At 41.1% G+C, this 144,179-nt stretch overlaps 1 protein-coding gene across 1 annotated transcript; it reads right to left on the reverse strand.

Moving 5' to 3' along the window:
- Positions 1-11,616: 11,616 nt before the first annotated feature.
- LOC124854717 (neuroligin-1-like) lies at positions 11,617-104,745 on the reverse strand. The gene is made up of 4 exons (XM_047343004.1): positions 103,696-104,745; positions 19,183-19,242; positions 11,756-11,908; positions 11,617-11,660 (listed from the first exon to the last, which is right to left on the reverse strand). The coding sequence occupies exons 1-4, from the start codon at positions 104,231-104,233 to the stop codon at positions 11,617-11,619; spliced, it is 795 nt and encodes a 264-aa protein (XP_047198960.1). The 5' UTR covers positions 104,234-104,745.
- Positions 104,746-144,179: the final 39,434 nt, after the last annotated feature.

The following is a 144,179-nucleotide window of genomic DNA, read 5'->3' on the forward strand; positions in this document are numbered from 1 at the left end:
CAGTTGACTGCCAACCATTTAAACTGATCTCCTATGGTATACCTATGGTTTAGGTCAGAGAACTAATGGGGCTTTAGTTAATTAAAAGTCAAATACCTACAATGGGTCTATGATAACACATGAACACAAGTCACCTTCATGAAAATGAGATATACTATAGAGCACATCCACCACCACAACCTCTGCACCCTGACCCTCTAGCTCACGATATAAGAGCATGCCATTGCCTGCACTGACAATGAAAGCCGGCAATAGACGCAAATCAAGAGCTGCCAAATTTAAGTTAATAAAATACTGAAGTCAAATTGATAATTTTTGTTCAGTTTTATATATTTTTTTTTTATTCACACATTCAAATTCAGATTTATTGCAAGGTCTGTTTAGAATGAAGGGTCCTTCATTTCAGTCTCAGAAGATATGACTAGCCGATATCTCATATTTAATATTGGCCTAGCCCTAAAATGAACACACACCATTTATCTCTCATATGCCCCCCTCCTTGGGTTCCTGGTGTCTGAGCACGACACTCCTATCTGACCTCTAAAAATATGGCGACGGCAGATTTGTGACCAGTGCTGATAACCAATCAGACGGCTCGTGTCGTGCAGGGCAGAAGACCCCCATCGAGTCTTAAATCACATTCTCCCTCAGTCTCACAGTCTCCTTTATTGCTTGTTGGCAATGGTTTGATTTGGTGTCGGCAGATAGTATGGCGAGTTCCTCAATGGGCTGTAGAGAGGCTGACAGCCTGGGAATCTGAAATTATCAAAACCTGGTTTACCTGGAACTATGTCAGAGCAGTGAATAGAACGGAATGAGCTGTGAAACATGAAATAGAGGCTTTAAGAACATCACACAGATACAGTTGTTCAGACTCAGGACTGGTCCACTCCCCAGCATATGTACATTGCAGTGATCAGAGCTGTTATACACCACAGTCTTTGATCCTGCTACTGCACATGTCCATCTGCCACACTAGCCCCATGACACACTCACACACACACACTCACACACAGGCACAGGCATGCATTCACACATTAGCAGAGGGCAAAGCTTTGATCAATAAATAACAGTGTCACAGGGGCTCTGATATTTACACATGCACTTTGCAGTGAGGTGCCTCGTAATAGCTCAGTGTGGAGGGATGTAATCCCAGTTTGTTTCTCAACCCACCTCTCCATCTGCCCCCTGTTCCCCTGCACAGCCAGTCAGCTTCTGTCCAACCTCCTATCCAACAAACCTGCTGGACTCTTTGACCCCTGTCAGGCCAACAGCCGCATGGACACAACAGACTAATTGAGTCTAATTGAGATACAACCACAAATCTGAGGTGAGGTGAATGGACTGTGATGTTTATTTTATATCAGGTAGTGAAATGGTGTCATTTTGTCCATAGCTTTTGTACATCATAACAATGGCCAGGTTAATATATGTAATTTACAATGTAGGAGAATTTGAAGGTGGAGATAGGACTAACAACCTCTCAAGGGTGTGCTCTGCATTTTGCCAAGTGCATGCTGGAATAGTCCATGAAGAACAGCTGGATGGATGTTTCCAACAGTCTTTTTCAATAGACCAGAACATTTTAATACCAAAAATACCAAGACTCATACCATAGATGGGCTTGAGATTTATTCATTTAATTTAACTTGATTCATTGGACAATGTTTGCAAAAAAAATGTGTATTGTTGGCTCGACAAGGCAGAAGACAGATTTCAAACAAAGGAAATGTAGGTGTCAAAAAATGCAAATACATAGAAGAAAGACACAAGCGAAAAGAGGTAAAAGACAAAAAAAAAATAGAACTGGCTTTGTCTGAAAGCTCATCCTGACTCTAACTTGTCATGAAATGTGGTAATTACAGTGTCTGTTACTTTTTTGAAAACACAATGTGATTCTGAGTTGATAGCTACTTAAAAGGAGACGATGAGTTTTCAGACATTACACAGCCAAGTAGCTTATGGCGGTTAGAAGGAAAACAAAGCTCACAGAATACTTGATTCAGTTTTCAAAGACATAAAAGGTTATATATACGATTTTAAACACGCGTCCAGAGCAAAGAATTAATACACACTCCCTCTGTGTGTTGTAATACAAGATTATCGGTGGTTTGTTGCGATAGCTGGTCCAGGTACGTTATGTTGTGCAAGTTAGTGCATGCAAGTCCCTGTGAACCCACTGGCCCTCCCATGAGTGGACATGCCAATTTCTGCCGCTTTGACATATTTTAGAAACACAGATATTATAATCACACCTATGCTATGCTAATTATGCTAGCTAGCTGCCAGCTGCCATGCAGGCCCACTAAGTGTGTGCTGTGTGCAGCCCTGAAATATGTTTTAAATATGTTTACAGACCAAAGTATCCCACATGCAGGCTGAGACACGGCTCCATATCCCCAGTCTGCCTGGCAGCTAGCTGAATATTTGTTTGGGTTTCTTGTTTACGCTCGTGTACAAAGGGTAACTTTACTCAGTTGTGAGTCTGGTTGTGTGTTTAGTGGCAACTTCCACTGGGCTTTGCAGCACTCACAGACTGTATTGGCATCACCTTACAGAGAACACAAAGGGAGGTGGGGCGGTGGGGTCAGCAAAGGACTTGTTTTGGACCAAGATGCTGGTGGTGGTGTGACACCTAGTGGCGATGATTATCGTATATATAAACTTTAAGCACATCCTGAAGTTTAGTTAGTACATTTCATGTTAGTAGAATTAGTAATTGTTAGTGCAAAATATTTGTTCAGTTAGTATATTAGGTGTTAGTATTTAGTTAGTAAAGAAGAAAATAAGTGTTATTCAAATAAAAGAAGGCAGGATAGAAGTAAGTTAAAACATTCATTTAGAGTCAAGGACAGAGAGCATGCACATGCAATTATACTGGGGCCACTGGTTTCATTCAACCACTCACAGTATCACAGTCTTTTGTGTCTTGCAGAATAACTTCATCCCTTTTTCCCTGTTTTGGTTTGTACAGTAATGCAGGACACAAGTCACCAGCAATGATGAGATGTCAGACTGACAATCATCTTTCAATGAACCTTTAACAAGGGGCTGTACTTGGGCATAAATACATATTAAAGTCACTATGTATTACATTTAAAATGTTTGGCCTTAGGTGTCACTGAGTGGTGCTCAGTAATTTATGTTGTTTCTTATCACAGATTAGTACAGTATTTAACATTGGAGTTTATCTTTGACCTTTGTAAATAGCAGCTTGACTAAATCCCAAGTGTTCTCAAATGACTAATTACAAATTGTTAGGTACATGGGTAGGCTCTACAGGTTCCCGCTTTAAAGCACTGAACATTTTCTTTTTAATTCCAGTTATTGCAGTGCCATTGTCTGAATGAAACCAGCAGAAATTAGCTACAAGTATTATCCATGCATCGACTGGATTTTTGGAATCATCTTTTGAAAGATTGTATATTGTGACCAGACGGTGGCTGCATTTGTGTATAACACACAATAAATCCCACATGCATATCATTGTCTGCCTAATGTTGGGTTGGTGGCAAGTGCTGAAAGTTGTGGCTACAGACGCCTGGCACAATTGAGCATGCCCAGATGGCCTTCTGTTGTCCTGGCCTTGGCCAGAATAATCCAATTTCTGACGCATCCACAGAGCTGCTGTAAACCTTGCAACGTCAACCTCGGCGTTGCCAGATCACCATAAGCATAGTGTTGCTTAGCTTTACAGCCCATTCGCTCTATAAATCATTATGAGCCAAATGAGCTGGACAAGAACAAACTTCGCAACTGCAGACTAATACACCCCGATTTGAAGACAGTGCCAAGAGAAAGCAAAGTGGTGGACACATTCCTGGTGGTTTAATCACAAGATAACAATGCTGAGTGTCTATCACACTGCTATTCATAGTTTAGCCAGATTCTAGCAGCCATTAGTCATGTTTAAATGATATTACACGCCCAGAACATTGCAAGTTATCAAAGACTCAAATTGTAGGAACCAAGGCAGCATGATAGGGGAGAATTTACACTGAAAAATTGTCTGATGATAACATACGGTGTGTTGGAATTCAATAAAAGCTCTCATTCCATCCATTCAGTTTCGAAAAATACATCTGTAATCAAATCATCATCTCAAATATGAACCATTCTGACTGGAGCAGACCTCATTCTAATCAAAAGGCAAATTTGGGCCAATTTCACACTAAATCTGACGGAAAGTTATGGTCTCTGATCTGTTATCTTTTTCTGTTTAGTCTGAAATTTGATTACACTGCAGCCTCTTGCAATATAACAGCTCATATGTGGTTACTGGTAAAAAGACACTGGAATGTCTTTGAACTTGTAGGACATTATCTTGTAATTTATCTTTCTTTCTCACTGACTGCCTACATACCTAGAGGCAATATACTGTAAAAGATACTTGGTGCGAATCTCAAACATCTTGAACTGTTTCTCCTCAGCAGTCATGGGATTTTGGCACGTGGCGGGAGGGAAGAGTAAGAAATATTGCAGCAAATATTACAACATATCTCGATGCAGCCTATCCACTGATCAAAGCTCCGTCTGCCCTAAAATAGCTGAGGATATGTTTGAGCCTCGCTTGGGTAGTTTACAAGGGAGAACATCTGAGCAGCATGGCAAAGGTCTGCTGATGAAACATTTAAACAAACACACACACACACACACACACACACACACACACACACACTGTCAACACTTGCTGTCTTGGATACAAAAACAGACATACAACAGAGCAATGCCTCGACACTAAAATCATTTTGGTACACAGCTACATAGCTGTAGCCTAATTAATTTTAACAATTATACATATATATATATGTCAATTTAATATAAATACTTTTAATATTATTGAAATGACATTGATAGAGATAAATTAGTAACCTCAACCGTGCACCAGTGCTATTGGTGAAGTTAAGATCACATCTTCCAATATCTTTCCTGAAGTGAATAAAAGAGTCAGAAGTGAATTTCACTCTATCCTGTGGCTAACAGAGGCTGTTTGTTGTCTTAGTAAAATGTAGCATTTCTTTGTGGTACCTACATGGGCAAAGACAGCTGTATCCATGTACAGTGTGCATATGGTTGCAACATTTGTACTAGGAGAAACAAAGTGCAAATACAAATCCCCATGTTTTCGCAGTGGGATAAATCATTAGCCACTAATTAAGACTCAAGTGAAGCACTTTGTTTAAGGGTCAGGCACTTCCCACAACTTTGTGAACGAGCTGTGTCCAGGCTATGAAGCAAGGGAGGATGTAGAGGGGAAGGGGACTGGGGAGGAAAGATGGCACAGAGGCACAGAAAGAGTAATGAACCCAAATCATTGGGGTATTTGTTTCAGGGAGCAAGAAATTAATAAGCATGAAAATAATAGTCCTCAACACTTAGCCAGCAGGAAATAAACTAACAGGAAAGAGAAGGAGCAATTACTGTGGAAGGAGAGAGGGAATGAAGATATATCTGGGAGGGTGGAGGGTTGGGACAATTGCTGGTAATATTTGGGAAGGATAAACATTAGGGATAATGCCTGTATTAGACGAAATGCTCCTAAAGCAAATGCACACAGGCCTAATTTGGATACAATTAAAACCATGCTAGCTCTATCTGATGGACTGAGTGTGTGTCTGTGTGATTATGTGCTGCATGCTGAACACCGACATGCAGGGAGTTATCACAGCACACTTTGCCCAAAGTGAGACTTGAGAGAGTTTTTATTCAAAGATGAAGACAAGACAATGAGATGACACCAACCTCATTAAAGACTATCTGTGATTACACCAACATGCCAAAGGACTAATGAAAAGAAGTCTTCGTAACGTTTAACAAGTAGAAAACGTGAATCCCAACATTCTTTATGACAGAAACTATGTTTATTTAATGTTTGAATGGCAGCACTGCACGTTTCTCTTCCTGCACACTTGAATCATCTTTCCGATGAGTTTCTGTACAACAGCAGGGAGATATGTACACTGCCAACAATCCCAGTCTGCCCCTAGCTATGCACTTCAATGCCATGGCTGTAGGAGGTAACATACAGTAAAGGGAAAATAACATGACGGCAACAAAACTGGTTGACATTTGGACCCACTTTATAAATAATGCCACAGAGAGGAAGAGTGAGTGTGCACTGTTGTTGGGAGCGAAGCCCTGCAGCTACAAGATCACCTGGGAAGTAAAGCACAAACCTGAAAAGACACCTGAAGGCACCACACAAACACTGAGGCAACACAACATAAAGCCAACTCATATCTATAAGCCTCTCACAACACAGGACATGAATTGCTAGAAGGTGACTCACTGGAAATCGGTAGCACACACGGTCTCTCACATTGGCCAAACTTTTGCTTTAGTTTATTTTGGTATATTAAACATACTCTCTACGTTAAAGCACATACAACTTCATTGCATTTTACATTTGAGGTGTATTATAACAGGTTTGTGATAGGTAAGTGTAGTAGGCCTATATCTGCCTCATCTGCTGGTAATAAATTGCACGGGATAGGAAAGGAGAATGTTTTAGACTTACATAAAATCTCAGATGCCTTTATGTGCAAAGACGTTTCAAATATTTTATCCACAAATGTGATTTAATTATGGTATAAAACCTATTATAGACATAGTTTAGTACAAATAGTATAAATTAGTATAAAATAGTAATTAATCACTGACATACTATAATATTAATCGTTTTTTATCAGCTCAATCAGTTTTTTTTTTTCTTTTTCAGAGAAATAGATCCATCTGGTACACTTCCTCTGCCAGATTTCAGGTCTTTTCTCTGCACGGTCTTTTCTCGAGCAAGGGCGTTTTAGATGCGACCGTGGTGCTGAACACGGGGCAGAGTTAGAGAAGCAGTGTCGTGCAGAGAAATGGATATTTTACTGGCCAGGTATATCTTAAAACAATCAGAGGCTTGATGAATTGGCTGAATGGCTGATGTATGGGTGGAATGGAAGGGTTATTTGGAGAAGGTTTGAGTCAGGGAAATGCACCTCATCAATCAGCATGATTAAAGGTTTTGGCTGGGCCGAAACAAACTCAACACTGTGAGGGCCTGGCCTTAAAGGCACAGTCCACTGTTTGGAAGGACAACAAACATGCCCTGGAGAGGTTTTGCATGCATGCATTGGCAGTTTCATTCAATGTTTGTGTCCTTGTTCTTGTAAGAACGCAACTATGTGGCTTTTCAGAGCAATAAATCTATCCACATCCTCCACAACTGTCACTATTAATCACTATTATGTTGTATTCACTGAGGACAAAGTTGAGGATAGAAAAGGGCTTCGGGCAAAACTTTTCCATGAGAATATACTGATACTGAGATTCTCCTCAAACCGCTTCATGTAGCACTTGTCTGGAGATCTGATTTCTGCATCTGGGCGATGGAGTGCTTAGTTTCATACATAGTTTAAACGATAAGTAAAACAAAACCAACCCTGCAGCAGATTGTACCATTATGATCCAAGGAGCAGTGAGATGACAAAGACAATAAATACTTGCTACCCTTAATAATGACATTTTGACAGCATTATACCATGTGTTCCATTAACACCCCAGCTGCACACTGGGGGAGGACTCTTTACCCATTAAACACACACACACACACACATTCAAACACACCCATAGACAGACACTGACAGTAGCATACTATATACGTGCCCCATGGCCAAATCCATTGTAGCCAAGGCCCTTAAACGATAAATACAGCTTCGCGTCAGCAACTCTGCATATTTAAAGCCACTAATGGCTTCCTGCAAAGCACTCGCTCTTACACACACACACTAAGCCAAGGAGAAAAATGTCTGGCAGCGGAGTGGGGAGTTCCGTCAGCAGTGCAGCATCTCCGAGCGAACAGGTGCTGCAATGGCTGGCTGGGTAAGGTCAACCACACACTTTAACCAGTGGAGGCTAACCAGCTGGCCGGAGAACATAATTATGAGCCTGGGAGACAGTAGGAAGTTATTAATGAGGAAAGATGTTCATAGACTCCACACTGCTCTCTGGTCTCTGATCTTAAATCTTTTGGTTCCTTGTGAACAGGACTCACTTAAACACATTCATTTATTCTGTAAATGTATGTGCATGGTCTTAAAGTCTCCCTCTGGTGAAAATCTACTATTTGAACATGTTAAAATGTCCCACTTGTGCCTTTTCTATAATAAGATATATGTTGTGTGAAATAAGCATTCAGCTCCATGATGGAGCATTTCCACCTTAACTCTGCAGCGAACAAATGCCAGTCTGAAAAAAAGATAGAAAAAAAAACAAACAGAATCAAACAGTCTCGGTTTGTGATGTCACAAATTTATGAAACCAATCCTGTAAAGTTGTGGGTGGGGCTCAGGAGCTGTATGACGCTTACAGATAAGCTTTCAGGGAGGGGAGATGGGGAGAAGGGGTGGGGTCATATTAGCATATTCATAGATCCCAGTCACAAAATGAGGAAGGAAGGTGTGGAGTTAAGCCACTTTAAGGCCATGAGGGGAACTCATGACAAACCTTCTGCTGGGGGAGTAATAAGCTACTGGAGTGGGACTTTAAATATACCATAAATCTAAAGGGGGTTTTCTCATGTGGGCCAATCAGACAGGGTCCAGCGAGCTACTTTAAAGTCGACTAGAAAAGGTTGTATGTGGTCAGCTTCGAGTGATTCCCTATGACACCCACTTCGAATTCACAGCACGCACAGAGACCACTCCACTCAACCTTTCTCTAGTCAAAGCCTACATTTTTAAGAAGCTAAACTGAGTACATGGACCTTGAGGAAAGGGGCTGCTGGGTTTTGAAATGCCACATTTCCAAGCATGACTAATTTAATGTTTGAAACAACACTAAAATGGGTAGAGTATTGGTACCATCCTTTTTTGTTTCTAGAACTTCCACGCTCAGCAAGGTGAAAAGGGTGATCGTTAATAATATGTGTTGCACAATATTTTCCTTAGTACAGAAATAAGTAGCTTAATCCAGATTTGGATGTACTTTGAGTCAATGGGCAAGATCTCAAAATAAGTACTGAGACTATGATAACAATAAAATTAAACTTATTTTGACTTTACTCAACACTAGATTTATTGGATTAGATTAGAGCTACTAACTGAACTCCTTTATAATGTGACTAAAACCTGGATAACTGACTGGAAAGCCCAGCGGTTATGGGTCCTGAACCTACCGTTGCTAAGCATATGCTCCTTTGCTGTCACTCACACACACACACACACACACACACACACACACACACACACACACACACACACACACACACACACACACACACACACACACACACACACACACACACACACACAATCTCATGTTTAGTGAGGTAAAGCTGTATGCATTTGTCCATTGCCGAGGGGGTAAACAAACACATAGAGTCTAATCTGAGAGCAAACAGCGGCGCCTCATGTTAACCAGCAGGGATACAGTTTCCCTCAACACTATGAGGCCTGCAGCCGTTAAGAACTCGTACATCAGAGAGAGAGAGAGTGTGTGTGAAAGAGAGAGAAAGAGATAGAGAGAGAACTTAAGATGTTGTCATGTTTGAAATAACAGGTATAAGATGTGGTTGTTATATTGCTTTGTTTGGTTTATCTTTTACTGGCCCTGTCTTTTTTGGCATTCTGTGGTGTGGTGTATTATACAGGATGGAAAGATAACCTTCAAACATTATTCCTGAATTATTCAAAAGCTCAAAAGTCTTGGTGTTGCAACAGCATTTCATCCTGCTTTCAACTCTGCATTACTTTGGCCTGGTTATAGGATGTATTTTCATTATTTATCAGTCATGAAAAAATAGTCACAAAATAGGAACTGACACCAGCTGACAGAAGCAAATGTTTTGGTTGATTTGTGACAAAGTGATTCATTTCCAAATCGTAATTGATTCGTTTTATGTCAATTATCAAACCCTCCTGTCCGTGACACTTTGTACAGCTTCTAACTTCATCGTGGGAATCTCTGCAATGAGCATGTGCACATTTGGAACTGTGGACTTGATCAAATGCCTGTAAGTGTGAATGTATGTGTATCTATCAGTGCTTTTTGTCCTGGGATATCCTCCAGCCCTGTCATGACCCTGAAAGGAAATAAGTGGGTATTGAAAAGGAATGAGTGATTAGTAAATACAGATGATGGAGTACTTTCTTTAATATCCACTTTTGTGGTTTTGGCAGGGCTCGAAGGTTGCTGAGGAGGGGCGGAGGTGTGTGTGTGTGTGTGGGGGGTCATCCAGTCACTGACATTTATATTTCCAAGAGACGTGATCGATCGCTCAGTATGCTTCCACAGCTGGGCAGCTTCTGCCACGTTTAGGTTTCACGTCTGAGTCTTTCATCAGATCATATTCAAATAAAACCGATCCGTACAGTATCAGTATTTACAATGCAAACACCGTCAGGCCTTGATCTCCATTCCGCATATGCACAGACAAATATATACACACACACACACAAACATGCCCCCAGACAAATGGTATTTTAGTTGAGTGAAAGGCGGATATTGGCCTATATCTTTATTCTGGTATAGTTTAATAAGAAGGGGAGGAAAAACCCACAGCAACCAAAGCAACACGCTTACGAAATCGGTTCCTTTCATTCAAATCAAATGACAGCATAATCTCATTTAGGAATGAAGCAGCGAACCTTTGTTTCCATCATGTGTCACAATATATATATATATATATACCTGCCCTCTGGGTAAGGCAGTGACATTCATAGACAGGAGAAACAGAATTAGGAATTAGACCAATAAGAAGACATAAGATAGAGGAAGAAGACAACAGATTGGAATGAAAATAAAAAGGGGTGGGGGGAGATCAGAGATGAAATTGCCATGATGGATTAAAGGCTGCTAAATATAATAAAGCAGACAGGAAGATGCATAAAATAACAGTAACTCGGCCTCAACATAGGCCCAGCAAATATTGAGATTTAAGTCCGTCTCAACAAAGTTCTGTGTTTCTGCAAAATAAAAGCTCCCAAAACCTTAATAAAAAAAAATATATATATATATATATATATATATATATATATATATATATATATATTTATTACCACAAGCTTTAAACAGCATCTGCTTAAATCATCATCAACAGCGTTATATCATAATCATCCCAGCAGGCGATGAAAGTTATAAGAAAAGATGACACAATTAAGATTCAGAGTCTGTTTAAGCTTCCTAATATTACTCCAACAAAATGGAAGGGAAAAAATCACAACCCAAAAAACCCCACAGAGATTCAAATCAGCATTCGCGTACAAATGATTGAGCTGTGATCAGAAAGCAGTGAGAGCAGATTCCCGCTGCAGATTCCAGTTGAAACCAGTTATTAACAAGAGCAAAGAGCAGACAAGCCCAGTGAGCAGCTCAGACTCCAATTTAACAACCAGCTGATTGGTTTCCAACAGTGTGGACCAGTGGTTCAAACTGGAGGAGAAACAATCAGTCCTTAGAAAGATACATTTTAGGCATAAATGCTGAACTTAGCTCCCGAGAACATCACTGCGCTTTTCATACATGGAATCACCATAATGGACAGAAGGGATGAAGGGAGGCAGAAAAAAAGAAAGAGAAACACAAACACGAAAGAGCAGTAGAGGAAGAGTTAGCACTCAGGCAAAGCTTAACTCAACCAACAGCGACACCAAAAGAGGTCGATACAAAGATGGCAGCTAATGGAATCACCCAGAAAGGAAGGAGTAGAGATAGAAGAAGTAATAAGAGGACAACAATGGTTGTGCGTCACACTTCACAGCATGATCCTTACCTAGGACGCCCAGCCGGTAGTTTACAGTTATGACGATCACGTTGCCATAGCTGGCCAGGATGCTGCCGTCAAACATATTTCCAGTGCCTTCCATGTAGGAGCCCCCGTGGATGAAAACCATCACCGGCTTAGGGCTTCCACTCTCCCTAATGTCTGAAGAAGGGGAAGAGGAAGAGGAGGAAGAGGAGGAGGTGGAGAAGGCAAAGGGACTGATTAGGTGGCAGATTGAAGGGGACAGCAAGAAATGCAATTTCAATACTTTAGGGGGCTTTGGCCACCTCTTTATATATATATATATATATATTTATATATATATTATTTTTTTCTGAGTAATCTTGGCAAACTGGCTTTTTAATGTAGCGGTCTTGTTAGTTTGAGGCGTCAAACCATTCGTTCTTCAACATGAAGGCCGTGACATGTTCAGAAAATGTTTTCTTTATTTATTAACCCATCTTAAATTCAATATAGGTTTTAATGGAACAGGATATTTAACGTGGCGAGTTTTAATTTCCCTCCGTGCGATGGACTGTCAACATGCAAGAGTGGCAATCTAAACTGTCAATGCCATGTTCAGGTAAAACTTGTGCAATTAATCTGGAAGAAAATCTAATTTCAATATAAATATTCCATATTAACTTTGACAATTTTATTAAAAAAGCAGCGTGTTATTCAAAATATAATTTGAATTCAGGTCATGGTTGTTTTGCTGTAGATAATTATATGTCTAGATTTTGTGAATAAAACCAATTTTGGCACCAGGTGAACCTAACTGAAAACTGAAATGGACACTTGTCTTGATAAAGAATTTAAAGAGATTTGATAATGTGAAGGAATCCAGCTGTAAAATTACACTTCCGTCAATCCCACAACTGCGCAATAATTACAGACACAAACTATATAAAATATGGTAGATGAGTTGCCATACTGACATTGTATATTTCTACTAACGAAGGGGATGTGCTTTTTTCCAATGTGTAGCTGCATTTTAGGGTCAGCTGAATGTTTAACTTGCTTTTAGCACCAGAATCATCCGTATTAAACTGTGTCACATCTGGCTGATTAGAGCCGAAGAAAGACGAGCCATATTGTAAACCAATGGCCCTTGACGTAGCTCTAATATGGGTTGGGTTGTGAGCTAAAAGGATGAGAAGACTTGGGGAGATCTAACAACATGCTGCAACCCGCGTTCAAAACAAGGTTTCACTTTCATCTTCTGTATCCCAGAGATGGAGCGTTTCATCTTGCTTCCTAACTATCTCCATCAGTACGTGCTGCGGCACACATCATTTATCCCACTGATGTTTTGCCACTCAGGGACTCGGGTCCAGAGAGACCTCACTGACTCAATGGGGAATTAAATATTTACCATATACGAAAGTAGAAACGTGTTACCTCCGAGACGTGAGGATACATATTAAAAAGAAAATAAATAAATGGTGACAAGAGGAAGAGAGGCAGAAAAAGAGTAAAAGTTTCCCGACACTGTATTTTTGTAGTTGTCCAAATCAGACTAATCAGGAGTGGACACAATGATACAAACAGCTCAGAAATAAAACTGAAGTGAAGGTGGCTAGTTTTGCAATTGTGTAGATGTCCCTCCCTGATGTGCATCGATGTGATTTCAAAGATGATATAAATAATTACTAATGCAGTACTTTCATTTAGTTATTATATTATGTATACTGTATATAAAACAGACATCTAACCTCCCTTTGTGTATGATATCAGAAGAAAGATAAGACATCTCTGAGAAAACAGGACATTGTGCACTGAATATGACAAGTGTGTGTTGGACAAGCGTAGGAATTGTTTTCTTCTCAAGTGTAAAATAGACAAAGCCTGAGAAAAAACTCAATTAATAAAAGGAAGTGAGGTAAAAAAAAGAAAACCAAATTAAAAGAAAATTAAAATGCGGCACATCCAGGTGATGTGTGTTATCCTTGTGTGTGTGTGTGCGTTTGTGTGGATGCTATGTGAGCGTCCTTTGCTCCGTTTCTCTCTCATGACATCACTTGTATCACTCTCTGTAGTGTTCTCACAGTTGCTGTGCTCCCTGTGTTGCAGCAGCAGCCACAGTGTAGCAGCACATCGTAAGTCACCTCTGGAAGGCTTCCAGAGACTCCTGACAAAAAAGGTCATGGGACTATGGCAAGTGAGGAAGGACACAAGGAGCAAGTGATTTCAAAGAACAATAAGGGTGATGGTGATGATCATTTTATTTGTGATGATGTGATGATGATAATATTGGTTTGACAGTGGTGATGGGATCCATGACAGTGGTAGCTGTGATGATGAAGATGAAGATAAAGATGATGATGATGATGATGATGATGATAAAGATGATGATGATGATGATGATGATGACATCCATGTTAATGATGGCAACAAACACCTTTTTGATGTCAATGACATGACAAATGTGACAGCCATGATAATTATGATAATGAAGTTGATATCGGTGAAAACATTGTCCATGAAGATCCTTTTGATTTCAACTATGATGTCAGCCATGACAATGTGATGACGGTGGTGATGATTATGCCACTGGCAAACATGATGGTCTTGTTGATGTAGGTATTGTCAGGAATAGTATGTTGGTCAGGATGGTGATAAAAACGATGACGACAGTGACTATGGTGATAATGATGGTGGAACAAGTGACGAAGACGTTGGTAGCTACCGTGATGATGACAACTATGACATTAATAACAGTGTTAATGCTGCAGATGATGTTTCCCAAGGTGCCATGGTGGTGAAGATAATCTTGATAATGGCTATAACCAAAATGAGAATATGACGGTGCCTCCATGATGATGATGACGATGATAACATATGGCACTGGGGATAATGTTGATGACAATGTTCACGATGTGCTCATGAAGATGATGTTGATATTTGCAACAGTCATGACAGGGATCAAGATAATGATGATGCTGATAAGAACTTATAGTTTGCTAATGATGTAGATAATGTGCACGATCATGCTCATGGCAGCCACAATGGTAATGATCACGTCAGCCATCAAAGCCATAAACAACCATCAAACTGCGGATGCTGATGACCAAGGCATTGAGGACCAATGCTGGTTGTGAAGTGGATGCTAATGAGGATGAGTGCCAGACAAGTAAAGATGATTTTGTTGATCATGAAGAGATCAAGTGAGTTGAATACAATTTAAAAAAGAACCGTGGTAATGATGATGAAGATAAATCATGGGGATGATGAGGTTGGGGAGGAGGAGGGATTGTACGATTGAGAATAAGGTTTACTGATTATAAAATCGCTCCTGGGATCTAATCAAGACTTCATATAGAGATAGTGAACTTTCCTTAAAAGCAAACACAATATGGGTGATTTTTCATCCAGGTCGTGTGTGAAATTGCACCGATCCTGTACTTGTCTTTGTGATCTAAGGTATCACATGAATATATGTGATGCATTTGTTGCCCAGCTGCTCATTTGCCTTATTGTTCAGGGCTAGAGGTCAGTGATAATGAGGTGAGGTTACGATAAAAATTGTTTTGGCGATGTTTGAGCACTTGATGGGATTACCTGAATGCACCTTGATTTACTGCCTGAAACTAGCCGTCGGTGTATACACGGAACACACTGTACCTTGAGGTTTTTAAGTTTCTGCAATCCAAGTCTTGCTCTCTCGGTGCGGTTTCCTGGCATCCTTCGCTGGCTGCCACTGCAAGACTCGGAGCCAGAAAAATCCTCTAAAGCCCAGTCCCTGCCTCCATTCCTCTAACTTATCAATTAATCCTCATTCAGCTGATTGCAGACTTCATCTCCTCCCATCACACTCCCATGTGCAGTGCAGTGAGGTAATGGTGTATTTGAGGTGATTTCAGGAACATTGAGCATTTACCTGATTATTTGTAATGCCAATATGCCCTTTGGTTCCTCTGTTTAAAGTGATTACAGTTTTCAGCAAAGGTGTTTGGAAACAGTTTTTGTTTCATCGTAAGCAGCGATGAAAGCTTGATGAAAGCTTGCTTTGAGCATTGCTAAAATGAGATGCAATCTCGTAGTGATTCGACCATTCAATCCTCCTGGGGATAAGTGTGGATGAGAGGATAGGTGCCGTGCCAGCCTGGAGTAGATCGCTGCTTCCTCCAGGATGAGGTTGTGATCAAAGAAATTCAGGTGCTTTAGATTTCTCTGAGCAAACCCTGAGAGAGGCCCCCGGGCTGTTGCAACAAATTTGGTATCCTCTCCCTCTGCCGGTGTCGAGGACTTATCAAAACCTGCAGTAGACACAAGGAGCAGAGGTGTGTGTGTGTGCGTTTTTCTTTTTTACTAAATCCTGGCTTCAGCCTTTTGCTGAAGGGAGCACACAACGGGTAGAATCTGTCCAACTGTACAGATGTAAGTCTCTGCACATATCCGATGGGATGTGTACAATGGTACGAACACAGAGTTTTGGTGTTGGTGCATTTTTATTGTTCAAATGTTGTGAATGTTTCCCTGACAATTGATTTCTTGCTACTCTCCCACATTTCCAATCCATTTCATCTATGGCACAAGATGCAAAACTCATTATTGTGAGATTGCAAAATGCCTCAGGTTTTGAAGGTCAGTATAGAAGGTTGAGTCTACAGAGAGTTGGAGTTTAACATATGAGATCAGGCCATCTGAAGCATTAGGCCACTCTCTTATTACAAAATAATGTTGAAGTTATAACTTTCTTCAATCAAGTATGAATTGCTGTCATTTCATCTATTAAATGTTTTAACTTCCCCTGTATGCGATAGTTGATCACAGAAATATCAAAGTTGAAGTTGCAGCTAAAATGTCATCAGCAGGAGCCTCTGGGAGAGCCTGATGGAACGAGGTAAAACCTTCCCCAGTTGATCGTTTACAAGCCTTTCCTCAGCTCCAGGATTGTCCTCACACTGTCAGCAAAACCTCTGTCCTTGTGCCTTCAAAGTAATATACATAGCGTATAGGAAGATTAATATCTCACAGGTATTGCTGTATAATACTTTATACAGGGTACCAGGGGCCCCACGAGAGCCTTGTAGATACCACAATTCACGACATCGTCACTTCTGTATACACACACTTAACCACTCCAGCGATATTTGTTGTAAAAAAAAAATTGAAAATCGAGTAAATCCCCAGCTCTCGGGGACTTTCCTGTTTACATCTCTATTCCCAGTCGAAACGGATTACAAACACCAGCTTTACTGAGTATAAAGAGATTGTAAAATCCAAGGTTTGCTGGGCAGCAGTCGTGAGGAGGTTAGGGGACGTCCTTGTGTCTACAAGGCGATACGAGGTCGAGGGGTACGAGCGTCAAGAACCGTTAGGAGGGTGAGGGGGGGGGGACCTGAGTTGATCAGAGACAGCCCAGATAGTGTGACTGAGTCCAGAGCCCATTTTCCTCTATATTAAACTGGATTAGTCGTCTGCCCTGCATCCTTTATCGAGATAATACTCAAAGCTTTGTGGGATTTCATTGAATAGATCTGTGTGAGTGTGAACTGTGCGATTCTCTCTAATCTTATTGGTGTCTGTGTGTGTGTGTGTGTGTGTGTGTGTGTGTGTGTGTGAACGCTCCCAGAAAAACAGCATGACGGCGCACATCAAAGGGATCTGGATGGTTGTGAGTCTTATTTGGATGTAATTGCTGTTTATTTTGTCACATTATGCAGTAGAGGTGCCTTATTAAGACTTCCTGCCTGTCATTAAAGTTGCACTGTTGCAGCCTTAAGGGAATGCGGCTCTATCTCAGGGCTTCATCAACGACAATATGTATTTTTTTCAAATATGAGTTTTCAAAGAGCCGCTTGTTTATGGCAACTAAGGAAAGGTCCGTCCTTTTCTATTATTGAGATTAATGGATTTCTGGCACGCTGTCGTCGCTTTCAAACAGCACCTCATTTAAATATCAAGAGAAGCTTTTGCGGCGCTTCAGTCCTTTAGTGTTTGTCTGTTGTCACTGGATCCCTTTAGTATTAATTTTTGACATTATGTATCCAATACTCATCAAGGATTAAATACCTTAAATGCAAAAAGAGTATGTGAGGATTGTTTATGTAGTTTAATTGCACTTGACCTCAGTTTCTAGTATTAAAATCCATGTGTGCAGGAGCGATGACGCAATGTTTCCATATGTTTCATTGCAAACATTTAGTCTGACTGAATCAGGGCATGGGTATATGATGCAACTATCATGTCTTGCATACGGTATGTGCTTTACTGTATATTTGTGCTGCACTGTACCAATACTCTGAGGCAGTTTAGGCATCTGTACTATAGGGTGCAGTCAATTTCTTATGTCTGTCCCATGTCTGCTTTAAAATGTCTTTCTTGCTGCCCGTTACCAGCATGATCAGATGTGATAAAATCAGCTTTGTCCTCGATTACCTCTCGACTCCAGTCTGTTACTCACATAAACCGCGGTTCCCTGGAGATACAGCTCAACTACTGAGATGATTTCTGCCTCTGGGGAGCTCTGGTGCTCAGAGATGCTAGTGAAAATTAAATTGCAATCTGCTGTGTATGCAGTCCTTAAATTTGTTTAAATCATGGCATTGAGGATCATCGCAATTACCATATAATAGAAAATGCATTAAAAGCATAAAAATGGAGAGTCCAGATGATCACTTGGAGCCATAATGGCAGTGATGTCACTTGAATTAAGCTCAATCAAAATGTTGACTAAGTTATTTTTGCCAAATCTGTGCAATTTACTAGCCAGTCCGCATTTGATGTAGCTATGAAACAACGACTTTGGCAGTTTGAGACTTCAGTTGAGAGTCCAACAGTCACTGACCAGAAAGTTAGCTTCACATTTTGTTGAGTGGTAATTTTTTCTGTGCCAGGAGAGTTAACAACCCACATGTCTCTGTAGTAACCATGGTTGCCACAGATGCTTACTCGCAGGTTGTCCAGCATTTTGTTCATGTTGTTTTAGGCTGAGATCGTTTGGTTTGACGCCCCAAACATGAACAGGCCTAAGTGTTAGTCGGTGCAAGCCAGTTAGCCAGTGGTTTTTCATTTGTACATGATCTGATTTTATAAACGAGACGGATTGAAAGAAAAACATGCAAAAAATGTGTTCAGAGCTGGCTGAGGGGTTAATAGTTACTTGATCTGCTGGTGGGATGCAACATAGAAAAGGAAAGAAAAGGTAAAAGGAAACAGCAAATCCAAGCAGAGAGTCTACAGTATATTACGGTATTAATATCAAAGAATGTGGGAGACATGTAAACTTTAGACATCAAGCTGAAAAGGACAAAACACATCCAGCCAAAAAAGAGACTTTTACGAGTAAAGAGCAAAAAGAAAATGCCCATCACTTTCAAAAAAGGACAAGAAATGTAAGAAAATCAAAGAAGATAAAAAAATTGGAGGAGAAAGGGTAAGTTTGGTTTCCCTTGTCATGCAAATCAGTTTGGCATCAGGGGAAAAAATACCTTCGTCGTCCGTGCGGTCACTATCACCTAAATCATCAGTGTGTTTCTTTGTAAGGGGACCTATGGGACCAAGAAGGAGAAGATTGAGGAAAACATGGTGATCAAGAACACACACAGCCTTCAAAAGATGCTCTCAAAAGATAAGAAAGTATGTCAATAATCAATGTCTCTATTGCCCCTTTTTTCTCTTTGGAAAAATGTTCAAACTGACAAGAAGACTGGGCAAACATTACCACAACGTCCATATGTTTACAGTAGGAATTTACTGTATATGAGATCAGTTAAGCAGCAAGAAAAGACAAAAAATGATGAAAAAAATGTTAGTGCTCTGTTAAAAATGAAGACTTAACTGAGGATAAACCTCTTAGGATCAAAACACATAAACCTCTTTGAAATATTGCACAGTAGCATCAATTACACATATCAGAGACATTATGTCAACAGCTGTAAATGATCATTGAGGCAGAGGAAAAGGAGGACGCTCTTAAAGAAGCAGGAGTTTTAAGAGCAGACCACTCGACAGAAGCATGTGACAATTTCCCCCTGTTGTACTGTCAGTGTGTGTTGGCTGTATGTGAGAGCCTCGACACACACACACACATGCATGCACGTACACACGCACACAAACACGCACATCCAGTGTCATGCATTGATTTGATTGCCGGGGCACTGCTGGGAAGGAAAGCCTACATCATTTTAATCAAAGCAGGTACTGAAATATGGACACATTTATTTGTATCATTGTTGTGCTTTCATTGTACTTTTTACTTTCACTCTTCCTATGCCAACATGAACAAAGACAGAATGACATACAGCTACAGTCTTGTCCACATGGATTCATGTACAGTATTTATGAAATATTTAGATTTAATCATACTTTAATATTGAAATATAAAAACGTTATACAAACCCAAACTATGCATTTCCAGTCTTAATCTAAACTGAGCTAAATTGACCTAACCGCACATGTCTGTGCAATATTTGCGTTGATTTTCATTTCTTCAAGCGCTGTGGTTTTCTTGCTGTGGCTGCAAAAATAATTGAACCTAAGACGGCTTTAATAGCATTTAAGTAGCTGGTGGATAAGTTTGACAGGGGAAGTGGTCAGCTGCTTCTTTATTAAACCTAACCTACGGATTTCAATGCAAGTCTTGCTGTAGCCAACATTGAAAGACAGAAAAATATAGCGTTTTACAAAAGAACAACACACATACACGCATAGATGCACAGGCATGCTACATTAGAGATCTGAAAACATGCAGTCTTGGAGAAAACAGTGTGCATGATAGCAGGGGGGGATGACAGAGGAGGAACAAATTGCATACTGACATTGTGCATAAGCCTACACACACACACACACACACACACACACACACACACACACACATGTCTCCATAACTTCTGAGGACATCAATTATTTTCTCGAGAAATTATCTAACCTCACCTGCCCTAACCTAAACCTTAGCCTAGCCTAAAAACAGGTCTTTACCAATACAGTCTAAAGTCTAAAGACATAAATGATTTACAACATGGGGACGGAAGACAAGTCTCCATGATATAACTGTAAGCAGATTCAGGTCCCCACATAAACACATTCACACATACACAGCAATGACATCCACACGTGAGCTGTCATGGGGCTTTAAATAGGCATCTGCTGATGAGGAAATGATGCCTCCAGTCCTTTCCACCCTTCACTAGTGCCACCATGCCAAATAGCCAGAAGTTTAACGCAAACAATTCCATTCGACTTTACATAACTCATACAGCAGTAAGCTCCAACATGACAAAAGCCAAACGGCTCTTCCTGTGAGTGAGGTTGATGTTGAGAAATGGCTCCGTCTAAAAGGAAGAAAAGACAAATTCCAGCAATTGTGTTGGTTTGAACATATGCGTTCGTGGAATACACAGCGAGGGATGAATCACTCCAAATGTTCAAAATACTTCTCGCCAGTAGCTCATGATGATGACTCATAATTCCTCCATCATTCAAAAATCCTGGTGGTTTATTTTAAGGCCAACCATCTCTCCCCGGCGACTCTAAAGAAGAAGCCGGCGCGCCGCGTATCAGTCTGTCCTACAGCGGTCTCCCAGCTCTCTTTTGTGAATTTGACAAGTAATTTGATAAGCGAGAGCTGAATCGCGCTTTCTATGTGCTGAATAAGCAACAGGGCACGAGAATCGCTGCTTTCAAAATGTGAGACGTCAAAGAAACACGGCGCGTCTGCTGTCTAGGGATGTGTTACCTGTTTATGGAGTACAATGCGTAGAGAGATCACTGTCAAAGCAACACATAGCAGTCAAGGGGGAATCATGTTAGCCTGTTAGCATTCACTGAGCCGAAATACAGACGGCTGTCTGTTAATACTGCAACAAACAGCACACGATAAGGAATGACCCTTTTTATCTGTTCATCATTAAGGTCGTCTACCATGTTCAGCACAATTTGAATTTCTTGATATAATGTATCTTGGTAGTGAGTAACATGGAAAGGAACATAATGCGCCATAGTAAGATGATGGTCAACCACGTCAGAAACTTTTCGCCTTTGGAAGTAAAATTATACTCTTTAATACTCTCTATACACTGGATAACTTTGGTGGATTTTGACCTCGTGGTCAAGGTCAAACAACAGCCCATCCACTTTTTTCCAAAGGTTCTAAAACTACAAAGAACTATAAGCGTTTAAGCAAACACAATAAAACGACTTTGATCAACAAACTAGTCTGTATTTTTTAACACTGCTAAGCCCTCGTCGAACGAAAGGCCTACAAAGAGACATAAAAGCAAAAGGAACATAAAAACGAAAAAATGAAAAAGTGAGCTTGAGCAACCTGACAACCTGTGAGAATAAAGGAATCAAAGAGAATGTGATTGATGTGGCTGCTCTCTGGACTGCACATGTGCTGCTATTACAGTGGCATGTTGTTTGACCGAGGGTTAGTGGAGATCAGAACAGACAAGACAGCTGCATGACAGCTCCCATCTCACACACACACACAAGCATGCACACACACCCAATTATGAAAACACACACATACAGAGAGAGAGACATCATTCAGAAATCAGGTGTCAATTCCAAACCACCCAGTGACAAGCAGGCCTCGACAATGACCTGAAGTCCTCTACCTGTCACTGTGACAACATGTGTGTGCAGCGCGGGCCCCCCACGCTGGGGAGGTCTCAGCTGGTGCCGGCTCTGATCAGTACTTACTTTCTTCTTATCTGAATCTCTATCTCTCATCACTGTATCTTTACATTTCATCTTTTCTGCCTGGCATTCTAATAATCTAATAATCTGCTCTGTCTCTCTTGCTCTGTTTTTTTTGGCTGGACTGTGGCAGCAGGGGTCACTAAGTCACATCTCAGTCACGAAGTCATTGTTGTTCCGTCGTCCGACAACAGAGACATAACTGGAACGGCACATAGGAGAGCGCATACTTCGGCAAAAGGCCAAACTGACTTGATTCGATTATTATTTGGATCTGCACCAAACTGCATACACTCACAGATATCTGTTCCCTAAACATGAATTTTTATTATTGTCTGAGAAATGAAGGAAAATGTTGAAAAACTTAATGTTAAACAATTAAAAAAAACAGAAAAATATATCCTGGATCCACCCCCGATCCAGATCTGAACCCAAAATAAATAGTGTCTTCCCTGACTTATACCGCATCCTTCCACAAATGTTAGTGGTAATCTGTAGTAGTCATTTTTGCGGAGGTAAAAACGTGAACGTGAGAACAACTTGAGAATTCCGCTCTGTTAAAATACCTCAGTATTTATGTGAGCACAGTGAGCAGGAGAAAGGCTGAAACTCAAATATGATCCACTGTTATAAGATCTTAACACTGGGTCCACTTTACAAGTTTCAGATGTTCATTCAAGGAAAAGGAAACAGCTAATAAGTGGATCTTACGTTAAGATCATTTATAATTGCGTTTCTTTTGTCATTTCAAGTTTTAAAAATTACAAATTGTCTAATTTGGAGGGAAATCTGCTCAGGCGAATTTTGGTGTCAAATATGAAGCTATAACCTGAACAGTTTCCAATATCTGCAGATTGAAGAAGGAGGACATTCAATTAATAAATCTAATCTTCCATTTTCAGGCAGAGGGGAGGGAACAGGAGTTGGCATCATTTGGCAACACGTGAAATGTGGTCTCAGCTGGCGTGTTACAGGCTACCAGCTGTTACTGATCTGTCAGTTCATTGCAGATAAGGCAGCAAAGTATCAAAATTAATGTCACATTTTATTAGATCCACCTGTACAATGTATTGCCATACAATACAGCAGAGTATAAGAAACTGTCATTTTAATGTAGTCCAGTACAATAACACCATTAACTATGACCTCAGTGATAAACCTTACTGTATAATTTCATTAACACATCATGCAGAGTGAATCTCAACTGAGCGTTACAGGCATTATTAAAGAATGGCTGTATCAGAATCTATTAGACTTTAGCCGTGTACCTAATAAAGTGGACAGAAAGACGATATTGAAAGGAACGTTTTTTAGATTTGACCAACATTGTACACACCACATGGGATTTCTGAGATCAGCAAATTAAGCAACACTGCTACAACAAAGTTAGATGTCAGGTTATAAATGAGCAGTTTAGCCGGATTCTCTAAACTACCAATTCTATTTATATGTATTATAATATAATAAAATTTCATATAAGAACGACTCTGTGCCCACAGCCATGGTAAGTACTGTACATTGGTTCATATTAGAATGTCATGATGATTACCAGCGGACTTTGTGTTCTCATCCAAAGACGGTTGGCTATGTTGGATTTAGAACCTGCCAGACGGTCTTTCTTGTGGCATCAAATTTCATTTTAATGAAGCAGCCGTGTTCCCAGATCTCTGCAATTAACTTGTGAGTATGTTATTAACAAGAGTAATGATAGCCACAACGATATCCAAGTTGTATGACACTGAATTTCCCTTTCATGTCTAAAAGAACCATAAATGCACATGGAAAAACGCTGCCCTCTCTCAAAAATAGCACTTTTTTTGATTTTTCATTGTCTTTCTTATTTTTGTGCAGCTGCTCTAAAGCTGCATCCATTTCCATACCTCCCTCTCTTCACCATCAGCATTGACTGGAGACTGATGAAGAGGAGTTTCACTCGTTCAGACACACTGCATCAATCCAATGATTCAAAACACCAGCGGGGGAAGCAAGGATAATACACACACACACACAGCCCTCTGGCTTCTCCCCCCTCTTCTGGATGAGGTAATTATTGCAATGAGGGTCCATGCATCGATCGCACATTCAGCACAAGAGCTATCCATACATACGTATTGCTCTCTTTATGCATCAGTAATGCCCGCACCAGCATAGAAACACAGCAGTTTAATCAATCACCAATGGACATTAAAATAGGGGATCTAACAGAGCGCACGGCTCAATGAGCCAAATAGGTAATCTACTACTGACCTTGGATAAAATCCCTACAGGCTGTAAACTATAAATACAGAATCCAATCCCCAAGGTAAAACTGGGAGTCTAATGCACTTCAGCAAACGCTCCGATGAGAGAAATCAACAGAGACTTTGAGTAGAGTCCTGCGAGAACTGGAACTGTGCTTTACAGAAAGTGATTGTGTGTGATGTTAAAAAAAACTCTCAAACTACAGGATATGAGTGAGATATTGACACATGAGTTCAGATTATGCCACTGTTGGTGTATCTGTGGATTTAAAGCTAGCAGAAAAAGATGCACCATGTACTCTTTGTCCTCAGTCACTCTTCTGTCCAAGGAGCATTGATTTAGGGGAAACACTGGGTCGGAGGTTTGAATTAAGGAGGCCCCAGACCTTCATAAGTGAGAAGAAGAATAACTCTATTCTACTGAATAAATATACTGTAGTTACTGTCGATGAATGTCCTGGGAGACACTGTGCTGTAGTCCCACTCTATTACAGTCCCACGTTCCATCCAAAATGTCAAGGAAACAGCCTGGTAATTTAATGGTTTTGTGAAGCAGTCCGACTTTACTGTCACTGAGAAATGACACCAGAGGTTTTGTGTTTAATTAAAATGACACGGGCTACAGTACGTCCGCTATTTACTGCAAGAAACTTTCCAGTTTTTGCTCATGACTCATCTCTCAGTAGCAAAGGCAGAAGTAGTGAAGTAGTGGAGGAGATGTTGAGTGAGTAAGTGTTGTAACGTCTCAAGGCCAGAGAGCAGGCTCATGGGAAGTGGAGCCTGGACACCCATCGGGGCGAACGCATCTCTTGAAAGCATGAATTGCATTGTCGCCATTCGTAAGCAGGAACAGTGGCAGGAGTCATTTTGTAAAGAATGACAAGAGGGACGGAGAGCAACGTTCAAGATCCCACTGATCTCTGTGTAAAGTGCTTGCTCGATTAACTGTTTACACGATACAATGCAGGCCAGGAAATGTGTGGGGGAGGAAGGTTGCAGATGCTGTTCAAGTGCCTAGCGAGCATAGCACAACCATTGGTTCTTTTAAACCAGGGCCAGAATCTTCCCCTAACCGAACCAAGTGGCAACTTAAATCATCACATCATCCTGATTTGATGTTCCAAATCGTCAGGCTGCTTGTAAGAATGAATTTGTGAATTAGGGTTTAAAATTAGTATCTGGTTTCCTATCCATAATAGATTTTTTTAACATTTATGTAGGTGTGAAGATGACTTATCTCCCTGGCACCCACAGAACTTAAAGATAATTTGGTGTCTGGGCCACGCATGCTTGTATGAATGGCGCTGGATGGCTGCGCCTCGGTTCTGCTCGGTGTGGCGGTTGGCTGTTGTTCACACAGGCAAGATGCGTGTCTAAAGCGGAGCTGCAATGTGAGGTTTCTGGTGTAATTGCTGTATTCCATCAAATAAAACACGTTCCACAGCGCACGCCGCTTATGCAGCTAGTGTGCTCCAGGTGTTACCTGATGTCGGAATATTTCCCTCTGGTATGAAGAAGAGCCAATCTAGTTCATAAAACTCTGCACAGTATCAAATGTATCTGGAATTACTGGCATCGCTTTAATATCTCAAATCAGTTTGCTTCAGGTGAGACTTGCTATAAGAAATGAAGGATGTTCAGGATGATGTTATGATTTAAGCTACCACTTGGTTAGGTTAGGGGAAGATTCTGGCCCTGGTTTAAAAGAACCAATGGTTTACTTACTATCCACCCACCCCCCCCGAGGCAGTGCTATGCTCGCTAGGCTGACTTAGTTAAGTTAGTTAGTTAGTTGGAAAAACTGAATTTTATGAGACCTACAAGGCCCCGATTTTACTACCTCATCAACCTTATTGTTAATAAAATCTGAATGGTTTTCAAGTTCTGCTCTGCAGCATGATTACGGACGGACAGTGTGTGGTGGCTGCCTTGTTGAACTGCTGCGACCCTGCTGCTGCCAGCCTTGTTTATCTAAATTGAGTTTGCCCTGGATAATGACCATCAATAATAATCATCATCCATCGCCGATAAGTGGAAAAGTTGAAAAGGTGAAGAGCTGTAACCACAGTCGTGTGATTTTGGTTTGGCCTCGCTCAGAGCAAGAGAGTATGAGTCAGCGGGGGGACGCTGGAAAATTTGTCCGTTTTGATTTAATCCTCCTGGTGGGATGTCAATGTGAATATCAGAGAGATCTTTTCCTTGTCTGTCTTGGAAAAGAACTGTTCACGTCTCATGTCGAGAAAAATGTGAGATGCCAAAACTCCAGATGTCGCTTGTCACTCATTACCAGTTTGTTTTGGTAGTGGCTGCCAAACACAAACTAACAGACAAACCAGAAAAAAAACCCCTCATTAGCCTAACAGTGTTTATGATGAAAGAGTTCACAAAGTGACAGGCTCCATTCAGAGTGAATATCCCATGTTGTGAAACCATAAATACAGAGTTCCAAAACGAAAAAAAACTGATCAGTAACACTTTTTTTCTGAAGTGATCCAAAATAAACACAAACAACGACTGGCCTGTGCCGCCTGAGCTGAAAACCCGCAGAGACATGATGCGTTTGAGAACTAAAAGCTTTCAGGCTCGCTCTGATGTCCCTCTTACCTTGTCTCGTCCCCACACTACATTTCTTGTTCTTTCTTGCCGCTTCCTCTTGCCTCCCTTTTTCATCTTCTCACACTTTCCTATTCTCCTCCTCCCCTCCACATGTACTTATATGTTTATTCTTGCCTTCCTCTACAGTTCTGTATGCCTATACCGCTGGCTGATCAGACGAACACCCACACTGTCAAGTGTCAGTGAGTCAATTCAAAGCTGGAAAAGACCTGCACGGGGACAACGAGAGGGAATATGTGTGGCTCGTGTGAAAACAAGCAAGAAAGAAGAGAAGTTGAAGAGAAAAGAATGATAAAAGATATTGTTTGAGCTTTCTTTTTCAATTTTATAACTGAGTTTCTGACTGCAAGAGGTCTCATAATAGCAGGATATTGGTCTAATGTCCTTCAGAGTAAGATGCGTGTGTTTCCCATAGGATGCAGAGGCTACCAAGCTTTTACTGTTAGAACTTCGAGGGCATTTCTACATCCACTGTGATTAAAGCTACTTCCAACAGTTAAGGGGTGTTTCATCTCCGTGTTAGGTCCATTGACTCATATGAAATCCCAGCATGGGGGCAGCACACTGACACAGGGTGCAGCACTGATGACTCACAGCAGTAAGGGTTCTGGGTTCGGGCCCTTTATGTGTGCATGTTCTCTTTGTGCCGTGTCAGCCCTGTAATTGGCTGATCACCTGTCCGGGGTGTGTCCACCACCTCCCGCCCAGTGCTGCCCCCTCCCCACTACCCTTGAAGTATATATTGATGGAGCTTAACCATGAAAAAAAATTAGCCTAAAATGATCTGGTGTCATTTTGCCATCCACCATTACGCATTGCTTGTGATGGCATGTGGGTCATGATATTGGAGTTTTTCAGATGGAGTCAGATGAAGTGTTGGCTTGATCTTTTTTTCCCGAATCTCTTCAGTGGAGATGGCAGGGGGGAAAAAACATTTGCACTACAGAGTATTGTCATTATTAAGTGGCACTGCTAGCACAGCTCTCTGCCATACCTGTCATGTTCATGTGAGAATTCAGACTGATTTTGCTGAGATGCAGCAGTAAGACTTTGGACAACATGGTAAGTTTCTAATTTGTAGAAATGACAATGTAAAACACTGCTTTGGCTGATTGATCCAAAACAGCTCTGCAGTTTGCTGCGACAGCTACACGGATTTTAAGTCCGCTGCTTACCGTCTGATTAAGAGACAAGTGATCTTGAGGTTTGTATTGAAAGCGGTTGGAGGCCTCCACTGCTCGAGACAACTATGAGAACAATCACTCCCCAAAATGCATGATTTACCAATTAAAAGAATATGTGTCCAGTTGATGAATTGCAGGGTTAAAATGTTTGGATAACTTAGCCTGAGGGGAAAATAAAGCAACAAAGAAGTGAGGTTTGTAATGAGTGCACTGCTCGAGTCTGCTGGGAGGAATTCTGAGGAATTTTTTCAAATCTTTGTTTTTCCTTTTTGTAAACTAACTCGTTTTGACCAACATTGTCAGCTAATAGGCCAGGGGACAGTCCATTTATCATGGAGTCAAGCTGTTCTGAAGCGAGCCTCCTGTCCTCATGCAGTGAGACTTGTCAGCTCGGCTCTGTGTTCACCCACTGCTCTGTGAAATATGGCATGACAGGAACTGCAGAGGTTTTAAACCCGAGTTTGTGACCCTACTTACACAAGAAAGAAATATGGATTTTTGACTTCGGGCTTTGAGGCAAGACTCAGCAGAAAATATATTTGTATAATACAGCATAAGGAATGGCTGCAGTGTTGGAATGTGCTGGGTTTAAGGGTAATTTGAAGCTTTGACAACATTTAGTCTATATGACAGCTTTTCTTGTTTTTTAAAAACAGAAAAATGCTTTAGTCAATTTTCGATCGTGTGCTTTCCACAGAAATGAATGTATTTATATGTTATATGAGGTTAAAATCTCAAAGAAATAAGAAGAGCAGTTAAATCCTGGTTCAGTGGTAATGCAGTACAGGGAGCTCCGTCCCTTGCAGCGCTGAGAGAAGAGGAGGCCATCGCAGTGGCCAGAAGCAGGATTCACTGTCTCTCTATTTTTGTCATAGGACGGTCACAGAATCACTCCAATGCCATGGCAGGGGATGCTAAAACAAATACAGTTTGGGGCGGCCCCTCATAGAAAAAAAAAGTGCTGCCCATAGATGCACTGTATGAATGTGCGTGTGAATGGGTGAATGGTAATAAATTGTACTGTAAAGCGCTTTGAGTGGTCATTACGACGAGCACTATATAAATACAGACCATGTACCATTTAAAAAAATTGTGCTTAAAATGTTTTAACTGGTTTATATCTTTATTCAATATTCAAAATTTAGGAAATTGAATTTGAGATGATGAGGTAATAGTTTTTTTTCGATTTCGTTTTTTATAGATTACTAGTTTGTTGCATGTTTTACTTTCCCTTTCATTGTATTGGGTCATGTCACATTTTGTTCTGGATCATTGACAGCTTTTCTATATTTATCGTGTTTTTATGTGGTTCCAGATTTTTGACCAATTCTTTTACATGTTCTTGCCATGACTGTCACCCACAAGTAAATGTTATGATTTATGTCACAATTTAAAGTATAAATTGGTCATTTCTCTTACATTTAAGTAATTATAACAAAACATTTTTTAACACTGCAGTATAAGACAATAATATGAAATTAATTTAAATTTAAAATTGAACAAAATATTAAGGTTTGACACATTATGCTAAATATACTGTATGGCTTGAAGGCTGCCTTAACACAAAAGCCCACTTGTTATTTTCTTTAAACCAATAATTTTCAAGTTGTCTTTCCTATATCTGTCATTGTGCACTGACAATATGAAAGGTGAAATTGGATGAGTTTTAGTACACACACACACACACACACACACACAGACACACACACTGAGCTGCCACAACTGCCTAAAGCCACATTTTGTGAAAAATCAGCATCTTCCAAAATGCTTGTCCCCCGTTGTGTGTACATGATGTAAAGGAGATCTTAAAAAGGAAGCCCTGGGCTTCATGGTGACAAAACCAATTAGTGTAAAAGCCACATACATGCAGGGAATGAATCCCAGCTCATTTTATGCAGTCAAAGCTTTGTCTCTTGTCTTTTTCGTCAGTCTCTAGCATCTTATACCACGGGAAAATGTGGTAAAACATTTAAAGAGGGCAGACCACCTCACTCTCAATTTTAGTAACCAAAGATATGCCTTTTAAAAGGAAAAACAACTCACTTTAATAATTCAGAAATAAAATGTGAATTGGTTTTAAAGGCCAATAAATTGCTCATATTTAAGCCCAATATTTAGATTTTGTTGATACATTAAAAAAACATCAAGTGCTTCCTCAAGGTTACCTGCAGGGAGGTGACGTCTGTGAAAGTCTGTTTTAGCACTAAACACATAAACAGTGAGTTGCACACAACAGTTAAGAACAATACGTTGTGTATAATAATAATTATAATTATTTCTTTACTATTTCTATCCTATGGTTGTTTTATTATTGAATAAGTGCAAGAATAGATTAAAGTTGCAATAATAAATTGTGCCTTGTTCCTAGATGAAGAGCGAGTGTATGAGTTTCAGTGTGACTCAGTTTGTTGTGAGATTCTGTGTTACATGCTAATACATTCCAATTGAATATGGGTAGCAATAATTCAATGCTATGAATTATGTTGACGTATGACATTTAGAATTTTTTAATTTGGAGACATATCTACACGGCACCTCACATCTTCTCTGCACACATGTACTCATGTTTTTAAATTCAGTGTAGAGCATATTAACCATGTGTAAATTTATGTCAGTGCAACTCTGTGACAAACAGAAATAGCACTGGTGCCTTCATGCATATTAAATGCCACTGAATGTCAAAATCATAGTTGAAATATAATTCTGTGTGTGTGTGTGTGTGTGTGTGTGTGTGTGTGTGTGTACATGTGAGGCCCAAGTACTACTCATTTTCTGGGGACCTCAATCTGTTTGCACGGTCACATTATGGTGACTTGTCTTGCTTACGAGGACAAAAAATATTACTATCAAAAGTAGATTAGATAGAAAGGTTAGAGAAGGACAAGGTTTAGATTAAGGTTAGAGCTAGGGTTTGGCAAGTAGAAATATAGAAAAGGTTTGAGTATCTATCCAGTAAATTAATGTAAGTCAACGTTATGTCATCTGAAGTTATGGAGAGACGTTTGTGGGCGTGTGTGTGTGTGTGCATGTGTGTTGTCACTGTGCATGTGTTTGATTGGAGAGGGTCTCCAGGGGTTGTACTGTATGTGTTATGGACCTGGAGAGGCAAAGAAATCAATGAAGACTGTGATGGTGAGGCGCTCATTAGCCACAAGATAGGTCTACAGTATGGTGGGGAAAGACGCGCTGAATTATTAACACAACCAGACCATAAAATACACAGAGTCAAGCCAAACTGAGCCTAAGCACAACTCCCTCCGTACGTTACGGGACCAGAGACACATCCATGTGAAATTGGCTCACATCTAATCTAATACGTTGTACTGTATGCTACTAAAACTGTTTTGTCCGAAATGTCTTGGTGACATAGTTGCTGTCTGTATCATCAAGATATTGATGAACTGAAATCAAACAAAACAATCAAATACATACAATTGTTGATTGGATTGATAGGATTGTTTTGTTTTTCTTTACAATAATCTAAGGTAATGCAGTCAGCATACAAACATACATGTCTCTCCCAACAAGAAATTACAGAGGTAGGGAATTGAGTGACCTGAACGAGATGGTGAAGGTGACGGGCAGTGGACCCTGGGAAGGGATTTGGGGCATAAGAGTCTGGAATTAAAGCTGAACAGTCAACAGAACTAAACTATGTTACCTCTGCACACAAAATCAGATAAAGATAAGTTAATATGTATTATAATTCGCACACACACACACACACTTTGAGTGAAGAAATCAGATATCAAAAATGTCCTCTGAGAACCCTTCCCTGATCCAACCAACTTCAAGTCGAGCCCCATCTCTAAAATTTGTCTTATGTAGAAAAGGTCAAGTGTGTCTAATTAGCTCTGTGAGGTTGATGTGACTCTAGCTCAGCAACATGACTCCATGGCGCTAATTGCCACTGGCAAATGAAGAGATGCCATATTGACAACTCGAGAGCTAAGGAGACCTGCCGCTATTGGCAACACAGTCGCCCGTCTTTGCGCAGAGCTCGCTACCTTCTCCAGTTATTGACTGAGAATGTTCTTTATCCCTGAATCCTCCTGCTTATACATCATTACCAGCAGTGATCAATCACTGATTATTAAATGAAATGTCCATTAAGGCAGGGGGGTATTTCCATACTGGGCAAGGGGCCAGGAAGCGATGCTGGAGGCAGCGGCAGCGGCAGCGGCAGCACGGAGACAGGAGCGAGGCTAAGTCAGGCCACAGTGTCATTTCATATGCAGCCACCAACTGTGAAGCTAAGGATCTTTTTTCTCTTTAAAAAAAACGTCAAGAAGTTTTCTTGACTTGACAGGCAGCAGCGTGTGAGCTAGGGGAAGCAGGCGCCGACACACACACACACACACACACACACACACACACACACACACAGGCAGCATCTTCCACCATACATTCATATACAGTCACATTCTCAATCACACATACACAAACACATTTCCTGCCTAATCTCTTGTATTACTTTCTCACTAACCCCTCCTTGTTCTTCTAATCCAACCCTCATCCAGACATTTAACAGAACCAGTGCAGTTCCGGCTCTAAACCCGGCTGTTTGCTTGGCCTGTGTGACCTGTGTACACAGAACCTCAAACTATAGAATTAGTGGTCATTGCAATTGTCACAAACACGTCTGTTGTGATGAACGGGCTGATGGCGTGCGTGATCAACAACGTGGCGTCGATCACGCACGCCACTGCTACAGAGTCCTGTTTGCCTGTTTATTCATAGTTCATCAATTTTGACGCACACTTCCTGGGGCCATTAAGTACACACATGAACTCAAGATATACGAGACATAGACAGACCGTTTGGTGTTTGGACTCGTGTAAAATCTTTGATTTGTAATAAACATATGTTTATTTAATGTCAAGTCCTGGAATGGAACATTTTCCACATGCCCTTCCATCACTTAGTATCCCACTTTTGTGGCTGAAAAAGGTTCTAGCAAGGAAAATCAATACTGTGTTTTCTACACATTTCAAGCGCCGCCCAATGAGCAGAACATTTGTCATCAAAAACCAGAACCAATGACCATCACAATGAGATTATTCTGATCTGCCACAGATGCTGAGCTCTGGGAAACTTGTCTGCTCCTGATATTTATTTTCGTCTCTGTTGCCTTTTGTGTTTGGGCCGTTTTTATGTTTGCATTGACTTTTTCAAACAAACCAAGAGTGCTAGCTGTGAAGTCAGATGGACAGGCAGGGGACTCCCGCTTTGGACTTCCTCATCTGTTCTGCCGAATGTCTGCAACATATCCCTGAATGCATTCATTCCCTTCTCTGGTGGTCACAAAGAAACTGTTATGGGCATTATCACCTGTTACTGGACCACATTTAATCGACTGTGTTTAAATAGTGACTCCCAGATAGAGAGAAGACAAGGAAAAGGCATTTACAGTAATATCATGGGGATATGTAGTTTATACGCTTCACTCCCTTTGTATTTGGGACCTGCTGAAATAGATTAAATAAGACACAACTCTAGTCAACTCGTTTCTCACGTTGTGATGCGTCAGCAGAAATCCCAGCATTCCCGTGGGGAAGCACATACATACTGTATATCATCATTTACTGCATATACCCATTGTTACCAGCTGATCTCGAATCCTGTCGCTTTGCTTTCACACAGCAAACAAACTGCACGAGTTCAGCTGAGAAGGAGGGTTTGGAATCCGTAGCACAGTTTGAATGACAGCTTTCCCAACACCCTGAAATGAACCAAACCAAATGGGCCAAAGCAGCAGTCACTTGAACCGCACCAGATGGTTTAGGTGTTACTGTGTGGAGGCTTACATGCTACAGTTGGGATCTGTTAGGTATTTGAATGGACAACAATGACTGTCGTGTTTTCTTGGATGAGGTTAGTCTCTCCTGTGTTGCTTTATGTCTTATGGGTTGACAAGCATATTACAATACAGTTGTCATGACTACTGGCATCTGAAGCAATGCAATGCTTGGAACATTGGGGGAAAAGAACTTGAGGACTGTTGAAGAAAAGTAAGAAATTGGTTGAGCAAAGTTGAGGCAAAAGAGATGAGAAGCATCGAGCGTGGCTTGTTCACCGCGGGCTGGTGGATAAAAATACAGATACCACACTGTCGAGGTTAACATCTGAGCAGTCTTCAATCAAACAGCCCAGTGAGGGGTCCACACTCACACTTCCGCAATTACATAGCATGATCTACAAATGCTCTATCATTTATTAATATATATTTTTTTTTTAAACCAATAAACAATGATCCTTTTCTGCATGCGAGCAGGTGAGTTTCATGTGTCTGTTGGAATGCTTAACTGACGACTGATAGTATTTACTCTTCCTCTTACATAACGCTATATCATTTATTAATCATTGCTAAGACTCATACTTGTGTATTCCTTTTGCGTGTTCAAATAGAATGCTTCCCTCCTCTCTGCTGCCGTGGTTTCTGTGTCAGAATGTGCAGAACGGATTCAGGGGGATTAGTGTTGGGACTGAAGTCGTCCAAAACGCTGACATTTAAACACTCCCTCCTCCCTTTGCTCACTTTATTTCTTCCCCGGCCTATCTGCCTCCTCACTCCCTCTCTCCTGCGAGTGAGTCATTGGACGATGTGTGTTTGTCTTTCCCCAGACTCCCGTCGATCGGATTCCTCGTCAAAAAGTTTTTTCGTGTTTTCTTTTTTTTATGACAATGACAAGTTCCCAGAAACTGTTCAATACGGGGGGGGGCTGGATGTGCATGTGTCCAATCTTCAGCTTCTGAAACACACCGAACATGAAAGGAAACAGTGATGTATGTCGTTACACTCCAGACAGGCTCATAAGCATTTTTTCATCTGACTCCCTTAACGCTGGAAAGAAATGACTTGTCAGTGCCTCTCAAAAGTGTTACACATCACTGCTTCAAAATTAAAACTATATTCAGCTGTGGATATGGCTGGTTTTGGGCACTAATACAACAAGGTAAGGGAACAACTGGAGATTAGGTTTATAATTCTACTTCATTAAGGTAATGGAACCTTCACAGACCAATCATGGTCATCAAAGATCAACCATGTTAATGTCCAATATTTCGTTGAACCTCTATGGATAATATCCGCTCTATAACAGTTTAAAAAACCAGGGTTTGATTGGTGGCATATCTATATCGATGCTTGGCCTTCAATTCATCACTTTTCATTTTGTAATTTATCCCCTTGTGAAGATGACCATGCCAAATGGGCAAACTCTGTCTGTTGATAAAGGTTTTTGTCAATTTACTATTACCAATGTGAGAAATATATGTAAAATCAGGAGAGGCATTGTAATGCCCAAGCCACACTGCCAGCATGAGCCTGCGTGTGAGCTGTACACAGCTGCTCTCCTGGAGTCAGTGCAAGTCAGTGCAAGTATTTCAAATATAAATATGGGTAATACTTCCCGTAACGGCTTCGTAACAGGCACGCAGCAGACACATCCCTGTGTGAACAACAGATTCAGTCCCCATGTGCTGCACACACCTGACATCCAGGGCTACAGCCCAGGATGCAAGTTTTAGATGATTCAAGCTGGATATCTACTTCAAGAGAGAGAGAGAGAGAGAGAGAGAGAGAGAGAGAGAGAGAGAGAGAGAGAGAGTTGGCATCTGGTGGTAGCCACGGAGCTAAATATCTGAGGTAAGACTTGAAGGCTGCCGATATAAGAACCTTTTTTCAGAAAGAAAGAGGATGAAGGCAGCGAGATGCAGGTGAGGTCAGAGGAGGTGGAAGACAGGTTATCTCCTGTTGCTGGAGCAGCAGACAAGTCAGGGAGTGAGAACAAGCTCACATTGGTGAAGCAGAGGCCAGTCTGGCTCAGTGATTCTCGGATGTTTTTGTCAAAAGGCAAAACCATTCATGAATACGAGTATTTCCATTGCACAACTTTACATATGATTATAGCTGTTGTAAACCATCATTAATTGACTATTCTTAGGGAAACCAGTGAGAGATGGACACAGAGAAATTTTGAAAGAACACTGCACTAAGTAATGAATAGTAATATAATGCTCAAAGATGTACAGTGCATGTGTAGCTGCATCCAATAGTATTGCTGCGTTTCGTCAGCTCATGTAGAATAATGAGCATTTAGCCCCATTGAGATGAAGTAGTGCATTCATTTGTCGCTTTAGTGTGATCTGTTATCGGTCGATGTGTTGTCAATAATGTTGACTCTATGTACAAAATAAATGACAGCTAATTATCACATCAAATAATGTGTGATTTGGTTGGATTCAGGTTGGCCTATGCCAGATTCATCATGTTGACAAGAAGTAGAGGAGCAAGGAGAAGAGAACAGGAGGAGAGAGCAGAGATAAAGAGGAGTGTGACGGACAGTCACGAAACGATAGAGGTAAAGTGATGAAGAGGAGAGTCAGAGTCAGACTCGCAGAACACAGTTTTTCACTGCTCAAAAGGAGCCTTCATCGCACAACAGAGGCAGGAGCTATGGGACCACAATTGGTCAATTTTCAGTTTTACTCCTGCTGCTGACAACAAAGTCAGTGAGAACTCAGATTGCACTCGTTTTGTTTCCCCGCTGTGAAAAACCGACACAACTGAACAGGACCTGTGTGACTCGTGTCTTCCATTCATTTTTTTCTCTGAAACAGCAGGGGTAAATCTATGGATTTATGTGCTCAGACTGATGTTTCAAGATCCTTACAAAACGCCTGTATACGAGAATTTACAGAAATTTACACATAACAATTTTCTTCACTCAAGTTAAAACATGTAAAAATGTATTTGAAGTCAGCACTTTAACCTGAGGAAATTATTTAAATCCAATGGCATTTTTGCTGCAGTAGTCGGGACTGCACTATATACCTCCAATGGTGAGTTTGTTTTGTGTGTGTGTGTGTGTGTTTAAAACGTACCTCCGTTGTCTATTAGCGTACATGTGAAATTCAACCACATGTATTTAAGGCTGTGCGCGTGTGGAAACCTCTGCTTGTCTTCTGGGGTTTTTTTCGAGGCTGCCCATGTGTGCGCATGTGTAAAACCAACTCCATGCCAATCAGCCTCAGCTTGATCTCTGCTCCTCTGGGAGCTCTCTCCAGTTGATGTAGAAAGGGAGGGGAGCGCCAGAGAGACAGCAGCCCAGAGCAGGGCCCCCTCGCTGGGGGAGAGGCGCGTTCAAAGGGCTCGTTTGGCCCCGACGGGACCAGCAAACAGTGCTCATTTGCCACTGCAATTCTATTTTCACATCATTTCAATTTCAAAGAGCCTTCTGGCTCCATTAGCATTTGGCTCAGATAAAAGAAGAGTTGGTGAAGGAAGGGTGGGAAAAAAATGCGACGGATGAGAATTTACTTCATGTGCTGCTTTTACTATACATTTGTTTCTTTGTTGGCCACCATGAGGAAGTTGGTCTATATATTTTAGTGTCTGCTAGTTAGGAAGTTTCACTGTTCGTCTACCACATCCGTTTACCACATCAATTGCTTCTATTATCAATGTTAACCAGCAGACACATTCATTCGTCTGCTAGTTACTTGTTAGAAAATAGACAGAAATAATAATTCTGGCATGTGTAAATATTTGGGTGAATCCTACAAAAGGTGGAGAGGCTATAAGATATAAAAATGCTTCTAGCTCGAAACATCCTCCGCCTTAAATGTGTTAGGAAATGGCTTAAAGGGTATGTGTACGTTTTCTCCTAATGTGGTTTCTTAACGAAAGCAGGTGCTGGTGATGGTCCCTTGTTAAGAGCTTCAGCTTCGCACCAACCCTCACCTGAATCCTCCGGAGGATTTGTTGCTGTTGCGAACGCGTCTGAGCAGGTCATGTCTGAAAGCGGCTAGAGAGTGATGAGAGGATTGGACCAGACCGGGGCTAGCTGAGTTAACATGCTACCTCCAGAGACACAAGCGATCAACCTCATAGCTTCTGAACTTTGGCACATCGAAACACATCGACTTGGTAACACAAGAACAGGAGGTGCAAAAAAGGGGCTTTAAGAATCGTTTGGAACAAGTCGATATAGTGTAATTTCAACAGCAGCCCGTACTACACCCTCCAAAAATGATCATGAACTTCTACCATAGCCTATGAGGTTATGAGACTGTCAATGAAGCCATATTTGCCAACTTTGTGTCATCACCTGTGTATTTTTCCTGTTTCCGTCTGCCCTCCCCTCCACCGCTCCTCTCTCTGTCTCCCCCGTCTCACTGCCCCAGTGAAGCAGATGCCTTTGATGCCATGCTACAAATCACACATTTAGCTTTTCATCAATATTTCATCTATCCATTCCAGACTAGGAGCTCCCGAGCTCTCTCTAAATCAGCACTGTTCGTTGGGGGGGGTGGCGGTGGGATGTGTGTGGGGGGTTGGGGGCGATGACAACTTTGCAAGTAATTTGCCTTAATACAACGGCAACTTAAGGTGAGAGGGCCGGTGTTTGAAAACAGGAGTCCAAAGGAAGATTTCAAACTACAAAGCTTTTGGTCTCAAATCCTTCATGAGCAATTATTGCTGCAAGTATCGTGAGAGTATCCAAAACATGATGTATTCTTTTTCTAGGATATACACACCACTGTAACAAATATGTAATAATCATCAGCTGGAAATAGTCCTGTGTTTGAGTAAGTCTTGTCCTCCTCTAAAATCTTCATGAACTACTTTTAATGACTAGCTCTGCCAACTCTACTTGCATGGAACATGGTCACAATTAGTTGGTTTACAAACGAGACAGTGTACAATAAACATATTACACCAGTTATAGCACAGTGCTAATTTCCACCTGTCGTTCCTGGGCATAAATGTTTTGGATATAAAACATAATTGTATCCTCCCAGATATTTGTGTTAAATTGTCTCATAATTTGTGCATAAAGGTTAGGGTATTATTTAAAAAACCTGTGAGAGGTCACAGCGACTTTTCACAGAATTTGTGCGCTTCATTTGAATTAATATGACAAGTTGTGCTAAATGTGGCGACTCCCATGTTAGACTATTAGACTTTGATTATTATATACACCAGAATTTCATTAGATTTAATTGGCAGACTGAAAATTAAATTATCCCAGTGAACAAACTGGCCCACTGCAGCCGGGCAGTGTTAAAGGAAACAACAGAGATAAAATATAACAGGACGTTCAAATAAGGCTCATGGCTGCTTCAAAGACATATTCAACTGACAGGTACAATAATTGGACATTTTAAGCGACTGAAAGTTGTGAGTAAAAATGTTCAGTCGACACATTAAAAAGCCAAGAAGAAAGATTTGCACCACCTCATGCCACATCATACATCAATGACATGATATTTCAATTAAAACACATTGCTGTTTGCCTTTATTTCTCCACACCCTTATCTTTGCAATTAATGGATTCCATTTCGATTCTATTTCTCTGGTAAAAAGAGTACAAAGTGCTTTGTTGTTTTGTTTGATTTACCATGCCCTAACATCCCTTGTTGGGGGCTACAATTTTAAGCTTACTTCCCGACAGCAGAAGCAGGAGACATTACCAAAGCAAAGCAGGAAACACCCTGGAGGAACATTTTACATCCTTTTCTCTCGCACTTGCTCTGTTTATTTTTAAAACAGGAAGGGTTAGGAGAGTGGAGGGAAGGAAGGGTGATAATGAGGCAGACAGAAATTTAGAAGAGGTAGCTTCAGAGCGCATAAAGTGAAAATAGAGGGAGATATTTTCATCTTATGACGAAAAGACAAGAAGCATAAAGGGCCAACAATAGAACTAGGTGTTGTTTTAAGCTTAGCTGCTTTTATTATATACGCTGCCGCAGTTTGCAGGATTGAATGCTTATTTGCCGTTCTCCACTGTGCCCGTCGTTCAGTCGAGTGAATGCTCCTCCTTTGTTCTTTGATATTTGTGTTACAGCAGGAGATATGCAGTTAGGATTTGTCTGTGTAGCAGCTTCAAAGATCTGCAGGACTTGTGCATGTGTGCTCTCAAAAGAGATTGACAAACCATTGTTTTTAATAAAGTTTTCAATAACACTGATTATCATTGCTCAGATAAACTGATGATACTAATACATTATATTATCCCCCATGAAACTAAAGTTAGATGTAACTTGAGCTGTAATGACTTCTGCATCTGTGCCTCTACACTTATGTCCCTTAAAGTTTGTTCATGTCCTTATGATCAACTCATTATTTCAGTTGCATTCCAAGGAATGACATGTTAACATACCTGTCAGTTTGACTCCACTGAATTTTGACTAATGAAGATTCAACTTCCTGGTCATTTTGAATGATGACTTGAATCACGATTGACAGAGAGGTTTTTCTTATATTCAGTCCTTCCCACTTTGGACAATTATACATTTTTAAGTAAACCATCCTAAAGAAACGATCACAAAAGCTTTAGCATTACAATGCATTTATTTTTTGGTTGAGAGAGAGACTGCTAGATATTTTTTTGACTTTTTGCCTGAAATGGACAGCTGTTAACATTAATACAGACAGAAACATGGCAGCATCATCGGGCAGATGCCATTACATATATTCAGGCAGAAGTTTCTACAGACAGCTGAGGGGTGGTGAAGAGAAACAGAGATCTGACTGACAATAAACCTGAATATTTGAACAAAAGTGTCAATCCACTACAGACCTTCCTCTGACCCCATGATTTGGATTAGAAATAGAAAAGCCTCCATAAAGTAGCACTCAATGTTAGTTGCCTGCCACAACGCTACAAACATATCCTCACATCATGTGTGTAACCTAAGGTAACAGCAGAGATAAGCAAAATAAGTAAAAACAAGTACGTGAGTGGACATTGTTTTTTTTTTAACGCCTTTAATTATTAGCTGCATGGTGTTGTCACTTCGTATCTGCTCGCACTAGGGGACATGTTGTAAAGACACTTCTTCTCATGTAACTTGCTCAATGCCAAGACTTTGTTCAGAAAACGAAGTCCCACACCCAATTAGTCCTTAGTTAAGCATGAAGCACCTGTGAAATGGATCTAAGGGTTCGCAAAATTCCGCTTATTATTCAGTTGGTAATTTTAGTGTGGAGCCATAATTCCTCTGTGTAATTATAGGTGCACGGGCTGAATGACAAATCTACCTCATCTATCTTCAGACACGCAGCAGAGGCTTAGTAGCAAAGCACTATCTCCTCAACAATCCACAGATAGAACAGCGTGTGTCAAGGAACCAGATACATTTTAGTCAAAGCTGCTGTGCTGTGATTTCTAGCTAATGTTAAATACATTTATCTACTTCCGTGCCAAGTACTTTTTTTTCCCCACAAGAAATGAATACATGTCTCTGAGGAGACAGCATTTAGACTATCGTGATACACTAATCCCCTTTGGAAACCGTTCTAATGAACTTCCCTTAGGTATTTTAGCAGCTCCCTGAAGCTCAGAGTCAAAAAGGTTATATATACACACTCCTCCCATACCACATGAGTTAAATATCTGCCACTAAGTAATGATAAAAAGATATCAACAAATGGACGATACAAATATATCATACCAGAGGTAGACCACACAAAATGGATCTGATGGTTAATCCAAGACAAATATCACCAGCATCTAATCCAGTTTCCTTCTTCCTGGCTGCCGCTGGCTTTCCTCCCTGTGACTAATGATCGGTGCTTGCGGTTTGGGTAGAAATGCTACAGCGTAGCCTGAAGCCCATGCAGTCAATGTCCTCTGTTTGCATATCAGTCAATAGCGTCAGCAGTAAGGCTTGGCTAATTGATCACCTCCTCCTTTCAAACTGCTCCGTGGCTCAATGAGCACAGCCACTTAAAGCCACAATCCCAAATCCATCAAATAGCACTTTAAAAAATATTATCGGCTTCAAAGTTACTGGCTACTTTGTTAGGAACTCCAACTAGTGGTGTGATCCTCTGCATTGCTCCTACTGATTATGGCTCTTTCACTAATTACAAAATCAGTTAAGACACTGAAGGCACATTTAATTTAATAAATCAAGACCTTTAATGTGTGAAAAATATGTGATTTTGATAGAACAAAAACAATCCTAACTCAAGGTCAATTAAGTGACTGCAGAAAAGTTATTCTTGGTGAAGAGGGGGTAGAATATGATTAAAGTATTAATTCTAAAAGCTAAAATTTTAATGTGGCCCTGGGCATCATTAATGTTTTCTTTGTACCCTCACCTTGAGCCTGAATATCTAAAAAAAAAAGCCTAAAAAATAACAATGTACTGTATTTCAGGGGTACTTGGGATAAAAGTGATTTTAGTAACTAACTTTGTACAGCATTAGGATTAAAGTGATTCTAGGTCTCCTGTTTAATTAACAGTTTCAACCAAAAACTAAACTCTGGATTTTAAGTCAGCCTTATATTTACATTATATATTTCAAGTCTGATTCAGATTGTGACCAGAGTTATCATCATTAGAATTGTTTGCACATGTCATATATAGCATAAAATAAATATATTGAATGTAATCTTGTGTCCAAAGCTAAATTAAAACACCAAACGCCACAACACGTCAATGCAGCACATCCCTGAGTGGTCAGCGTACAGGTCTGAATGCACTGCACGTCTTCAATGTGTCCTGAGGTCCAATCACTCAAACCACAAATGGAGGTGGTCTGGGACTCGTGGCCACATTCTTTTAACTGCGTGAACGCACATATGAAAGACCACCTACTCAACTGATCTGTCCTCTGACCCACTACAGTTGAAACATAGTTTCAGGCTTCTCTGTGTCAACATTCTTTCATCCATTCAGGCCATCTTGTCTCTTTCTTTCTCTCTCTTTTTATAGATGTGCTATGAAGATTTAACTCATTTAGGAAAAGTATTGATCATTCTGTGTTGATTGCTGTTGATTATGTTGTGGTGGTTACAGACAAATGAATGTCTAAACTGTAAGGTGTCCGAGACATCAGCTGAGTGTTTGTGTGCAAGAGAGAGAGAGAGAGAGAGAGAGAGAGAGAGAGAGAGAGAGAGAGAGAGAGAGAGAGAGAGACTAAGCAAGGGGAGTCAGGAATGTGTGAATGAATGACTCCCCTTAATAATAATAAGTTCTTAATTTAATTATTTAATAAGACATAACAAGTGCTGGTTCGTTTATTCATTTCAAGGAGGAAGATGATTATATCAGCAAAATCGATGGACTCATCCAATCACCAATTTATTCCTCCAATCGCCCAGCTTGTAGTCAGCTGGGAAATCAGGGACGTAGACATAAATTGTGGCTCTAAGGAGGCTACAGCCAACGCAAAAGCAGACTGGTTCTTGCAAGTTGAACCAGCTCTGAACCAGTACAAGCACCAGCCCAGCACTAGCACTTGGTTCACTTTGGTGGAAAAGGGGTATCTCTCGCTCGCTCCCTCCGGCGCACATTGTCATCAATCACATCTGTAAACTCACACTGGCTAGAAACAACATCATTTGGTCTTCAAAAAGACAAATGACAGTGGTGAATATTTGCCTATAGAGTGAGGAAGTGAGAACCAATCCAAAGTCTCAGGAGACACATTAAAGATGCATTTTAATGACAGGTGTGAACAGACAAACTTAGCGCTGATCAGATCTCTTAGGACGGATGTTAAAACCAGGTCTGGAAAGGACCTACGTTCTGCCTTTTCTCTCCTCTGCCTCTTCTTCCTTTCTTCTTCCATTTCTGCTGTGCTTTTGGTCACATAACTGCTGAACAGTGGCACGACGACCCACCGTCAATCTTCCAGTGAGAATGGGAGAACAGCAATTTAGAGAGTTGGGGCAGAGGGGGAGCTCTATGTTCGATAGAAATCTAATTGTGATGCTGCTGATGTGATACACTACTTCCTGAAAATGCATTTCATTAACTTGCTGCTGAATGTAAATCTGTTGTGTATCAAATACGTCTGATAGTGCTGTGCAGAACAGGAAGTGGGTCTTTCATTATTTTGTTTTGGGGGGGGGGCTTTTATCACCTATAATGGATAGGACAGAGTAAGCTTGTGAAAAGGCGATAGAGAGAGAGTGGGGATGACATGCATACATGGCCGCGGGTTGAGGCCTCCGTTGGGGTGGCAGCTCTACCAGGTGAGCTATATGCTGCCCCCAGGGAAGTGTTTCTCATCCTAATTTTTGGGCTGTTCAAAATGCAAAGAAATGTGTGTTTTTTTTTCGATTTCTCACTCGACTGTGCTCAGTCAACACCTGGCAGTTCACATCAAAAACGCATAAGACTAATGTGGCAAAGTATGACATGCTGTCACCAAAGAGCCTTGAACAGATGCTTGTATTTGTCAAATCTAATTGATCAGGTGGTTGCTTGGTTTCCAAGCTTCCTGATTCTCTGAGGGTATATATTTCTATTTAAATATGCACACCCCCACTAATAGAGCTTCCTGACCAATGTGGGTTGATGGAACATTACTAACTTCCATAATGTAAATTGAAACATCACATATTTTTGCAATGTTTTGAGTATAGACCAAGTGAATCTACTTTCACAACATATCTTGTTGCTTTATTAATCTACAACTGGGCCAATATCTATGTGACAAATATTTTGTAATGGAGAAAAGATTGGTAACTGTGTTTTCAATGAAAATTACCCGGAACTCTCTTTGCATTCATGATGTGAAAATAACTATTCCCAGCAGAGAATATTTGCAATAATGTAATAATTGAAGTCGGAAGAGTCAGTACAAATGTTCATGCATGCGTAGCTGAATTGCTGACGTCATCTCTTATCCAATTCATTTACCAGTCACCTCTACATACTAGCTTTAATGTCAACACGTCAAATGGTAAGCAAGAAGCTAACACCTATCCTTTTAGCCGATAATGAAGGTTTAATGATTTATGTGCATATTTTATCACCTGTTACACCCGATCCATTTGTTTGCTTTTATACACAGACTGGAAAGAGGTGCCAAGGTCAAGGTGTCGTTAAAATGCACAAATATAACACATTTGTTTTATATTTCTTTTCCACATTCCAACTTCAAAGCATATAGAGACACCATATTTGGAATGACTTCACAACGTGGGGAGTGGATCCTTCCAAGGAGCATGTTAATGCCCAGTCTTAGTCCCAGGAAATGTGTTAAGGCAACCAAAAGGTTCCTGCAGACCATTGTTCTCCTCCATGTTCACAGAAGTCTAAAGACCTGAGGAGATTCTACAAATTAGCTTGAGGTGTGAACTAATGGCTACAAAAACTTGTTCCGCTATAGACTACCATGCAGCAACAATACAGAATAACCATACAACACCAATGTTAATATGTCAGTGTTTTCACCAAAATTAGAGAATTGAGGAAAGTTCCTGCAGTGGAAATGGATTATATTCAACTAAAAAAGTCTACAAGTCGATAAAATGTTGGTCAGTTGCCTTGTTTACATTCACCTCCAAAACTGGTGAAACAAAGCCCCCTCTCGTTCCCCTGCTTTTAAATCCTCAGGTGCAAGAGGAGCAAAGCTAAAGAGGGAGGCTGAAGAGTAAAATAGTCATGACACTTTCCCCTGCCAGGCGGTTTGATGTTTGCCTCTTTACCAATATGTACTTTGAATGGTCCCCGAGCAGGCAAACTCTGTAGAGACAGACACAAAGACGATTGGCACAGAAAGACAAGACTGAGAGGTGTGTGAGAATGACGCAGAGGAAGCGAAAAATGGTACAGAAAACGTGAGGTGGGGAAAGGACACAGGAAAAAGACAGAGAGGAAGGTAGCGCCACAATGAAGGTGAGGTAGTGAAAACGGGCAAAGCGAGGACATGGCAGAGTAAAGTGTGGGGGATTACCGGGCGAAGCAGAGAATGACAAAGTGGCGTTATAGCAGATGAGGCAGTACTTCACTTAATGGATGGCTTTGTTCTGTGTCTGTCTTTTTTGTTTGTTTTAATCGACACAAAAGGAGCCACTTCTGCGAAATCTGTGGCCTTGGATGTGCAAAAGGCTTCAGTACCACTTCAAAATGGTGCTTTTACAGAAAAGCTACAGGTAGCCTAATTAGTGACAACAGATAAAGCCTAGTTTACAGCCATAGCACATTACTCATCCGTATTTGAGCTGTTGTTGTCGAGTCATTTATGAAGCTGTTTTATTTTTATTTTTGCAGGGCCACCCGGACGCACCCCTTCTTATACCTGGAGAACTGCTAATGTATTGTATCCTTTGGTCAGACTCAATGTCAAAACTGTGTGTCAGCGTCTCTTCAGACCCTCCACAATATCTTCACTGCAGCACACACTGGTTATGCCAAATGCACATCCTGTAAAAACATGTTGAGGCTAAAAAGGAAACCCAGCACAAAAATCATTGATGGGTATTGATGGGAAGTGGGGGCGGGGGGGGGTTTGGCCTCAAGGTTTTTCACCTGGAACCTTGGAAATGCTTATTTTTCTTGGAACTTAAAGCAAACTGCTACAAGATGAGCAGAGAAGTATTTTGTATTCCGCACAAGTCCCATTAAATCATATTACACCTTAAAGCGAGTATCTGTGTTGAAAAATAAAATGGCTGTGACTGGTGAACGGCTTAAAGAGTTACAGCCCCTGTGTAACTTTTCTTTATTGTAAATTATGAGCAACAACTAATTCTCTTGTTGTCTGTGTTGAGATATGCTCTCTCCGCTCCCTCCCTCTCTCTCCCACCCTCACTCCAGTCTCTTTTTTGATGACCTGAGAGGCAGTGGCCAATGAAAGACAAAAGGTAAAATGGATATGGATTTTTCTCACTCAGCCGACCATCCCCGAGATGATTAAGTAGTTCATCAGGCAGAAATATAGAATTCTTCCCGGCGTGCTCATCGACCTGTCCTATAGATACATTAAAACGTCGGCAGGAAATCGTTGCACAATACACCGCACTACACATCGACTGCAAGGCCTCTCCGACTCCATTGATCGTTGTTGCATCTCTGTATGCTTGTGTGTCCGGCGTGGGTGTCCCAAGTGACTTGAGCCTTGCTTAACATACATGGCCTGTCACACATGAATTAACACATGACTCACAGTCACACCTCAGTGCATGTAGTGAAGTGTCACTACTAACAGTAAATTTGAAATTGGGACGAAGAACTTCAATTATTTCAAATACAGGAAGAAAGAAAACATGTAACCCAATAAAAGTATGCAATCACGTGCAAATTATGGACATGTGGGCTTTTCTTGATCATGAATTGACCAGAATTTTAACTTTCTCCATGGGATTAAAGGATCACTATCAGGGGAGACAAGCTATATATTTGCCACTTCCCCTAATACCCCCTTAGTGGGTACCCTGATGATGTGTGCTGTGTCAAGCTTCTACGGATAGTGTTTTGGGAGCACTGGTAAACTGTAGTGTCAACTGATGCGAGGCCTTTAGGGGATATCTGTTATTTGCAGCCAAAGAAAATAACTCGGGTTACGCCCTCCCTCTTCAAACTGAGTCCTGACTGTTCAAGTCACGTCTCCTGTTGTACTGAGGACAACATGTTGATGAGTCATTTTTCATGAGGTTTAAATGCAGCCTCATAAACTCTGGAGCGAATCAAACCAACACTAAGTTACTTCATGTACTGATCAGGTCCTGATAACTAGTGATGAGAGTTGCTGTTATTTAGTTAGTATTAGTTAAAGTGAGAGCAGGTCAGCAGGAGAGTGGAGGAGGACACAGGAAACTCCAGCACCATACAAACCAAACTTCGTATGATTGTGCAGATGTGGACCAGAGAGAAACTCTGTATTTTCCCACTGTTTGTTCCCACTGTTCTTCTACAGAGTAACTTACCGGCTGCTTCACGTTTACGCTCCTCTCCCTGACAGCACGCACACACACACACGTACACACACACACACATTTTATCTCGCTACTGGTATTTCATATGATGGCCTATACGATGATCACTATAAAACTAGCCGCTCACATTCATCACATGTTAACTCATTCGTTCAGTTCAGAGTTCACAAAAAATATGAAATCGCTCATTGAACACGTCCATGCACAACACGGATCAATATATTTTTACAACGGACCCTTGTTTTTGGAATGCTTGCCTCTTCAATATTTGCAACCAGATAATTATGGTCGTTTAGACATGCTCCAGTATTCTCTCAATGGATTTGTTTTTATCTCAAAGACAATATCTGGACCTACGTATGAGTCTTACACAAAGTTAAATAAAGTTAAATTGAATGGACCACTGGCTCTTGAGAAGGGGGGCGGGTGGTGGTGAAAGAGCCGATTGACACGTTCCTCAGCAATTCACATTTTGCTGCCCTTGCCAAAGTAGGTAATTACCTAGTTTGCCTATATGGATGCCCCGGCACTGCTCTGAAAGCAACACAGAGTGCACAGACTCTACTCTCATTTTTCTACAAATAAAATTTAGTTTTGAAAGATGCTACGACATAAAAGTTGCAGACATACATTTGCTTTACTGTGCGTCAGGGTGGGTGCAGGAGCACCAGCAGAAACTCTGGACCCCTGACACCACTTTATTATGTGCCTGGAATAATAAATATCCATAATCCCACTCCAGTTCCTTCTGAATGATTCAGGAGGCCCAGAGGTACCACCCCCATCTGCACAGAGATGGTAACTAACTAACTAACTAACACCAACACTCCTCCTGCATCTATGCTACATAATCAGTGTAGCAGTTGTCAGCTTGTTAGGGCTGCTACAGTTGCCATAGCAGAAAAGCCCCCACTGTACCCGTCAGCAGTAAAGTTTCAGTTTACTTAGAAACGTCCACACGTTCCACATTCAAAGATGTCATCGGAAACTTTCATTTTGTAACCCCACCTGGGCATCTGCTAAAATGTTATCTGACTGCTTTTATCTCAACACAGGGCACCATTACACAAACGCACAGAGGCAGAGACAGGTCTGTTCAAAGGCTTTCAGGCGATCAGCAGCCGGTTTTAGAGAGGCACATTTAGGCACAGCAGAGATAGCTTTAATGCTGCCTGGATATGAATTAAAGAACAGTTTAAATGAAATAACCCCGGCTGTTTCCGGACACAGCTAATAACCACTAGACAGAGTCAGAAAAAAAAGTTGAAAGTCCTGCATAATACAAAAACAGATTTGCGTGTCTCTTTTGATGCTAAAACAAGTCTAGGAGCTACATAAATACTGTGAAAGTATCAGAATTCTCAATCCAGAGAGAAATGCTCACATCCTGCAGGGTTTCCACTACACTCACTTTGCAGCGTTGGTCCACAACTGCAAAAATGAGTACTGCTACTGCTCCAGGATTAGGAAAGACACACATCAAGCCCAGTTGCCTTGTGCCGTGCCACTGAACACTGAACACTGTCAGTATCCTCCCTCCGCTCTAACCCACTGACCTGCGCTCACTTTGCGCTTTAACAACAAACACCATAGCTGATCAGACGTTATTAGGGCTCCTCCAGTACTTGAAGGGATTACTTTGTTTGATTCGCTCTAGATTTCATGAGGCACCCCTTTACCATAAACACATTGAAAAAAAGTCCAATGCACACAACCACGACATCGGGGTTCAAAGTGGACCGTGACCATCCAGATCCAACGCCATCAAATAATAACAGAATTAGTTTGAATGTCAGTCGCCTGTATTCTGAAACCGAACCTTAAAACAAGCCATCGGGACTTCTGTAACTTTGTAATGTCACAGCTATGCTGTTATTATCATCATCATTATTCAACAGTGCAAATAATTTGACAGGATAAGAAATAAGACGGGAGGGCTATGACTGGAGTGGACTGAGAGAGCAAGAAATGGTGGTGTGTGCGAATCCCTGACGGATCTGAAAAGCTCATTACTCACTTACTGTGTGGTAGGAAACACACACACACACACACACACACACACACACACACACACACACACACACACACACACACTGTCCTACAGGTAATTTTGCTGTTGCCATGGAAGCCATCTCAGTGAGCCCACGCTCTGACTAACTGAAGATACATTGAGCATGAGAACTGCACGTATATAACCAGTATTAACATCCTACCACTCCGTCTTCCTCTTTGTCTCTTCACCATAGAGACGTTAACAAAGCCGGATTTGCAAAATTGAAGCTGCAGCAAAGGGATAATCAAATCCAGGTTACCTTTTAACATACAATCAAGCTGGTACCGTGCACAATTGCAGGCTGCTAAAGACCAAATCATTTTTGCAAATATTAATTTATATCACATAGCATATATCACAAATCAAACCCAGATTGAAGTGGACCCTGAAATGAGATCACAAAATATATGAATTTGTGACTAGGATCAGTGCCACGGATTACGACATGACACCATATTTAACTATCAGTTACAACAGGTTGCAACCAAATAAACATGGTAGGGAATAATTGCTGTAATGTCGAGAAGAAACCAACACTGACTCTTACTTAGAACCTTGAAATAAAAAGATGTCTCCCAATTTAAAATATTTTTTAAATTATCTGCCTTTAAATTTGTATGTGGACTGAGGGTCTGTTCCAACATCATGCAACTGACAACAGTCATTATTCAAACAGCCAGTAAATGTACTTTACTTAGTAATAAAACATTTTGTCTTTAGGCATTTTTAAAGTTGATGCTATAGGGAGAACAATCTGAAAATGGTTTGATATTAACCTAACCAAAGCAAACGCTGTGAAATGCAATGCATGACAAATGAACCTCCTGTCATACCAAGGCAGACCCCGACACACGCACAACCAACCAACCCATGTAAGTTGGAGGAATCGATCAAACATTTGAATGACAGAAAAGGCTACAAAGAGAGACATCCATCTGTACTGTATGAGATGTAGTCTATTTGCATTTATTTCCGCTCCGGTGAAGAAGTGTTGCCTAAAACTCCTTGACCTCCGCAGGCCGCTTGATTTAAGGTTTCCTCCCCGTGGAACTGAGAGGTGATGTCAAACTTAGTGAGTGTCTCCGCTGTCTCCCGTCTCATCTCCATTCCATCTACAGTGGCATAATAATCAGTGGAATGAACAAAAGGAGAAAAAGGCAGGCCGGTGGACTGCAGCAGACTTATTATGAAAACCTTTAACAGTGTTGCCTTTACTCACTCACTTCGTCAGACTGACAGTTCTCTCAGAGTCATTGCACAAGAGGCCCACAAGATCATCTCTCCACTGTGTCCCAGTGTTCTCATCGTGTTAGGTTTGTGATGAGGAACTCTCTACAGTCAGATGCCACACTTGTTTCATGTTCACAATCTAATACTGTTGATGGAGGTGTTAGGACTTTACTGTGGTGGATATTGTTGTGCAGTGGGTTGTTAGTACTGATGTGTGTTTATACAGATAGTGCTCTAAGGACTCCATCCAGAACTCAGGGGATCCCGGAACTCTATAAAGACCACAAATTCCTGCACTCAGATATCTGTATATATATTTATATCCATCCAACAGCTGTCGAGACCGCTGAGGCTGAATCCCAAACCTCATGGTGATACTGCAGAAAAAAGTCAGAGCAGCACTCAAGTAATTGGGATGCTATTGTCTGGAGACAATGAGTATGTACAAAATGTTGAGCTAATATATCTTGTAGATGTGAAGATATTTCACTGGGAAAACCCCCAAGGGGAGAGGGCTTCATTTCCTGGGGACCATTAATATCTGCACAGAAGTGAATGGCAATCTGATAGTTGTTGGCAGAGCGTCATTACATCCTTTGAGCCCCAGTGCCCAAGGGCATGTATTAGCTCATTCATGACACTAGTACCACTGGTCTTATTTGCATGTTTATCACAGTATGTGAATATATATTTCAAGATTAGTGGTTTTCTTCAGGTAGCATCCGAGTTTCAAGAATTTTCCATTTCTGTTTTTATTGGTAGGTGCTCAGTTATTTAGTTATTAGTAGGAGTGTCAAATGTCTGTGACTGAGATGAAAACTGCCACTCAGACCTCAACAATCTCGTATTGTCGCAGCATGTTGAGCTCTCATTACTGACACCTATTTCGTTGTCTTTCAACAGCATGTGTCACATGACCATTTCGGTCCAATCGTGATCGAGATCACACCTGTAGTAAAACGTAGCTCAAGATGGATATAAACCTTGAGACTGCAGACCACCGGTCCTCATGCAAATTCAAGTCATCACTGTGGGAACATTTTGCCCCCAGCCACAATTTTATAGGTCTACACTCCCCATCTTTTTAAAGGTTTTTTTTAGAATCAATTTTTTGAATGAAAGTCAAACAACATCGTAATGTGTTCATTCTCAGTATATCACTATCATATACCAAGTGCATGGATAAACAGCATCAGACTCGTGGTCCAGGACTGACAGGTGGAGAGATGGAGAGTAGCTTTGAGCTCAAATCATTGGATTGACTCATAAGGTCAATTTAAATGGACTCTAAGTATATTTATTACTTAAGTGAGTCATACTATATCCAGTTGAAAGTTTCCTGGACCACTGATGAGAACAGCAGGAAACAATTAAATGGAAGCTTGAAATCCTATTAGTACTCATTTTCACCACAACTACCTCTCTTATTTCTGCCATTTCCATATTATTTCTGGCTTCTTATCTTTCTCTCACTTTCTATCACACACACACACACACACACACACACACACACACACGCACACACGCACACACACACACTTTTCATAACTATTCCATCACACCTTAAGCCTCCCAAGGCTCTAGGATTCAGGCGCACAGGCTCTCGGAGCACAACTCGCTCCTCTCCAGCCCCTAATCTAAACCTTTAATAAAAGCACTAAGCAGTGTATTAAGGTTCATCCAGACTATTAAGCATTCTCTCTGAGCGCCTCATGTTCTTCAGCCTCTCAAGTTGTCAGAGTTGGCCCATGTGCGGAGGCAGCCTGACATAGTGAGATGCTGAAGGAGACAAAAATTGCCTCAGCCAAAAAGGTTATGTTTTCACCCTTGTCTGTCATTTTATTTGTTAGCAGGATTACGCAAAAAGTACAGAGCTGATTTGCAGCCAACTTGGTGGAGGGATGGGGCAAGGGCAAGGGAATAAACCATTACAGTTTAGTGTGGATCCATGTTTTGTTTTTTCAATCACCTCCTTTAACATTGGAGGATTGTGAGGAATTTGTGAATTTCTCAGCGAATACTGTTTGGATCTTAAAATAAATTAAATCACACATATGTTTGGTGTTATTATCTATGAATTCATACAATTTGGTGCAGATCCAGATGTCCGGATGTGACAGAGAGATCAGTGGAGGATCGCCTGGCTTTGGTGGAAGTAAGCACTCTACTTACTGCCATTCTAGTTATAATAATATTCACCTCTAATAAATGATTGCAGTCATTGAAGCAGTTTGTTAGAAATCCAGGAAACTGTCACAAACCCAGATTGCCGATGCGAAGACACTATAATGGCCCATATAGTTTTATTGTTTAGTTATATTGAGCAGTTGTGTGAGATATAATGTGAAAATATGGAATAACCCTGTAATTGGAAACTGAGCTGATATGGGATGTGCTTTGTTCAGTTTTTCTGAGTATTAATTACTTCAAATAAATGGGAAAGGAATATTACAGATTATACTACTAAGGCAGGGCAATTTGTTCTGCTAGGCAAAAGAAATCCTGCTGTTCCTCAGCCTGTCTGTCATGTCATTTGGTCATCAGTCATGACCAATGAGAAGCACTGTCAGCGTTGCTACGATACGCCTGTCAGCAGTGAAGGTTTTAAAAAAAATGGCGAGCCACAGAAGGGAATGGGGAAATGATTAGGACTGGTTGGGGTGCATGGGCGAGAATGTGTGCGCTGTCTGCCGCCAGGTTTTCTCCATTACTCATTGAGGAATTTGTGACATCAAGCAAACACACGTCTGGAGATCAGTGGTAGTGTGAGAGAGAGGCTGAGGACGACACAGGGAGAGGGAGCACTGTCGAAGTTCCTTGTCTGCCAAGAGTCTCTAGAAGATGATATGGTACATAAAGCATATCAATTTGTACACACAAAATGTGGTTTTATTTACTGTGTACACGCAAGCTACAACACGCTACACCAGTTCTGACGGTGCACTTAAGCTGACTCACCAGACAATGAGTCACTGCAGCATTGCTCAGAAGGTGTCCTGCAGTGGGAGGACAAAGCCAAATCATTGTTCACAGTGCTTGCGCCAAAGTAAGTACAAGCGCTGATCAAATATATATATATATTTAATTTTTTTAAGTGCGGATATTTCGCTCAAATACATGTCTTCAACAAGTGCAACCACGAGAGGTTTCCATTGGTCGTACAGTTTTTTCCAATTCAGAGAAGGGGGTCAGCAGCCAGTTGATTGATTTAGTTAAAAATCCAAATGAGTCTGATGAAGGAATGGCCAATAGCATCATGCGCTCTCTTGAAAAACCAGGCCTGACTTTGGATCACAAATCTCAGTTTCTGGAATCCTCAATCCAGTCTTCCTTAAACTGAAGATAACGTCCAATAACCTCCTAAAAGACAGCTGCCATACACATACCGTACATACCGCTATTAAAACGTCAGCTCTCTGTTGAAAATATTGTCATTAGGGGCCACAGGTTATTTTCCGCCAACAGGAGAGATTTAATGTGATGTACATTTTGTGATGTATGAAATCCTGCGCCACGTGGTATCAGGAGATAGTTGCCACTTAACCCTGCTATCCCTCGCCTGGACATTTTTTTATTTGAATTGATGACTGTCCAAGGCACCTGTAAGCTTTGCTGCGTTGAAAGGAGTTGCTGCTGGAGTTGAGGAGTGGGTGTCCTGGGGGAATCAGCTGAAAGGCGGTTGGCATTTCTCCAGGCAGGTGACCTTGCAAACAACCTGGCTGTGATGTCCTTTGTCCTCTACCGGGTATGTGTAGAGGGGTTTAATCCTCAATGAAAAGTAAATTAACAGATGCGCGGAACAAACTGTTCTGTAGCACTAATGAAGAGTGAGCGGATTGTCACTACGAATTCTGAAATATCTTGCTCAGAGATTGACAGTGCGGCTCTCGTGGATAAACGACCAACCCCCTGCTACAAGAGGGCACATGTGACCTCAACCAAATTGAGTGTGATTCTGAAGCTGCATGTGATGTCCACCATGTGCATGCATGTCCTCCATAGTTCAGGGGCTGTAAAATACATCCATTTCAATCATTAATTGTTCTTCTGCGTTGAAGAAATCTAAAATTGTATCTGTTTTTTTCCACCAATAATTGGAAATCTTTTATAAAACTATGTCAGTCTGATTCAAAATGATATGTTAAATTGCTGTTTCGCAGTGTTGAAAGAAAACATTTGGTTCGGTACAACATGTGGAGATTAAGTTTATTGAAAATATTTGCACAACTCAAAGTAATTGCTGCCTAAAATAACCTTCAGTTTTATTTTAAAAGAAATGTAGTTTTTCAAGGCTCAGAGGAAAGGGTGATCATATGTTTTGTATTGTATTGTACTGCTGAACTAGAAGGACACTCAGTAGAGCGCATACCTCGTCCAAGACCAAACAGCCCCCTTTAGCTGCACCAAATTGCACACACGCATAGATATTGGTTCCCTTTCATCAAGATTAGTGCATTATTCCTTTGGAAATCAGCGAACATGTCATTAAACATTCTGTGTCACAATGATAAAGTAAAATAAAACTCTGGATCTGCAACGGCAAAATGTAATGGTCTCTTTCTTGGCCCATGTCCCATCTCCCTTTGGTTTGTGGTGATCCATTCAGTAGTGTCTTCATAGTCCTGCTGACAAACAGTTTTTTGTTTCTGTTTTTTTCCCCCCACAAATTATTCTCTGGGAAATCAATGAAAAGAAAGAAAAAAGAAATACACCCTATCTCTGATAAGAAAGTCGTCTAGGGACTGTAGTTATGATTGGAATGGAGGAGGGAGTCAGGTGATGTGGTCATAGAGCAATAAGTCTGTGTAGGGAGGAGGTCAGGGTGGATGGATGAGGGAGAGGGCTGTTTGTTTCCTCTCTCAAACCAATGGTCAGTGTTTATTTTAACCATGACCACAATCTTTCAACAACCTGAGCCACAAATGTATTATTATAATATGATGAAGGTCCTTTAACCTGAAGAAAGTACTTATCTAAATACAAACCATCATCTTTCCTTAAAACTTATAAGGTTGGTTTTGTGCCTACCAAACATTTATCATTATGATGTGACGTAGCACTGTCACATCATAAAATAGTCATATGTGATGAGTGATATTCAACACGTTGTCTGTGGCATATCTCCTGCTGCTGAGGAGACGCTCCTGTGGTTCATATCACCGCGTAGGGACACAAAACCTGTCGAGTTTCAATTCAGGTCAGTGAACTTGTTGGACCTTTAGACAGACAATCGTGCTCAGAGAAGGGGAGGGGGTTTACAGCCATGGCTATACTGCATGCCACACTAACTAACAAGTGGTGCTAACTACAGTGAAGGAAAGGAAAGGTGTAAATTGTAATAGGTTTAAATTATAGAGGAAAAAAGGAAAAGGACAGCCGGAGCCATAAGAAAACAGATGCAGAGAAAAGGAGAGTAGGTGAAAAAGGAGATGAAAATGAGAGCGTGAAAGAGAGAGGGAGCTATCATCTTTAAGTAACAAGGTCCCTTGTCTGACCCCCCCCACCCCCCATTACACACACACACACACTCCTCCTTAGAGACTCAGTCACCACAGCAACAGAGCAGAGGGTAAATCGCTGTGGCGATTGCCCTAGGACGTGGCGTGCATGGAAATGCAGAGTCCCTGCTGCCACCATGCTGTGGCACACACAGACACACACACACACAAATACATACAAGGGCACACATCAGTATTAGTGGCCATGAACATCCCTCCTAAATCTCCAGTGCCACACACCCGAACCCAGGCAGCTCAGTCACTGATGTCATAAAAAATGTATAGTGACATACATGACATACTGTAACTTACCTTAATGTATAACTCATGCGGAGAACATCGCTGACAGCATTTGCTTGACAGAATGGTGTTTTTAATATTAATGCCGCCCTCAGCCTGTCTCCAGTCAGAATTAGAGTGGAGCTTTTTTATTTTTCATGACAAGACTCTGTATTTGCTGATTCCATTAGCAGGAAAGTAACATTTTGTATTTAAACACTAATTTGTCTTAAAAGCTATCAGACAGCTTGCCACACTGGAGGAGGATATTTGAAGAGTTTCTAATCCACAAATCCTTCACAATGACACCAGCAATTTAAATGTCCTTTCCTCATTACACTGGAAGGAAGAAGGTGCTGAACAGGTATATGCAGGGCTGGTGTGTGCCAATGGAATAGACTTTTTCCACTAGTTTACATCAATTACTTAACTATTACATTGATAAAAACAATTATGTTAAATGCATATAGTTGGAAGTATTAGGAATGCCATTATTTGGACTAATTAGCAGTGTGATTAAATATTTAATTGATAAATGAATGTTGGAATGTTTCCATAATATTAGAATTTGCTGCAGCGTAGTTTTATTCCAATCTGACAAGTAATGCTCTGCTCTAGTGTTTACAGTTTGTTTCATCCAGTCTTTAAAGATGACTCTCTTCAAATCAGAGACATTCAGCTGATGAGCCACATTAAAACTTTAATTGGCCACTTCCAGCGTGCATCTGTGGCTTCTTTAGTTTCTGTAATTTCTTTAAATTAAAACAGACAAATTAAAAGAGGCATCTTAAAATGGGGACACATTTTAATTAGACGTGGTGAGAAAAGGGCAAAAAACCCTACATATAGATGACAAATCAAATGACAACCACAGCATAATGTCTTATTGCGAGGTGTTGGACCACAAGCTGTCAGAACAGCTGGCCCAGGGGAGGGGTGAGGTGCATGCTGGATGAACCCTGACCCTATTTATGCTACACACACATGTATAAAGAGCCTTCAAAGGGCAAACGATAGATATGTATGAATAGTCATGAAGAGAAACCAAAACCACAACATCTGGAAAAAAACCTAGGGCATCAACTGCCTTAACATAAAATATTACAAAGAGTACATTGTCGACCACCTTGTTCTACAACTGCAGCAAACAGCTACTAGTACATCCACGCAACCAAATGCTTGGAGCATGTTATAAATACAGAGGGTACCCAGCTCTGCTTCTCCAAAATGGATTTGACTTACAGGAAACAGCCTGTGATGTAGCCTACAGACAGTTTTACACTTAGCATGAACACACTGCATTCCTTCAGTGTGAAGTCCTGCATTACAAACATGCAACCTCGCTTTAACAGAGGTGGCAGCGAGCAAGTACATGAACGCCTCGCAAGCTCTTATACAGTTCAATAAAGCAACATGCCTCAAGTGTTTCTGGACTCCCACCCACCTGCTGGAGCAACATCCTGAATCTCATGGGGTCTGTACTCAATATATCTGACCTAGATACATGAGCATGGTTACAAAGTCTTGGAAGCCGAACAATTCAAGTGCAACTTCTCACGAATACAGCGTTTCACGGTGTGAAAACTCTGTATCGGTGAGATGTTGTGACTCTATCATCATGAACGCTCTTACATAGTGTACCATGCACACTCGCTAAGAATATGCAAGTTTTCACTTAACACTGTGATTTAAGGAATCTGTGGCTTTAGCAGTGGAGCTCCTCACTGGTGAAGGTGTGGTTCAGGATCCATTTATGTTACATCCTTTTTTAAAAACCTTAGTGACAGACTGCAGAAGCCACAGAAACAACCCTCATGTGATGACTGTTGTTTCCTATAAATTAAATTAAATTATGATAGAGCTGATTCTATGCTGACCAGAATATAACAGTTTAAACAGGCAGCACTCAACTGGTGACACACATCAGTGTTATAACCTATAATGGTTTTACAGATGTACGGTATAAACTGAACTTCATTTGCAGAGTGATGTACTCATGTTCCATAGAAACAAGAAAACTAAGTGCACTCCCATAGTGTCACACATATGTTAAATTAAATTAAATTAAATTGTTTGTAAGTTAAGTTGTGAGGTATTCGATCTTATGTAAGCCTATATAAAAAATTTTAAAAACAGGTCCGACAGATTAAATAAAGGCGCAAAAAACTACAGCCACAATGCACCAAAAGTGAACCTGTGATCACAACTGGTGGATCTCTGGGACATTTATTCAAATTACGACATAATAAAAATGCCCCATGACACACATGGGTTTTATTGACAGCTCGATCCATCCAGTAATGTTTCTGCAGCATGAAGGATTAGAGCCATTAAACTGACCTTTCTAACCATACACTGCACAGTCAGTTGGCAGTTTATTTATTTAGGTACACCTAGCTGAAACTAATGCAGTCTAATAAAACAGTGCAGCAGTAAATCCTCCCTTCATGCAGATTATGATGCTCAGTGTTTATTGACATTTTTTTACAGAGGTGGTAATTCAACTGTGTGATCATTTCGGACGATGTAGTTTGCGGTGCTGTTGAACTCTATAGCATTAGCATTGGCGCTGGCATTGTTATAAATGGGTGTGGACAAAAAAAAACAGAAACACTTTGTCTGTATATTGTAGCCCAGTGAGACAGAAGCATAATTCAATGTTGATGAAACTCATTGTTATTTATTTGTCCCATTCAACGTAGCATTTGGGTACATTTTCAGTTCTGTGGAGCTTTTGGAGGCATGTGGTGGAGTTTGAGTTGAGGTCTCGGTAGCCTGCTAGCTGTGCTTCCTCATCATTCATGAATGAGTCAGTCACTTCAGTCCTTTCTGCTCGATTTGATTCACACATTAAAGACTTGTTGAAAGAGAGATAAAGTGAATTTCACTGTTAAAACCCATGTTACGCTTGTAAACTATCTTTGAAATGTGAAATCAAATGAATCCACAAGATGTGTTTCTGTGCTTAAAACCTCACTGAGATAACTGATGGGAGTAAGAAAAGCATGACAAATGACACTCCACATTGTTATCTGTACACTGGTACCATGGACATGCATGAACTTTTGGAATCATTAAAACAATGCATTTAAACATGTTGAAATGAACGTTATTCCTGAATGTTAAATGGTCATTATTAATATTTACTTGGCATTTAGTTATATTGATCAGTGTTGACTCAGTTTTATTGTATCCTGTCAGCGAATACACACCTTTAAGCTGAATGAAAATATTTGAATCACAACGTATATTCTGAATTTTTACCTTTAGAATCTTTTTTTTGTTCTGATGAGGAAGATTTATTGACTGAACAAATAAACTGCATATTTGTTTCTGATAAGGCTTAGAGATGTAATGCTCATGTAAAGCATTACCTCTCCTACAAAGCAGCTACAGTACGTAGGGTGCTACATCATATTTATTCAGAAAGTTGAGTATGTCAAACACAAACAATGTTGCTAATATGATATCCCCATCATCTTGTTCTTTCTACCATTCTTGAGGTTTATTCAGTCCAGGCTCATCAGGAATTATGCTGATATTGGAATTTACAACAACTGCACCTGAACAGCATCACCAACATTGGTGTGGTGGTTATGCAACATGACAGCCTTTTGATTTACAGACCTGTAATCGAAGAATATATAGAAACAAAGATTAAGCATTTGAAAATAAATAGAGAAAATGCTTTGTTTTCTGACATAAATTGGAGCTTTGTGGAATTGGGAATAAAAAAATAAAATAAAAAAATATTTGTGATAAATAGGTTTACGTGTAGTCCTGATAGAGTTGGTTAATTTCTCCATTTTTTTTCATTGTAATAAGCACAGGTTATGTCTTGTTTAGGAGTCGTCGGAATTAAAACATTATTTATTTGAACATGAACCACATAACGTGGAGAGAAACCAGAGTAGTGTTGAGTAACAGTGGTGTATAATTGCATGATATGCTATTACGTCTCAAAATATCAGGTGTGAGTTTTAAATATGTACAATCCATTGCTGACTGCTATTCAGTATTTGCACAAGAGTTGTTGCACTTGTCAATTAGCTGTGCTCCCACTTGACATGAGAACCTCTGGTTAAAGTGCATCTTCTGAAACACTCGAAGCAATTAACACATGCTACAGAGCAATATAACATGTTACTTGACTAACAAGCAACACAAAAAGGAGAAATCATTTTCGAAGTGAAGTGTGGATAAGACCTCTGTGAGTCTTCAGGGAGTCTTGACTCGCAAAAAACAAATCAGACTGACAACTAAACGGTGCTTTTTTTCCCAGAGCTGTCTTTACTGCAGCATGTTCCAGGTACTCCATAGAAAAGCTTTACATAATCAAGTGCGATGCAGATCTTTCAATATGAGATTCATAACACATTCACACTCAACAGCGTAAGCAGCCATTTCATTGACTGACACAATGTCCATGGAGGATTCCTGTGTGTATGTGCGGTGCATATTTATGTAAAGCTAGTGAAGAAAACCCAGCAGCCCTTTGAAGGCCCAAAGGAACCGAAGTAATAGATCTCAACGTAAAAACTTCAACACAGGAGCAACTACAATCAGCTGCACCTCAACCATCAATATGGCGCGGCATGTGCAGACGCAGCGGCTCGGTGCTCTCAGTTAAACGGCAGTTGTTTTGTTATCTATCTATCTGCAAAATATGTATTGGAAAGCAAAATATTACATCGCACATTTTAACACAGGTTTTACACTGACCTACAAGCAGCTCCTCCACTGTAACCTTGTGCCAAGTCACGACTGCTCTCCTCTGCAACAGCATGAGCTGATTACACATATTCCAGAAATTTCACTGAAATAAGGTACTGCACTTCTTTTAAGAAGCCACTTGTATGTGGGTATAGCTGTTATCAAAGTGAAAGACAGTTATTCATAGGATTTGTGTATACCGCTTACAGATCTCCTCGTAGACTGTAAATGAGGGTTTCCAAGTCAAAGACTTTTCTGCATGAAAAAAAACCTACATCAAATTGCCTCAAAGCTCTTTGCCGTGAATGGTGTACATTTCTCACAGATTATGGCTGAGAGGCAGGATCTCAAAGGGACATTTAATGTCGCTCTCACACCACTGAATCAAACCGTAGCAGTCATTTCCTCAAATGGTGGAGGGATGGTTATGTTGGGACTTGTTCTCCTTGTCACTTTTTATTAAAACTCTGCTTATTCAGGTGGCAGAGAATCAATTAATTATCCCTTAGAAGTCATTAGTTTCACACAAACTCTCCTCCAAGTAGGAAAACAATAATCACAGTCACTGCTCCATTAGCTGACTAAAAGTCTGGATGCTTTTTTTCCTCTCTCAGACACTCTAAGTTAAAAATGATCAGTCGAGGGCACAAAGTGTTGTCAATAGGTAAATTAATAGTGTTAATTTGATGAGGCGAGGTGAGAAAGGATAACGAAGATAGACATCTCTGCTCTTCCCTTCATCAGCAGCAAACCATGCAGCCATACCTTCACGGTTAAAGAACTGACACGTGGGCACAAGCACAGGCCTTCTCTAACATCTGTGGCTATGTACATAACTGTGTGTGTGTGCATGCAAGTGTAACCTCTGGACAAAGCTTTGTTGTCATTGCAGCCATGAGGGAATCTTGGCAATGGTCATTAGCTTGTAATAGCCTCCTCAACACAGCGACACCCAGTAATTCAATTAAGCGATGCTCCCTCTCTCCTTCTTCGACTGTTGGTCAACCACACGTCAGGAGGAGAGATGTGCCATCGCCACAGATGGATGCATATCTGACCAAAGGCTGGCTACACAGCACACCCATATCATTTAAAGCTTAACAACAGGAGAGCAAAATACATATTGAGATATTTCATTTTTTTAAGATTTGTTAAAATAACACTGTACACTGATTCTAATTTCTTGACTGCTTAATCCATTTCTCTAATATTTATTTTGTTTGCTTATGATGTATCTTTCTGCTTCCGAATGTTTTCAGCTGAGTTCACACTCATCTCCTCTAAATGTCACCTCTGATTCCATTATCAGTGCAACCCATATCAGGGCCCAGCATCATCCCCATGCCAAACATGCACCGTCTCCTCCAGGAAGTCCCAGTGCTCTCAAACGCTACGGTGGACACTGTGCAAATATAGAGGAAATCCTACTTTAAAGTCACAAGAGTAAGAAAATCTACATGAGATGTCTAATTTTTAAGCCAATTGGCATTTAGAGCTGTGCCAATTGGCTTACAACTCCGATAAGAAAACCTTTTTCCAAAATCGTGAGATGTGATTTGCACTCTCTGGACGTGTGGGTGTGAGATCTCGCAGGAGAATCAGTGAGGACGGACCCAAAACGTTGTTGGCTCAGGTGAAGTCACGTGATGAGAAAACGTGATGAAGAACGTGATGTAAAAGAGAGGCTGTAGCTGCACTAAATAAAACGTAACCGAAGATCCAATTCGGTGTGGGGGAAGCATTCTCTGAAATTGGAATCACACTCATGCCCCCATGTGCTCAGTAGAAAGGAACGTGATTTGGCATCCATTCACATCACTAACCTGCAGAAAGCAGTCTTGGAAAATAACTGTTCTGATGTATCTAATGTCTGTGTTACGTTTCCTCCAAAACACATTTGTTGTTGCCATTTATTTCTAAACATGATTTGTCGGAGACAGTGTTGCATTATGATGGGAGCATAAAGTGACAAAGTGGGCATTAGGAGGGACTAAGGAAGGTTGAATGTTTCAACAAATGATAGAACTTTCCCACATTGCAACTTTTAATCATGCTCATAGCTTAACCTTGCATGTTTGTTATTGTTACCATGAAGACAAAAGGTCCAGTCCACTTTCAGGTACTCATATGGATTGTATCCGAGGGCATGGACAAGCGACTTACATGGTTGTTTACATTTGGGGACTTGCTGCTTCTATCCTCTTTGAAATTCACTGTCTCCCAAGTGCAGCAGCTGCAGACTTCACCAGTAAGTCTTACTATTCCCATTTTAAGCAGTTTATTTATCTTGAGAAAACAGCTATGGCAAACAGACTAAGTGAAGGCAACAACTCCTTTTGTGCGATACCCGTTTACTTCAGAGCTCCACGACGGTGAAAGTGGTTGAGAGTTGTTTGTGTTCATAAAAAGATAAACGTCCATCGATTGTTACTGTTTACCCAAATGGAATTCTGCTGTTAGAAATAGACACTGTATTAAATTCTTCATACACAGCAATTGCCAATCCAATTGACAAAGAGGCATGTGTGACTGCCGGGATATGCTACATCACAGAAAAGCTATTGGTTTCTGAGTTTAAACTTTAGTTCATTTCCCATTGTCACTGAGTGCCGCATTAGCTTGTTCTAGTGTAATTAAAAGGAGCATTTCTTTCCGAGCCACCTGCTTGTATTGATGGGAGGACTAAACAAGTGTCTATGCCTAACTCTCCTTCATTGTTCTCCATTTTTTTCTAATCCATAGGCAACAGTGCCACTGAATTGCAAGCCCTGGTGCAGTATGAGGAAGAAAGAGAGGCATGATTGAGCTGTATCAACAGTGGAAACCTTTCCTAACCCCTGTAGCCCGGGGGTGATCACAATAAAGGGACATGAAGAGCAGGTAATTTGGCTTCTTTTGACTCCAGGAAATCCTTCTGTATTTTCTGAGACCTTTAGTTTAGAGCAGAGAGGAGAGAGGATAAGAAGGGAAAAGCATCTGCTCAGACTAATTGCCTAAGCAGCAGATCAATATCGGAGCTAAGAAGGAAAGACCACAGCTCAGTGATGAGACCGCCAATAGGAGTTCAAGTGTTCCCCTGGGTGGGGATTTGTCATTCTTACTGGAGCAGTAGAATCAAAATGGCTGTCCAGAAGAATGAGGTGGATATTCCTGATTAGTTGTTGTCAATCTAGGAAATGAAACACATCAGGGTGGAAGTTATGTGGGCAGTTTGTAATAAAAGAAAGAGAGTAAATTGTGTTGACTGTGGCCTTCTCATGTCTCCACTCTCCGAGTCTAGTACTCACCTAAGCTGGAAATGTCGTAGCGTTCACTGCTAAGAAATCACTGTAGTGACATGTCTTCCTCCTATGAAATCTCTGGTATTTTCAGGTGGTTTTCTTTGTCATGCTTTGTCAACATATCTCTGTTGCCACATTTACATATGGCACCCACACACGTTTTGAAGCATTTAGGCTAGCCCTGTTTTCATTTTAAAAACTCTGGGGTTGCATTTCAGTCTGGATGGGGGGACATTTGTGTCTGATAAAAAGATACTGTGCAAATCGGGACAGATTTCATTTTCATTTTCAGACACCAGCAGAATGCCGTGCATCCAAGTTGTAAGTTTCTAGATTCATCCCTTCTAATTCTAAAGCACCCAGATATGTCCACCCATGTCCACCCATTTGATATATATATATATAGGAGTCTGCACATTACAGCTATAATTTCCTGTATGGAAGGAAAATCCTATACCACTTGAATCATCAGTAATCAGTCATCAATAATTGCTGTTTTTGGGTGTTGATTAATTTTCCATTCAGTTTGGGGTTCTGCAAAATAACCGACTATATCCAACCTATCATTATATATATTTAGAAATTCCCAGTCTTGTTACAGTTGTTCAGACCCAGGGCATACCAATGTAAAAAGGAGGGTTTGCAAGAATATGGTGGACGATGGTGGTGAAAGCTTGGGTGGAAGGTGGGTTTGCCGACTAATTGCCCAGAGCGTGGCGAGGCCATAAAGTGACAGGCCGAGCACAGTGACAACACGTAAATAAAACGACCCCACTCATAGCAAGGATGTAAAAGCTAATTACAACTATACAAGAACCGCCCCTTCTATTGTGCCATTTGGAAAAGTGAGAGAGAGGGGGCAAGGAACAAGTGAAAGAACCAGCAGCAAAAAGGACTTAACCCATAACAATTAGTCTGAGGTGCTGCTAATGAGAAAGCCAAGATAAAACGGAGGGCTAAATTTAAATGTAGGGGTTTCATAGCTTCTCTCCAGGGCTCGATACTCTGCCTTGCCAACAACGGCTAAGTCTTTCTTGCTTCAAAGGTAAGGACAGAGAAAGATGGAGGCACAAATCAAACAAAAACACAAATTCCCCCTTGGCCTGTGTTGGTAATAAAGTCTTGAGCCTTGGTGGCCAGTGGCGCTGGAATGTGCTACCTGCTGCATGGTGGAGCGATACTCTCCAGGGAGGACAGGTGCAGGGCTTTTAAATAGGCAAAACAAATGGCCGAGGGATATGCTATACAGCACAGTATGCAGACACATCACAGTGAGGTTGCCATGTTCTGTGGGGGTATGCTGGAAATTGGGCAGAGGATTGGCATGGATTTGGCATGTCCCCTTCCTGAAGCTCTGTACATTACAGCAGACAGCTCATGATTTTAATGAAACACACAATTAAGCCCTTTAGTGTTTTCATTTCTAAGCCAATATTGGGATTCCCCCCTGGACCTATCCACAATTACATGTTTACTGTTTTGGACTGAAGCAGCTGTGGGCAGACTCAATTCTTTTCTGATGGCTGGCACACGTGGTGAGGCGGTGTGCTGACGTACTGCTGTGGTATGATGCTGCTACATATACTGAACCTTCTGCTTTAATTAAACGCCAATAGCATGACCTCATTAAAATGACTAAGATAGGCAAGGAAAGAGGAAAATATAGCGAAACAATACCTTGATGGCATTCAAATCAGCGGCTGTCCAACAGTGGTGAACCTCTCTCTTTCTCTCTTTCTTTTTAAGTGTGGGCCAGAAGCTGGATAAGTACTTAACCAGTACATCTATCATTCCTTTGTACTGTTTCCCTGCTAACAGAAAGCAAGACCGTGCAGATCACCACCCGTGGCATTGGTTCCCTTTTTGTCCTTGAACTGAAGGGCCCTGTGATTGTCAGGTTGCATTCAAAAGAGTGAGGTGTGGGAAAAGTCTTAAAAGAAATTTACTATATAAACAACTTTTTTTTTATTTTTAAGGGACAAGCAACTTAAAGTGGATACAGTAAAATACAGTAGAAAGCCAGCAAAATGGAAAGAATGGGAGGCATTCAGCAAATATATATGGAACTGGCTTTTTCCCCCCCGCACATACCCCACCATACACACATCACAGAGGCTCTCAGAAGTCTACCTCCGTCCAGCAGTGGGTGAGTTGACTCTTTGATAGTGACATCCTGGAGAGGAGGAAAGAAGCGGCAATCCCAGCAGGGCTCGGCCTGTAATGAGGGGGCAATGAGGTATGAAGCTGCTCATTACCAACACCTAGAGCCGCAAGGAAGCCGGGCTGACAGCGGCCGAGGCAGCGAGGAACCCTGAGAGGACCTCGCCGTATGTGGCAGAGGCACTGGAAGGAACAAATGGAGGCTAGGAATAGATATCACCTCCAGGGTTTCACCTGACATTAGGTTTTTCTTTAACATTGATTCCTGTAATCTTTGCCTGAAGCTGCTGGTTTGGTGGGGGATGAAAACCTCCCAAAATCCACTAATAAAAACCCCTTCAAAAACAATTAGCCATAATTAGATGCAAAATTTCTGGGATCCCAGAGTATCGTTAAATGTGACCACTTAGTAGTCTTTCGAAGGTAGAAAATCCCCTGAAACACCATTTAGAGTTCATTGGGATAATAAAACACTGCTTTTGAATGGACTGATGAAACTCTGTAAGGGAAGCAGTCGCTTCAGGCCCAGTATATTTTTAATGGTGAGAAAAACTCTACACTACAGCAGGAAATTAAGGATTTGTTTACATAGACATAACTGGACAACTGACTGGACAAGTAAAACAAGGAGAATTTAATTGAAAGTTTTACAAACTGTTTTATTGGAGGGGAGATAAGAGTAGAGCAGACACTATCCTGTGTTGGCCAAGTTTCTTAATAACTATAATCAATTACTCATTACACATCACTCATTAAAAACTACATCATGAATTATTCAGGAGCAAAGCTAATGGGTTGTGTTACTACTTTTACTTTAGTTACACAGCTGTCAGCTCTCCAAATACTCCACACCCATATATCATATTGTCTGTATTGAATATAAGCACAACAAGGCACTCAGCTCACCAGCTACATACCTTTTGGTGAAAAAAATAATTACATTACCGTAACATGTTGTTAGGCTAAATTACCCAACACTGACTGACTGTCACTGAAATCTAGTTTACTGTATACTTGAATATGTTAAAGCCATAATACTTAGGCCCTGTCCCAATACCTCTCCCTAGGCCCTACCCCTAGATATGAAGTGCCCTTCGCCGGTAGTGTCCAAATACAGCCACAAGGGAGAGGGCTCAACAATCTTCCAACAGGAATTGGGACATCTCCCTCAGCCAAACATTGTTTGTGTCCTGGGTTTCTGACAAACCCTGAGGTAATTAATAAAAGTCAAACATCTGAACCCACAACCTCTCCTTTCCTACTACACACACATGCTTGTTTTGACATGTGAATATTGATTGTCACAGCGATTCAATTCCGTTTGCAGTTGCTACTGAGAAGAACAGCTGTTTACAATGCAACCAGACGAACCACAGACCCAGACGATCCGACACTGTAAAAACACAAATGCCAGCATAAAAAAAGAGAATAAATTGCTTTTTCAAATTTGTTATGTTGCACTTTAAAGTTCAACACGGACTCTCTTTCTCTTGTCCACTTGGCTGTTGTATGTGCCATACTAGTTTATAGTAAGTGTAAACTAGTCACTAGTGACAGTAGCATAAAAAACTCACTTGAGTACAGCATGACAAAGTTCAGCTGGCTGTCCCCGTGTAAGCCGCACTACAGCTAAAACTCGAATGACTTCATGTTGGGGAAGTTAATGCAACATAATGGCTTTACTCCCACTGTATACCAGCACGTTGTGTTGGCATGTCTTTCAGGTGCACAGTTCCCAGCTCTCAAAATCACCAAGGTTTGAGATATTTTGAGGTCTGAACCAGATACACAGAATCACCACAGCACCCGCATTGTCAGCTGTCTGCTGCAGTACCTTCAATGCATGAATGGCTTTATAATTTGAATCCCAAGGGAAAGCAATTAATAATAAAAACTACTCTGAACCATACAGAGGCAATTATGCAAATATGTTGATGGGAAAAAAAGAGTTGAATTACAACCTTATATACTTCACATCATAAGGGTTTCACTGTCAGTCTCCTTATGTAGTTTTCTCCCTCAGCAGAACGTTGTTTGTGTCCTGGGTTTCTGACAAACCCTGAGGTAATTAATACAAGTCAAACATCTGAACACGTAACCTTTCCTTTCCTACTACACACATTTACTAAATACTTTGTACCACAGGGCTGGCATTGCCATGCCCGTGCACCACCAAACTAATTCACTCTTCACTGAGTCTCACAGAATGAGATCACGCTAATTACCCAAGACTGCAGTCACATTAACAGACAGCACACACACACACACACTTGAGTTCCAGTGGTACTGTATTTGTATTCAGAATGATAGGAAACTAGGGAGGTCGGTCGTAGCAACAGAGCGAGCTGTCTGCTGCTCTACAACCTCTTAATTAACCATCATAGCACTGGTACGGCTGGCTGATGAGAGACAGACGCAACATGGAGTCAACTCGTTCTCTCTGACCCGAAAGAAAGAAACAGAAACTCAGAAAGAGAGCGACAGAGAAAGAGATAATTGACAATCTTGGCTGCTTCTGGGTACTTTATCTAAACTCAATGTTTTCTTACTTTTGCTCCAGTTGACTAGTGGCCCTTGCAATTGGGTGGTTCCAATTAATAAGTCTGGGACAATAAATATGGGACTTGTTCTCTTCAGAGTTTACTGCAGAGTGGGTTTTTTTAGAAATGGCATCATAATCGGGGGCAAACCCCATGAGAAGACGTGTTAGTGTAATGATCAACACTGTTGCCTCAAAGCAAAAGACCTCTTGGTTCTAACCTGACAGTTTCTGTTTGGAGTCTGCACCTTCTCCCCTTCTCTGTGTGGGTTTTCTCCAGGCACCCCAGCTACCAGCTTTTGGTGGATGTATTGTCAAACACTGGACTTTCAAACAGGATACTGCTGTTTGTTTCCCAGGTGAATATATACTGTACTCCACAATATGAGGGGAGGGAGAGACTGCTGTTATTCAGACAGCAGTTTGACAGTCCCTCTGATACAAGAACCCTGGCTCCTATACATTTTTATAGAGCACTAAACTGTTTTCCCACTGAAGTTGTGGTGGCAAACATTATTGATGGCTGGGTAATGTTACGAGGCAATGGACAGCCAGTGTACAAAGCACCAAGCATCGGGGAGTCCCCTCCGAGGAAGCAGCTGTGGTTTTGATTAAATAATTAGAAAGGCATCGTGGGTCAAATCTCTGTGGAGTTCTGATGTATTTAAACAGAGTCCGATGATTGTTGAACCTCCACTAAAGCACTGCCAGTGTCTGACCACAACCATAAAATAGTTTAACACTACCGTTGTCACTTTTAGTGGATATTGTTGGCTGCTGTGCAGGTAGATCATTGGGCCAAAAACAAATGTTATCAGTGAACATTGTACCAATTTGACCAGTTTACTGTTTTTGGTTGTGTTGTTTGTAATATAACATATATGATCATTAACATGCATCTTGGGTCACAGCTCAGAGCATGTCAGTACACCCCTGGCATTAGAATGAGTGACCTATTCTAATAGGATCTCACTTCCTTGCTCTATATGCAAATAAACACTTACATCGTTTCCATTTGCAAAGACTATATGTGTTGTTGTTTTTAATCTGACCGGAGGCAGCGATCCACCGCCTGCACCCAGTCAGCCCTAAATTAAAAGAAGATGATGGAGAATTCAGAACAAGACAGATCAGGTCTATTCCTTGGCATGTTCCAGTCAAACCCAGGGGGAGCTTCAGGAATAAAGTCACCTAACTTCACTTAGTCTTGTTTATTATCACAGCTGAAATCCATTTGTCCTCTGTTATGAGCCGATGTGTGTTTTCTGTGACAACACAATACAGTGGCTGTCATTAACTTGTGTTTTATGATTTATTCCATAATTAATGTTTACAAAACAGAGATGTGTTGCCAGCAGTTTAGGAAAAGATCTAGATCTGACTCGATTATGACACTAAAAATAAGCAGCCTTTTTTGTAGACCAGCTTATGTGGACAGAAAACAAGGCGTGTCTCATCCTATGTTTGTCCAAATCTTCCCCCACCAGGGCAAGCCTCTCTCCCAGCCCAGACAAAACGTGCATTGTGGATGTGCCTCACATTGATGAAACTGGAACACAGCAAAGTGTCAAATATCTTACATATTAAACCAATGAGTCCAGTTTTGTATAAAATATTCCACTTCAAATGTTTATACAGCCTACAATAGAAATGAAGTGACAAACATGCTCTATAAAAATGAAAACGTATGCCTGGACAGAATTCATTGGGCAACTCAGAATCACCTCCACATTTAGTTACAGCCTGATTATGTGCTGCAACTAATTCTAACGTGATAATCCAGATGCTGTACATGTCGGACGAAATCTGTATAAAACGGTTAATGGCAGCATCTGTGTGATCAGCTGTACACATATTTGAACCTATTGAGCACAGATAAACCGAAATCAGATAGTAGTCCTAATACAGACAGCTAAGAGACAAGTGTAAAAAATGATTTTGGACCACTTTTGATCACCTGGACTTTAAAGATAAATTTTCCTAATTTATATATCTGCCCGTTTCTGTTTACTAGTGAAGAAGGATGAAATAACTTAGAGATGTTTAATGTTCCCAAGCTTCTTTGGTGTGGTGTAAAACAGAGCTGTGAATCATTTGCTCTGTCCACATCTGTGATCATCCACACTGTGTTTTAAGCTGAATTTATGATAACGTTTGTTTTATATGCATGTTTTTGTTTGTTTCAGGTGTCAGATATAGGAACGGAAGATGGAAGGATAGATTTTGTCTTAACTTCCTATTGTTAACAGGAAAGTCATTGTGCGCTGGTTGCAGAGAATAACTATTGGTTATTTCACGACAGTGTCAGCGTCTGATGAAGTCGACAAAACATTTAGGTTTATGTGAGCAGCTGATATATCATATTTACATTAAAGGGTGTTCATCTCTATATGCTGTGAAATACAATGAGACAGTCCACAGGCTGCTTTGCGCCCCCCTCTGCATCCTCACATATATCAAATACATCAAATATCCTTCAGTCTGTTCACTTGCATGTTTCACACTGTCTACACAGTACACTTACGGGTGTGGTGCATAATTTCCTCAGGCTAAAGTTGAACCAAAGGAAACACAGATGTTGTGCATTAACAGGAATATACTGTATCAACTATGTGCCCACAACTGTCGCCCACCAAGATATCTGCCGGCTGCTTTCATCAATCAATCAATTAATCACATTTTATTTGTATAGCCCATATTCACAAATCACAATTTGTCTCATAGGGCTTTAACAAGGTGTGACATCCTCTGCCCTTAACCCTCAACAAGAGTAAGGAAAAACTACTTCATGAAAAAATATATATTTTTCAATTTTTTTCTGTATTTTTTTAGCCTTATAAATCTCTATCGCTTCCCCAGAACTTGCATTCTTAACTAAGTATAAATATCTGCACGTCTGTTTTGAAACTCTAGACAACATGCTGCTGATATTCAGTGACTGTTCACTTTGTGGTTTGTGTGTTGGAGAAATGTTAAGTGTTGGACTACTGTCCATGAAACTACTGGAAATACTGAGAATTCTCCTTGCTTCAAGGAGCTTTGCTCCCTTTGCTTAAGAATAAACGTTTTACATTCTTGTGTTTGCTTTCCTGTTTCACATGACGGTTTAATCGGTACTGACCATGTGCCGTCCTTCCTCAGCCGCCATTTTCCCGTTTTTGTTTCTATTGATTCTCTAATCTGCTGCCCTGGTGCCAACAGTTATTACTTTGTTAGAGTGATGATATGTACAAGGGCTTTCATTTTGAAAGTTTACCAGGTGGTTTCTGCTCTTCATGTATTGTCACGCCTGGTGCGATTTGCTCTGTGTAACTTGACACGCCTGGAAAAATGGCATGTAGACCAGGGGGCTGATTGTGGGAACCTTCTGAAACATGCTGATTGTTTTGGGGTTTTTTTGTTGTGGAAAAAGCAAAGAGGCTATTTTTAAATTCTGTCTCAGTCGTTGACACAGAGCAACCTGCACACACTCAGTCAGGGGTTTGTAATATTTCTGTTACTTCTACAGATTCAATTATGTGTCTTTCATCAGCCAATTACAGCGTATAAATTCACAGCTGTTACCACGGCTGCAGGAGACCGTATCCAATCACATGCCAAATGATTGACACACACTCACACACACACATTTAGAAACAAACAGACGCATACAAATGTGAATGCACAACAACCATAGTTCCATTTGAAATCCTTACATAATGAATATTGGCTGATTTAAGGGGAATTCCAGTTTTGTATGACGCTGAGTGGTATTTTTGATTTTCATTCCAATGTAAATATAGTGCGGTTCTCAGAGAGTGGATATCTCACCCTATCTCTCCAAAGAGAGTTGAAAAAAAATCCTGAATCCGCCCCCTAATCTGCACCAAAATCCCTTCCTGACCCATACCACATCCTTCCACCACATTTCATGGTAATTGATCCTGTAGTTGTTGATTTTTTTGTCATTCTGCTAAAAAAACAAACAACAAACATTACGCCAATATAAGCTTAACCTCTTCGATGGGGGTAATACGATTATTCATGCCAAAGACATCACTAAAAAGAAGCTTGATTTTAAACAAACGCTACGGTTAGCCAAACGTATTTGGAACAGAAAACAACATTTTTACCGAAACTGTTCTTTGTAAACATCATAGACCATCATTCTGGCTCAACATCAATCTACTAACCCCAACCCAACACCCTTTAACCAAAGCAACCTTTTTCTAACCTTAACCACTGATGGAACAGGGGATGGGAACCCTGGCCTTTGGTTTGACAGCCATGCATTGTTCAACCATCACACACGGCAAACAATCTCCTGGAGACTAATGGAAACTTCATTTCGAAGTAAAAAAATTGAAATGTACTGCACAAAGGAATAAAAGAGAGCAGGCAGGGATTTCTTTGACAAAACAAAAAAGACATGTTGCCACCCTCATCCTATTTGGGGCTTCATCAGTAATACAGGATATTCATACCAACTCAACAAGATGATTCTGACAGACACAATGTGTGTGTGTGTGTGTGTGTGTGTGTGTGTGTGTGTGTGTGTGTGTGTGTGTGTGTGTGTGTGTGTGTGTGTGTGTTCCTGTATCTTTGTGAGGACCATTTTGAGCATAGACCCTACAGAGTGAGGACATTTTTGGAAAGTGAGGACATTTTGACTGTTTTTAAGGTGAGGGTAAGAATTGTGATTGGGTGATTATGGTTAGGGTAAGGGGCTAGGGAATGTATTATGTCAATGAATGTCCTCACTACGATAGAAGTACAAACTGTGTGTGTCTGTCTCTGTGTGTGTGTGTGTGTGTGTGTGTGGGTGAGAGAGTGAATAAGAGAAAGGGATAGAAAGGTGAGGAGTCAAGCATATTTCCCTCAAAACACTGACCCGCTCTGTCAGGCTACCACACAGCGACCATATATGGCCACACTGCTACAGCTCACTTCCTTCTCTGTCTCGCTGACACAGATTTAAGTCAGCTAACACAATGCTTAACCCATATATTTACACATTTGTGTAGATAAACATCACATATGTATTATACTGGAGCATAAAGTGTATGCACCCACACACACAAAGCATATATCAGTCACTCCCTGAGGCTATATGCCGCTGACCAAGGGCTTTCACAGTAGGGTGGTTTCCCCAGTCTGCCTCCTAGAGAAATTGTGTGTGTGGGTGTGTGGGTGTGTGTGTGATGTATGTGTGTGTGTGTAATGATACTTGCACTTCTATCTTTGTGAGCACCAGTTTCATCATTGGACATTTTGGTCAGATCTCACTTTGTGACACATCTTCGAAGATGTGTGTTTAAAGGTTAAGATTAACGGTTAGGTCAGGGTAAGGGAGGATGGAATGCATTAAGTCAATGTGTCCTCATAAAGATAGAAGTAAGTGTGTGGTGTGTGTGGTTGTGTGTGTGTGTGTGTGTGTGTGTGTGTGTGTGTGTGTGTGTGTGTGTGTGTGTGTGTGTGTGTGTGTGTGTGTGTGTGTGTGTGTGTGTGTGTGTGTGTGTGGTATGTGTAGCAGACAGCAGCGACCTCTCAGGGTGCCCATGCTTTAGCCACGGGGTCTGTCCCTGTGGATGAGAGTGAAGAGTCTTTTCTTTGCGGCTGCTGACTCCGGTCCTCGTGTGAGAGGCTGGAACAAATGGATTGGAGAATAAAGCAGTCTGAGGCTGTGGTGTGCCACCTCACTCCTGCACCACACTGGACTCATCTTACAACAATTCACAGGAATCACTGCCAGGGGAAAGCCGCAGCGCACTATGGTTATGTAAGATCTTAATAAAAGAAGTAAATTGCCCGCATATATTGATGATAGGCTATTACATTTAAATGTAAATATGGTTGATATGTTTGCATATGTACAGGAAAGTCAGACAGAAGTAATACATTCTTTTAAGTTTTTTAATGCATTTTTGTCACCTAATGGTTCTTATAAGATATATATTAGATCAATATTATTCAGGAATTAAGGTGACACTTTAACTAATAGAAATTATAAATGTTTAACAGTTACCATCTTAAATCACAGCCTTAGATCTGGTTTCTAACTACAAATAACTGATATGTGTAAAATGTGTAAAAGTCAATAAACACTGATTCAATAAAATATAGATTTTTAATTGCAGAGTAGTAGATTTTAAATTATGTTATACGTAATAAAAATAAAATCATGTACAGTGGTAAACTGTACTGAACTAAGTTAAGATAAACTGAACTCAACAGAGAGTTGGTGATCTATGTTTTCATAGAAGTTTTACATTTGCAATAGATTAACTGGGCAGCAGTAATAGTAGTTAAATGGTATCCACCCTCACAAAAATGCAAATTATAAACAAAGTATATGTCATGCATGGAAATTACAATATCTATTCAGAAATGATGTGTCTGATCTTAGATGTTTTGTGGATGAAAAGTGCAGTTTCTGTGTACATATCTCTACATACTTCTTCCCCCCATATTCATATAAGGACCTTTGACCACTTAATCAGTGAGTCCAACTGAATTCTAGCAGATGTAATGAAATTCCCTATGGCCAGTCCTAATATGTCACATTCAAAGGGAAGTGAGGTCACTGTCACCTTGACCTCCAGCCACCAAAATCTAATCAGTTCATTTTTGAGTCCAAGTGAATTCTTGAACCACATTTGAATTTAAGCTGATCTTAAGATATCACATTCAAGAAAAACATAAACATACTTAATGCTGCAACCATGACCTTGACCTTTGGCTAACAAAATTAAATCCAAGTTCAAGTTAATGTTTTTGCTAAATGTGAAAGGATTCCCTCATGGCGTTCCACATATATCACATTCACATGGCAAAACATGTGCTTTGTGAGCTCAGAGTGACCTTGACCTTTGACCACCAAAATGGAATCAGATCATCTTTGAGTACAAGTCAATATTCGTAACAAATTTGAAGAAATTCCCTCAAGACATTCTTGAGATATTGCGTTCAGGAGAATAGAACGGATGGACGGACAGACGCACAGATGGACAACCCTGAAAACATAAAGCCTCCAGCCACTGGCTGTCACCAGCGCGGAGGAATAGCAGCATCACAAATGAAGAGGAAACCTAGAGCACAGGGTGAAGAAACCACTCAAGAAGTGGTGTTATTGTTTCGTGGCAGAGTTGTGCAGACGTGTGGCCAGCCCACTGCCTGCTAGCCAAACAATCAATGGCTGTGGCATTAAGACATGACGTATCATCAATCAGTCCACCGTGGGGAAACAAATGATACGGTAAGCAAATGACTGCTATTGTATGTGTCAGCATTCAAGAGTCATTTGCCTCAATGAGAGGTTCTGTGGCCCGCTGTCCACCTCTCCACTCCGTCCCTCCCTCCCACTCATCCTCCTCCCATCCCTCCGTCTCCTGTCATCTGTCCCACTGGCAGCCTGTCCTTCTCAAGGTCTGCTGTGTTGTGAATCATCATTCCTCCCTCAAATTATTCAGAGCTTTCAGGCTTTTCTCTTTTATTGTGTAAATTGCCCCTTAAACAAGTCCGTCATGTCATATAAGATTTATACAAAATCAATGTTGTTTCAGTCATTTAGGTGACGCTTCAATTCATTCTAATCTGAAGTGTTCTACGGTATACTTGCATTAGGCTCTTAAACCAAGCACTTACATGTTACAGACTGATGTATGCATATCATTCATACATATGATCAATTTATGTGCATATATATCTAGTGTCTTACTTAAAAAAATGACTTAATGTGAGTAAATTGTGCAAAGAAAAAATATAAATTTATCTGACGAATCATCACAAAATAAATCCCTGGTGAATAAATCAGTGTGTTAAAATTCAAACAGCTTTTAACAACAAACTGAAAAGAAACTTATGAAGACTGTTTGGTCACCAGTTAATATTAGAGGAAATTTAAATCACAAAATGCTGCAAAGTCACACTGCCTATCATTATTAAGAGCTTTCTGATGTTTGTATTGTTGCTCTTGTTGTGTGTGGAGTTAATGTTTTCCTCAAACATTTAAATCATCCATTAGTCTTACATACATATCTGAATCGGTAGCTTATGATGTTAAAGGTATGCTGAACTTTACCTATGCAGACACAATGCAGAACAAGATGCTTGGGGTAATCTCACTAAATAAATAGATTAATCTCAAATATAGAAAAGATCCTTTGTATTAAATTTAATTATGAAATCATTTAGAATTGTAATCCACTGTTCAGAGAAAGGGGAAGAGAAACAACAAAACATCTACCTTCTCCTCTTCAAATGAACAAACAACCAACCAAATATAAAGAATCTTGATTCATATATTGATATCAAAATGTTTTTATTACTTCCTAAATTTTGTATCAGGTCCAAAAATCCAGTATTGCTCCGGCTCTAATAATGAGGGATCACTTCTTACACCGGATTTTATTTGTGAGCACTTTTTTAACATTGTGCTGAGATGCACAAACAAGCCAAAAGAAAAATAATAGAAAAAATAGAAAAAAAGTTGAAGTAAAAGTGCAACGCAGACTTATTTGGCCTTTAAGCCCTCAAGATAAATTGTGCAAAAATATGTTTAAAAAGATAGTAGGGTAATTAATGACTCACACATATGAAGCATCAGCAAGAATACTATATGAATATTTCCATCCCTTAATAAAATAACTAGTTGGTTAATGATGAAATCAATAAACAATTGTGCTCAGTTTTCAGCATCAGGCCTCTGCAGCTACAGTAGTACACGCATTTAACTGTTTTAAAAGTGATTTTACGAGGCGATGCTTAAAGCCAGCCTTTTTACTTTATTTACTGCCTTACAGACTCGACTCGGGGCACTACTATCCCTCTCAGTTGATATTTGGCAAGAGCTTTGCTGCGGAAATAGATGAGAACAGATAAAACAAAAGTTTTTAAACCGTTGCTTTCAGTTCTAGACTCTGTGAGAATGCAAAGGAGGACCAAAGAGATGCTGTGGGCAACCTGTGAGGGGAAGGATTCAGCGAACACAGGTGCAGCGTTGTGTTGCAAAGTTCCTGGCGTGATGAACAAGAAAGCTCTTTTTTTTCCCTTCATATTAAAATTGTTAACAGTGAGTGGAACAACAAACCCCTGCTCAGCGCACTTGTATGGGACTTCTCCAAGCTTTGTGGAAAACCATTCATGATCAGGATGTGTTGTCAAACTGTGTCTGTCAGCTCAGCCACTGAGTTCCACTTGCTCCAGCACCGTGTATGTGCTTAATGTTTCTGTGTCGAGGAAAGACAAGTTGGTATTACTGCAACAATAGAAAACAAAGACACCTTCCATATCTTTTCATGGAAAATTAATTTTTTACCCTCCTGCTGTGTAGGTTTAATGCACTGTCGATATGCGCCTGACCAATTTAGTTACAGAGCAATCATTTTGAAGTTAACTTTGTTTCATAGACTTGTTCCCTTGTCTCCACATCCATCGTTTCCAAACTCATCCCGACTGCCCGGCTGCTGTCGAATCAGCAGGGTTCCTCTTTCCACGCGTGAGCTCAAGTTTATTTCTTTAACTCGAAAAAGTCGATTGCATGAGAGCGTTCAGTGCACCTGCATTCACGGCGCTGTCTGATTACAGCGACGGCATCATAATGCCCGGAGTGTTGTGACTCAGTGAGGCAGAGGGAAATAAATGCGGAGAGAGAGTGTGTCACGCACATTTCCCCGAGTCTGGCCAAGTTTGCACGGTGCAGCACAGAGGATCCCGCGGCTGTGAGAGCTTCAGTATCACACCCGGGGTTTTCGGAGAGAGGGAAAAACAGGACGACAGCGTACCCTTACACAAACACACACACTTTCACACTGGTTCTGATCAATGAGCGGCACTGCAGAAATGGCAGCCGAGAATTGATTCAAGTTTGAATGCGCGGTCACGGCAGCGTTTCATCACTTCAAGGTGACTTACGGATTCTTAAAAGGAGTTCTGAAGTGTCGCGCCCTAAAATGACAATTTAAAAGGGAAATGACATTTCAGCTCAGCTCTTCCTCAGCTCTTCAAATACTCTCCCTTTCATGTCTGACATCCCCTTTGGGAATCTGAGACAAGACTGCAGCCAGGTGACGGCCTTTGGTATGCTGATTTCGGGTTGTATGAATATCAGGCGAAGACATCCTTGACTCAGCTTTCTGTGTCATTCTCTGTCTCTCTTCATTTCCTTTCATTTCCTTTTCTGCTACATTATTGCTATTTTTCTTTTTCTATTGAGACAAACGACATGGCACACTCATTAAAATCAGTTAAAGGACTATTAAGAAAAGCTGCTGTTTCTAGAATTATTACTTTTTTTACATGTTAATCTTCTGGATAGTAGTTTTATGTTATGGCCATCATTATTCCAACTATGTTTCTGAGAAATACTGTTTCAGAGGACAAGCCAATCGAAAGCACAATTAAGAGCGGTAGCAAATTTAGGGCAACTTTTTCGTTAAATTCACCCAAAACTGATCCAGAATGTGGGACTGAATTTCATTTATCCTGCCGAATGTTTTATCTTGTTTTATTAATGTATGAGCTCGGCTTCAGAATGCTGTGTCCATCATTTTTATTGTCACATGAAACGTTAGATGTCCGTGCCTTCTGAACGCTTATAATTCAATCTTTTACCGAACAACCACCTATTTTGTCACAATGATGATCCATGACATTTCAACAACTACTCTTAATATGCGATGTGGAATGCATGCTGGGACACTGTCAAAGGAAAGCTGGAGAATCAGGAACACTTTTCCGGATGTTTGACCTATTTTGGGCTAAAAGGAGACTTTAAATTGTGCTTGGGATGTGACTGATGACTATTCACAAGTGTGTCAGAACACAAGTACAGACAAGGACACAGATTGACAAAGGCATACTGTAGAGAACAAAATGGGACAGACCCCCCAGATACCAAAAATAACTCAGACTTCACAACTCTATGCCATGGCTTCTCATCTGTGATGCTGGCAACAGTGAGAATGAAATTATAGAACAAAAAACATTTAATAGACATGCTGTGCAAAAACCACGAGCGCCAGCCTTCACGAGTAAAGGCATAAACCCTCCGTTCCCACCACATCAACAGCCAGGCCAAAGAAAACAAAAATCGCTCTGGCCCTGAAGGCACAAGCAGATTGCATTCCATCTAATCATTTTAAAAGCTCCAGTCACTCTCCTCATTTGGATTGGTTTTATTTTCGGGCTTTTCTTCCCCTAACAAATGAAAAGCCTCCTATATCACCGTCAATTCAACATCACGCAAACCTGATGAGAACAAAGAAAGAAAGAAAAGACTAATTCTAACAAATCAGTCTTTCCAATCCACAGTAAAATTAATCTAACCTCGGCCAGTTTTAAATTCAGGTTCCTTTCAAAGTAGCTCATAATAAATCCTCTAACTAGCCTCTTGTTTTCTGCTCCAACAATCAATTCAGTTTCCACCCTCCATCCACTCCTTTAATGGATCTAAATCCAGAGAGCTCCAGTTATAAAAAGACTGATGTTGATGGGTAACTTAGGCACTACAGAATTCAGACAGGACAGAAAGGCAAGGAACAGCAGCTGCCACTGACAGCCACTCATATGGAATTATGATCGTTATCATCCGAAAATGATATCACATGATGTGTGACAGGTGCTAAATGAGCTAAGTGAGATGTACACCTTCTCAAACGATGGAAAGATTAACAATCTCAAGTCACATCAGATACAGACTGTGTCACATTCTATATCCTAATCAAGCAAAGTCCATTCCTATCTTCGCGTTGCATACGGAGTCACTGTCATGAGAATCATAACGGAAATACTTGATTTGAGGATTATATGTATTTAGAATTTGGTCGAACACTAAAAGTTACATCTCAAGGACTATTCAAAGGTAGTCTATCAGACATTTTATAAAAGATGACTTTCAAAGAATTGCACATGAGTAACACTTTGATGTTCATTAATCCATCCATTATCTATATCCATTATCTTATCCAGTCGGGGCTGACTCGCTACAGTTTAAAACGTTGATTTGTTTGAAGTGACGCCACAGCATCAACATTGATCATCACATAATGATCGACACTTTTCCTAAATGAGTTCAATCTTTCTTCAGAGCGGCGCGTTCATTAGCCGTCCCGCTCGCTCTCCATCGAGCTGTCCCTTCATCTGTAGCCAGGTCGAATGTTTTCAATAAAACCGTTTAGTTGGTATTGTTGTTCATTTTTTTTGCAGTGTCTGCATAGGCTACTTACTGTATGGGATCTATTTAGCAGCAAACCCAAAGCAGAAAGACTTTAACACCATTTAGCATTTGTTTATCTATCGAATATCGTCGTTGCAACATTCAACAACGTTATCGCATATTTTCCTAATATTCTGGTCTAATTGCCACCACATCACTGGGCCAACATACAGAGACAAACAACCATTAACACCCGCATTGACACCTACAGTCAATTTTGTCTTCAATTACCCTGACCCCAGTCTGCATGTCTATGGACTTTGGGAGGAAGAAACAGGACATAATATGTATGTATTATTATTGTGTATTGTTTGAAGCTTGTGCAAACTAGCATAGCAATTTATTGTCAGTATTGCCAAGAAACAAGAAAAATTCTCCACAAATCAAATGTTCAGTTAATTTATCTGAAACAACGTACAAAAGTAGAATTCATTCAGATTTACTGGCATCACAAACCAGCAACACAGCAAAATGGTGTCAACTTCCTACCTTTGATGTGGTCCTGAAGTTCCACTGTCTGTCCATTCCTGGATTATTTATATTTCTTCAGTTGGTGAGGGCCCATTGATTAATAATAGTATCAAAAAGTTATTTTTTTATTAAAGTTTCCTGAGTTGTTAAGACTGTCATGAAACAGAATTTGCCTCCCAATAAATCATGTTGTTCGCTCATTTAAAAAGACAATGTTTGGATCCAGTTCTTTCAAATGGAGGCAACAATCAAGTCAAATCATTATCACCTACTAGCGAGCCAGCAGCAGCTCCCGTTGTGCACTCTTGTGGTCACCATCTTGGGGTGTTTGTTTTTCCTCCACGCTGCTTGCTGGCCAGCAAGTGATAATGATTTGACTTGATTGTTGACCAGAAAGGACTGTTACCAGCGTTTTATTTTCCATAGTTACTTTTTCTTTCATTAGATTGCTGCCTACAAATTACAAGTGTCCGTATGGTGGTTTGTTGAGTTATTATCCCTGGGAGGGTTGAATAAAAATGGCAAATGCACCTATACTGTGAGGCAAAATACGATTTTCTGTTGGTCGTAGCTTGCATCATTTTTGGATATTGGCTTTGTCAACAACAAGGAAAAGAAATCATAGATTTACATAATGTTTGCAGTGGTACAATCTTGAGACGATTTGGAAAGGACATCAGTGACACCAAATAATAAAAAGTCCACAGCTCCAATAAGTTTAGTTTGATACACATGTTTGACAAGTTTAAGTAAGTATACAGTTCTCCTGAATGCAAAGGGTTTTTAACATTACGCGTCTCTTTTTAAGTAAACCCTTTTAAACTATATAAAAAAAAGCTGACTAGCCTTAAAAACAACAAAACATTACCAGTTGCCAAGAGCTGTTGTTCACTTCAAAGGAAACTACCGACAAAAGTCTGCTCTTCAAAACTGCAGCACACCCTGGGAGGACTCTCACTTTTCAGCTGAGTGCTAGAGATGGCCTAAAGAGCCAACGGGTGCACTACAGGTGACTGTCCAACAAGTTCTCTCCACCGAAAAGACCATTAAAACTGCCTTATTTCCGGATGTATATGTGTACACATTGATACACATCCAGAGTAACAGGTGATTTTCTGTTGCAATCCCTACACACTGAATAATTCTCTTTGAAGCTGTGTCGTGATGTCCTACATAGTGTTTTATGTTCCGCTGTGAAAGGGGTGGCATGCAGCGGTTGCGTGAACGGGACGTGGCCTACTTTCTGTTTGGAGGAGACGGAGAGAACTAGTATTTCTAGCCAGATCCCATGTGACGGGCCGACATGACAGCGAGCCCAGCTGTGCGGAGGGGGATGCATTACCTCTCACATCTCTTGTCTGTCTCTGTTTTTTTTTTCACCTACTCTTTCTCCCTGTCTGTCATCCTCATTGTCTTCCACCTACTTTGATTCTCCTTCCACCAGCCTCCATCATTGACATCAATAGCGGGGCTTTCAAATTACGTAACGCCGCCTCTGATGGAGATATTGGAAGGGAACCTGGTTCTTGGTAAGAAATACATATCACTGCTTTTTTTCACTCCTGACCACTAATAGCTACTTATATAATTAGATAATGCTGGTTTAAATCGGCTGGTTACAAAAAGGATCTGTATAATCTCAGCTTTAGTCCACAATTAGTGTGTTCTCATTTAGACACATCCCCTTCATGAATGTTCCCAACTTGAAAAATGGAATGATATAACAATTAAATGCATACGCTTTCATATCTTTCTCAAGGGTTTAATTGCTGGTTTAATAAGTCTAGAAATTATGTAAATATGTTCTAGGGTTTCTAGGGACCCTTGACAACACGTCGAACACACCTTGAGTATCAAGTGAGCAACACAAATCACACTCAACCACCATTAAATACGGGCATATCATTTCTAAGCCATTTACTCTCATGGAGGGAAGGTCATTTTGTGTGGTTTTCTCCTGACAGATCCCTAGTGTCCTACACAGTATCATTTTAGTTGGGACAGAACCTGAACAGTGCAGTTCATTGGAGGACTCAATGTGAGCTTTGTCAGCCCCAAAAAATAGGTTGAGAATTATCAATGTAAGTCAACTTGTACAGCTACACCAGTCTTCTCTACGTCGGTTGTTGCTAGCTGGTAGCTATGCAGGACGACGACAGTGACCTCCTCAATCCTGCCAACTGTTGATTGGTCAATTGTTTCTTTAACAAAGGGAAAACATCTGGGATTTGTGCAGCTGTTGGATCAGAAACTGCCTATGGTGTAGCAATCCTTCTAGTAGAGTTCCCCGCACATTTGAAGATTATAAATAATAAAGTTAAATTATGCAAGACTTAAAAGGTTTGGATGGTAAATGGTGTCAGGTGGAAGGATCTAAGGAAGCAGTGGATTGAGGCTCTCCGCCCTGTCTTGGTTTGCTCCATTTCCTTCCCCTTCTCCCCAGTCCCTCTGCTCCCTGCATTTCCCCATATAGAATTATTGATGTGGTACATTAGCTGGTGGAAGCACCTAATCTGGGAGCACACTGGGAAAACTAGAAAGAGGCGGCACATGGGAGAGGGGATGAGAGCACACAGATAAACATAAAAGACACATGAATAAGAAATCAGCCTGTTTCTCCCATAGAACACCCCAATGTGTTTCTATCTATCTATCTATCTATCTATCTATCTATCTATCTATCTATCTATCTATCTATCTATCTATCTATCTATCTATCCGGCAGATTGTTCTTTGTAAATTCACAAAATGGAGGCGTCTGTCATTTAATTGGAAGGACAGGAGATACACACATATACATATTGTGCTGCTGCATGTATGTATTATGTAAATACATATATGCTTGCCAAGGTTTTTAACCCCGGGACTGAGCAGAGAGCGTAGCATTCCTTATCTGTTAGAGACATGGGATGAAACACACACACACACATTCTGGAGAAGAAAGCCAACACTTGACATTCTTTAACTGAATAATGGTAATTAATACACATTGTATATGATGGATGATTTGCGGTGGTGTATATTTGAGAGCTCCGTTTTTTAATCCCTCCATTTGCTCAAGCGTGGTGTCATCATTGTATCCCTGTATTCACTCTCTTTACCTCAATCTCTTACTTTAATCAACAACCCCCATCCTCTTTCTCTTTTTCAGTTTTTCTACTCAGGTGACAATCCCTGAGTTGCCGACAGCCGCTGCAGTGACTGTCCATCCGCAGCATCTCCCTTGTGGCATCAACATATCGCTCCCTTCGGAGAGAAACCTTGAGGAGGAGAAAGTGTCAGCTTTTCAGAGAGGAAGAAAAACTAGCCTTGTGTTTGGACTGCTAATTCTTAGACATTACACAGTGACCACAGTGGCTGAGTTCGAGCCCTTAGGGACATTACACTTGCGCGGCATGCAAAAGGCCTTGTCAGTACTCAGGGAGAAATGGATAAATAAGGATAAAAAACAAGATTACAAAAAAGTAACACTACAAAGGCAACTCACGCAACTTAACTGATCAGACTGATGTTGCTTCTTAAGGTCCACTGTCAATATTTTGTACATATTCAGTCTATTTTTGCTGTGCAAATGCAAACAACTGTGCAAAAAGACAGGGCTTGGGCTCAAATGCACATACTGATATGTTTTCTGAAATTGCACAAGTGAAATGGACTGATTCCAAAGTTTGGGATTAATAACTGGACTCTCAGCCTGTCACATTGCTGCGCTGATAGTAATGAAGCAGCTGAGCCAATCAAAGTAAAGCATGACGACAATGATTCAACAAATGAAGAGCTTCACCAGAAAATCATATCGTTGTTTAAATGGGTCAGAGCGGCACAGCGTGAACACACAGCACGACAAATTTGCAAGAAATAGATGGAATATAATAGACACAATCATATTCACACTCAAATGAATTATATATACTCATTTAAATGATCGTATCAATTCAACAGCATTGACTGAGTGATTTACACTGTATTGTAATTCATGCCTTTTCAAGTGTAAAACAAGAGATACCACTTTTGCTACAAAACCTAGAACGGCTGATGATGATACAGAATTAATGAGCTGTGCTAATTGAACAGCTCCCACATCAACAAGTAGGCTACTGAGTTAAAGTGGCCATTCTGATGTGTTTAGAGGTGTGTGAGGCAAGACGCTATGTCAGCTGAACCATCGGTAGGAAATATTTGACTTTCTTCCATTCCATTGCCTTTATACAGTACAACAATGCCTTTTGACAATCATTGACAAGGTGCCCCACACATATAAATACGATACTGAGTAGCCTGTGACCATGGCAACAACAACTGTGTGTCAGGGTGCCACAAACTCGATGTTTTAGCGTACATCAACTGCATTGGAAAGAATGAAAGAACGCTGGTGGTTTATACATGGCTTACTCAAGGTTAACACAGAGAGCAGCCTGGCATAATGCCACTGTGCTCCAGGTAGGCCCTTCCAAAATCAGATCTGAAAGATTTAGCAGCATGTGTGTCCTGCTGCCTTCAGACAGCTACCGATAGTTCATGAACTGCAGGAAACCCTTTGAATAGACTACATAACAAAGCAGCAGGAGACAAAGACACTATAAGTTAGAATAAGGTTCATATTAATTAAGTAAAAGAAGATTAAAGATATTATTATAAAAAAGGATTAAAACGGTTTTTCAACAGTTTAATTAACATCGCTTTCCTGCATTTTTAAATATGATTCCATAGTTGGGACACATTTACTCTCAGTATTTAGTTTGCCTAAGCTCTTGTTGGCAGGATAACTAGACGTGCCAAAAGTGCCAGTAGATTGAGTTTGCCACAGAAACAGATGTTGCTCAGATTTCAACAAACTCTCCTTTGATTGACTCAATGCTTACCTGTTCACCCTCTGCACCAAGCGTTCACACAGCTGGGCCAGTGGTCAGAGCATCAACATGTAGTGTTTGACTGTGTACACTTTGCTCAGAAGCAAGTCTTTACTCAGATGATCACTCACCGGAGAGCATTCATTTATATTCCACTAATGCACTGATCATCTCTAGTTCACGGTTGTTAGGTCCTGCTTGCTCTCCACCCCCACCTCCTCGGTCTCTTAACACGCCGTCTCCTCTGCCCACGTCAGTCATCTCTCCGGACACACTGACGAGCACTTGTAATTGAACCCCTTTGCTTTTAACTGTCAGCGCGAACACACACACACACACACACACACATATTTGTACATATGGGACACTCATTGGCATAATGCATTCCCTTGGCCCTTACCCTAACCTTAACCATCCAAACTAAATGCCTTACCCTTGCCCAAACCTAAACCTAAGTTTTAACCCACGAACAGCCCATGAAAAGTGCGTCAGAAAGTGAGTACCGGCCAAAATGTCCCCACTTTCCAAAATGTCCTCACTCTGTAGTTTGTAAGCTCAAAATGTTCCTCACAAAGATATCTGTACAGGTACACACACACGCACACTCACACACAACCAGAATGCAAGCTGAGGCCCATTCCTAGGTGTAACACTTTCATCTGCATGGGCTTTCAATACACACACACACACACAAACACACTAGTTAAATGGGCCTTGGGTGAACAAAAAACTAGCAGAGTCAAAGAGTTACTGAACGAGCAGAAACAAACACTACTGTATTTGACTGGCTGCCAATATGCTTAATGAAACAAGTGATGAGTTATTGACAGCTGCTGTGCATCTGAAGTTGCTGAGGTGTTTATTGCTGTCTCCAATGTGCTGACACACACACACGCACATGCACGCGCACACGCACGTGCACGCGCACACGCACACACACACACACACACACACACGGAGACATGACTGTTTTCCTTGAAATGCTATAACAGACAAGGCCTGTGTGTGAACTGCACAGAATGTGTGTGATGGCATTAACTATGAGTGAATGTTGAGTACATCATCTATGAGCAGGTCATACACACTGTGTATGTGTGTGTGTGGTGGGAAGGGGGTACACACTGTAGATTCAAAATGCACAGTGGGTGTTTTATGTCTGTGTGTGTGTGTCTGTGTGTGTTCAGCATCTGTATTTGCTGTACAGTGAGACATTTGAGTGGCAATAGGTTTAAGGGTCCAATTACAGCCACCGATTCAATGCACTGGCGAGGCTAATTACTGGATTTAAAATAATGAACACATGTACACTAATGCACACCCACACACACACACACACACACAATTAACAAACTTATCCACCTGTGTGATCCTCCCCCTCTCCTCCATCCACCTTGTCCACCTCCTCCTCCCTGTCCTCCTCCCCTCGTTTGGTGTGAAATTAAACATTAAAGCCCAGCAGCACATGAGTCAAGGTACTTAATGATGTCGACTTCAGAATAAATTTCTCTGGAGAAATAGATAAAGACAGAAAGACAGGTCAAGAGGGAAGGAGAGAGGAAGAAAATTCAGAAAGCACGATAACCTGCAAAGTCTTAGCGAAATGCCTGAAGCCCTGAGCCACAGAGGTCCCCACAGTGACTCAACCTGACCCTGAAAGGATCCCGCAGTGGTCATCTCAGGGTAACGATGCACAGGAGACTTTTATTCAGAGTTTGGAGTCTCAGCCATCACTATAATTAGGCTGCATACAAATCCTACATCTGTGACCACAGGCTCAGACATGACCAAAAGGTTGTATATGCATTAAACGATCAATACAGCAGCCAACACCTACATGTGCATCTTTGTGTATTTGAGTCCCCACGTTTATAAAGTCAGATGTGTCCAGATTGGCAGTGAAGCAAACATGAGCTGCCCACCACAGTGCTATTCTACCACAAACACTGTGGCTACACATTGTGCTATTCTTTTATACAGTCTATGGGCTCCACAGGGGAAAAATGTAGTGCTGCACCAACATGGTTACAAATGTATATTTGCATCAGGCATCAGATTTCCCTGTCACAATCCAAGAAGAGATTCTACAACATTTTTTTTAAACTCAGTGTTATTCCGTATGACTACATTTACAGATGGTGGAGTGTCCCTTATATATGTAAAGCTGTCGAATGACAAATGATGAACAAAGAAATGTAATTTCTTCAACGATAAATGTTTATTTCAGCATTTATCCATTCAACATCAGCATCCTCCAAACTGGCCTTCCAGATGAATCAACATCTCTTTGAAATGATTTCAATAAATACTGAACCCGACAACCTTCATGAAGGTTTCATTGCAGGGCTGCTGTATTAGACTGCATTAGCTTCAGCTAGGAGAACCTAATAAACTGCAAAGTGTATATATGTTTCACTATACTAGTCTAAATGAATTACCCTACAGGGTAGTAGTCTTTGTTAAAGGTACAGGGATATTGTTATTAGATATTAGATATTGTTATGGAGTTGATTGTCAATCAACACAATAAGTCTCACTTAATGCCCTCGTAATTATAATGGAGTTTTTTCAAACTTCACTCATGGGGCGTGTATTTATTTTGCTCTTATGTTGGAGCAGTGGAAGCTTCAGTGGAAGATGGTTTGCTTCAGATAAGACGAGATAATGTCACCACTGTTATTCTATCAAACGCAATTATCCAGAGTGAGATACCAAGATCACAACCCTTAGTGAAAAAGTTTGGTCAAAGTGATATAGGGTGCATAGGCAGAGAGCAACAGAGAGATAGAAAGAGAGACATCTACTGTATTAACGCCAGGGCTGGTCCATTATAGAGCACCTTTAGAGTGAATATGACTGCAGGGCTTTAAATGATTTATGTAGTGGTGCAACACCAAATTACATCCCATTACTTCTCATTGTGGCAATAAGCTGTTCTGTCATTCTCCTGTATTTGTTAGTGCAGCACATAAATATTACAGATGAGACACTGGGTAGCAATTTGGGATCGCGCTAATGACTTTTCATCTGCTCACGTGTGAGTAAACTGCAAACAGAGAATGGAAGGAGGAGACTGAAGGTGGACATAGAAGAGATTCTGTATGTATTTACACTGGAACATGTACTCAGGGATTAATTAAACACCCTTAACAAACACACTGCTTTTGGCCATGAGTCCCAAAAAAGGGCTCATGAACTCTCTTGATTCTAGATGTAATAATGCAGAATGGTAACTCATCGGAGTTTGTAATTTTAAATCTGTCTAAGACACATTGTCAGTGAAAATGTTAGTTATTTCCTCATAAATTTCTTTATTTCTTTTTCAAAGTAGTTTCAAGCGATTCAGGACGACATCTCCATTCATTTTAGCGACTTACAGATGAAAAATTGTTTAAAGACTGAAGCAGCACAGAGCGAAATATGCAGATATTTAGTCTGAAAACACTTTCATTTTTCATTAGTCATTCCCTGCCTGCAAAATAACTACTATATTCAAATAACTGGTATATTCAAAGTAAGGGTAAAAAAGCCACTAGAGACCATTGTCAGTGTCAGTATCACTCTGAAAAAAGAAAACATTTCAAGATGTGCGAGTCTTTTTTTTCCTCCTGTCATAAGGTCATGCTTTGACGGCCCCAAGATATTAAAACACCTTCTCTACGCCATCCACAGAATACAATGCAGAATGCTTGAGAACGTGTTAACCTGACACTCCAGCATTGGAAGCCAAACAAAGTGTGCTTTCACAACTCATTAGATATTTTGTATTCTGATAACCACCCCACTGCTACCCCACACCTCACGCTGTCTCATTACCAAGCCAAGGTGACACCTTGGCCTCTGTGCTGGGCGTCCAACATACACGCCATCTGGCCAAGCATCATCTTGTCCATTTGCCTTCCCAAGCATGCACACACACGCACACACTGTTTTGTTAAATGTGCACACAAACAAACAAAAAAGTTGACTTTCTACACATCAGTCCTGCAGCCGTCTACCTCTAAGCAGAATGCATTAAATAGTTGAAGCAAGAAATATGTGCACAATACAATTAATTACATTTTTGATAACTAATAATAATGTTAGTTCTGTAACATAGATGTAAATTGTAGCATTCACAGTCACCGCACTTTAAAATATTCTGTTCAAAAGACTTCATTGTGCCAACAGGCCCCATAAAGACCTGGGAATAGTGGTAGTCCATATGTATCTATGGGGATATTAGATCTGGGCCTGGGGCCAGAGTTTTAACATACACCCTGCTCTGGTCCTACATACCTAATTTAACATCACAGCATAATTAAAGGGACTTGGCAGCCCCCTAACAGTCGATTTCAGATGTCATAGTCCCCTGAGCTACAATAGAGCTCACTGAAGGGGGCCGCTGCTGGATGAATCAGAAAGCTCTCGACCTCAGTATGAGTTTACCTGCTATTTCACACTAGTATGTTCTCTGCAAACACTGCTTACAGAATACACAGGTACACAAGAGAACTGTATGTCAAACGTAACCAGTGGATTTCTTTCTCCGTGAATGCACCAGTGCACTTCAGGGTCCATGTCTGCTGCAGCTCCCTCACGCCCCGTTCATCTTTGGGAAATATGCAGACTGTCGCAGCAATCCTCTCTCTGGTCCAGTCACCTTGTCATGGTGAGAACACTGGAAGCTGTTTCAGCGCTGTGTTTTCAGTGTGAGATGATGCAAAGCTTGCTTCTACATGAACCCCACGAATCCCAAATGCTAAATCATTAGCATGCACAGCAGCCAGCACAATGATTAACAGCTAAAAGACAATGTTCAACAAAATATCAGCATGTCCCCAGAATAGCTCGATCAAAAGCCCGTCAATCTGTTTAATTCTGTGGAACTCATTTGCCTTTTGTGTCGTATTACTATCACATGAGTGAGAGTCCGCTTTCTATTTATGTTATTCTATTGAATCAACATCATTCCAGTATTGACTTGGTTTCTGTTGATGTTTGTCTCAGGCGCATCTTCAAGTTCCCCTTTTTTTTACAAATCTGTCTTCCCATTTGATCAATTTTTAATTCACTGTGTACCTTTTTTACCATAACTGAAATAGACTGCACCACACTATTCACTTCACAAGTACAACCATCAAAACAAGGAGGTGATACCAGAGAAATTAAAATGATCGAAGGGGTGATTCACATAATATCTCCTATATGATCATGAAATGATTTTTTTTATTTACGTGAGCTAATTGGGTCATGTCTATAGACCTATAGATACAGAGATACCTGAAACAAAGCATTCTTAAACTATGGATGACACCATTGTGACTTCTCCATGACGTCACCTCTAATGACGAGGAATCTTTTGTAATATCTTGTTCACCATTTTTGAATGACCTTGACCTTGATATTTGACTGACATGCTCCACCAAGATTGGTGAATATCTGTCCATGCGATGTTGACTTATTATTTTCACACACAGACACAACACACACAAACACAGACATGGGCTATGCCGGCGCAAAGGGTAACAATGACATAATTCATCCAATAACCCTCATTGTTGTCCTCCTGCTGTTTGTGTGCAGAGGCTAACATCATTGCCAACAGTTAGTTTACAGATGCCTCTCCATCACTGAGGAAAATAGCCGCGTGCATGGTTGTACTGTATGGCCATTTTGGAAAGGGTCCCCATAAATAATGACTAGGAATGAAATGGAAACAATGTGAAAAGCTGTTACTTTTCACCTCGCCTTGTCTATCTGTGTTGTTCACAATATGCTGTGTCTGAAATATGCATGAGGGAAAATGTGTCCCTGCCACAGCGGCAGCGACGGAGCGCTAAAGACATGAGGGTGGGGAGGGAAAAAAAGATTGATATTTTTTTTGCGAGATGAATCTTAGAAATGGGGCAATGTTATGACATTTGTATCCTGACTTTTGTGCAGTAGCTGTTGCTGACATTTGTGAAAGTAATGTGCGTTGGCTGTGTGCCGATGGTTCAAATGTCCTTCATTTAATATTCAGGAAAGAAAAAAAGAAATAAGCCTCTTATTTATGTATTGTAATGCGAGGGTCATGAATATGTATGAACAGCTATCAATGCTTTCACCTTGAGCAGAGTTGCACACAGGCATGCATGCATGCATATTTGTGCACGTGTGTGTGTGTGTGTGCGCGTGTGCGTGTGCATGTGCGTGTACGCTGTGGTGTGTTACTATTTCGAAAAACAAAAGGTTTAAAATAAGGGTCTATTCAATCAGCCAAGGTCACACTCTCATCTCTCCTCTCTGACCAAACAACAAACAGGCTGTTCAAGCACAGGACCTTTATATTTAACAGTTAAATGAAGGAATTTAAGTGACTTGTTCAGATTGTATTTCTTTAAATATCAGGTGTGATTCTTAGCTCACAGACAAAACAAATAGTATTTTACAAAATATTATCAGATTTTTTTTTATTCTGTGTAAACACTATGTAGAATTCTCCATTTTCTTACTGTCCTACTGTCTACATTGCACCTTCAGTGTATTATAGTGTTAAGCTTTGGAAAAAGAGCAGAAAAGCCGCAGCCAAGCAAATAAATGCAATAATTTAGGATTAACTGCTAATTTCTATATATATATACATATTTACTTATTTGTTTATATTTATATATTCATATATAATCAGTGTGTTGATGTGTACAGACATGCAACGGACAAACAGTCTGTTCGACTCCACTGTATTTTAATCAATCAAATGATATTTGTATAGCCCATATTCACAAATTAAAATTTGTCTCATAGGGTTTAACAAGGTGTGACATCCTATGATGTGAGGAAAAACTAACAAAAAAACCTATTAACAGGTGAAAAACCTAGAAACCTCAGACAGAGCCCCATGTGAGGGATCCCTCTCCCAGGACGGACAGAAGTGCAATAGATGCTGCGTGTAACTGAACTGAACAATGTTTACAGCATTGATTAGAATAAACAGTTTCTAACATAATGGAAGGTGTGTCAAAGTTTAAAGTATTTAAAGAACTATTGTCACTAATGGTAGAATATGTGAGTAGGCATATTGTATATCAAGTAGTCTTGTAACCATAGTCCACGATCAGGATCCACTATTTACTATTATAAGATGAAATTATAAGATATGATTAGATATTACATTCATGCCATTGGCATTGAGTAATATATGTTTTTTTTTAAACTAAGCTGAATGAAAAGATAATTATAAGTGCAGAGAAAGGATTTGTTCCAGATAAGAGATGTTCTCTTTTCCTCTTTGTGTTCCAATGTTTGGTTCAGAATTAACTCTGAGTCCGATAGGGCAAAGGTGAAAAAGTCCATCACCAGCACCAGTCAAACCAAGTTTGACAGGAGACAAACCTAACATTCTCCCCACACATTGGTACACAAATCCATGTATTTCATCTACACAGGAGTGCACGCACACACACACACACATGCGCGCACACACATGCGCTAACACACACACACACGCTAACACACACACACAACACTAACCTAAGAAGAAACAGCAGAGCAGAGAAGTTAAGCTGTGAGTGGAGGTGACAGAGCCCCTCAAGGGAGACCCAAACACAAGAAGGGCCATGCCTATTCCTGCCTTCTATTTCCTCCACTCTTTCTTGTGTTTTTTTTTTTGTGTCTATGTATGTGTGAGAGTTTGTGTGTGTGTGTGTGCCGCATCCCGCAGGATCCTCCTTCAACGACTACAAAACTGGGACAAAGCCTAAGGAGTTAAAAAGAGAAAAGACACAAGCAAGAAGAAAAGGACAGAGAGGGAAAGTGAGATGTGGTCAGGGTGAAGAGGTCAGGATGGACGGAGAGACAGAGACAGGCACGAGGGAAAAGGCTAAACTGTGTGTGTGTGTGTGGGGGGGATAAAGGTAGGGAGAAGAAAGACATAAGGGAGAGGGGGAACTGTGAAGGGACGCAGTGAAAAATTCACTTTCTCTGAAGATGCCTCAATCTTGAGGAAAGGCAAATCTACAATGGAGCTTCTATTCTCAACCCCTCTGGAGAGGAGATGGCACACAGACATTTCAGAATAATGCAACATGTTGAAATATTTCCGCAACTATTTGAGACATTAAATAGCGTTCACATGCGCTGGGAAATGGCCTAGTTTGGGTTTCAAAAGCCAAGCACTTAATTCAACAGAAAGTAAACATATAGGGAGTTGCAACCCACCACAGACAGAGCTTTTCTGTTGTTTTTTATAAGGTCTGACAGCATTCAAGGTGAATAGTTGATTCCATGAAGCACACAAACAGCATGATGTAAAACTTACTACCCAGAGCAGCTACTCCAAAGTGAATACTTCACAGTACAGGCAGCCTCTTCACAGTTTGGTCCTGAGTTGGATCAGGTCTTAATTATACTCAGACATCTTGACATGGCAGTAAAATAGAGTATTGTCTATTATCAGCTCTAATCAATATGGAAGTATATATTTGAGGTAATCAGTCATTATTATTTAGGAATTCAATAACACGTTATTAGGAATATTATTTCCTTTCCACCGCCTTGGCTACAGGGTGTTTTACTGTTGCTGCAGGAGGGGTGAGTATGGGACTTTGAATTATTTCTAACTGATGAGTCGGGTTCACAAACTGTTGCCTGTGTCAGGTTGAATTTAAAACTTTATTGTTATTGTAATGAACAGCGAGCTTAGAGCTTAAGAACGCTCTGCCCCAGCGAATTCTCATTGGATTCCACTCACTCCTTCCAGCAGAGAATTAGGCTAGGACATTAACCAACTGTAAAAGTAACACTAGAAATTACTAAATGTGAGATTTTTTGTACAGATTAAACTAAGAAGAAGTGAACTTTAAAGGTGCTAATACATGTAGAAATACAGAGCCAGGCTCCAACCACCTCCTGACTGCAGCTCAGTATTTACCGACATGAGAGCGGTACAGAATCAGTCTCTTTTAACTCTCAGCAAGAACATGAATAAGTGCATTAACCAAAATGTCAAACTAGTCCTTTAAATCCACGTTCACACATACATTCATCAGCCACAATCTTAAAACAGGTCGCTGATTTAACCGTCGTTTCCACAGCAACAGTATTGCCTTTTTTTTTTATTGGGGCCCTGGCAGCTTGTTAAGTTCCATCACAGAGAAAGTGGGAAACCGTTGTCATCACTTTAGATTAATTATGATACTGACCTTTGTACGTTTCTACACACTGGTGAATTATCTGCACAGATTCCAAGTCGATAACTGCACTTGAAGAAAACCGGCCAGTCCTAATAGATGTAATCTGTTCAGAGACACGTGTGTGGCCCCCCTCTGGTCAGCACTCACCACCGCTGGAGACTTGTTTTCACAAAGCAGTCCATTTCTAGTGGGCTTGCATTTTTTTCTCCGGCTACTAAAACTGGATAAACAAAAGGGTTCATTTAAGATGCAGTGATAAAATCTGAAAAGAAAAACACAAGCCTGCTTGAACAAAGACAAGCCACAGACTGCTAAACACACCAGAAACAATAAACTGTTAAAGTGGAAACAAAACACTGCCCTGATGTTCAGTCTGTGACACTTTATATATTTGTTGTTATAATGAAAAGTGTGATAATTTGTCTTACATGAACTTCCCTTCACCCTCTCACATGTACTCCTGCATCAGCCTGTGTTTTCATGTTACCCATAATGCCGTTTGACAGCCGGCAGAGAAGAGGCCTGAACATGACCGCAGTCAGCTGTGGGTTTTTGTGGAGACTGTGATGATAAAAGTAGAGAAGGAGCAAGACAGAGAGAAAAATAATACAAAAAATGCAAAATGCATGAATCAACTTGCAGAAACCTGAGCATACAGCTTTGTTTGAAAATGCCACATGACAGGTGCCGGTATAAAACTTTCTCTTTTTTTCCAACGCATTACTTTAAGGGATATAAACTTGTTATGGACCCTTTTTCATTTCAGGAAAGGAGCCAAAGCTTTTCAAATATTAATGCATGAGTGTTCGCTGTTGTCTCGGAACAAGCAGCTGTCTCAATAATATTTTAAAGCTACAATATGCACGTTGTGAAAAACAAGCCACCCCTGGCATGAGACTCAAAAGCAAACGTTCTCTGCCGAAGATCCTGGTGGCTGTGGCTGAGTTTAGCTGCGTAAAATGTGCTTATTTATATTTTGTTTTACAGTTGAAGACATTAAAAATATGACAAATATTTTGTTTGCAAGAGGCCAGTGTATCTGCATGCACCACGTGCCAAAAAATGAAAAATGAGCTGAGCTTGAAGCCGCAGTGTGAGGGGAGTAATACTCAGGCCCACACTGGATGTGGGAGCAGCGCAGAGCGCTTTGCTTTATATTTAGGCGCCCATGATATCAGGTCAGAACGTCACAGGCGCGTCTCCTGCGGGTGGGGTCTGTATTTTCTCTGTGTACAGAGTCTGGTTCACAGCAAAATAGAGTGAAAATGATCGTCCACCACAGTTTCAATGTCTATTTGTTGAATATGTCACAAACATCAATATTTTAATCACTGCCTGTAGTCATTTCAAAGTAGAAGCACCATAACGTTTCTGTTCATTCAATCCATTTATTTGTTTCAACAAGGTTTTTATTGCTGTTGCACGACCGGAAGATGCATGGCTCCATTACGTAGAGTCCTGGCATGTAGTCGCATATATAGTCCTACTTTTATTTGAGGAAATACAGTAGTCATACCAGAAACCTCAAATAGCAGCTCTGCATCCAACAGACGCCCGCAAGACGCAACAGATCAGCAACGCAGCCATCATGTGCTGCATACACACACATGCAGTGTGGTGCAGGAGTAAGAGGAGTTGTGTTAGAGCAGAAGCAGGTTCATGTACTTATGGACAGTCTGGACTTCCCACCCTTACTCAAAAACCTGAGAAGGGAAACATCTGTGCACTGCAGCCGGGCTGTTCAATGAGTCTGGGTCATCGCACCTCTCCACGTGAAGACATGTTAAACTTAAATAAAATACTTAAATACTGTAGCTTTAATTTCTTATTCAGCACATTTTATTAAAAAGCACTGTTTGACACCCAGCCAGGCCAATAACAGTCTCATCGCCATAAATACTCTCCACAGCCGACTTTCACACATCGATGCTCATAGTTTTCTTCTCCAAATACACATTATGTGCTTATTTAATAGTATTAAGAAATAGATGGATGGTCTGGTAAATTTTGTTATCAGTACACTTAGTACTGGTCTGTTTTTTTCAAATGTATTTTATTTTTTTAAATATACATACATTAGCAGTGTATATTAAACAGAGCAGCTGCAGTTAACAATTTGATTTCATAAGATCTACAGATCTGACATTCATAGAAGAGCATTTGTAAAAAAAACAATTCCCTTAAGAATTTCACTGTTACTGTTTAGAATGCTCCAATGTTGATGGTTACTGACATATGACAGTGAACAAGCTGTAACTTCAACATGCATGATTTTGTAGCTTGAATATCATCCTTGTATAAAACACAAAGATCCACAAGACTGACAGATTTGCAGCAATGATCTACTCCTGTCATTCACCTCCTCTCAGGCATGTTTCTGTGACACTCAGACTTTGCTATTTTTAATATTTTCTTATATATTTATTTTTCTGAAGTAAATGAAGCTGTCATCTGTGAGAAGTGGATATCTCCTGCATTTACTTCACTTTTCAAAACGAATAGTAAATGCATGCTGCAGGGAGAGCGATGGCCAACTGCAGCGCTGCTGCCTCTGATCTCATTACCACTGTCCCAGCATGTGATAACTTAATGACCACACGCCATCCAAGACACATGAAAACACTGCTTTTAACCACAGAAGACTTATTGAAACCAGCGTGGCACAGGACGGTACAATAGAGACAACTCCCATAGCAATTATCCTCTGCCTCCCTGTCCTGGGTCGACTTGTTTTTGTCCTTCTCCCTCTAATGTCGCTCCACGTCTGCCCTTATTTCACTGCTCTTCATCACTGCCCAACGCTGGCACTCGCCCTGGGTCTTCTGACTTTGTTTCTCTGTTGTGGTCGTGCACTCTGCCGTGGCACAGGGACAATAACAAAAGCTCAGCTCCTTGTGCTGGCTGCAGATTTGAATACTGGTCAAAGTCTTAATTAATCAAGACAAGAAAAAGCCCGACCATGATGTCAGTGGTCGATTTTTTCAGTTTTCTGTGACTCAGTCTTTTCAACCTATGGGAACATTCAAGCAAGAACAAGTTCTAAATTTCCTCCTGAGTAAGCGTGATCGAGGGCCCCACATATTCACTCATGATGGTTTTGCACCTGCAGCTGGAGGACATCAGTCTCCCTTTAGACAAAGTGTTTGTGTCTGATGTAAAACAACCAGCTTCATCACACAACAGCTCCAGGTCCACTGAGTGTGCTACTTTAAAGAAGTCAGACTTACTGATAATGTATTTCTTCCAATCCGGCCCTGTTACCACACACACCTAGCCATGAAATTACCCTGTCACTCAACATGATCGGCCCACTCCCTCCACGCACCACTGACTACACATCCTACCACTGTGTCACTGATAATGACTGACGTCCTGAAAGTATCGGAGGAATAAAGGGAAAGCCTCTGTAAAAGGAAAGCTGTACAGGTGACTGCAGATCCTCTTAATGTACGATTAGCCAAAAAATAAGACCTATATAAGACCACATTATACTGTGTCTGAGAAATTATGATGCTCCTGATGACTGCACTGGAACAACACCTTATTGTGCACGTGAGGAATTTATTTAAACAATTTAATTTAGTTCAAATTCACAAACTTTTTTAAGCAATTCAAAACTGATCAAATCATCACAAAGTGTTTAATCACGCCATATAACCACTAAAATCAAATGTTCAAGGCTGCCGCTTAAAGTGGGCCTTGGGTGCCATGAAAGAAAATATTCCACATCGAAAGTTGTCACAGCAGCACAGTGATTTGAAAAGATTGGTTTTCTGACTTGCCACCACTACTAAAGATGAAAAGGCAACACAATATCCTTTCATCCATGCTTAACTCTTCTCTGTCTTTATTTATGATGCATTAACAAAGCGACAATACGGAGACTGGTAAACAGGACAGTGCTACTTCGCAATGGCTGCTGGAAATGAAGGCTAACGTATCCAACGCCTCGGAGATGAGCCTGACCTCTGTCTACTCTGCAACTTTTCCTCCGAGTGGAAAGTGGCTTCATTTTCTCAGCAAAAGTGAGTCAATTAAATCATTTATTTACTCGCCTGTCTGGAGATTCACTCAATGCCACGCCGACCACAACCTACGACAGCCATGTTGTCATTTAGCAATGCTCGGCCCCATCTTTGGCTGACTGCTGTGTAACATTCCCCACATGATGGAACCATTCATTAAGTCAGTCTAACATGGGACTGTGTGCTCCCATTAGGTTGAATAATGTTGACTATGTAAACCTGCCACCATAGGAAAACACCATAGGAATAGTGGTTACATAATATTAACTCAACTTAACTGTCTGCACTCATATGTGCACTCTGGTACTTTGAAAAATAGAGACAGTAACATTGTGTGCAATAGGCTTGCATTTGCATTTGCTCCTATGATTCATGTTTAGCCTGGCCTGTCTGAGATTATCACCACAGCTTTATCATGAATTTACAATCGTGGTTTCTGTTCATGCATGTGCTTTGCAAAATGTTGATACCAAAGAGTTTTTTGACCCCAAATGGTATCTGTACTTTTGTTTATATCTATATCTTTTTTGTGTCATCTTTGATTTAAGTCCAAAACATCCCTTTTAACAGAGTAAATATTATGGGCTGGTGTGACTGTGTAGGCCATAGCTTGTTGTATGAATCATACAAGAAGCCACTCACTGCTCTTTGAACATTTACACTGATTCTACAACGTATGTCATTTCATTTTCTGGGCCCACATTTATCATTAAACTTTTGAACCTCTACTTCTTGTGCTTTTTATACTTGAGGTGCATAGATAATCTACTGTTCTCATTACATACATAAAAATGTTCCAAGTGGCCTACATGCATTAATGTTAATTTAATGTATGTACACTCTAATTACCCATGGCTCACTGCATAATGCTTAATCAAGTATTTGCTGTGGGAGTACTGTATGTAAAGTGTGAGAATGGCGTTTTTTTATAAGAATAAATTAATTTCTTTCCAACGGCAGGATGTAAATTAAAAGCAAAACAGCCTCAAGTGTAACAAGGTCACAAATTTAACATTTCGCTTTTTTCTTCTGCATCGTGCATTGTTTGCTCGACCTAATCTCCCTTTTCCATGCAATGAAAAAAATCGGGGTCTGTCTGGCACTTGGTTGCATGATGACAATATGACCAAATATGTAAGCTTTCATAATCTCCCATTTTAAATGCATTGTACATACTCTGTACATCTCTGCACAACACATTTGAGGAGAGGCGCAGTTAGAGCGCACATGTGTCTGTGTAGTGAGAAGAGAAGGAATGTGCACTAAGTGATAATATACACTGCTGCCAAGACAATGACATTAACACCCCAAGCTTACAAAGGACACTGTCAGTGTCTCTCTCTCTCTCTCTCTCTCTCTCTCTCTCTCTCTCTCTCACACCCACACACCCACAGTATATACATAGAAGAGTACGAGGCTGCGGGAAGGGGAGGGGGAGGGGGAGTAGGAGGAGGACATTATCTTGATGAAACAGTGGTTGATACAGAAGCCCGAGCAAACCTGAACACAGCTCTGCTTTCTTTTAATGGAGATTACACAGTCTGGGTCCAGCCTGAGCTCACCTTCTTCAACACTGCATACGGCTACATCACTCTGTGTGTGTGTGTGTGTGTGTGTGTGTGTGTGTGTGTGTGTGTGTGTGTGTGTGTGTGTGTGTGTGTGTGTGTCAGGGGACGTGTGCCTGATCTAATAAATGTGCCGCCATCTCCTCGCACATCAACCATCATTACCGCGCACCTTCCGACCCCACACCTGGTGTCCAATCCAATCTCCCAATGTGGCCGACCAATGAGAGCACACAGCAGTGAACCACGGGAGTCTGATGCTCTGACTCTACCTCGCCCTCGTCCTGACTTCACAGAGTCTACAAATCACATGGCTGATTCAGGGTTTTAGTAGCGGATATGTTACTCTTTCTATCTGCAGGATATCTAATGGTCCTTAGCAACTCTGACAAATATGGAAAGGTCATTCCTCCTCTTCTCACTTCTACTATATTAAGTCAGTGGAAGACTGGGTCTGACAGCTTGGTTTTCCTACTTTGCTTTGTAAAATTGGCCTTAAATTTACTCCCAGGTAGCGTTTCAAAGTCCACCCCGGTTTTAAATTCGGCATTCTTAAAACCTGCAGATGCCCTGAGTCAAGGGCTGAATAATTCGTAGACCTTGATCTTCCAATTTCTCTCTGCTGCACGACACAGCTCCTCTTCCTCATTTTTCTTCCTGTTTTCAGGCTGTGTCTTCTTTCTGTGGCATTGTACAAGTTGCGTTCAGATCATACATACCTCCTTGTCTACATATTTTCTTGCCCGGTTTCCTGGCACATTCCTTGGATATTCTTTTGACTGTAAAATGAATAGAAGACTAAAGAATAACATGGAGCCCCTGGACACGCAACATATACACACACCCACACACACACACACACACACAAACACGCACACGAGCTGCATGCACACACACTCGCACACACACAAAGCTGATTGGGAGAAAAAGACTTAGAAAAAGAGGGAAAGGGAGAAATAAAGACAGAGGGGAAAGAATGAATCACACCAGCTCAATCAGCGCAGCATTCAGCCTATCAGTCAGCCAGCCAGTCATTCAGCCAGTCAGCCAAATCAATCAGTGATGATCATGACAACGACTGTCTTGTTTAATGAACTGTAGCCATTGTGGCGGAGCACAATAGGCTATGATGAGCTAGGGGAGGTTAAGAGGGAGGGGCGGGTATGGCGATGGGGAGAAGGAGGAGAAGGAGCGACAGGGAGGTGGAGACGGAGAGAGGGTTAGAGAGGATGGAGGGAAGGAGACTGATGGAATTGGACTGTATGGATGGCCGCCCCACACACGCACGCTCTCTCACACACATATGACAACCATTCTGTCACTCACAAAACCACTCTGACACACTCATGTACTTAAAGCAGTGTCATGCACATTAAACATGCACAAGGTCATGCTTCCCTTCAACTGACAGACAGACAGACAGGGACTGAGACAGGAATGCACACTCACATACTTAAAACACATCCCGACAACTCTTCTGTCAACCAGAAGGTTGTGGGTTCAAATCCTTCCACCCTTGCGCCCCAGTGTTTCCCCAACCATCCTACCCTGGGTCCCGCAGGCTAACTCACCATCCTCAGTGGGGACGTAGATGTTAAGATAGAGGCAGTCTTCGCTCTGGTCCTGGACGTACGTGGACACGATGTCAATGCTGTTGGTAAACCACACAGGCAGCATCACATCTGGCAGACGGCCCTCCACGATGCTCTGAGGGCACACCGGGGCAAAGTGTGTGGCGTTGCGCACCTCAGGCCACGTTGCCGGCGGCTCGGGTGGCTGAAAGCGGTGCTCGCCAGTGGGCGGGGCAGCATATGGGACGCCCAGGAACTGCACGACTGGACCCAGGATCTCATTGTTGAGCTCTTTCTTGACACCACGCAGCCTGCCGTAGACAGTGGTGACCACGGGGTCGTTCTCATCGAGTTTCTGAGCTGACACGGCAGCTGGGGATGCCTGCAGCAGCAGCAGTCCCAGCCATATTAGAGAGGACGCCCACCGATTGGCCCTCAAGGAAACTTCAAGTCCTACGTATCCCATCATCCTTGTCCCGTCCTCGGCAGACTGAAATAGTCGACACCCAGTCCTCGAATGGTGCCTCCACCGGGTCATAGCTGCTACTCCTTGAACTCAACTTCCTTGCTGTGTCCTCTTTTGTACTTTCCGATTAAAAATTCCTTGTTTTCTTTTTTCTCACTTAAGCCATTTGATACAAACACACAATTACACTCCAATTCTCATATTCACACACAGGCATAAGTAGCTCCGGAACAGATAGGGGTGGTGGTTGCTAATGATCCTCTTTAAAATCCAGGCAGTGTAAATCATCCGGTGGAAATGTAGCAGCCATCAGTTTCCTCCAGCTTGGTGACGGGAAATCTGGGAACTATTCCTCGCAATAAGGAAAATATACTCCTCCAAAAGGTCCTGCCGACAACCTCTGCAATGAGGAAGTAAACTTGAATATCATATTTATGTGCCACTATCGCAGCAGGTAGACGAGCCAGTTAGTGATGAGGGTTCCCATCCCCCTGAGGCGAGGATCCTGCCACACGGAGCAGCGGAAGCAGGTGGTTGCAGTGCACCAGATGTAGCGTCTGGACTTGGATCAGCTCCGGCCAGTTCAAAGTCTGTCCCCTGTGACACAGAGAGAAAGTGGCAATCAGCAGTCGTACAAATAACGGGTCACATATGTATTTTCACTTTTGTTTTTCTTTCCTCTTGCAAAACATTTAATTCAACCATTTGCAGAATGGACACGTGTGATTTGTTTTACATCCATATGCGATGAAAGAGGAGCACAGCATCTCATTATAGCAAAACGGCAGTTGGTGAAGGTGTCAATCAGTAAACATGGTAACAGATGCTTACTGGTCATGATGGAGTTTGTCCTACAGTTTATGCCCTACCCTTCATATGGAGTGACCTTTTATGGGGGGGAACCATCGAATACAGATGCTTCCTGCCAGCAACACAGCGCAACGTCAAGGTTGAGGTCAAGGTTGAGGACAGACATGAAGTGGGTCTGTCTTTCATGTTTAACCACTTTCCCATTGAAGATACCATAGTTGCCAAGCACAAATATTGTACAAAGTTAAAAAGTTTGAAGATTTCACAACACATGGAAGCATCACTGACTGGCAGCAATGCATGGAGATATGAAGATGAAGTAGAGATTAGTATGGTAACAGCTACTACATTAACCAAACTTAATATGGCAAAAGAATATCTGAAATTGTAATATTTGCATGATGTATATTTGCTTTTGAATGCCTGGTTATTTTTTTCTCTCTTACACAACTACCGTTTAGACATGAATAGCAGTTTTATAATTTGCACCGTCCTTGTGGCTTTCCTCTTAAATGCTTACCAAAATGTGGTATGCTTCTAAAAGAAGTGTGTCCACATTTTCCAGTGCATTAGTTTGTCAGGATTTGCTTTTCCCTCCTAATAATGTGTGGCCCACACGAATAGAAGCCATTTATCACATGAATTCCCTGATCATACAGAAGCACATGCTAGCTCCTGTATCTCGACGCCTGCTAGGTTACTTGCTCTGGTGGGATCCATGAGTGTCAAATTTCTTTATTGTCGTTGCTGCTGGAAGATAACCAGGAAAAACAAAATCACAAAATATCTGCAAGACAGCTTTAAAAAAATGATGTCCCGCCATGTTCAAATATTTTTTTCCTGATTTAGGGCTCCAAACTAAGACAAACAAATAAGAATATCAAAAAGTATGTACAGGGAACAAAATGCACAATATATCATATTGCAAACTATAAGGAGCGAGGCTAGTGAAAATAAATATCTGCTGACACAGAGAAGTGACTGAACTCAATCCTAATTCATTTCTCACCTTAAAGAACCAGACAGGAGATATTTTAAGAGGAAAATCAGTGTGTGTGTGTGTGTGTGTGTGTGTGTGTGTGTGTGTGTGTGTGAGCTGTTTATGTAAGTGTGTGCATGGGTGTGCAATGTAGAACACAAGGGCTTGTCGTGCCCAGTATGAGTTTTTCTATGTTTTTTCCACACTGCTTAGGAGTCAGTGTTCCACATGGATGAGCTCACCTTCAGATTTCATACACTGAGGAAATCCTATTTACTGCAGCTGCACACACGAATTGCCGAGAGACATGGACACTCGGTTTCCTGCAATTTGCCAGCGAGGAGCGGCTGACCCGGGAGCCTCAGACAAACAACCAGGTAAAGTTTAGGATAACACTGCTGGTAGATAATGATGGTGAAATGATTATTTTAAAGATAAAAAAGACTCCTGCCAATCATCGTAGCCACCCTCTTTAACAGAAATGGGAAAATATGTCACAGCCACAGCAGTCTCCAATAGCTCAACACTCTGCATCTGTGGCAGCTCTATTGAGCTTTAGGCGTGCATGTGGGTTTGAGCATGTTAGCTGCACCCGCCTGCTGTGTGTCCTTGGGTCAGACTTGGATCAGACCCTGGTCTGCCTGACAAACTTACTCAACACATATAGTTGGGTTGATTTCATACCCAGCAAACAGGAGGCTGTGTCCATATTTGACACAGCGCTGAGTTGCAAAAATATTCCCAAATCACACATAATAACATAACTTTAATGTAATCAGTCAACAGAAGGTCTACAAAAGGTCTTATTTTTAAATCCTCTCCAGATGTCCTTAATACAACTCCTATTTTGATATACTCCTTATAGTCACTATAGATGACTTACATCAACCATCAACAACCAACCTGGTGCATTGCAATAATGTTTCATAACTTTAAATAAGCAGCCTGTAAAATTATAATAATTACAGTTAGTATACTGTGTGATATTATGTGTATTTTAAGATTAAATAATGAATTGTTATTGTAGGTGAATTGCACCAATGTCTGCAGCTGTCACCGTGGTACTAGCTCAAACAAATCTGTGAGGTATTATCCACCCCTTATTATCACTTGTTTGAGTTTAGAGGGGATTTAGAGTGAGAAACAGTTTCGATCGCTGTGGAACTGATAAAACCCAAGAGCTGGAAACCTGTTGTGTTGCTATTACAACAGGATGTCACCCATCTTCAATATTCGAGACAGGTTTTTAGAGGGTCAGTCAGTGTTATTTCTTTCTTTATTTATGCCCAAACTTGAATCACATTATTTCTTCAGAACAAAGGCTCTATAAGGACTTATTTCTGTTCATTCACCATAATCCAGATTGGAGAAGTTCCCCATATTCTCTGCTATGTTACCTTCAGTAATGTATGTACAGGGCTGTATGCTTTATTAGTATCAGTTCTCATCGGGCTACATGTTGGTCATAGTAACCATCTGCTTCTTCTGAATCCTCTGTGGGTCTCCGTGTGCATTGCAATAACATTGCGTTGTTAAATTGAAGTCTGCTGACCAGGTAAAGCTGCTTTCAGACACGCACTGCACTGCGCCGCTCCTCCGTATTTTCTCCAGAGGAGGTGCATGTGTGAATGCAATTGTCCGAGTGAGATTCTCCTCACGATGAGTGAGCATAGTGGGGGATCCCCGCTGGATTCACCACTAGCAAGTGGGGAGGTTGATAACGCTTCTAACGCGCAAATGCAAAAATGAAAATAACAAAAAGTAAACAAATATCTCCCAGTGTTGACGATACCAAAGAAGATGTGAAGAGAGTTTGTGGAGATAAGAGCTGACACCAGTGTGTGTGTGTGTGTGTGTGTGTGTGTGTGTGTGTGTGTGTGTGTGTGTGTGTGTGTGTGTGTGTGTGTGTGTGTGTGTGTGTGTGTGTGTGTGTGTGTTGTCAAGAAAATCACATGATCTCTGCAGTGGAGTTAATACGTCACTTCAGGTCTTTGCCTGCTGCACCCAGCTGCTCCACCTCTCGCCTGAATAATGCGGAGGATATGTTGCTGTTCCGAACGCGTCTGTGCAGAAAACCTCCTGCTGTGTTGTGCATGTTTGAAATGTAAACTCTGGTAGAACTCAGTAGCCAATTCTCCAGATTTTACCTGCAGGTCTGAAAATGGAAAAACAGAGTTGCGATTGCCCGTCTGATGTCAGGACTAACAAGTGTGAAGTTAAGACTTAAAAATAATTTAAGGTTGTAGGTGTGTGCTGTGCTTCTTGAAATTGATCTGCATATTTTTAAAAGTTGTGCATTGCGTCAACTGCAGCAGTCGTTTTAAGGAACTAAACTAAATAAATGAACAAACAGCTTGAAGGGTGAATATAAAAACGGTTATACACTAATATTTCTGCCCCATTCCCCACAAATAATATCCTTTAATAATTACAGTATGAAAACTTGAGTGATGGCCAAAGATGTGTTTTGCGAAGCAACAGTGCTATTTGACGTTTGACGAATGAATCCTAATCAGTTCATCTTTGAATTCAAGTGGCGTTTGTGCCAGACATAATGAAACTCCCTCTCAGGGTTCCTGTGATACTGCATCCACGAGAAAAAGATGCGAGTTTAGATGAACAACCCAAAAACCTGCAGGGAAGCAGGTTTGTGCAGTCACAGCAACTGCTCTGAGTAAAAGTTGCTGCCAAATTTGAAGAGTTTCCTTCAGGGCGTCTCTGACATGATGTCTATGCAGATGGACATGATTCCTATGATGGTGCAGATTTTACAATAATGCAACAACCATCATTATGGAAATACGTTGTTCCGTGCTTAACTTTTCTAAAGTTTTGTTTTCGTCATTATCATGCATGTTGACCACTCACCCTCGTCAACCCTGAAGCTAACTGCGAAGCCTGGTCTCCGATTTGTGTGTCTTCAGGGCAAACCCGATCTGTGTTCTCATTACCAGACTTCACTAGAATGTAGCCCGTCTCTCTTGCCGTGTTTGGAAGGTTCTATTTGTGTGTCTGCATTTTGCTGCATTATTTGTGAGTGAGGACCTAAATTCACCAGTGAACAGGGGTGTGTTCTATTTCTGTCAGAAGTCAGGGGAGTGGTTTAATGAGGAACATGACTGTATACAATAAGATAGGATATTTCTGGAACCATGCCATTGGAGACAGACGGAGCTACTTTACCTTTAGAGATTTCACTGCATACAAATGTAGCCTTACAACACACAAACAGAACAGTGTTTCTGACATAGAGAACATTATTTTTGACGTATTAACACAGCGACTGCACTCAGCAGGAACTCACAGGTGTGTCTTAACGTTTACCTGGACAAACATCTGACACTACTACTATATTGTATTTACTAGTGTAGATAACTGCCGGGTAAATCATTATCTGTGTTGCATTTGCCTTCAATGACACCACTTTGTCTGTGGTCTCTCCGTGTAAAAATGATTAAATGTCTGCTTTTCTTTTCCCTACAATTTTAACTGACCTGGCTGGCTGACAAATGTACCCTCTCTCACACACACACACACACACACACGCACACACACACAGAATGCAGGTTATTAGGAGAGCAGCAACACCCATTAACTGAACTACACCTAATATATGTCTGATTTAGTTTTTCCCAAAGAAGCAGATCTCTAAAGTTGTGCTGTACACATCCAGAACACCATGAAGCCCGCCAGAAACTTAATAGTGTTTGTTGTAATCGTGTATTGATTCAATTATTATTATAATCTTTCATCTCCACTCTTACCCTGAAGGGAGGGAGGGTATTCTACCAGATCCCCTTTATAAACTCAACATGATAATGGACTCAAGTTGGTTGGACTCGATGTAGCTTTTTTTTTACTATTTTTAAGTTTTCATCATTACGTGAGCAGACTGTCAGAGAGAGATTTGGGTGAAAAGAGGTTAAGAGGGACATGCAACTAGGGTCCTCTTTGCCAGGGGTCAAAGGGATCTTTTTGTTGTTTTATGGCATGAGCTTTAACCATTCAGCTTGAAAACTTCAAAACAGACAGAACTAGATTCCAGAGCTACACGTATACACACCATCATACACTCAGAGACTCTCAGGAGGAGGAGTCCAGGAACATACAAAACAAAACTGTGCAGACACCTGTCCAATATCACCAGAATCAAATGACTCAACTATCATCAATAATTGTGTCTTTTTAACTTTAAGTGTAGGCTTTGATCGTCTGTGTGATTAAAAGCAGAGACGTCAGACAGACTACACTGAAAATACAGTCCTGTGAAGTGAAATGAAATGAAATGAAATGAAAAGATGAGTCCCAGTCTCAAGCAGCTTGGCAGGAGAGGAATTTCCAACTTGTCAATGAAACTAAGAACAAACAAAGAGAATCAACTGTGAAGAGCGCAGAGAACATCTCTCCGACAGAGTTGTGTAAGACTGGTATCATCCCTGCCCAGGAGGATCCCATCTGTCATCAGAAATAAAGGCAGATGTAGCAAATATTTAAAAAAATAAATAAAAGAAAGCCACCTTACTCATGAAGGAGCTATTAACTTGTGTTGCGGTTGGTTCTTTATTGTGAACCTCTCAATATAGTTTAAAAACTTAAATTAATTGACTTCATTCTTGTTAGACTTTGGCTACTCGAGTGACCAGACGTGTACAACATTTTGTTTTATATCATATGTATAATATTACAATATTTTTCTAATGCAAGTTAATGCAAGACATTAAATGGGACACATTGAGAAATTGTTTACTTCTTGATTTGAACAAATGAAAGCTCAGACAAGATTTAATTATCTTAAAGCAACTAATTACAACTTGTTTCTAACTTATTGTGCATTAATGTATTAATTGTCCATAATAAAAGAAAAAGAAAAAGCCTCTTCAGGACCATGTGAATCTACAGTAGTTTAATCAGACAACTTAAACAACACATCGTCATCAGGTTTGAATCCAAACTGGATCTTGCCCAGTCTGATTGTTGAGAAGCAAATAGATGAATCGCTCATGTAAAATAACTAAAATCAAGTGTGTGTGTTTTATATTTTCCCATGGCTCAGATAACAAACCTCAATGGTCTCATGGCATTTACATAAATCTCACAGAAACATACTGGGCATTTCCTGGAGATGTTCTGTGGCCTATTGTGATCAAAGTCACGACTGCTCATTTTCAGCAGCCTGTTGTGTTTGAGCATGTGGTAATTTTCCATCAATATACAAAAACGCATGTGTATTCCACTGGTTTCCTCATTTGACATGATCCAAAGGGACCATTTAGCGTGCCTCAGTTTGCTAAAAGTAAAAGAGGTTTAGTCGGCAATTCTTCTGTGTCCCTGAACAAATAACAAAAAACTGCAGACTTTTAAAGGCGGCCGACGAAGCAGTTTATCCTCTGGCATCAACATGGCAGCTACCATGAAATCGCACAACGAATATGCACATGTACACGGCTCTCATGTAGCCTCCGCAACAAAAGGAAACAATTTAAATGGGAACTCATTCTGGTTTAAACACATTCTGGCTCATTTTTTTTCACGTGACCATGGGGATTGCATTGAATAAGCCGTCAGTCAAAATAGATGAATAAAAGAATAGATTATAGATTTTTCAATCTTCAGCAAGTGTGTGTGTGTGTGGTCCAGGTATTATTCATATCGTGAGGACCTGAATTTGTTTACATAGTCACATTTTGGACAAAGCAAATCTGCATATTGTAAATCATTGCATTACAAGGTGAATACATGTTTTAAGGATAGGTTAAGGTTACGTTTAGGTTATGGTTAAGGGTAAGGGTAAGGCTACTAGTAACAATAAATGAGGTCAGAGTAAATCTCCAGGAAATATACTCATGCACGCACACACACAGAAATATGACCATTTCTTTGATTTTCGAATTTGCGACATACAGTAAGTACATAGTATTTATGAGAAACAGGGGTGACGTGGTTTATTATCTTACTTTGATGTTCTAAGAGAGCAAGCTATGGAGTCATGTATTCCAGCTCAAGCTGCATTGAAATGTTATAGTATATGATCAGAAATGAGTTTCTTAGCCTTGCCATTGTTTATGACAATTGATGTCTGATTTACAATCTAGGAGAGTGAGAGAGAGCTACTGCAACTGTGTATGTACTTATTGTAGCTCATTCCTCTGTGTTATAGGTGAATAAGTGTGTTAAATAATACAACTTTCTCCTTTTCTTACATTGTTGCTCTTGCACTTTTATATACAGGTTGTGTTAAGATAATTCAAATGGATAACAATTGCAGGCTTTTTATGGATCTGTGTGCAGGTACGTCAGTGAATCTTAATCATATTACAGTCATTTTGACTTTTTTTTTTATTTTGACCAATAATTTAATATATGAATCTATTTATATGTGTATAGCATCAAGCATAATTTTGTAAAGTGCCGATATTTTGTTGATTTCAATATGTTGTATTACCATTAAAAGCGGTACAGCACTAGTACTTGGGGGTGAGCGAGAGCCCGTGTGTCTGCTCCCAAAGCGACTCTGTGATTCTGAACAAATGAACAACTGTGGGGTAGCTGCTGTTTCTTCATCTTAGGAAAGACAAAAAGTAAATGTGTCAAACTGCACTCAAATATGCAGAAAGATCTTTTTTCCACTGGCATTCATTTCCTCTCTTTAAATATTCAGAAAAGACTGAATATGGAAGTTGATGTCTTTCTAAAGCGGTCTATTTCTTCACTTTAAAACCACGGATGTGACAGTTTGCATCTGCTCTGGTTATTTTGTCGAAGGTCTCTCGGGACACAGGCGGCAGTCGGTCGAGTGGCAACAACACAGGAGTGGAGGTGAGGCATTAAAGGAGCAAACAGTTTGAGTTTCCCATCTGCCAGCTCAGAAACAGGAGTAGAAATCCCCCTGTTTTTTGTTTTTTCCTCTGTGAAACATCTGTTGAGTCATTCTAAGTAATCCCAGGCGTGGTGCTCTCTCTCCAGTCAAACCCCACAGAGGAGCAACAATTGCCAACTCAAAGCACACATGGTGATGGAGCTGACAGTCATCTCCTCCATCCTCCCAGCCCGAACAGCCATGCCGGCAGACAGATGCCCTCCCATCCCTCCTCCCAGCCGCCACGTTGCTAAACAAACGTCTGCTTATCAACTGCTGTGCACAAACACGCAGGAAAAAAAACAATTATATGAACACAAACAAACGCAAAGCAGAAAGACAGAGAGGCAGCGAGAGAGTACTGAAAAGGAAGCTGTTTCCATTGATTGTTGCCCTGTGTTGTTCCATAAAGTTGGCAAGTGTTGCTCTTTGTTGTCACGGAAACATGAACTGCTGGTGAGTGAACAAGTGGAACACTGGTCATAGAGTAAACAGGAAAACATCCAAATCTGATCTCGTCAAACCTTGAAACCTGAAAGAAAACTTCAGAGATTGTGTTCGAAAACATCAATAGTCAAGCACTGTGTCTTCACTCTTTTATCTGTATCACAGTATCACAATTGTGACACACTGCAGCTTAACAAGCATACAGTATGTGTCCGTCCGCACTACAGTCATCCTGGGACAATGGTCCTCAAAGTGAAGAGACACCAGCAGGAAACTGCTCCCTTAGGCAAGACACTATGACGAGCAGCAGCAGCAAGGCATGAACCATACACATAAGCGGAACGACCACAGGGGCAGAGGATGCATCCATCCCAGGGCACTTAGGAAGGGCCCTCTACTGAGCTATACCTTTTGGCTGGACTGCAACAGAGGTGATGAGGTGGAGGACAGTAGCCCAGCAGTCGGTGATGTTTCCAGCAGCCGTGCCAGCACAGGACCTGGTTGCCAACATTTTAATCCAGGAGGAGTACCCGACTGATACATAACTTCAAAAACCGTACTCTCACCACCGACATGATCTGAGCTGTGCTTGAGCATGGCAGTCAGCCTGGTTTAAAGGATATCTATAATGCCGTGTGTGCATTGCGTACTGTCTTGCTTTCGGTGCCCATGTTTTCAGGTTAGAGCGTCTCAGATGCGTGAGCCGCGCTGCTCTTCTAGAGGGTAGAGCTCTTGCTTGTTTTTCTTCACGTAACAAACGTGGTTCACACAAAAATAGACAGCGAAAATTATCTTTCACCACAGTTTCAATCTTGTCAATATATGTTCAAAAACTGATATATGTTAAAAAACCCATTTTAATCCATTTTAATTTGCAAAATGTCCTGTACCTGTTAAAAGCATGCAGCATTTCTGTTGACTGAATCAATTTATTTGTTTTAACATGGGATGTGGGCTGCTGTGTCTTTTTTTGTATTGGAATGGGCCTTGTAGCGCTGTGGACCACTGTATCTATTTTAGTCGCTGTCTGTCTCATCCCTTGCTGTCCAAGGTCCTGAAACACTTTGTTCCCCAGTACAAACTCGTCTCATAGTGGGCCCACTGTATGTTTTCTTAGACACAGGCTTGCTTTGCTCAATAAGTGGCAATTTGTGTTATTGGGTTGGATAGGATATTATATATATATATATATAAGCTATTTTACAGTTGAGAACATTAAAATTACATTACAAGTAGGGCCCTTTGATAGTGCCCCTCTGGCCCCTCTGTGCAGAGAGTCTAGGTCCACCCCTGCCCCCTCTAACCTGTCATACCATTGTCAAAGGTAATGCACATGGAACAAACAACATTTGAAGAAATTTATTTTTATGATCTAATGATATTTGCTTTCTCACTACAATATTTGTTTATGTCCAAATAGTAATGGTTTTACTTGTCTGATTTCTACTTTGACACCGAGCTGTTCAGTACTTTACACTGCCACCCTTTCAAATAACTTAGTAATGCAAAATGTTAAAACAGTTGATAATTTTTTTCTTGCTTTGAACCACTTATTACAAAGTTGATCAAAGTCCCGTAAATCAACAGACTCTGAACGAACAAAACGAACGAAAGACTATTAACGGTGATCACCACAGGGGTCACACATGGCTGCTCTGTCAGAACAATTAGCCACAAACTTAAAAGGATAGCGCAACCATAATGTCCACACAACACTTTGCAGCCAAATCCGATCAAATTCAAGCAAACGGTGATGAACAGAAAAAAAAGGGGAAAAAATGCCATCATACTGCTCCTGTGGTGTCATCCAAGTGTCCTAAGCCCCAAGATTCAAATTGGACTCGAAAAGGCATCATATACACCGTGTTTTTAGCTTAAATGTCCTCTGATATCTTCCTCTGGAGCTGTGTAAATGACGTCTTCTTGAGTCGAATTTTAATGTCAGTGCTCACTTCAACCACCCCTCCATCAGCATAGTGGTGAGTAGATAATGAGTGAATTTTCCTTTTTGGGTGAACTAACCCTTTAGGACATAAATGGTAAATGGTCTGTATTTATGTAGCGCTTTTCTAGTCTTGATGACCACTCAAGGCGCTTTACAGTACAGGTTATTGCAATTCACCCATTCACACACACATTCATACAGTGCATCTACTTATTGTAAGTCGCTTTGGATAAAAGCGTCAGCGAAATGAAATGAAAACGTAATCTATGGGCAGCACTTTTTCTATGAGTGGCAATCCGGGGTTCAGTATCTTGCCCAAGGACACTTTGGCATGCAGATAGGAACGACTGGGATCGAACCCCCGATCTTCTGGTTAGAGGACAACTGTGTGTGTGTGTGTGTGTGTGTGTGTGTGTGTGTGTGTGTGTGTGTGTGTGTGTGTGTGTGTGTGTGTGTGTGTGTGTGTGTGTGTGTGTGCGTCTGCATGTGATGTCACTGTATCCGGAAGTCTCCACAGTCACTGGCCCATGGGGGTCAAACGCACCCACATCAGTCGTGATGTGTTCACATGGAAACACACAAAGACAGACACGGCTGAAATGGTAAAGAGCTGCTGTGCAATCAACTGCACAAACACTTCCCGCAACAATTCAAGCAAGAGCTTTCAAAGACTGCTGAAGGCTAAAGAGAGGAGAGTGACGTGAAGAGATGATTTCCAAGCAGCTGAGCAACATCAACTAACTGAGCACACGGCTTTCTACATTATACATGGTTTGGTGGCACAAGAACGACATGTCAGATTCAAATGGTTCCGGCACTGCTGTGATCATGCATCTCTCCTGCCAAAATGTCAAGGTGTGGGATTTTTCTTCCATCTTGAGTGCATGGATCTGTCTGGCTGCGGAGGTGCGGAGACTCAGGTCCCGCATGATGTTATGTGTCTGTGTTCTACCTTTCATCAGATGTAACCCAGCGTCTGAACCTGTCAGGGTCTCCTTTTGTCTGGATTCACCTAATTCTAGCTTTTAGTTTCCTTCCTTCAGCGTCATTACTGTTTTTAAGTTCCACTTTTTCAGTTTGTTGCTAACACATATTGACTCTATGCTCGTATGTGTTTGATTAAAGGTTGTATTTGATGGTTCGTTCAGTTTGCACTGTTAAGAACATGTTATCTTATGTACGATGACAAACTCCACTTTCATCTTTGTGCCCGTTTGGGAAACTACCCATCTCTGGATTTCACTCTGCGTCAGCTGACTGAAACTAAATCACGAATGGCCGCATGGATGCATTTGATCTCCAATTCTCTATTTGTCTAGTGTGTCAGTCTTGATTATTTCTCTTGGTGTCGTCATATATTTTTTCTTTACTCTCTGTTCTCATCTCACTGCCCTCCTCGGTTTTCTTCTGGTCTCTCTTACTGTGCTGCACTTTAAAAAGTCAAGAAGCCAAGGGAAACAAAAGAAGACGTGAAGCTTTATCATTTCGTCGTGGACATCAAGAGACACATTTTGCCAGTTTGAATGGGATCATAGCTCCGTTCAGGAACACACACAAAGCCAAAAAAAGTCAAAGAAAAATGACCAGAAAAGTGGTGGGAAGTTGAATTCACGAAAGCAATACAGACGGCCCTGCAGGTCACTGTTATCACTGTTCTAAAAGATAACTGCTCCTTGCAACCACTGCATCTGTGTCAGCGTGAAATTGATATCAGCAGGATGGCAATGTAATTAATTGCTGACATTTTATCATCAATGGACCTCTAGTGGCCAATGTCATTATGGCCGGAGCAAAGAAGGAAGTCAGGAGATGCAGTGCGGAAAAGTCCTCATCAAGAGGGGGGGTGGAGGGATGGTTCAAGAAACCACAGGAGGCTGCTGTTTGTTTCCTGTGCCGTTCCAGCGCTGGCTGATGTGGATACGCATTAAATACTTGTTAGAAGCATGAATTCATTGGTCTCTTCGTGGAGTTTGCTTATCATAAAAAAGCTAAAAAGACAATGAAATACTGCCGGCTTAATTTTTCAAATGAAGTTTGAACAGAATAAATGCTGCAAAATAGATTTCCACCCCCCTACAGTGTTTCAAATTAAGTTACAGACTGTGTTCTATGAAAAGCCACCAGTTGTCACAGATGTCCTCAGACACACCAAAACATATTATGCCTGGGATTAGCACTTGAACACATACTGAGTCTTAAAATGATTCAAAATAATTCCAGCTGTTTTCACGCCACTTTCTACTGTCAAAGATAATTTGCAGAACGGAAACAAGCATCATTTCTTGGAAACCAGGCAGAAAAACACAAATTGCGGCAGTAGTAGAGACGCATTAAGCAATGTGAGACAAAGGCTTAAAATGAAACGCGTTAATTTGAATATGGTAAAAATAACTACCATACCTCACTGGCTGTTTATCTCATTTTGTTCCTATAAAAGCGTGAGTCAATAGCTGACTTCACGGTTGTGATGTACGACTCGTGACATCAGCTTCTGCAGCGCTCGCTTTTCAATCCAAATGCTTTAAGGAGCATGAGGAACACTGCTGCAAAATGTCACAGGAATATATGTGTGTTTTCTCAGACGGCCTTTTTTCCGATTTCTCCTTTCACTCTCCCCATTTCTCCCTCCCTGTGCTGGCGTTAATTTCCTTGTTGCTTCACTTGACTGGTGATTGAACGCCACCGGATGTTCAGAGCAAATTTCACACGTGGTCAGGACTGGGTAACCAACCGGAAAATTCCTCTTCAATCTTCCCTTCACTGTCCTCATACCATTTCCTCCCTTCTTCCCTTTATTTCTCCCTTTCTGCCCCGTCTCCTCTCCTTACTTCATTTTCATACATATGCATCAAAAAAACCTGTTAATGTGTATAGCAGCACATTGTTCGCTTGTCCTGCACACAGGCATACACTCTGCTATTTTCCAAGTATTACCATCCCTCACACTCTCGTTCCTCTTTAGTACTCACACAAGCTGCCATCAATTTGACTAAATTTGAATCTTTTTGTCCTTTTTGCTGCTGCTATCTCAAACCATTTTACATATTTTTATTCATCAATTTCTAGTTAACATTTGAAAGGTCTTGAAAATGTGAGTTGCACATTTCCCCGCCATGTAGCTGTCTTCTTTATCTGTTCCCTCTTCTAATTTTTGTCTTGCCTTATCGTCTTTGTGTTTTATTCTTCCTTTTCCTCCCTCCACTTTCTCTTCTCTCATTTCTCCCACCCACTGCCACCTTCCCGCTTCTCTTTTTCCTCAATTTCTTCCCTCTGCTCCCAATTTCCTCCTGCCCCTCAAATTCATCTCTTTACCTTCTCCTAATACTCCACTGCTCTTCATCCTCCACTTCATCTCTCTCAATTTCACCTCCTGGCCGGTGCAGGGGTGCTGCTGCAGCGTAACAAATCCCAGCTGAATCCCCTCAGTCTGAGTCGCTGTCCTAATGAGCTCAGATCAGCCACGGTAGCCTGCAGCCACGCTGCTGCCATTTCACTGACGCTCAATGACAGCTATTAGAGTGACATGTGTGTATGCGTTTGTGTTTTTTGGGGGACTGCACATGTCCACATGGGCACATTTGATGATTTTGACGATATGATTCCCACCTGCACATATGATTAGACTTTTTTATTAAACAGAGACTCAAATGGGCTTATAGAAACAATTCATCTATTCATCAGAGGGTTGCAGACGGGCTGGAGCCACTCCCAGCTGACATTGGCCTTGACCTCAATTCAGTGACTGACCAGAAATTGAAAGATATAGGCTGGAGTCACTTTCACAGTTGGTCTGTTATTCAGACTCCTCTACGTTTTGCAAATTGTATTGTGTAGTTTATTCTAATTCAACTGGATACAATCCAGGATACAATCCAGTTGAATTATAAAAACCCCAAATGACAAAATTAAAAAAACATTGAGACATTTTGGTACAATCAAAAAGTGAAATACCTCATTTACACAAGAACTATTCAGAGGTGTAATTCATTCATTTGTAGAAGCTCCGTTGGCTGCAATCACAGCCTCAACTCTTCTTGGTTAAGCTTCTACAGGCTTTATCAACAATTATTATAGGTGGACTAAGGTCAAGTTATAAGCATAATAGAATGCATCTGACCCCAATATGGAGAACCACATCATTGAGTCTGAATACTTTGTTAAATGAGAGAGTTTAGCTTCAGATTTTTAATAGGATTGGTAAGATTTCTTTATTTTTCTTAGACTCTCATTACAGAGTGTAAATTCATCCAAACAGGGTCAAATCTACACGATAATTCAGTGCAAAACTGAAATGGTTTGAATACCTTCTGCAGTGACTATATAATAATAATAATCCTAATCTTTATTTCAAAATACAAAAAAAAAGTGAGTATTAAGAAGAGATTAAAAAATTTAAGATTTAAAGGAGGACACAATTTGGTTGCCTGGCACCCAACTTTGCAGTGAGAAGCCCAGCTCACGGGCCTAAGAAGCAAAGGCTCAGTCACATTTGGTGACGAGTTAGCATTCAGTAACCATTTGTAGGCCCCTGCCAGAGGATCTGAAGGAGCGATCCGGCTCATAGGGAGTTAGCAGAACGCGGATGTAGGCAGGAGCCAGGCCATTCAAGACGAGCAGTAAAATCAATTCTAAAACTCACAGGAAGCCAGTGAAGGGCAGCAAGAGTTGGTGTAATGTGGTCGTTTCTCTTAGTACGTGTTAACAGCCTGGCAGCAGCATTTTCTATCTACTGCAGTCGTTGGATGTTTCGCCTGCTGAAAATAGAGAGAGGGCCGAGTCTGGGAGAGATAAAAACATGGGTGACCTTCTCTACGTCTGCAGACGAAAGAGAATGACCCGATCTAAGTTGGCTGTCTCAGTTGGACAAGGCAGGACTGTACAACTTTATTCCATTCAGCATCTGAGAACAATTCTGAATCCACAACAACACATTATTGGATAAGGCACCCAGACTACAGGACAGATTATTGATGCTGGTAGTGTTGGGGCCACAGGGGGCAGGAGGTTTTTGCCCATCCAAGTCTAACTTTCAGAGAAGCAGGAAATAATGCAGGATGCATCTGTGGTACCAAGCTTTGCCGGGACATATAATTGGACATCATCCACACAGCATGCAATACTTATATATACAGAATGTATATGGTCAATAAGAGGGGATCCAAAATTGACCCCTGTGGGACACAAGAGGAAGGAATATTTAAGTTTTGAAGACTGCCCGATGTGGTCCACCGTATCAAAGCTGACGTCAAGGAAAATGAAAAAGGAACTCAGGCCAGTATCCCTTGCAGGTAGTAAGTCATTGGTGACCTGGACTCAGGCAGTCTGTGTAGAGAGCAGAGAGCATATTGAAATTTTGCAAAAGTATATGGTTTGAAAAGTTAAGAAACTACATTTGCAGTTTCGAAACCCACCCCAGTCAAAGCGGTGACACTCAACCACGATAACATAATGTATTGAGAGATTGGCTTTAATAAAGTAGAGTCAGCATGTGGAGGCAGCCAGAAGGTGTAGTGATTATCTGAAAGGGCGGTCGAGGGAAAACGAAGGGCCAATCATTTCATCCTGGCTTGTCACCACACAGAACATAGTGTTGTTTTAAAGAGACGCAGAGAGAGGAGGGGGTAGAACAGATAAAGCGAGAGAGGGAGCGCATACGGGCTCACGAGAGACTTATGGCTTAGTCAGTCACCCAGCTAAACACTCCATCAGCCCGCGCTTTAGTCGGTCTCATCCATATCCTCCTTCTATTTCCCATCATCCATCCATCCGTCTCTCCACTCACCGTCGTTGTGTGATAAATCCCCACAACATCACAGCATTCGAGTCATCCCTCCATCCTTTTGTCTGTCCTATTTTAAGCATCTCATCTCACCTCAGTCTGTGATGTGCACGCACCCAAGCACACACACACACACACACACACACACACACACACACACACACACACACACACACACACACACACACACACGGACACACACCTTGGCTCGTGGAAAGGATTTATTGAAGAGGTGCTTATGACTATTTGAAGGATGTGCTTAGCTTGCAGGTCTGTCCAGCTTCCAACCGTACACTGGTCAGAGAGAACCAGTCATCTTGAGAATGTGGTGTGAGGGGGGCAGGAGGTAATCTCCTCTGACAAAGTCCACTATAAATAGTTTCACGTCACAGTTGTGCAATTACCTTTGTGTCCATAAAGGGAAGTTTACCAGGCTTCAATAATCCAGCTACAGTCTCCTCAGTGTGCACGATGTTGTTGACAGGCGGTCATCAGTTGGTTTGGACTTGTGCTTATCATTTCAAAAAATCTCTTTTCCTCTAAATTAGTTTTAGTAATAATAGTATCAATTTTTAGGCAGACAATACTACAGTTATATACTTTAAAGTGTCGGCTCTGTGCAGCTGCAGAGATGAGTCAAATCAGAGTATCAGAGTTTGACCCACAAGCAAATGATTTGGTGTCAAAGTAAAAGCAGAAGCGCCTTTTTGACAATATTTCAGATTTAACCTGAATGCCAAGAGGGAACCTGAAAACACTGATGAAGTTGAGTGCTGATCGATAACCTGAATGTTTCCGCAAAATTTGCACGTGCACATTTGGTCAAGGATTGAGGAGAGGTCAATCGGCAGGTCGGAGACACAACATGAAGTGTGGTCTGCTGCATGACGTCTGATGTGCTGGACGTCCATCCACGATGGGCAGACTGCTTTCTGCTTGGCAACTGAATGTTGGCATTAGACAGAAATCATAAAGTGTAGAATCATCTCACAGGGACATGATCCTTTGGGATGCTGCAGTTTCGTTAATGACAGGGTCACCCACAATTTACTGATTTTCCACCAACCATTTTGTCTGGGATGAATGAAACTACACAGCTTCAGGTCTGTTTATTTACTCCCCTCTCTCATGTACAAACACACAAATACACACTGTACCAAACAGAATATTCACTTCACTCAGTAGCAAGCGGGCATCTCATCCGGAACGATGCAGGTTTTGTCCCCCAAAATTGAGATTTTTTCCCCCCTTTGGCTCCATCCTTCTAGATTTGGATTTGGAACTCAACCTTTGCGCCTTCGGACATCTGTACGTTCTTCCTTCGACAACACAAATTCTCGGCTTCCTGGTCTTTAGACAACGCTAATCTAATCAACAAATCGAATTGCCATCCAATCACATTTCAAAGTTTGAACTTCCTAATAACAAACGTTAGTAGTCTGAATTGTAGGTAGTCATAGTGCCTCTCTTATTTCCAATAAGTCCTCACCATGTGCAATGTTTTAAAAACAAAGTAACCAAGTGTTGTCCAGGCTGTTTGCTGACTGTTGGTTGCTGGTCACTGTTAGTGGACTTGCGTTCAGGCTGTTGACCGGGGAATGTAGATTGTGTTCTAGCCTGTCAGTCTAGATCAGGGTGGTGTGCATCCTGGGCTGCTACAGACTTAAACTCCAGCATGGAGCCTCCAGCACTTCACTTCAACACACACACACACACACACACACTAGCCGTAAGCTATATGAGTACTGAGAGGATGTGTCAGCTCACTTTCCCCCCTATGTTGCTGCTCCTCATCCTCACTTTTGCACCTTTGCAGCCTCAGACTAAGCTTGCACATAGTCTACTTTCACTTTGGTAAAATCAAGGTTCAGTGATTTAAAAAAAACTGTAACTAAAGCACTAGACTGGTCTATCCAACAGACACATCCCTGAACTGACACAACTTTTCTTCCACTCATGACGTGTTCATTGCATAAACAGGAGTAGTCCTCACACCAAGGATGAGTACATTAAGGGTCAGTCTGCCTGCACTTTATTCAATTCCATCATCTCAACAGAGCAGAATCAATATGAGGATATTTTCTCTCAGTCACAGTCAGTCGGTGGGTGGGTGTCCATACTAAGCAGGCTGGTTCCGCGAGTTCCATGGAATGGATGAAGTGGAAAGCAACCAGCGTTATCTGTGTGGGTGGTGGAAGAGATGAGCTTTCCTTTTGGTTCTGTTTGGTTCACCTGGCAGACATTTGGTGCCTGGGTTGCTGGAAGGGTTGGTGGGAAGCCGATGGATTGGCACAAAACTGGCTTTCGTTGCCACCACACTGGCTCACCGTGATATTGATCCCTTGAGGACAAGACACAGGTGAGTACTGAGCTGCCTCTGGAAAGGATACGCACACACACCTGCTCACACACCTTTGGGGACCTGGGCAGATTGCATCATTAAAGGTCCAGTGTGTAGAATTTAGAGACATCTAGTGGTGAAGTTGCATGAAGACAACAATTTTTAAATTTAGATGATTACAGACTTGTGAAAACATAACTAGGATTATTTTATATTCATTTTCTGCCAATAGATCCCTTTCACCTAAATTGTACACACTGCACCTTTAAACCTTGTAACTAATATTTCACATTTTAACTCCAGTAACGCCTGTATCCAGTTACTTTAATTTCCTCTCTAAATCACTGGACATGTCTTCTCAACCTACGTTACACCAAAGGAGAGTTCAAATCTGCTTCTGTTAGTTTGAGGTACTAGTCTGAAAATCTCCCTGAGGAGCCACAGGGATCCTGAAGTTACAGTGGGAATGTGACGGCCACTGAAGGGACTCTGAATTCTGTTGTCATTACTTTTTGATGTTGTTTTATATCACTTCTGGCTTAAAGGTGTGAGGTCTAACTTGTCTGTCTGAGGAGTTCTTTTCTTCATGCTGTCCCTTGTGAAGCGCTCAGGAACAAGTTTGGGTAGTGCCAGCTACTGCTTGTTCTGACTTCAGACACTTGGCAATGTGTGTCACAAAATGGAGTCCCATTAACCCACATCAGACAGAAACAGGAATTCAAGTATGCCTGATTGTTGATAAGACATGGCAGAATGTCTGTCCTGTGTTAAGTTACTCTTAACATTATATTTGTGCCAGCATGTAGTCCGTTGAGCTTGGGTTTGCATTTGGTATCTCCCTTCTTGGACAAGAGAGAAGGAGGGGACTATTTAACATATGTCCTTGACCAAATTCAAGCTGTGAAACTTAAGCCTTGTCGATACTACTGCCGATATTTTTCTGAACAAATACTTTTCCGTATTTAAAACGATCTCCATCCACACAACCTTGGTTTAACAAAATATCTCCATCCAGATGAGAACACAAAAATGACTACGAACGCTCAAACAAAGTCTACACCGATTCTCAGTCGAAAACAATAGAAGAAGAATGTGGTCCAAGTAATATTGGCCAAGGAAAATGCCTGTGAATGCCAGTACTGTGGTACAGTGATTCAAAATGTTGCTGCAACCGTGTAGTTGTAGACCTAGTAGTGCCACTGAAACATAGAGGTACTGGTATATAGCCGTTACTGGTGCATGCTCATGAGATGTGACGTCATCATCTCCCAAACACTGTTTTACATTTACACATGAATACACACAAACCGTTTTTTGAAAATCTGCACTTCGGCATTTGTAAAAATATCTTTTTTAGTGACTTAAAACGAGATTTGCTTGTGGAAGAGAGCCCAAACACAGAGGGAAAAAAAGTCTGTTTTGCTAAATATCCCCTTTCGGATTAGTTAGTGGTTAGTTACCCTCCACAACCATTACCACTTTAGTTTTTAAACAAGTAGTTCTTCCAGTGCAATCATCACTGGACCCAAATACAGACTTGCACAAGAAGACAGGCTGGTTCAGAGAAGATATTTAAGAAGAACAAACAGCCTTACAGTAGCTCCGGGTGGTGGGGAGCCAGGCAGATGCACACAGGAAATCCTACTCAAAGACATGTCTATAGAACCGAAGCACAAGGAAACGCTGGGAAGTTGAACAGACCAACTAACAATAATGTGTGAGAGCAGAGAGACTCAATACACAAGAGAGACAGGGATAATAGGACGCAGGTGAAAAACAACAAGGCGGGGCAGACGATCGTAAAAATGGGAAAATAGACAATGACAGGAGGTAAAACAACCAACAGACACACAAGGTAAGAGATATCACAAGAAACGATAGGAGTCAAAAACAAGAGTTTAAAGAATCACTCTGGAGGGGTGGATGAAAACAATGGTAACACACAAGCCTCTCACCGCAGCACACAAATTACTCTTGCATCCAAAATGCACGAATCCCTTCACACACATCTCAACTCTTGTTCCAGAGCAATGATGTCAGCATCTCAACAAGAAAAACGTTTTGACTCAGACTATTAACAAAGGGTGGCATTAATGCATTTATATAACAATTTTCTGGTCTTAACAACCAGTCAAAGCACTTAACACTCACACTCCAAGTCACATTCATCCATTCACACACACATTCATACAGCGCTTCTATATATAGCCTAGTGCTTCTCAAGCACACACCACATTCACACACTGCCAGTCCAGCCAGCAAGGGACATTATGCGGACTGAAGGAGCCGGGCATGGAATCACCGACCCGCCTGGGCCATGGATCACAACTGCCTCTGAAGTATCTGTCTTTTATTCATTTACTGAGAATTATGCTTCTGTTACAACTGAAAGGAGATTGTTTTTATTTCATTTCATTTCAGAGTTGTGTGTTACCTGTCGGTATATGTCACAGAAATTAATCAAATTGAGCAATAATATATTAATTTATTTATTATGCCATATTTATGCACAAATTGTAAAAAATCTAAATAATTTAATTTACATTATCTAGGATAAACGCTTTTCCATGTCTGATCCATCCCCATAAATCTCGACAGATACATCCAGACATCCGGCATTCAATGAGTCCAAAAGAAAGATGAGATCATGTCACTGGTGGTCATGATGTTCCACCTCCAAGAGGAAAGCCTTTCATATGTGGGGCTGAGGGATTAAGGGTGAGGTGTGAAAAATGATGGTTGGCTTTAATTCCTCTGTGACTGTGAGGAAATACGGAGACACCACAGTGTCCTGTCAACACTCGTGTTTAGCCCCTCATCTGGCCCAGGTCTTTCACAGAGGTCAGTGTTATATGTCCCAAACAGCCTGATATCTGCTCTGATGCAGATCTAGATTGTTATTTAGCCTAAAACAGAAAATTAAAGCAACTGCCTTGGTGGAGATAAGATCATTGTGTATGCAAAGCTTATTGTATCTGAACTAAAGTCCAGAGGTTACCATCAGAGTTAGCTCTGCAGTCAGGAAGCCTCACAGACCTGGATTGGTTATGTTTGGGATGCTGAAGCAACTGCAAAGCTCTGGCATCAAGCAATCTGAATAAAACTCACACTGATACATGTATTTTGGGATGCTCACCGTGAATCACAGATTTTGAATCAGAGTAAAAAAAAAACATCAACAATAAAACTCAAATCCAAACAATGGTGAGAAAAATGTATTTAAGTAGCGCACATTGGCTGAATGGTTAATACCACATATCCACAACATCCATGTTTTGATTCCTAGCAGAGGGAGTCTTGTTGTGTGCCTCAAATGAAGGCAAAATGTCAAAATAATAATCTTTCCAAAAACTTAACGTAAAACATAAAACAAATGTTTACCTCTGACATGAAGGAAAGAGAAATGGCGAATGAAAGCCTCAGTGCTTTGTCTTAGCAGAGAAGTCTATTATCGTTCCATTTGTACTCGTGTTTTTCAGGAATAGCTTGCCTGCACATGGACGCATCAACACATACAGTACATATACAGTCACACACCCCAGAAATGTACAGACACACACAAACATTCACAGTCATATTCTCCAGCCCTGTTACCTTAACAGCCCTATCAGCCTGCTAGCACAGTCTGTTCTTTTCAGTAGCATCCTCAGGTGAGCTTTCAGCTGACACAAATGTGTGAAAGGATTTGAAGGCTTTAAAAGCGACGCCTTGAGGGACGGACACAAGACACAGAGGCAAAAAGAGATCGTCATCTCTTTTTATTAAGTGAAGTAAGGATGCACAGCATGGGTACATGCAATCTTACTTTACTTTGCTTAGTTAATTTTGATTTGAAGACTTCCATGGGAAGTGTTGATCATAGTGATTAGATCTGGAAGAAAAAATAAAGTGGCTCATGTAACAGCAGCCATTGATTCGTCTGTCACCATGGCACTGCATTCTGCACTCAGACATCTCAGCATGACAGTCAAACGCTCTCAGAACCCCAATAATAAGGCCTAGGGCAGCTGAATTTGGTGACAATAAGCTAATCATAAGCACGACTTAATGACACACTCATCGAGCACTGTATCAGAAGCACTTGTGCTCCTGCTTACATCAAATCAGCCAATCATGTAGCGGAAGCGCAGTGGATAAAATCATGCTGATTCAGGTTAGGAGCTTCAGTTAATGTTCACAGAATGGGGAGGGGGGAAAAAAGGGATGTCAGAGACTTTGACTGTGGCATGACTGTTGGTTTGACTATTTCTGGGGCGAGCTGGGATTAAACTGGGATTTTCACGCCCTACAGACTCTGGAGTTCACTCAGAATGGAGTGAAACAACCAGAAACATTCAGTGAGCTGCAGAACTGTGGAAGGAAATGCCTTGTTGATCCAAGGCTGGTTGAAGCCAACAGAAAAGCTATGGTAACTCAAATAACCATTCTTCCATGCCACTAAGAATTGCAGCCCCTGTGAGAGCCAACGGAGGACCTACCCAGTATTGGTGATGTGTATACACAGTGTCTAAGTGCTCACACGCACCTTTTGTTTTGTAAATGGTCAGTTACACCAGCTGACCTGATGTCAGATTGTCACGACAAAACATTCTCCAGCACCACACATATTAGCCACTGCACATCATCATGCCATACACAGACAAGACAAAGTGTGATTCGTCATTCACTGTATGTGCTTGGTTGGTTATTCTAACTGACACTGGACAGTATTAATGTGATGTGTAGCATACTGCTGTCGAGTGATAGTTGGAACATGAGCAACACAACTCACTCGTTATTGGACAGTTTGAAAAACAGCACATTATGTTCAGTGAGACATTTTTCAAATTTCTGTTTTTTCATACAATGTCTACAAAGTTAGGACCAGGCACCTGAAACTACTCGGTTAAGGTTATGGGAAGATCATGGTCATTGTTAATAGAGATCAGATGAAGACCAGTGTCCCAAAGCTTGATAAATTGTCCAGGTCATTTTAAGTCAAAATGTCAAACAATCTCTGTTAACAGTGGAGCAGCTGAAGATGAATTTGCTGCTTTTCTGTCTGGTATGTGATAATAAACCTGTATCACCCTGTTGGTCAGTTTTAAGGAGCAAAAGATGTTAGAATGGGTTTGGGAATTTTTGACAGAAATTTTTTAGTAATAACATTTAGGGCAGTGTCTTGTGTGATGGTAGGAAAATATAGTTCATTTTGTTGTACCGCAGATCACTATGATCAATTGTTTTTCCATTTCTACAGACAGAAAAGCCTTTATCCAGAAAAATATACACTAAGGTAGAACAAACATGGAGGACAGCAAATGTGTACCCAGTGTGTAATACTAAATCAAAATACTGTAGTATAATTATCATCGGACTATAAAAATTAGGAAAAAAACATTTTGGACTTGTTTACAAATGCATAGCTACCAACAACATCATAGCACAATGGATTCATAATTTCATTAATGCAGTGAAAGTGGACATGTGATTACATATATTTACAATTTATCATTAATGTCACACTTTTTGAAGATCGTTAGCAGTTGGATTCCAACAGTTGAGTCTAGGGCTGGGCGATATGGCCTAAAACAAATATTGTGATATTTTTAGGCTGTATCGCGATACACGATATATATCTCGATATTCTCTCCTGATACAAAAATACACATGCGCGCAGGAGAGTTTTCTGGATGGGCGGGGGAGTGAGCAGTCTGCTGTGAGAGGGGCATGAGAAGAGAGAAGAGAAACTCAAAGAGAATTTCCTGCTGACGGCTTAAAAGATTGTCGCGTTATCGTCATTTTATACATCACACGTGGCACATCGAGTATATTCAATATATCGCCGACCCCTAGTTGAGTCCATCATTCTATCTTCAACATTCATTTATTGGGGTTGTCTGACTTTTACACTCTTGTTATGCAATGCTTGCAAAACACATCAGCATTGCTGATCCTCCTCAGCCCATTCAGTGTTGTGTTCACTCAGCAAACTAAGCAAGGAAGAGTGATCGCTGTTGCTCTTTAGGCCATTTTCAGGGCAGGCACAGTAGTGAGGTTGGGGAGCCTTCAAATGAATGTTGAGCTGTTAATCGCGATAACGCTGAGGATCTCAGTTAACTTGAAGTTGTGCAACATGAACAATTTTGGATACACAAACTCTCATTTCACAAAATAACCCTTTCAAATTTGTACTTCAGTTTAAATGATGTGATTTTTGCCTTCAAGTTCTGGCCTGTTTTTTATTCACACAATTCACTTACAAAGCTAGAGGACATTAATGGACTGAAATGATCCAAGTCAGTGATTGGACAGTTTTGGCAACTGTCGTCCTGCATCATCAGCACGCAACGAGCCCACAAAGTATTAACAGAGTAATAGAGTATAAGTGTTATTTTAATTGACACAGCAGCTCAACCTTACCTTATTTTTGAGTGGAAACATATATGTTTCTCATCTTTTCAAATGAGGAAAAAGGTTAAAAGATTGACAGTAAATGAAAATAACCCTACCAAAGCTAATAGATGTGTATGGTCTGAAAAGACCAGGGACACCGGTGGAACTAAACCCTGACAATCAACTGAGTTACCTCTTGATGTTATACAGTTTAGTATATTTAAAGTTAGGAGCTGGTTTTCCTCCCCTCTCTGCATATTGTAAGATTCAACTAAATAACAGGTTTACATTCTACTATATAAATGTGATGATTACCACTGGGCGAAAATGGATAACAAAAAAAAAATGTGGGTCTATACATCATTACATAAAATTAACTAATCAAGGTGTCTGGTATATTATTCTAAACTTTTCTGCATAATTCATCTTAATTTATGTAATTTCTGGGGATTTGGGTCAGTTTCGAATACAAATTGTGTGCTTTAAAACCAACCATGTAGTTAGTTTGATGGTGTGTTGATCAAACATTGAACATAAACGTAAGGCTAGTTGAGGCTAGTAAGGTGAACAAGAGGCTAAACTTTCCAGGTATTATCAAATACTGAAGAAATGTTCAGAAACGGAGCACAGGTGATGAATCAGTACAAGTCTCCACTAAGCCAATGCTGACTTGAGACTTAGAAAGAGACTTTAAACACTGTAACACTAAATCCCTGTACTGAACCTTTTGCTAAAAAAGTATTTACTGCTACCCGCCATTTCTCTGATACTCTCACTGCCAGGGGATCTACAAAAATGACAGCAGCATTAGAGGAGAGAGATAACCATCCCAACTCTCTCAAATTGTCTGTTCCATATTTATTTTCACATCTCATCTCTCCCCTCCCCACATTTGTGGATTACAGTGGTGGAAAACTAACCCATCTGCATTAAGAACAGAAGTGGTCCTACGTGGAGCGGAAGGCATGTCTACAGGAGCGTCAACAAGTGTGGGTTCCCAACAGACAGTGTTATTCTACGTGATAGAACGTCCACCCACCGCTACTGAAAAAGAACGTTGCTTGGATGGTCAGTACATGGAGTTCTTTTTCGGCAGCCATAAACAAGGTTCCCACGCTGAAATAGTGCAGAAGAAGTAATATCTTCTCTGCTGCTTGCTGTGCATCTTATCACCTCTGTCTGTCACCACTGGGGACAGGCAGGTATCAGTGCACCGTGAGGTCTATTTTATTTGAGCAGCCTCCTCTCTGTCCTCCATCTCTGAATTCTTTATTTGGATAAGCCTGTTGGTGGAGTTACAACTCCCCTGTTACATTCTACTCTGACGTCTATGTACGTAATCACCTTTAATGACCTACTTATTTGCATCCACTTTAACGCAGCAAAATCTCCATTTTGATTTTCATTTTAATTACAAGCATGCAAGCTGTTTGTTTTGCTCTCATTCTATGCAATTTGAACATTCTGATAATTAAAAGGAGCAGCATGTGCACAGGAGTAACATGCACTCGCTGCTTCCCATGCAGGTGCTGCCAGTGTGTCGAAGCACAACATTAACATGACTATCAAAGCACAAAAATAACTGTGGTTTGTTTCTTCAGGGATTGTTTCTGCTTTCGTTGTTGTTGTTCACAGGCCCCCCCGCAGAGCCGAGCAACCGAGCGCCAACTGAAACAGGAAGAGGATGTGATTTGCATAGATGGATGAGCTGTGTATCTCTGCCATCTATCTGAGTTATCGTCTATAAAGGGTCACCTCATTTGAATTACAAATCTCATGATTTTCCACTTAGGTTTGGGTTTATTTTGAAGGAGCTGCTTTCTACTGAGGGTGAATTTAATTTGCATTTTTCTTTCTTGTTCAGACCACCTCTTGTTTTAAAAAATTAAGGAAAATGGCAGCAGCATCTGTCACTCTAGCAACTCTAAAAGCATGCTTGGTAATATACATGTAGTATCCTGCAGGTTTTCCAGCCTAACAAGACAATGTGAAGAAACAATTGACATGATAACATGGTGAATTACCATGTACCATTTCACAGTCTCAATAGAGAACTTGTCAAGAGACAATCGTACGAAGACGTGTTTGGTGAATAGTTCCAGCGACGAAGGTTGTAAGATGTCCACCTCAAGCTTAATGTGGACATTTCGCAAGGATTTTGAATAACAGTGCCTCCAAATTCCATCCAATTGGATGTTAAGCACATATGACTGCTTTCAGTTTGGAACAGCATTGACACTTTGATAACCACAGACCAGCTATTTATTGGGTAACATTACAAATAAATAATATGGCACCTTTCTAGTATTAACGACCACTCATTCACACACACAGTCCTTCACTGCTTCTATACATTACACTTATCTACACATACATCCCATTTACACGTCCACCGCGGGACACTTCCATGTGTGGAGTTGAGGAGCTGCGGATGGAATCACCAACCCGTCCATCCCTCTACCTCCTGAGGCAGTATGTCACCTATAAAGCACATGTTGTGTTTTACATAAGCGATTTTCAGACATGTCCTCCAGAGGATCTCCGGAGAACTGGGTCCAGACTTTCTCCGCAGTGTGCCTGACACACATGCAGAACACAGCAGAAGATTCTCCACTCGAACATGTTCACAACAGCAAAAAATCCTCCAAAGGATTCAGTTGAGGGGTGGTGCTGCAGACAGAGGTAGGACTTAACGTATTAATGCTACCGCAGAAATCACATTCGGAAATCGGGTTAACACAGGCTTCTGCCCTAATCTTTAAAGACTCTTGATATCTTCGTCTGGGTCTTCTTCAGGCGTGGCACTGCTTTCTCATGCAGAGATTTTTGTGTTCTTCTTTCTCTCTTAATTTTTGTATCTGTCACATGTTCGAAGTGTCATCAATCCCCCCCACTTGCTTGCAGTTAATCCTGCGGAAGATATCCTGCTGTGTTCTCACATGAGCTCTTTCGGAGTTTCTGCTGCCTTTATACGAGGAGGCCAGGCGGAGAAAGTACGCAGAAACTCCGAAAGGCTCTCACTCTGACAATTGTGTTCATTGTGAAGAAACTGTACAGTTCAATACATGTCTGAAAGCAGCTGTATGGAGTATGGTGTAAGATATTAAATATGACCATTTAAATTAAAAAAGAAAAAAGAATTCTAATACATATGTAGCATTCCTTTTCCTATTCTAAAAATGGTGAAAAAATGTATTTATGTATTTTTTTGTTGTTTGTGATGCTTCTCTCCGTTTCCTTACTAATTCAAAAGTGGAACATGTTTTTTTCATCCCTATCTCTGACACATTCATGAGTCTACAAACTATCCTGAGAACATCATTCTGCTACCAAAGCAGAAGCAAGCAGCAAAATCACATTTGCAACAACATGTGGGAGAAAACCTGTTAAAAAAAACTGAAGCAGTTTCTTCTCAAATGAAGCACGGATGAGCTGCATAAAACCAAATGTACCCTCTCTGTATCCCTGTCGATTCTTCACTCTCCCTGCTGTGACACTAAAGAAAGAGACATATCTAAATTATTGTAATCGTTGTTAGTACCTCCACCAAGGTTGGTTGGCAGATGGCAGATTTTTTTTCACTTTCTTGACAATCATCTGGAGGACTGTTCGGCCCTGATGGAAGTATAGTTCTCTGTCTACACCATTGATTCAATACTACATCATCTTCATTTTACCCTCAAACAAACAGGGACAAAGCAGCACCTTTTTTTTCACCCTCTGTCTCTAGACTGAGCTGCTCTACCCTGGACAAGCAACAAGAGACACACACTTTAAGTTTGTTCTGATGCCCTTTTTAACAAGGCATCCTAACTGAATAAAAAGTAGACGTGCCAGTGCCTTCCAAAACAACCCTTTGACTAATCTCAAACATGACTGAGCATGATCTGATGGAAGTTTGGGGTCAACTCATTAAGATGTGCGTTAACCCATTGTTGTGCAAGTCATCAATACCAGCAGCTGCTTCTTCTTTCAGAAGGACAAGATCATTGAAGTAACTAGCTAGTAATGACATATCATCAGGTTTTAACAATGTTCACTCTTTCAACAAAATGCACTCCCTTATTCATGCCAATTCTAAATCTTTTAAATGTTTATCCGGCTATGACGCACTGCAGGTCTCTGTTTAACTTGGCAACCCACATTCAGTGAAACACACATTCTCTCACGCTCAGTAACTGTAACTCATTTGAGTAGTTGGATCTTGCAAGTCCAAATTTTGAGACGGAACATGCTGCCATGAATTTCAACAAGGCCTCCCCCGAAATGCAGCCAGGAAATGCAACTTTGACGATAAAAGCTTTGTGCACAGCCATTAGGACTTGGACAATTAGTTGCAAACAGGTCAATTTTCTCAATTTGCTGTTCTCTTCAAAGTCAGCTGATATCAATGTGGATAACTGTACACACTGAAAATTGACCGATAACCATCGACCAACGAAAGCAATTACATGATTTAGCACTTTTCTAGTCTTAAGAACCAATCACACACATATTCATACAGTGCCTCTGCATATAGCACTTCTCTACCCAAACATCTTGCAGGGGAGGATTGGAGTTCTGTGTCTTGTCCAAGGACACTTCCAGATGTGGACTGGAGGGCCTAGGGAATCAAACCACCGGCCTTACAAATAATACCTCTACCTCCTAAGCCTCTACCTCTTGGATTTGCAAAATGTGTAAATGTCTACGTGGATGACCTAACACACACCCTAACAAATCATTTAGGTTACACACATTACATGTATATATTTACCATTAACATTTGTCCTTGGTTCACAAATAATCCTTCCAATGACATTAAACATCACAAAACAGAAAACACAGAATTCAAGGGCAACCTCTTGACTTTAAACTGAAATTTCTCTCCGAGTAAGTTGTTGAACTGAACACAAAGTTAGTTAAATCATAATCAGTCTTCTGCAGACTGTAACAGTTTCAGACCACTGTCACTCACACCTACACCTCAGTGGGCCATGTCCCTGGAAGAAGTCACACATATCAGCATAAATAAATCATTTGGTAAGCCCGTTAAACTCCTTCCTACCTTCTAGGCTTTATTCTGCATGGTCCTGTCATTATTGGTATTCAGGACATAACATGTAAAGCCTTTGTTAAGACAGGAGGACAAACAAACTATTTCAAGGTTTTAACCACTGGTACTGCATAACCAATGTCCCACTGGCAAAATTTACCACTGCACTAAAACGGTTCAAACCACAACTGTACATTCGAGCGCCAGCTTCACGTACAGAATCTCTCAAAGCAAAACAGGTCACCAGAGAGTGAGGTGGCCGCTTTACCCTGAAACAACAGGACCACCGCGTGAGTCAACAGGGAATCTATAATTTACAAAGTAGCTCCCTCCTACTCGCAGCGATGCTGGATGAGGCGAGGGAAGAGAGTAGTGGAGGAGGTGGGTAAACCAGGAGTGCAACGTGTAAAGGGAGAAAAGACGGCGACAACGATCAGCGGTGAGTAGATGTTTTCCTTCAGGGCTGAGCTATGTAGATCAGAGCCCCAGGGACTGAGTGGTGTGGCGTTTAGTCAGACTCTACCACCGTTTGATGACAAGATGACAGAGGAGAGGAGGCAGAAAAAACAAGCATTTCCATTAAAGGTCAGAACCAGACTGGGTCATGTAATGCCTGCAATTGCGTTCTTGCCACGTGATCTCGTGCCTTTCCACTTATAGCAGTAAGTCTTCATTCGATCACTTAAATATGCATCTTTAGCTGCTGTTAAGGGATTCACACAAGATCATGACTTCACATAAGACAGGGACAGAGAGACATGTTTGCATGTGAATCCAAGTGCCATTTTGTCTTCGGTCTATATTTGCAGAGAACAAGCTGAGGTACATTCAAGTGGGCCTTGAGGTGTTGCAGTTACATGCTGAGAGACGATATGGGAGTTGTGGGGGTTTGTGTTTAGGGGTCGCGTGTAGACCTAGAAACCCCCAGCATCAGCCCTGATGCTATTTATGGGACATCTGAGCACATATAATCACATTAACATTTTTGAGCTGCCATGCTGTCTGACAGTAGCCCTGACCACAAAAAAATATGCACGATCACTCGGGCTCCATTAGGCTCATCTGAAGCCCACTGCCGGGGTCGCGTCACAGCGTCCACGCGCTCTTAGTTTTTGGGGTGGCAAGTCCTTGGAGCACATGAGCGCGCACGCACACACACACACACACACACAACGCATTCATGTAGTTTTATATGGGGATGGTGCCCCCGCAGCGGCCGACGGGCGCAACTTTCCCCCTGGATCGCAGAGAGGAAAATAGAGAGACTCTGTTCATCATGCACGGGCGCACGCACGCACGCACGCACACACACACACACACACAGTTCTCCTCAATCCCCTCCATCCTGACCCCCAGCAATAAGCCTGAGAGGAGGGTTGCCATCATTTGATTAACAGCGCCACTAACCAGCCTCTACACCAAAAGTATTGAGATGTTTTCTTCTAATAACACAAGATGATGAGGATGAGGATGAAGATGAAGAAGATGACGGTGGTGGTGGTGGTGGTGGTGAGCTGACAGTTAGAGATGGAGGATTTATATACGCGCACAGTCTGCAGGTGGTAAACGACAGATGGATGCAGAATAATTTTTTGGAGAATTCCCACATTTCTGCAGCAGGTGAATATTCCTCCACAACTACATCGCCACTCAGCCATTTCAGCCAAAGCGTTATTTCCCTTCTAACCGGGCTGTAGCTCTATATTTTTGCGCAGCTCGCTGGGTGAGAGTGCGCAGCTCCGTGCGTCCATGGGGCTTGGAGGATAGTGAGACAGCCCGAAGTGGCAGACAGAGGCAGAGGAGATGTTGCTCTGTGCTGTGCGCAGGGACGTTTCCAACAGCCTCTCCAAATACACACTTCTCACCAACACACAGACAAAAAACGTCATGTGGAAGAGGGGGGAAGACATGGATGATCTTAACATCCACTTGAACTTGTCCTCCTTCACCACCACCACCGTATCCGGATAATACAGCCGAGTAAATCATGAACTAAGAAAATCAGCCCACTGCATCACAGTTGGTTGATTTTTTTTGCCAGTAAAGTGTTAAAGCCTTCAACAGCATCTCTCCAAGCCTGACGGAGCTCTTAGAACTAGAGTGTGAATGTGCATTTACCGTGAAGGAAGGATCCCATCCGCTGCTTTTTCCCACCTCCGATTATATTCCTCTGTTCCTCTGTGCGTTACGTCCCGTCAGGATAAGGTGCATTCCATCCAAAAGCCACATAGCCCTCCAAAAACCATCCGGACGCTCAAGCGTTGGAAATAAGCCTGGCGCACTTTTCGCTCCAAAAGGGTAGAAACTCAGGTGAAATGCGGTCCAACATTTGCACGCGCACGGAAAGAAATGAAGGAAACCCTTATAGTCCAAAACAAGTCCGCTATTAATCCAAAATCTTTTTTAATTCACTACTATGAAAAGAATTATATTCTCCTGGACAGAGAAGAGCCATTACCCCCGGGTCTCTCGACGCGCACCGGTCTACATGTTAATGACGGTAATGCTGGAGAAAAAGAAACAAGAGTGGGCTTTTTTCCCCCCATCGTCCGCTCCTCACGATTCAGGCTGCACTTGGCTGATAAAACACCGTCCTCTCTCCCCGCTCTCTCCTCCTCTCCTCGCCCCCTCCTCCTCATCCTCATCCTCCTCCTCTCCGCCAGCCCCGAGTCTCTCTCGGCAGCTTTCATGGAGCAGAGACGCACCTAGCGGCCGAGAAGGGAACTACACAGCCACATGAGTTCATCCACACCCCGCCCCCACCAGGGGCTGCCCTTAAAGATACATGAGAGTGAGAGTGACAGAGAGAGAGAGAGAGAGAGAGAGAGAGAGAGAGAGAGAGAGAGAGAGAGACATCCCCTTTCCAGGGGGAAGATGATTGACCATGCACTTATGCATGATAAATTATATTGGTCTTGTTAAAAATAAATAGTAAAGAGAAAGAGACCTGAGTTATATTTAGCAGCTGCAAAAAAAAGTACAATGTAACTAACTGCCAAAACTGAATTATGAAGAGGATTGAATAAATGCAAAAGTATATTAAAGTTATAATATTACCATTGTATTGTTATTAATAATAATAATAATAAATGAGATTCAGAACCACAAAATGCAACCAGAAGAGCAACACCATGCGTAATGTCTGTCTTCCTGTAGTAAGATGGGAGAGCAACAGATGACCAATAGTAAAATATAATAGTAGTAACTTTAGGCCACAATATAGAGAAATATATATATAATGCAAACATACACTGCTCAAAAAAATGAAGGGAACACTTAATCGTCACAGTATAACACAATCAGTTAAACCTCAGGAATATCAATCTGTCCATTTAGGAAGCACAAGTGATTGTGATGAAAGTGACAACAGGTGCAATGGAGAAGCAAAAGCAAGACAACCCCCAAAAAGGGAATGGTTTTACATGTGGTGGTCACAGACTATTGCTCTCTCCTTCTCCCTCCTGACTGATTCTTCTGTGTTCTGCTAGTGTCCTTGTCCCTACTGGTAGCATGAGGCAGTACCTGCAGCCCAATAAGGATGCACAGGTAGTCCAGCTCGTCCAGGAAGGCACATCCATACGTGTGGTCACAAGAAGCTTTGCTGTGTCTCCCAGCACAGTCTCAAGAGCATGGAGGAGATACCAGGAGGCCGGCCGTTACACAAGGAGAGCTGGACAGGGCCGTAGAAGGGCATCAACCCAGCAGCAGGTATCTGCTCCTTTGTGTGTCCAAAATGTCAGAAACAGACTTCATGAGGATGGGATGAAGGCCTTATGTCCTCTTTTTTTTTTTATTCATGAAGTGATCATCTAGTCTTTAAAGATACTTTTAATGTTACTTATAATGTCCTAATGGGACATCTTCATGCCCATTGTTATCCCCAAACAACAGTCCAAAACAGCAAGTCCTCCAACTTAAGCAACTACATAAGTCGTTTTCACCTACCCTCAGAGCTGAGCTATAGAAGTGTACCAGGATGTTTGTCATCATCGCAGGGTAGTGGAACAGTCATGGATCAAATAAACAACAGTGAAAATTGGTGTCTTGTGGGAACCAAACTGCGGTGTCCTGTGCGGAAGTCCTGTTTTCTCAACCCATCCATCCACCCCAACACTGACTTTACGGCTGTATAAACGATGTCCCCTTCCTCTCCTGTGGAACTAGCTCCCACTTTGGGTTCAGGAGGCAGACACCATCTCTATAAGTTAAGACTAATGCTCCTCTTTGATAGAGCCTATAGTTAGGTCTGAATCAAGTGAGTTGTGAACTATCCCTTATTCTGGTATAGGCCTAGACTGCCAGGAGACTTCCATTGATGCACCAAGCTCCCCTCTTCTCCCTCTGCACACGTGCATACCTTATTAATGCACGAAACAAACTTGGCTCTTTGTCTCCTCTCTTTCTTTCTTCCTGTTAAAAGCATCTTTTTTTTTCTTTGGCAGTGTTGCCAAGTGCCCGCTCATGGTGGGAATCTCTGTAAATAATTGTATTAAAGAGTATGGTCTATATGAAATGTGCCCTAAGATAACTTCCTTTATGATTTGGCGCTATATAAATAAAATTGACTTGACTTGTGGCTGTTAGAGGTCTCCAAACTGTAAAACAAAACTGGGCAATAAACTGCTTGCACAGATGACCAATGGACAATTTCTTTGTTGTTTTTTCACCAAACCCTTGAAATGAAGAAAGCAGAGCGTTTTATAGAAAACCCCTACATTTTAAGGGTTAGTTGCTTAAATAGGTTTTTAAAACTTTGATACGCAGCTTGTTATTATTATTCCTCTTAATTTCAACCTGGTCAATCATACAAGGAAATTCCATCTTCTGCAAATCTCATCTGTGATGTGTCCATGGTTTAATCTTCGACCTCTATCATTTCAGTGTATGTACCTCAACTTGGTTCCATATTATAATAGAAGTGTATCATGTCATTGATATGCAGACCATACGTAGCTGTATCCGTCCGTGAAGTGGAACGACCCCGTTGACCTGACGTCTCTAAACCTCTGTCTTGCTGATAAGTGCTGTGTGTGTGTCGCAAAGCTGTCTACAACTAAATGAAGGCGAGTCTGAGGAAGTTTGGTCGCCCCAAAGCTACTATTCAATTTTTGGAAGACTTTTGGTGCTTGACCTTGAATGTTAAAACTCTCATCACACTAATCTTTGAACTCTGAATTGCTTTTTTCCCTTCAGATCAAAGTGGAGCGGACATGTCTAAATCAGCTTCACCATTTATGTTGAGTTCTGCAACTCTTTTTTTTACCAATGAGCTTAAGACGTCCTTAAGACAAAACAAGAATTTTAATCAAATGTATTATATTTTTGTCACTGAGTTAAAACTAAATGATGATGTCAATGACAAACAATAAGTTACTGTTTTAATTCAAGCCCACATGCATCTGTTGTAGTGTTTGTTCAGTAAAAGGGTATAAAACCTATCAACCTGAATATATCTCCTATTCAAAAGGTGATTTAACCTCTGTCCTGTTGTACAAACACCAAAACTAGCATTTTGCTTTCAATAATGTCTCTGTCATGTTTTCTGAATGGTTCCAAGAGGGAATGGCTGTTGACTAAACACTATTCTCACTCTAAGTCAGCTTTCTTTCCTGTTGCTACCAGAAGGAACGATTGCAGAATTTATGTTGGCAGTCCTCTAGATATTCATCAAAGAACTATGAAAGTGTTAATGTGATCCAGTTTTTAAGCCTTGAAGCTAAACAGAGACTGTGAAATAATATTTATGAGTCAACAAGTGAGTGAATCCAGCTTCTGAATGTCCTTCAGGGTGGTCCCTTCTGGCTGTACGCCTGTCAGGTCATGGTAAGGATGAACACAACAGGTGTAGCTGTTACGTGTCATCACTGACAAGCATCATGGTGACCGTCGAGAAAAGACACATGGATTATTAAAAGTAAAAGACAACCAAGTGCAACTTGTTTTTGGGGATGCACGTTCAATGATGAAAGAGGGTAATCTCCACCATTACAGCTGGAGCCATGCAGCTAAACTGGCTGAGTTACAAGCACAAATACTCTTGGATAAAGTTTTAGCTCTTCAGTGGAGTTGGAAGATCAGCTTCCACAAGACCACATTCTGACTGAGACACTGTTATGTAGGCAAATTGTGTGGTGATTGAGCTGATCTGAAACCTCATTCAGAAGGTGAAATTGTCAGCTTTTCTTTAAAGAACCACAAGGCCAATAACTGATAGGACCACAGGCAATTGGAAAAAGACTGTAAGACATCAGTTTTTCTCTTTCATTTTGGATAAAACAACCAACAACAAATACAGAACAAATGGCCATTTTTGTGTGTTGTCATGGCAGAGTTTGATTGGAGGTTTTGAGCAAGTTGTTGAGCTAAAACTAGATGTGAGTAGCACCATTCTCATCAGTACCATCTGACGTCAGGCACCTTTCAAGGTACAATTCCAGCAATTGCTTTAGAGAGGTCAGTGTTTTCATTAATTTATTATGGCCCACAAAAGAAAAAAAATGGCCCTTGATGAGAAAAATGTTCCTCATCAGTGACATGTGTACATGTGAATAAGGAATTGGCATTGACGTGTTCTCCTAACACAAGAGAATGTTGGACCCAAAATGTCTGGGGGTTCAGTCATCTGTCATCCATCCGTCATTGTCACATCATATCGTAAAATGTGATGCAACAGTATTAGCACTGTAATGCATTTCAAGAATATTATACCAATGAAAAACCGGAAACTAAGTTGGAAGGGACTTCCATGATGCAACAGATTAAAGAGCTGATAGACCTGAGGCTGCAGATTGTCTAACCTATGTGTCCTGCTGCCTTCATGTGGCTGCAGAGTTTAATGACTTAAAGGAGAAGCTTGTCATGAAGCAGCTGTACACAGCCGATAGTGTCAGAATCAGTCCTATTATTTTATAAATGAATGCAGACAATTTTACTGATTCAACCACATGAAACAATTCGTATGCTAATTTAAATGCATTGAGAGTGTTTTGATTAAATATACATGCTAAGCATTATTCTGTTATTCTAATTCTGTGTATTTGCTGGAAGAATTTACTTTGCTATTGTTGATAAAAATCAATGAAATGCCAGCGTTGTGACAATGCCTCAGACACAGACCTGGTTCTGAGAAATCACAATCTGTGTGAGTGTGACAGATTTGTTGGTCGGGTGGTGCAGATTGACCCTCATGGGTTCAGGTGGGTATTAAAAAGCCTCTGACCCGCTAATCATCGCAGCCTGTTAGCTTTTGCATCCGAGTAACAATCAGCAAATCAAGATATTCACAAAAACATTATTTCCATGATAATTTAGGGAAAACTTAGTCTCATATAGTCTCTTATAAGCCTGATGCTCTAAATATGATCCATATGTGATAATGACAATATAATTATGTTTGGGTCAGCAAAAGCACTTTGCCAATGTTCACGTAGGACTTGTTTCACAGCATGAGGGTGGATACTCAGCCAGGCTACTGCTAAATGACGGAGCTGTTCCATCTGTGAAGCTACAGCCTGAGTCAGAGGCGCAGTATAGATTATTGGACCAAGTTGCTTGTAAATGTAGTTTTTGTGCCCGCAATCAGTGTTGTGCATAAACTGAATGAATTAGTTTAAAACTGATGAACGTGAGCTTCCTCTCACAGGAGTAAACGGTAAGTTACTTTGTTGAAGAACAGAAACAAAAAGTGAAAATACACAGTTTCAATGAATCTGCAGCTGCTTCAGGATCAAAGCAGAAGCAGCAGTTGGTTTGTATTGTGTTGGAGTTTCCTGTGTCCTCCTCCACTCTGACCTGCTCTCACCTTACCACTAATAAACACCAACACTCATCACTAGTTGTCAGGACCTGATCAGTACATGAAGTAACTTAGTGTTTGTTTGATTCAGTCCAGAGTTTATGAGGCTGCATTTAAACATCGTGAAAATGACATGTTGTGCTCAGTACAACACGAGACGTGACGCACGCAGCCAGGACTCAGTGTTAAATCGACTGGAGCGACACGTAGACATGATAAGACACCATCGTTTAACAACTTAATACATGAACGTAAGTTTGTTATCTAAATCATAACCATCCCAATAAAAAAATGGAACAAATTAACGTGAATAAGTTCATTTTCATCTGTAGGAACTAAACTTTGAACTAGTTATTTTTAAGTGTGAACTGGCACAACACTGCACACAATACGTGTATATAATGTAGCTCAAGTTATTTAGGAAGGTAACGGTGAATTGCACATAACAATACAGCCATGAACACAACCTCAGAGAAGCAATCGGTTTAACTGTGTTAGTTTGCTAAAAAGTTACAATAGGGGAGGGTGAGGAAAGAAAGTTAGAGACTAAAACTTAGTAGGTTACATGGTGCGATTTAAACTTTTATTTTCTTCTGTAAATAACCATGATAAAAATATTCCCTGCAACTAACAATGCATGGCAGTAACAAAATATGTATGATGTTTGGTCTTAATGGACCAATAAACACTGCCATTTTATGTGAAACAGTCATTTGTTAACATAAAATATACAGAGAGTAACGTTATTTGTTTCATTATTTTCACAACAAAGCCTTACACCCCATTATGCAACATAATACAAACAGACGGAATGCCAACCTGACCCTGAACCTAAAGACTTGTGTGGGTGTCGTTAGTGAACAAATCAGGAGGCAAACAGCACTTTGCCGTTTTAAGTCTGGCCTTCTGTTGAACCATTCATCTTGACCTTCCTCTCTGATTTTGTCACTCACTAAAAGCATCGCCTGCGTTCCTCCTTTTCTTTCATCATAATATCTACAGCCACTAGAGGGCTTTGTTTCTTGAACATGTACAATAGTTGTCTGGCATTTGGAGAAATGACTGATGCTATTCTTTGTGGATGTACAGTCTCCCCTCTCCTTATGTCTTCTGAAAACAACATTCAGTCCCTGGTCTGTTGTGCTTAGAATATTGATGAGGAGAATGCTTCCAAACCACACAGTGGTATCCAAAAGTGTCAGACCACTTAGTGAACAGGATATTGGTCTCAGACTTTTGGTACAGTGAATGTGCCTTCTAGTGAATCTGATCAGTCAGCAGAGAGCATCCCATTAAACTCTCACTCAAGCCTATCCACAGTGGTGTTGAAACAACAGCTCACAATGTCTTCTGCTGGGAGAATGTAATTAGATTTAATAATTAGATCTGTGAATTTCCCTCTGGATTGACCCACTGTCAAGTCCGGGGGCGAAATCCCCAAAGCTGCTTCAGCTCATCCCTGCTCTCACTGACCTCTGCCAAACCCCGTACACCGTTCTAGCTAATACTGGTGATGATAACATTCTGCCTAGGAAGAGAGTTAGACTGAAATGAGATGTTGAAACTCCTGTGGTTACTTGGCAAAGTCTCAAAAGGTTGTTTTGTCAGGACACAAAGAAATGGACAATTGTAGGAAATTTATGATAACTGCAAAAA

Source organism: Hippoglossus stenolepis, chromosome 14 (genome assembly GCF_022539355.2).
Source record: "Hippoglossus stenolepis isolate QCI-W04-F060 chromosome 14, HSTE1.2, whole genome shotgun sequence".
NCBI lineage: Eukaryota > Metazoa > Chordata > Actinopteri > Pleuronectiformes > Pleuronectidae > Hippoglossus > Hippoglossus stenolepis.

Excerpts from the sequence above, each read along its gene's own strand:
- LOC124854717 (XM_047343004.1), bottom strand. The coding sequence starts at position 104,233 with ATGACCCGGTGGAGGCACCATTCGAGGACTGGGTGTCGACTATTTCAG. Across the intron at positions 19,243-103,695 it reads CTACGTCCCCACTGAGGATG|GTCCCCTTACAAAGAAACAC; the intron begins GTGAGTTAGCCT and ends TTGGTCCCATAG. Across the intron at positions 11,909-19,182 it reads TGACCGCACGGACGACGAAG|ACATTAGGGAGAGTGGAAGC; the intron begins GTATTTTTTCCC and ends CCCCTTCTTCAG.